The 144,179-nt window shown below is 37.1% G+C and overlaps 1 non-coding gene across 1 annotated transcript; it reads left to right on the top strand.

The window, feature by feature from the left end:
* Positions 1-21,248: 21,248 nt before the first annotated feature.
* Positions 21,249-21,385, top strand: LOC128572203 (small nucleolar RNA SNORA2/SNORA34 family). The gene has a single exon (XR_008376110.1). It is a non-coding gene; the product is annotated as a small nucleolar RNA SNORA2/SNORA34 family (small nucleolar RNA).
* Positions 21,386-144,179: the final 122,794 nt, after the last annotated feature.

Below are 144,179 nucleotides of genomic sequence, written 5' to 3'. Positions count from 1 at the left end.
ATTGGTATGGTAATTTCCTTCACATCCATGTATCTTCTCCACCCTCCAGAATCCTTAAACGTAGATTGGGACCTTAGAAGTCTCCCCTGTCTATACCTACCTTGATGTTAGACCTGGCTCAGAACACTAGAAATTAAATTCATTTGCTGTGAAGGGATTTCTACATGTCAGCATTTTCTATTACTTTGTCATTGACTTCTAATGCATTCCCAAAACGATTTGAGGATATTTTTTTTTCTTGAGGAATAAGAGAAAAATGAAAATAGAAAAAAATCTTGATATTCATTATTATGCAGCTTTCACTTTGCAAAACACAATTTATAGCCAAAAGTCTCCTTTTCTGTATTATGTGCTACTTCAGATGTCCCATGCTAAACAGAAAGTGCTATAAAAATGTCTGTCCTCACTCAGGAAGATTCAAATGCTTGACAGTAATGTGAAAAATGGTTACATGTGTAACCTTGGTGCTACTTTCTTGGGATATTATTTATCAATGATTTTATTCTTAGCACAGTTTTGTTGTCATATTATTTTCAATTGTGAATGCTTGGACTCGGGGAGCCACATTTTCCTATAGGCACTTACATTTTATTAGCCCTTCTTCAGGTCCTATCTCTCCTTTCATTTATCCACATCCTACTTTCTCTTTGGTTCAAGTCATTTCAAGAAGCAGTCAGAGATGAAACTTCTGCCACAGGGTATGCTGAAAATTCTACTGATCAGAAGTAGAGCCCCAAACGACAATCTGCGAAGCCTGGACTACAAAAGAAAGAAAGAGAGAGAGAGAGAGAGGGAGGGAGAGAGAGAGAGAAAGGGAGGGAGGGAGAGAGGAAGGGAGGAAGGAAGGAAGGAAGGAAGGAAGGAAGGAAGGAAGGAAGGAAGGAAGGAAGGAAGGAAGGAAGGAAGGAAACAAACAATGTCACAAAAGAGGCAGAAACCAATCTTCCTTTGCAAGGCATATTGGCGTTCCCTGCAGCCAACTTCATTCCAAATTTCTGAAGTCTCCCCCTGAATGCACCTCTCTTTACTGTTCTCCATTCCATACAGCTACCACAGGGACTGAACAAAAGTTTTAAAATCTGCTCATAAACCATTACCAGCTAATCAGGACCCTTGGAATAAAGTCTAAATTCCTTATTTTAATATTTTATCAAATGATTTAGTCTACTTTAAAATATGGTTGATCAAGCTAGATGTAATTTTCTAGCTTAAGCTCACTACAACACATGAACCCCAGGCTATCTAAATTCATCACCTTAACAGTCCTCAATTAACAATTACACTTTTTGCTCTCCTTTACTCTTACCATTTATTTTCTACCTAACATAATCTTTCCTATCAAGCCTTATGCTATATCCTTGTCTACTAAAATTTTCCTTATTTTTCAAGAACTTACTTAAATATTATTACTTTTTCTTCTTTTTTAAATATTTTTATTTCTTTCATCCAGACCTACTTAAAGATTTCGCTCTTTCACTCTTATTTTTTTATTCATATATCTTCTTTTCTTTCTGGAGGAAAGATATATATGTACATACACAAATATACACACTCCTATATAAACCTCTCTTTGTCTGTCTGTCTCTTTCTCTCTCTCTCTCTCACCCCCCACAGAATATCTGGAGAGTAGCTGGTCACAGCAATGAGGCTTGTTACCTGAGCAGCAATTGAAAAATATGACTTAAATCCCATGACTTTCTCATAGAAACACTGATGCTCCACTTCCTTTGTAGCAAGGTCCTTGTTTCTTGCCTTAAAGTATCAGCTAAGGTGGCTTTCTAAGGTAGGAACAATAGAAAGGTCTCAAGCCTAAGACTGCTTACCAAGAGGACAAAGAGTAGGTCAGTGGGTGGGCTTCATTTTGGTTCTTGATGTCAATCTCAAAACTAGAAATGTCCCCAAACATTCTTGACTCTTTTTTTTATATTATGATATATGCAGTATCCGTTATAACGGTTATATGAGAGAGTTTAAATGCAGGTAGACTATGATCTATTTTTAAAATATGGTTTTGGAGAACATCCTCCTAAATAAAATATCACAAGAATGGAAAAGCAAATATCCAATGTATTCAATATTAATATGAAATCAGTAGATCAACAACTACATACCCACATGAGAGAAGAACAAAATTGAATTCAAAAATAGGGAAGGGGAAGAAGGAAGGGGGAGAGGGGACTGGTAAGTTCTCACCTAACAGACACAATGCAGGGATACATGGAAAACACCTCCTCAGTGAAGGGTTCAACTGCAACTTGTACTTTACCTAATAAACGCAAACAATGTAACCTAATTATATGTACCTTTATATTAATCTGAACTTAAAAAAAAGAAAAAGTATATGATTGATCAATTGAACCTTGATAAAAGACTTTAGAAAAATAATGAGAAAAATGAAATGGTAAAAAAAAAAATTAAATGATTGGAAAAAAGACAACTGTAAAAAGATTTTTTGTGATAATAAGGTAAATTTGAAATGAACTATTAAAGTATGTATATAAGAATATTATTCTGTTAGGTGATTTTGCCATTGTGATTATTTAGGAAATTATCTTTATTTTTTAAGAGGCATGCTGAAGTATTTATTGCCAGAGTATTAGGAAGATATGCAATTCATTATACTACTATATAACACACATATCATATACATGTGTATATATCTATCTATCTATCTATATATATATATATATATATATATATATCTGTTGAAAATATACAGCAAAATGGAAAAAAGTCACATACCTGAATCATTTATTCCCTTATGACGTCTTGATAAATATGGCTGGCACCAATTTAATGAGGATGATACTTCAGGTACTCCGAAAAGACATATTTTTACCAAAAAAAAAAAAAAAAAAGACAGTAGCTCTTCCGAGACATAAAAGAAAGAGGCCTGTTACATCTACATTGCCAAATCTATTTCAAGATAAAACAATATACAGATAATAAGACTCATGGGAACTCAGGGAGTGATGATCCTTTGGGTCTGCTTTAATAAGAGAAGGCTGAGAGAATACTGAAACATTGCCTGAAATTTGAAAAAATGAATAGGATTCAGATGAACAAATTGGCAAAGGTCATTCAAAAATAGCAAAAGAACCCAAACAGGGGTGTAAATAGTCCCTTGGAGAAATAACAATAATATCAGTATAACCAGAACGTGGAAGCTGGTAGCCTCAACTGGGCCTACAGGTATATTTTCTTTGCTCTATGCTTCATGTCCATAATTATTTTGCATCCAAATGTCTTCATTCCAGTCTTCAACACTCCATATTTATCATATTAAAAAATCCACTTTACACATGGTAAAATTCACACATTTTAGTGTACGGTTCATTGAGACTTGGCAAATATGTAAATTCGTTTGATGATCTCCCTAATCAAGAGAGAGAACATTTCCATCATTTCAAAATCTCTCCTGTTCCACTTTGCATTTAATCCTCATTCATTCCTATGACCCAAGCAGGCAGGCTCTTATTTGATCTCTAGATTATAAATCAGTTTTCAGCTATTTGAACAATTCATGTAAGTAAAATCATACACTACAAAGTCTTTTGTATCTAGCTTTCATTTTTCTAACTTCCTTTGTGATTTCTTTTGTATTTTTATATCACTTGGAAGTGCTTTATTTGATTTCCATATGTTTGGAGTTTTCTAAGTATTTTATTGTTATTGAATTCTAATTTAATTATTTTAAGGTTAGAAAACATACTCTGTTTTTTAAAATTATACTAACTTTATAGGCAAACTTAAGACTTGTCTTGGAAAACATTCCCTGTGTATTTGGAAAGAATGCGTATGTTGCATTTGCCAAGTATAATATTTTATAAATGTCAATTAGCTTCATTTATTTGGTAGTGTTAAGATCTTCTGTATCATTCCTCATCCTTTCTCTACTTTTTCCTACCAATTAATGAAAGAAGAGGGTTAAAGCGTTCAATTATTATGTTTCTTCTTAGTTCTCTTAGTTTTTGCATATTGTATATAAAATGCCCATCTTTATCTCTAGTAAGTAGTCCTCCTTGTAGTTTACTTTGTCTGACATTAATTTAGCTATGGCAACTTCACCTGATCATTCATTGTATTGTATATTTTTTATGCTTTCTTTTTTAACATTAGTGTGCCTTACTTTCAACCTCTTTGGGTCTTTACATATAACATGTAGCTGGGTCTTGCAATTTTATCTAATATAACAATCTCTGCCTTTTCACTGGAGTGTTTAATATATTTGTATTTAATATGCCTATTAAAACATGCTTAATTTTTGTCAAATTGTCCCCTCCTCATTTTTTATTTGTTTGTCTGTTATTCACTTAGTGATTTCTTTTTGTGTTGACTATTTTGTCAATGATTTTTTTCTTTTATTGAATTTTTAGCTGTTTGTTCAAGATTACAGATGGGCGAACTTTTTCTTCAAAGGACTAAGTAGTAAACCTTTTAGGTTTGGGGGGCTACATGTGGTTTGTGTTGCATATCCTTTACATTTGTTTCTTGCTTATACATATTTCAACTATTTAAGAAATTAAAAAATATTCTTTGGCTTCTTCCATGACTTAGCAGTTATGAATTGGGCTGCAATAAACATCTGGTGCAAGAGCCCATCAACCCATGAATGGGTTAAAAAATTGTGGTAAATGTAAACCATGGGATATTATGCAGCCTTAAAAATAGATGGAGACTTTACCTCTTTTATGTTTACATGGATGGAGCTAGAACATATTCTTCTTAGCAAAGTATCTCAAGAATGGAATAAAGAGAATCTTTTCCTAACTGAATGTTTTTAATTGGCTTGTCAAAGCCAATTAAAAACTAATACAGCTAACGGTAAGTAGCTGTATTCATCTCTTGGTTCTCTGTTCTGCTCCAGACATCTACTTCTCTGTTTTTGTGCCAGTACCATGCTGTTTTGATCACTATCAATTTATAGTACTGTCTCAGGTCTGGTAGCGTGATTCCTCCTGCTTTGTTTTTATTTCTGAGTAATGTTTTGGCTATTTGAGGTTTTTTTCTGATTCCATATAAAATGAAGTATTATTTTTTCAAGATCTTTAAAATATGACAATGGAGCTTTGATAGAAATTGCATTAAAATTATATATTGCTTTGTGTAGTATAGACATTTTAACCATGTTGATTCTTCCCAGCCATGAGCATGATATGTTTGTCCATTTGTTAACATCTTCAGCTATTTCTAACAAATGGTACTGGGTGAACTGGCTGGCAATCTGTAAAAGACTGAAACTGGACCCACGCCTTTCACCATTAACTAAGATAGACTCTCACTGGATAAAAGATTTAAACTTAAGACATGAAACTAAAAAAAATACTTGAAGAAAGTGCAGGGAAAACTCTTGATGGAATTGGCCTCGGTGAATATTTTATGAGGAGGACTCCCCAGGCAATTGAAGCAGTATCAAAAATACACTACTGGGACCTGATGAAACTAAAAAGCTTCTGCACAGCCAAGAACATAGTAAGTAAAGCAAGCAGAAAGTCCTCAGAATGGGAGAAAATATTTGCAGGTTATACCTCCAATAAAGGTTTAATAACCAGAATCCACACAGAACTCAAACATATTAGCAAGAAAAGAACAAGTGATCCCATCTCAGGGTGGGCAAAGGACTTGAAGAGAAACTTCTCTAAAGAAGACAGACGCATGATTTACAGATACATGAAAAAAAGCTCATCATCCTTAATCATCAGAGAAATGCAAATCAAAACTACTTTGAGATATCACCTAATCCCAGTAAGAGTAGCCCACATAACAAAATCCCAAAACCAGAGATGTTGGCGTGGATGTGGAGAAAAGGTCACACTTCTACACTGCTGGTGGGAATGCACACTAATACATTCCTTTTGGAAGGATGTTTGGAGAATACTTAGAGACCTAAAAATAGACCTGCCATTCAATCCTATAATTCCTTTACTAGGCATTTACCCAGAAGACCAAAAATCACAATATAACAAAGACATCTGTACCAGAATGTTTATTGCAGCCCAATTCATAATAGCTAAGTCGTGGAAGCAGCCCAAGTGCCCATCAACCCACGAATGGACTAGCAAATTGTGGTACATGTATGCCATGGAATATTATGCAGCCTTAAAAAAAGATGGAGACTTTACCTCTTTCATGTTTACATGGATGGAGCTAGAACATATTCTTCTTAGCAAAGTATCTCAAGAATGGAAGAAAAAGTACCCAATGTACTCAGCCCTACTATGAAGCTAATTTATAGCTTTCATATGAAGGCTATCACCCAACTATAGCACAAGAATATGGGGAAAAGGCCAAAGGAAGGTAAGGGGGGGAAGTTAGGGTGGAGGGAGGGTAATGGGTCGGGCCACACCTAAAGTACATCTTAGAATGGGTACAGACAAAACCTACTAAATGCAGAATACAAATGTCTACATACAATAACTAAGAAAATGCCATGAATGCTATGTTGAACAGTTTTATGAGAATATTTCAGATTGTATATGATAGCAACACATTATACCCCTTGATTGCACAAATGTACTCAGCTATGATTTAACAATAAAAAAAAGAATGGAAGAAAGAGTATCCAATGTACTCAGCCCTGCTATGAAACCAATTTATATGCACCCACACTTCCATTTGAAAGTTATAACCCAATTACAGCCCAAGATGAAGGGGAAAGAGGAGGGGGTGGAGAAGGAAGTGGGGAGAATGGGTGGAGGGAAGGTAATTGGTGGGACTACACCTATGGTGCTTTTTATAAGGGTACATGTTAAATCTACTAAGTATAGAATATAAACGTCTTAACACAATAACCAAGAAAATGCAGTGAAGGCTATGTCAACCAATTTAATGAGAGTATTTCGAACTGTATATAAAACCAGCACATGTACCTCATAATTGCATTAATGTAGACAGCTATGATTTAATAAAAAAAATTCTTAGTTCACATACCATATAAAAGCAGATAAAAGGCTACATTTGACCCATGAACAATAATTTGTTGATCTGAACTCTTGTGGTGACAATATGCACCCTTAATTTATAAAATCTATTTATAGTCAATATTACACCACCTCTTTCCTAATACTTTCCACTTTAAACTTTCCTCTTGCTGCTTCTTATTTGACCAAGGTAGTCACTTTCTATCACTGTATTTCCAATTACCTGTCTTTCCTTATAAATAGCCCTTTATGACCTTGATGTCATATCAACATCATTTTATATTTGTTAGGCTCTTAAAGTTATTTTTCCTATATTAATAATACATTATCTTTTTTTTTGGCTGGGGCCCAGTTTGAACCCACTACCTCTGGTATATGGGGCCGGCACCCTACTCCTTTGAGCCACAGGCACTGCCTTTTTTTTTTTCTTTTTTTTTTTTTTGAGACAGAGTCTCACTTTATTGTCCTCAGAAGAGTTCCATGGTGTCACAACTCACAGCAACCTCCAACTCCTGGATTAGGTAGTTCTCTTGCCTCAATCTCCTGCATAGCTGGGACTACAGGCACCTACCACGTGCCCGGCTATTTTTTTGTTGTTGTCGTTATTGAAGTTTGGCTGGGGCTGGTTTCAAACCTGCCACCCTTGGTATATGGGGCTGGCGCCCTACCCACTGAGCCATAGGCACAGCTCAATAATTCATTATCTTTTATAAGAATTTGTATATATACCAGTATTTTCCTAAATGCTCTATGCTATTTTTCCCCACCTACATTCAAGGATATCTCCTGTTTGCTTTAAATTTTAAATTTTTAAAATTTTTATTTATTTTTAAATTTTATTCATGCAACTTCTTTATGCTTCTTTATGTTGTGTAAATTTATTTCTGTAGTCTCATGTTTATTAAGGCAAAAGAATAAAACAGAATTTTCTGAACTATATATTTCTCTAGTGCTCATTCATTTCTTCAGGTCTGGGCTTCTATCCTGTGTTACTCTCTTCAGCCTGATCAACTTCCTTTTATCTTTTCTTTTACTAAAGAGTCAGTGGCAATATACACTCTATTTTCACTTAAGTGAACATTTTTTTGTTTTTCTTTTATTTTTAATGGATCTCCCCCTTAACACAATTTGGAATTGACAAGGTTGTTCCTCTTCCATCGGTGTTTTATCTATGCCATTCTACCGTCCTCTATCTTCTGTTATTTTTTTGATAAGAATTGGCATATGTACCAGTATTCACTTGTATGTAATAAGCCATTTTTCTCTGGCTACATTAAAAGACATCTCCTCATGTTTGTTTTAAATAAGTTTAACTATGATGTCCCTAAGTATGTGTAGGGAAAGACATGTATGTTTTACATTTTATATTTTTGGAGTTTATCTTATCTGTTGGGTCTGTGAGGCTACTTTTCATCAAGTTTCTTTATTTTTAATATTACTGACAACTTTCCTCTCTTCTTGTACTAGGACTCTCAATAACTAATTTAGATTGTGATACTGTCCCACATATAGATGGTTCTGTACATTTTTCATATTAAGATGTTTAATTTGACATAGTTATAGATACACATGAAGTTTTAAGAAATATTACAGAGAAATCCTGTTTACCCTTTACACAGTTTCCCTAATGGTAATACCTCATAAAACTATTGTACAAAATCACACTCGGGACACTGACTTTGATAAGTCAAGATACAGGACATTCTTCTTACCATGAGGATCCTACATGTTGACTCTTTATAGCCACACCCACTTCCCCTCCTCTTCCCCTTTACATCATTGGCACGTTTTTTAATGTGTTTGCCATCTTTATATCCCACTTGGAAAAATTTTTCTTAATACCATTTTCACATTTCTATAATTGGTAATTTTTAAGATACAATCAGTGATTAGTTTCTGTTGCTGTCCACTGGCCTAGTCAGAGATTCAGAAGCAAGCATTACAGATAAAATAAATGATTTATTAAGGGATGGCTGTTGCTCACCCAGGCACAGCAGCAATCAGCCATCTTTACTCACTTTCTTATATAGATAAGAAACTCATTAGATAAAAATATTCCAAGAACAAGGAAGACAAAAGGTAAAGATTTCTTATCAGTGTTAATACAGCAAAGTACATACACATATTTCTAAACCAAGAATATCTTGTTTGGAGATAAACAACAATGGAGATGACCACAAAGGGCTGTGTTGTCTGTTCTGTTTGCCTACTTCCCTATATGACTAACTGAAAGTTTTTGTGTAAATAGAGGTAGGGGATTAAGTGCAATGGTTCATTGCCCCAGGCAAATGATCTGTCTCCAGCTATGACTTGGAGAGGGTCTCTGGCATTTTCTTTCCTTTAAGGCATGACTGCAGCCCAAGTACTGGAAATGTTCCTTCTTAGAGCCTCATTGCCACAAGGAGCATAAATGAGACTGATTCACCTTACAAGGGTGCAGTGGATTGTGCCCCTTCAAGTTTCTTTATAATTATTTATTTATTTTATTTTTTAACCAACAAATAATAATTGCAAGTATGCATGATTACACAGTGATGTTTTGAGATGTATAATGTCAGATCAGGCTAATCGGCATATCCATTCTGAAAAACATTTATTATTTCTTTTTTCTTCTTTTTTTCTTTTCTTTTTTTTTTTTTCAGTTTTTGGCTGGGGCTGGGTTTGAACCCACCACCTCTGGCATGTGGGGCTGGTGCCCTACTCCTCTGAACCACAGGCATTGCCAAAACATTTATCATTTCTTTGTGTTGGGAACATTCAATATCCTCCTTTTAGCAGGGGTTGTTTTATTCATTTATTTATTTATTATGCAAGTGTCTTATAAAGAGTTCATAATGAGCCAAGCATTATTCTAACTTGGAAAATATAACAGTAAATAATCCAATATTTATGTTTCTTTCCCCTAACACATGATATATACTCAATATTTTCAAAAAGAAGCAGAGATAATGATTTTTGCCCCATTTATCATGCTAGTTTTGCAGACAGCAATGAGATATTTGGCAGGGATTGGGAGGGGTGCCACCATCAGTCAGTGAGAACATTCTACATAGGATGTCCATGGATCCAGATTCTGAGGTCTGCCTTATCTCCTCTGACTCTCATGTCAGTCCACCTCATTTCAGGATGGTTCAAGAAAGAAAGAATGTTTAGCATCTAGCAGTCTTGGGCCCTTCTCTGACCCAACTATAATTATATACTAAATATTTGTGTTTAATTTAGTTGTATCATAATCATCTGAGTATAAATGCATGTGTGGTCATGTACCCAATGTGTCTTAGGAGGAATTTTTAGTTTTTAAGTTTCTGTGCTTCATGAGAAAACTGGTGGGTTATATATGCTGCTGAAAATAGTGACATTAAATCAATTAGAGGAAAAATTAGAAGAAATACTCAGGTGCAAAGCATTATAAACTGACCCCTGAGACATGACCAAGTCAGTCAAATGATAATGATTATCATATTTTAGGGACAGTTGATTAGTTGATTAATCCTTATTCACTTAAGAAAATTGTATGCGGGCGGCGTCTGTGGCTCAGTCAATAAGGCGCGGGCCCCATATACCAAGGGTGGCGGGTTCAAACCCAGCCCCAGCCAAACTGCAACCAAAAAATAGCCGGGCTTTGTGGCGGGCGCCTGTACTCCCAGCTACTCGGGAGGCTGAGGCAAGAGAATCGCTTAAACCCAGGAGTTGGAGGTTGCTGTAAGCTGTGTGAGGCCACGGCACTCTACCGAGGGCCGTAAAGTGAGACTCTGCCTCTACAAAAAAAAAAAAAAAAGAAAAGAAAATTGTATTCAAGGGGCGGCGCCTGTGGCTCAGTCCGTAAGGCGCCGGCCCCATATACCGAGGGTGGCGGGTTCAAACCCGGCCCCAGCCAAACTGCAACCAAAAAATAGCCGGGCGTTGTGGTGGGCGCCTGTAGTTCCAGCTACTTGGGAGGCTGAGGAAGAGAATCGCTTAAGCCCAGGAGTTGGAGGTTGCTGTGAGCTGTGTGAGGCCACGGCACTCTACCGAGGGCCATAAAGTGAAACTATGTCTCTACAAAAAAAAAAGAAAATTGTATTCAAAAACTACTATGTCTATAACACTAAAATTCTGTAAATGCAGTAAAAACCATTTACCTTTCAAATTGATCAAATTGTATAATAATTAGTACAAGGTTATTATTTGATTTTTTCTGGATTATTTCTTATGATTTTGCTCTCTTAATTCTGGTGTTCTTTGATTTAACAGAAAAGTTTCATAATATCTTGATTTACTTTCTTTATTGAATTTTTAGTTCTCTTGTCATTACTATTCTCACATTTTTTCTTTTAACACTAAAAGCTTTCCCTTTAGAGTCTATTTCAATTTATTAAATTTACTTTTAATGGATATTCTGAAGTGGTTAGCTTATTTTTCACTCCTTTTTTTTTTTTTTTCCTTCTCTCTCCTTTTCTTGCTCTTCCTTCCTTCTCAAGTGTACTTCCACCTTGGGAGAATTTGGCGGCTCTGGCCATGCTGCCGTTTGCATCTGTCACTAGTACTGCAGCCTCCAGCAACTTTTTATTAAAGCCAGTGATGTAGTGGGCACTTTGGCCAAAGCTGTCCACATGATGGATAGGAGCACATCTCCAGGGGCCTTTCCCTTGCAATGAGATGAGATTGGCTGATGTTGGGAGATGAAGCCTTTCCCCTCTAGGTCAGTGCCTGCAATCCATTCCAAGTCAGAAGGGAGAGGAAGTTATTACCAGCCAGTGGCAGTTTTGTGGTCACTGGGAATTCTATGACTGGGATGGCCTCATCCCTCTTTTCTTTCTATAGGACCACAGCTCCCATCAGCTAATGCTGGCCACCTTGGTAAATGTCTCAGAGGAGATGCCCTGGGAAAAATGAACTGGAGTCAATTAACTAAATCTTGACCTGCAATGAAAGCGAGGCAGATAATTATACTTTTTGGTTTCCCTAGGTATAAAATGTACCAGCAATATCATTTCCTTACAGGAAGACTCACAGTTTTCCAAACTATAGAAGCATAGCTTTGCACCCAGAAGAATGTGCGTGGCCCTACAGCAGTAAGGAATTGAGAAGGGGAACCATCCTCATGTAAATGATTTTGATTTTTTTTTTTAATTTTGGGAGAAAAGCAATCAAATAATAATTACTGTGCATTTGCCACATGCCAAGGAATTTATATCTCTATTCATTACCTCACTTAATGACATATCAATATTGTCTACTATTTATAGCATATACCAAGTTTAGGGAATTTTAAAATGTCTTAAATTTATTATCTCATTGTATTCTCGTGATTCAAGTTTTATTATTTTTTCCACTTAACAGATGAATAAGAAGATTATGAAAAAGGTTAAGAGTGTGTCAAGAAAATAAGGAAAGTGAGCTCTAAAGAATCTGAACAAATTGTTCAAGGCTATCCTCTTACCACTGCTCAATACCCAAACTCAGGCTTTTGTTACTTCACCAAAAGCTCAAGAGTATTTTAGAAGCTGTGGTTTGCAGGCAGGATGAACATATTGAGTTTTTTGTTCAAAAAAGAGGTAATGGTAAGGAGAAAGAACAGAAAAGAAGAAAAATTATAATACTAGAGCTTTGGGGGCAGTAGCACATAATTACTGGGACCATTGTTCTATCAGAGTACAGTAGGATAACTGATATTCACAATGTTGACTCTGAGGTACCTAGAAATTAACAAATTTGTTTCAATGTACTATTTGATCAAGAAAGAAAAATTGCAAACAAAATTTGCATGAGGAAAAACTTTATGCTGTATATTGCACCAGAAATTGAATTCACATGCTGGGGAATTTCTCACAGAGGGGATATTTAGAGATAGCTATAATCCCACAGTAAATTTTACAGAAAATCCATGCATTGCTAAAATGCATGGTTGATCTAGCTGAATTTTCAGGGAAACTTAGACTCTATAAAACACAGATTATATTATTGATGATGCTACAATGTAGAGTTATGTTCACTTGGCATGTTCATCATCATAATAGTTATGGAAGAGGTTAAGATAATTTCTGGTTTTCCTGTAAGAAGTGAGACTACACAAAGGTGTCCAACATTGCCCCAACTGTATTGTGCCCCTAATGTCCTCTAAAATGAAATTTTACATTCACCATGGTGAATAGAATGTGTTATAATTCTTCTTAAAAATAAGAAGTATGTAGAAAAATGCTTATAGAACAAATTGATGAATGGTACATACATAGTTACACTTTGCTTTCCTTGTTACTAAGTGTTCTTTTGGGCAGAAAAGATGACCAAAGGCCAGAGGACAGATGTGATGATTATAAAAGCCCTGAAGTTGGTCTCAGCAAGTTAACCTCACTAGTGGAGTAAGGTTACCAAGGACAATGTAATTGTGATCAAAGCTGCCATGGGTGTCTATGCCCAGAAAAACAGAGAACAAATAGAAAAACAATGTAATCCTGGGTCTCTAGAATCTCATCACCATTGCTAGAAATGTTTCCATAAATTAAATTAAGGCATTTTAGCCAAATGGACATGTAGACTATTAAAATTATCTTGCAGCTGAAAAAACAAAAATTCCCTGCAGTATTGCAATAATTTAGTGTTATGTTTATGAAGAATTACATAGATTTCCAAGATGGCTGAAGTTTCAGTTATTATATTTCCAGCAGGTTAACAAAAAGACAGTCTGAGGGAAAAAGATTGTGGTGTACTCTTGACATTACATTTCCCATACAGACATCTAAGTAGGTTTTCGAAAATGTGCTAAATATGCAATGAAGTGCTTATAGCTCAACCACTTTTTTGCAAAACACAGAATAAGTTTGACTTTGTGCTCTACTCTTTGAATCTATGTTCAGATAACCTTGTTTAAATTTTTATTAAATGCTTTATTAAGGATCATAAATAATTTTAATTATCTGTTGTAAAAATGACCTTGTGGAGCCTCTATAGAAAAGTTATAAACATTTCTAAGGAATCATTCGAATTTCAGGACAATGAAGATTTAGCCAACATACGGTCTACATAGCCCACATCCCCACTGGAAATACAAACTCAGTTTTAAGAACACTATGTTTTTAATTTCCTGATGGGGAGGGGTGTGAATAAAGCTAATTCCTTGAACTTACTATCCTCTAAATGCTGTCATCCTCTGTGATGTTTTGTCTTTTCATATTTTGGTAAAAATGAAACATGGGAGCATTCAGGGATCTGATCTGTGTTACATTACTAGAGACTTACTTTCTAGTTCTAGTTTCCATGAAACTTTGAGAAATTGTAATAAATTTAAGGACCAATGCGGATTGTAGTAATCATCCCCTGAAGCATGGCAGCACATTTGTAAAGAATTGCATAATTTTTGTAGATAAGCCTCCTTTAATATTAAAATTTCTTCTATAATCTTTTATGAGTTTCAGTTTTTTTAGTCACTTAATAATCCACACCCCATAATAAAAAGTCAAAACAATTCCCATAAAAGTCATAAAATTTCCTTTTGTTTTACATCCTCTTATTCATCATACCTATCACTACACAAGGTTGTCCAATTTTTATGAAATGAGAGATGGTTAGAGATATGGCTCTATACTAACTCATTCATACACAATGATCAGGCAGTTGGCCAGGTGCTCAGGAATTTGGAAAGAATAAGATTGGTAGATTACTCATTAAAGTTCAGCAGAGAGATATGTGAGCATATGCATCAAAGTAGGAAGAAAAGATGAAGATATTCATATCCCATATAAATGTCCTCCTGAGTGTATTAACTACAGAAGGATGTCTCAATAATCACAAATATAATAATCCATGCTGTGGATATCAATCAATTTATTTCTACAACCATTTCATCTGTTCAATAAGTCAACGAACAAAGCACTCATTGCCACAGAGATGAAGTCTATGCATGGTTTCAGAAATACACATTTTCGTTTATCAAGGCTGGTCCACATGCCACCACTACTGTTAACTAGCCAACAATGATGACTAATGCTGAGTTCCTGACATGGCACCACTCCCCCAAAGAGCATGCCAACCAGGCCATGGCAGATTGATTACACTGGAACCCAACCCCCCAATCATGGACTGAGTAGCATTTATCATTCTGGGAATAGATTGATATTCTGGATGTGGATTTGCCTTTCTTAACTGCAATGCTTATGTCAGAAAGACTATTTTTGGACTTACAGAATATCTTATTCTTCACAATAGTATCCTATGTAACCTCATGTCAGACCAAAGAATTAATTTTATGGTAAAGAAAATGTGGCAGTTGGCTCCTGCCCATGAAGTTCATTTTTCTTACCACAATGCTCCATTTCCCAGAATTATCTGGCTTGATAGACGGTGCAAGGCACTTCCAAAGGCTCCATTATTACACATCTAGGGAACAACACTCTGTGAGGTTGAAATGTAGCCCAAAGGATGATGCATTACTTCAATAAAAATATAATATACAGTGTGTTTTCCTATGTAACTATATTATTATACATCTCTGAGAATATAGGTTTGGCAGGAAATTGTCTCCCTTCATATTATACCTTTTAATTTACTGAAGGCAGTTTGGTTATCCATCTGAAAATTCTTGTGCCATCCATATTTGGAGATCCTCTTGCCCTAAGAAAGATTATATTTACCAGGAAATGGAAAACATGTTTTGGAAGCTGAGAGTAATGCCATTTTGAATTTTTTTATATTGCTGAACAACAGGTATATAAGGGGCATTTTACTGGCTCTCATGATTGGCCCTCTTTACTATTTTGCTACTACACAATTGGTGTAAGCAGAACTGTTTCAAGGATCCAAGGTAGTTAATAGGATACTTCATAATACTCATATGTTCAATACTAACAGAAAATACTAGCAAACCATAACAACAGGAATGCTGAGGACTTGGGTCATGTGGACACTTTTGGATTAGTCTACCAGGTAAAATACTTCAAGAAGTTGAAATATTGTCTGGGAGTAAAGGATATGGAATGGACTGTGGATGACAAAAGCTTAATTATCAACCTTGGCCTAATGACCATCTAATAGAGGTGGTGATTGCAATAATATTATTTTAGGTCAACAAATGCTCCATTTTATATAACATTTTATGAAGCATGAATTATAATTTAGGTTTCAGATGTGAGAATAACTTTATTGACACAATAGTGACAATAGAGTGGCTCATAGTATTTTGAGATTCTCTGTATGAGGAGGGGATTTTCTTCTTCCAAATGAAAGATAAGGTATCACCAGAATGATTCTTATCTACCCTGTTTTATGCCTGGGACTAATATCTAAGGATGTAATCATCCACTAGCTTCTGGTTGATTATGACAACAGGAACACAGCAAGCGATGAAAGAGAAAGAAAGATCAAGACTTTTATCTTTCCACCTCCTCCTACACTGCCTCTTTGCTGGCCTCATTGTAGCTCTGGTTGCAACTATGTCGTCTCCTCCTGGTTGTTCTATGTTTGATGACATCAAGCATTCTCTGGACTTTCGTAAAACTATTTCTCTTTGATTCTTCAGAGTTTGTGGTGGCTAATAGTTTCCTACACCATCTAGGCTCTGGGTGTCTCATCCAAGGTGATTTCTTTAACTCTGACCAAAATTCTATAAAATACTTATTTCCTCCTCTATTGAACACATTGGATGAGTTATTTATTACCTGCCAGTATCATGTCTAATAAATAAGGACTATGGTACCAGGAATTAAGAAGATGTTAAAAAAACTCTCCATCTGACCCTCAAACAAGATATTAAACTCTCAGTACCAGGGTTTCTGTAACTGAAAACAGGGTTGTTAATTATCTCATAAGCTTGGCCTGCAGATAAAAATCAGATAACAAACCTGAAGAATTTAGAAATAGTACCTTGCTTTCTGATAAATTATTATTATTGTAATTATTACCACAATTACTACCATCATCCAATTTATTTTTACTGGAAATTAGTGTTGTTGATAAGAATTCTTACTCACCCTCCACATTTATAATTTATATCAGCATTCCTGAAAAAAATAATCCTCTGGAATAACATTGTCACCAGTCATTATCAAAAAAGTTCTTCTGGGGAGTGTGTGTGTGTGTGTGTGTGTATGATTCACTTTGAGAGAATCTTTGAAAAGTAGAAGGACATCAGATTCTTTTTTTTTTTTTTTTTTTTTTGCAGTTTTTTGGCTGGGGCCGGGTTTGAACCCACCACCTCTGGTATATGGGGCCTGCACTCTACTCCTTTGAGGCACAGGCACCACCCCAGATGCTATTCTTTCTAAGAAAATGAGCACAGAGGCCATGACCCACTAGATTAACTAAGATAAAAAATCAGAAAAAAATAACAAATCTCAAATGTTCCTACATAGATTGCCTTTATTGACCTCATAACTTTCTTTTCTAACTCACTAAGTATATTGAAAAATATGTCTGAGCTAGCAGGGGACTACATTCTGTCTGTCTCTCTCTCTATATATATATATGGAGAGAGACAGAATATATATGTATTTATATATAAATATGTATATGTATATATATATAGTTTTTATTACTCCTACCATCTCTGAGGACAGGCAGAGAGGTGGAACCTACAGGGGGTTCCTTACATTTTTAAAACATATGGTTGAATTATAATTGATATGGGAAGTTGCATATATAAAAGTATGGAACTTAATAAGATTTGCATCATGAATACACTTGTGAAGCCATTGCCATGATCAAGACAAATGACCATAAACATTACCCTCATATCTTCCTTCATACCCATTTGTAACATCATCCCACTTCTCCCTGCCCCCAACCTCCAGACCCAGGCAAATCCTTTTAATTGCCATAGAAAAATTTGAATATTATGTAATTTATATAAAATGAATGACATAGTATATTCTCATTTTTTATTCAGCTTCTTTTACTCTGCATAATCATTTTGAAATCATCAGTGTTGTTTTACATATCAGAATTTCACTCCTTTTCTATTTTCAGCAGCGTTTTGTTTTTATATTCAAGAGTTGGTATTTGTTTCCAGTTTGGGGACTGCAGTTATTTTGAACACACTTGTCTCTGTGTGGTCATGCACATTCATTTCACTTTGCTAAATGTCTAGGACGAGTATGATTGGATGATATTGTAGCTGTATTGTATGTTTTTAAGAAATTGCCACACTGCTTTCCAAAGTGGCTGTATCTATTTACAATCCCATAAGCAGTGTATGTGAATTCTAGTTCCTTTGTATTCTTGCAACAATTTGAATAGTAAATCTTTTTAATTTTAGCCATTCCAAAAGTCATATGGGCGTCTTCTTGCATTTTTAATTTTCAATGATAATGAATATCATTATATGACCTGATTTGCCCTTATATGTTTTGAATAAAGAAATACCTGTTCAAAATATTTGAAAACTTGTAAATATCTTATTGAGATTTTAGTCTTTATATATTTCATACACCTGTCATTTATTATATAAATTAATATTTTCTTCCAGTCTGGGGCTTTTTATTTTCTTCTCAGTATTTTTAAAATTTATTTTTTATTCTATCTATTCATTGGATACAAGCACTATTTTGCTACATTAATATATTGGATTGTGGTGAGTCATAGCCTTCAAAGCACCTGTCACTGGAGCAATGTACATTGTACACACCACTTCCCACAATTTCTGAGGGCATTTTTTCAAATGACTTATGATTTAGTTAGCATATTAAAGAAATCTTTGCCTGGGCGGCGCCTGTGGCTCAGTGAGTAGGGCGCCGGCCCCATATACCGAGGGTGGCGGGTTCAAACGCGGCCCTGGCCAAACTGCAACCAAAAAATAATAGCCGGGCCTTGCGGCGGGCGGCTGTAGTCCCAGCTGCTTCGGGAGGCTGAGGCCAGAAAATCGCGTAAGCCCAAGAGTTAGAGGTTGCTGTGAGCCGTGTGACGCCATGGCACTCTGCCCGAGGGAGGTACAGTGAGACTCCGTCTCTACAAAAAAAAAAAAAAAAAAAAAAGAAATCTTTGCCTAATCCAAGGTCATAAAGATTTTGAAATTTGCTTCTAGAAATTTTGTAGTTTTAGGTTCTATGTTGAATCAATGATCTATTTTTAGTTAAAAATGTTTGTATCTGGTTGGTGGTATCAATCAAAATTCATTTCACTTTGCATATGGATATTTAGTTGTTCTAGATTAACTTATGAAAAGACTTTTCTTTCTCTATGAATTTCCTTTGCTTCTTTACTGAAATCAATTTTATACATATATTAATATATATACAGACATATGTATATATAAGTGATATCAATATCTATTTCTGTTCCATTGATCTATTTTTCTACCATTACAACAATGCCACACTCCCTTGATTACTGGAATTTTGAATACATTTTGAAATTAGGTAGTGCTAATTCTCAAGTGCCCTTCCTTTTCAAATACCTTTATATTTGCTGAGGTTTGGTCCTTGGCATTTCTTTGAGATTTAGAATTAGCTTACCAATTTCTACAGAATAAAAAGCCCAGTGAATGTTTTATTGGAATTACATTGAATCGATACATCAATTTGGAGAGAATTAATATCATATTATTGGTATATATCTCCATTTACTTAGGTCATCTTTAATTTCTTTCAGCAGTTTCTTTTTCAAGTCTGTCTTAATTTCTTTCAATATGTATACATATTTGATTATCAATGTATAGATTTTGCACATCTTTTCTAAGATTTATGCATAAGTATTTCATATGTTTTGATGCTTTTGTAAATGTTATTTTTTAATTTCAAATTCAGAATGTTTATTACTACTATATAGAATTGTAACTTATCTATGAATACCATCTTTGTATTCTGCCACTTCAATAAACTCACATATTAGTTCTATTATCTTTATTCTATATTCAATGTGATTTTTTTATGTAGATGATAATATCTTCTAGAAATATATATTTACTTCTTACTTTCCAATTAGGATATGTTTTATTTTTTAATCTTGCCCTATCTATTGGAAGATGCTACAGATAAAAAGTGAATGTAAAAAAGATACTTTTGCACTATTTCCCATCTTAGGAGAATCAGAGTTAGTCTATCACCTTTAACTATGATGTTAGATGTCAGTTTTTCATAGACATCCCTTGTCAAGTACAGACATTTGTCTTATATTTTCTAGTTTCCTCAGAGTATTTATCAAGAGTGAGTGTTTTGTCAATTATTTTTTCCTGTATAAACTAAAATTTTTATGTTTTTCCTCTTTATGTTTGTTAATAAATGGTGAATTAAAATATAACAATTGTTTTTCAAATGTTAAACCAACCTTGCATGACAGGGAGAGATTATTCTTACTCATGATGTATTATTCTTTCTTATAGCTTAATTTTGTTTGTTAATATCTCGTCCATGATATGTGTGTATATATGTGTATATTACAATAATGTGTGTATATATATATTAGAATGATATAGGTGTATATATATATATTACATAAATATGTATGTATGTATATGAAGATTATCAGTCTTTAATTTTCTGGGAATATATTTTTCTTATAGTGATATTAGGATAATGCTGGTCTCAAAAAATGAGCTGGAGAATACTCTCTTTTATTTTTAGGAAAAATAAATTGCATAAAATTGTTATTATTCCTTTCTCACATGTTTGCTAGAATTCACCAAGAACGCCATGTGGAACTGGAGTTCCTTCTTTTAGTAAATGTATAACTACAAATTCTATTTCTAAAACAGAAATTCTATTTGTAAAATAGAATTTCAGGACTATTCATGTTACCTGTTTCTTCTTCAGTGAGTTGTAGTATTTTCCCTCTTTCAAGAAATTAGTCTTTTTCATCTAAGTTTCCAAATCTATGGATATAGATTTGTTATAGTATTCCTTTATTATCTCATTAATGTCTTGATCAATAGCTCTAGATAGCAGTGATGCTTGTGTTGGTAATTTGTGTCTTCTTTTTTTTTCTTTATTTCTTTGTCAGCCTGGCCAAATTAAACAATTTCAAAGAAACTACTTTTGGCTTTATTGATTATCTCTATTGTTTTTCTCTTTAAATCCTATAATTTATGCTCCAATTGTATTATTTTATTCCTTCTGATTGCTGTGTTTTCAACTTCCTCCACTCTCATTAATCTCTTTTTTTTTTTTTTTTTTTGGTGGTTTTTTGGCCGGGGCTGGGTTTGAACCCGCCACCTCTGGCATGTGGGACTGGCACCCTACTCCTTGAGCCACAGGCACCACCCCACTCTCATTAATCTCTTAAGATAGAAGTTTAGGTTACTGATTTTAGCTTTCTTCTTTTTTTCCTGATATATGCAAGCCATGCTATACTTTTTCCCTAAGTGCTACTTTAACTGAATACTACAAATTTTGATATGTTGTGTTTAAAATTTCACTTAGTTCATTGGTTCTGAATCAAGGCCAGCAGTTTGCTGAAGCTGTTGGTTTCAAGCAGGAGCCTAAAGAATTATCTTTCTATGGTCTGTTGGCCATTTCAGAACTTTGGAAATGTAATGGTCAATTCATTAGAAAGAAACAGTATGAGTCATTGGTGATAGATGTAGGCTAGTGTGTATTAATACAGAGGTTCCAAAATATCCATAAAATATTATTATATTTATCTCAAGAGGATATTTAAGTTAATTGTTAGAATTATAATGCTGTTAAATCTTAATTACAGCTCCCCCAAATTACTGTGTATTTTTAACCAAAATAAAAAAATAATTCTACAGTAAAAAAAAAAATAAAAAAATTTCACCTAGTTGAAAGTATTTTTTTTTTTTTAATTTGATTGAGACATTCACTTTACCCATAGGTTATTTAGAAGTTTCGGTTTTGGTTTCCTAAAACCTAAGAATTTTTCATTAATTCTGGCATAGATTTTGAGATTAATTTTATTATGGTTTAAAAAATCATGCCTTGCATTATTTCTTTCCAATAACTTAAGATATATTTTATAGTCAAGAATATTATCTATCTGGCAAATATTCCAAGCACACTTGATAAAATAGTGTATTCTACTGCTTTTGGATGATGAAGTATTTTACGAATATTCATTATATCGTGTTGGTAGATAGTGTTACATTACCTGTAACCTCACTGATTTTCTGCCCATTTGCTCTGTCAATTATAGAGGGATGAGTATTGAAGTTTTCAACTCTAGTGGTGAATTTTGTCCCTACAGATCTAGCAAATTTAGTTTTATGCATTTTGAAGCTAAATGTGTACACACATTTAAAAATTCATATTTTCTTGGAGAAATGATTCATCATCAATATCTAATGTCTCTATTTTCCCCAGTGTTTGCACTACATATTTTTTCCCATCTGTTATACTTCAAATGTCTTTATTCTAAGTGGTTTTCTTGTAGAAACCTATAATTAGGTCTTGCTTTTTGTTTGCTTGCTCCAACCTGATGAAATCTGTCTTTTAACTGATATTGGGACCATTTATATTCCAAGTAATTATCAATTATCATTAGATTAAAAATTATCTTCCTTGGTATATTGTTATAATTATATTTTAATCTCATCTACAGACTTATTCTTTGACTCTTTTTTTTTTTTTTTCTTGCAGTTTTTGGCCGGGGCTGGGTTTGAACCCACCACCTCCGGCATGTGGGGCCGGCACCCTAATCCTTTGAACCATAGGCGCCACCCTCTTTGACTCTTTATTAGAAAGTGTTTTTAGTAGTTGCCCAAGAGTTAACAGTATAGATTTTAAATCTGAGTTTATCTTCAAATAATGTCTTTACTTGTAGTACAAGGACCTTAAAACTATTTCTAATTATTTCTTTATCTTCCTGTTACTGCTCTCACATATTTTGCTGTTACAAAACTATATACATTCAATACATTGTTGATATTTTTTAAATTGTCCTTTATCTTTTACAGTAATTAAAATAAGAATAAACTGAATTTATTTTGCATTCATCTAATCCATTTCTGATGCTTTTCATCTCTTTATAAAGATCCAATTCTGAAATATTTTATTTCTTTCTGCCTGCAGAACTTCCTTTAACATTTCTTTTTTTTTTATTAAATCATAACTGTATACATTGATATGATCATGGGGCATCATACACTCGCTTCATAGACCATTTGACACATTTTTATCACAATGGTTAACATAGCCTTTCCGGCGTTATCTCAGTTACTGTGCCAAAACATTTACATTCTACATTTACCAAGTTTCGCAAATACCCCTGTAAGATGCACCACAGGTGTTCTCTGCTGATAATTAATTCCCTACATTTTTATTTATTTGAAACTTCCTCATTTTTTTCTTTTCTTTTACAAAGAAAAAATTTGGTGCTTTTTTCTCACCATTTTAGTTTAAGGCTTCCTCTCTCCCCGTAGCCAAGAAAGATCTAATTGTATTTTCAGTGGCTGTTGCCTTTTCTACCTCTACCTATGCTCTTAGGCACAGATTTTATGATCCTTGTCCTAAAGATTAAAACATTTGGCTAACCATGGGACTTAGGCTAGGTGGTGTTTGGTAATGATTGGTTTCTCCAAAAATAAACCACCAAAGGGGTAGCATTCTCTGGATTCCCCTCATCCTTCCATAAATGGTGGTTGGGATTCCTGGAGGAGAATACAAGGCCTCTTATGTGTTCATTCCCCAGTAATTTTATACTCTTAGCTCATTCATGCTCGATCTTCAGCAATTCATTAACATTTTATAGTTGAATCTTTTTTGAACTAAAATAAAATTCTAATTCACCCACTGACTAAACAGCCCCATCTTGCCTAGAGAACCCCAGAGAAACCTTAAAACTGAGTTCCCAGCCACGATGGTCTGGGAGGTCAGACATTCTTCATTACACCCCCTCCCTTGCTAATGGGTATTAAGCTTTTCCTTTTAAGGGCTAAAAAGAAACAATCCCATAATCTTCTGCTCCTTATTTGTTGTTTTGGCACTACACCTAACCAGTATTATTCCCCAATAAGAGACCACCAACCATGATGATTTTAACCAGTATACAGAATATGAGCAGAGAGAGTTTTCATGTCCTTGCTTCACCTTTTGACATCAGAGGGCCACCATTTTGTGAATGTGAACTCCCTGTAAGGGCATAAAAGTCAATTTTCCATGTGCACATTTCCTTTCATAAATATTCATGATTCCTTCTCTAGCTTGTTAAATATGTATATTTGACTATTCCACTCAGCATAATTCCTGTTCCTCCCTTGCATCCTGTATTTCTGACTTCTGGCCATGGCTTTGTTTCCCAATCTGTTATAATGGTCATTCAATTCACAGGCTACAACTCTTTATGAAAGAAAACTCTCCAAATTTATGAAATTAGTCATTTTCTTCAGTTAACATTTTTTACCTGTCTATATCACTTTGGTGACTTTCATTCCAAGCAAGCAAACACTTAGGTCCTGTGTCTTCCTGAAAAAGTTCCTGTCTCTCCCTATGGTTTGAGTTACCTGTGTGACCTGTGAAGTCGGTTTTGATGAGTTAAGAAAAAGCCGTTTATTTGGAGTTTGTCAAACTCTTTTCTTTTTCTGTGTATGGGAATGATCCTCTTTTCCATTTTCTACATCTCTGAACTAAAACTGAAGTCCCAAAGCTTCACTGTATCTTATTTAATACATAAAAAAAATCTATGCAGTTTTTATATAGGTATAAAATACAAAGTGTTATGAACCCACCACCAAATCTAAAGACTAGAAATTACCAATATCTTCACATTTAGGGAGAAGACAAAATAGATGTAAAACACACAAGTAAATTAAATAAGATTATTTTTGTAGTACTAATAGGAAGAATTTATATCATTTATAATAGGCCTTTTGAAAGTTCCAAATGCTAATATGTTGTTTGAGATCACATATAAACTGATTATACTCATATTGTAGCTGTGCTTGTATTTAAACACCTAAGATTTAAAAACTATATCCTATTTTAACTTAATCTCTCCCCCCAGTAAATAACCAGTGACCTAGGAAATGCAACAAATTTTGAGTGATATTGAATATCCTTGTAATATTTTAGTGATTTACTTATTTGTGAAGTGAACTGGTGCCTTTGGTAATAATGTTACTTCCCATCCTATGTCATAATGTGAAATTATATCCTGCACATACTGTGCAATTGGAAAAATATGCAAGTTGCTGTTTTATTCCCCCATCACCGTCTTCTTCAGCTTAATTTTTGAGTGATATAATTTTGTTTGGTCTGTTGAAGAAATTATTCTCAAATTTACAGTCTTATCGATTAATAAATCATTTCACCCTAATTAGGAAAGCAGTACCTACATTCGGAAAAAAACAAAAATGAGCCTTTTATTGCCTTTCAAAATCTTTCGAAAAGTAACGTGGCTCCTCTCTTAACTCCCTTCCCATTGTATTAGTCCATTTTATTTCCTCGAAAAGGCTTCAGAAACCAGTAATACGATAGGAAGTCATTAATACAATATAATCACAGCAGAAGATCAAGCTCATCTTTTTCTCTTTGCATTGTCAAGTGTTTCAATATTTTATTTTATAATGTGATGACCAGAACTGATCATAGTAATCTAAGTGTGGATCTGACTAATGCATTGTATCATCAAAGATTTCCTTTTAGATAATGATTCATTTGCATTCCCTAGCTCATTCCGTATCATAGTCAGGCCCACTGGAATAGCCGAGCTGGTATATTATTTGGAAAGGAAATTAGGGGGAATGGGGCAACTATAAGAGACTGGCAAGAACAAGGAATAAGAAAATGTGAGCCTCAGATCCATTGTACAGCATGGATCTGTGTACATGTTACACTCATTTGTGCCTCAGTTTCATTGAAGGTAAAAGCTCCAAGGGGGTGCCACAAACCCAAATGCTACAGGATTGGGACACCTGATAGAAACGACCAAGAAGCAGAGTGTAGGAGTTGGAAGAGGGTTTGGAAACTGGTTTGCCAGTCTGTCTTGAAAGGCATGGTCCCTCACCACCATCTCTTGGCTGCCCAGCCTTCCCAGAAAAATCTGATTTTGCAATAGAACCTAGAAGTACAGATTTTCATAGGAAACCTCTCATTTTTTAACATAGAACCTATTTCAAAACCTTGTAAAACTAGAGACTACAGAACAAACGAAACAGTCTGCAGGTGAAATGCCTCTCCTGGACCGTTTACTTGTGCTTACCTTATTAGGTCTCCAAGGATCCTTCTGGCTCCATCATTTTGTGTTTAAAGATTGTAGGCTAGTATGGTTTTTAAGAGAATCAACTGAATTAATTGTTTAGGCTGAGACCATTTACAGAAGCAGTAGCAGCCTTATCCAAAGGTACTAATTAAGTGTCAAATCCTAGAGAACTATGTTAAGGATACTTGAGAAATTAAAAAGGCATAGTCTTTCCTTACAGGAGCATACACATTATTCACTGGCTCAACAAATATTTATTGAGTAATGAAAGGTCAATAAGAATGAAATAATTCAATTTACCTTCCATTTATCTCCAAACTTACTTATTTTTTCATATCCTTGGTGCTCTCAGACCTCTGCAGGGTGAGTCCAGTATTTTGTACATTCTTAAATTTACATATTCTGCCTTATCTGAGACCTTTCTCCATTAATTACTCTCTCAGTTAAGTCCTTTAATTTTCACTTGCTTTTTATTCTCAGTTAAAACTATGTTCATGATTTACCACACACAAAATAATACCATACCTGCCACTGCACCTGCTTCCCCTCACTGCCTCATTTCCCTAGTAAGCTTCCCAGGAGGGTATTGAAAGTATGGCTACACTCACCACCCCAGGCCAAATTGTGGCAAGCAATCTTTGCTCCTCACCATTTGTTCTCCCACTTCCTTATGAGGACAGGGATGAGAGCAGGGGTGTTTGCTCGTAGTGGTTAATAGTGAGCTTGGATATTGCCCCTTCACACACAATTCTGCAAGAAAGGAGGTGAAGGGAAGGACATTCTGTGTAAGAGAAGGGGATTCACACAGCCAGTGATGGAAACTTGCCCTTTTCATCCTGGTGAAAGTCATCCTGGCTGGTGACTTTTTGCAAGGTATTTCACCTCTGTGTCTCAATTCTTCATCTGTGAAATCATACCTCACAGGACTGTTATGAAGATGGAATGTGTTAAAATGTGCAAAACTTTTAGACTATATATTACCTATATGATAAGCTTGATATAAATGCTCAGAGAAAAATTGATAGAAATCTTTATTCTCAAAAATAGGAAAGGGAATAGCACTCTGGGAGGCAAAAGTGGGAGATTGCTTGAGCTCAGGGGTTCAAGACCAGCCTGAACAAGAGTGAGACTCAGTTTCTACTAAAAAGAGAGAGAGAGTGAAGTATAAAGGGGTTAAGAAACTTGCCAGGGCCCCTGCAGTTAATGAGTAAGAGATCTGAGAGTTGAACTCAGGCTATCCAGATGCAAAGTACAGGTCTGGAACCACCATGTTTTTCTGCTTCTCCATCATGCTATGTTGCCCAAAACAAAGTAAAAGCAACATTGCAATAAACAGAGGTCACACTAATGGCATTTTACACCTCTGAAATTAGTAATGACTGGCACTGTGTTATTAATATCCATTTCCCTTCCTTTGCTTAATAGAAACTTTTGATGATCTCCCTCCCTAGCAGTTTCAATAAGATGTTTGAAAATTTGTTTTGCTTTGGTGCAGATAATATGCTTACTAAAAAGGCATTGTTTTCATTATTGGGCTAGTTCTCTCTGTAAATGTTCAATGCCTCTCTGATTTTATGACTCAGCCTGGTTGATTGTTGACTGTTCACTCTCCCTCCCACTCTCTGGGTCCTGACTCCTGTCTTATGGATTTCACTGTATTTATTCTCAGGAAGGCTAACTTGGGTTTTGAAATAGAAAATACTTTAAATAACCTGTACTTAACTTACTTAATACTCCTCTCCCACCCTCCTAAAAAGCCCATTTTATTTAATCATATGATTTTTACACAGTAATGTAATTTCCTTCCAGCAGTCCTCTATAGACAGGATGTAAGCAGATGGTTGAACAACCCAAGATTTGGAATTTGAAGAATAAAGAGAAAACCTTGAGGCTCTGGAGATAAAGTGGTTAAGGTTACTTGTTATTAATTCTGGGCTCAGCAGGCAAGGGAATGAAAACAGAAACCAAGAAGTAAAGGGGATAATGAGGGAGAGGAGAGACTGTTGGTTTTATGCAGGTGAACTGGGAAAGCAGGGTAATTGGTAAAAGGGAAAGTTTGGAGTGTGATCAGAACCTGGAACACTAGGCTGTAAAATGATGGGGACAGAGCTTGCCAAGTAGCTTGCATCCAGGTAGAGAGCCAGGATTGAGTTTCTGAAGTGGTGCATGTAGATCTTCACCCTCACACCCTCAGGGCATTCCCACCCCAGAGCTGCAGGAGATAGGTCTAATCACCTATTAGCTCCAGGAGTCATTCAGATTTTACCTTGCACTCTCTGTTGGCCTAAAAGTTTATATTTGTTTGACTATCTCTTTCAGGATGAAGGAATACTCTGTTAGTTTATTAAGCTGTTGTCTTTGAAACCGTAATGAGAGAAGAGTTGAACTGTAAGTCAGTGATGTGTACAAGGACTGGATTGAATTTTCCCTGGACTTGTTTGATCTCTTGGGTCCAATTTCTTCCCAAGATTCTGATTCTCACTTGTATCCTACTACCCATTCACAGGCTGTGACCCACACTTACCTTGTTTTTTCAAGAAGAGATTAGGCAGGCATGTATCTGTGGTGACCAGCCTGGAGTTTATGACAGCAAAGAACCATCAAGGCAGGTCTGGATCTACCAAGTGGGTGATTTAGCCATTTCCTACAGGCGATTGCACTAATGTACACAGCTATGATTTAACAATAAAAAAAAAGAAAAGAAAAAAAAGATAATAGAAGATAGGTTAACAAAGAAGACAGGAATCAGCTTTTAAATTGTTTGCTGAATGCTGAAGCTTTTCAGGGAAAACTGAAGAAGTTTGTACAGGCAGATGGTGGAAACCTCAAAGGAGGAATTTTTTTTTTTCCACAAAAGTGAAAGAATACAGCCTGAACAGGGCAATGGGGCACTTACAGAGGGCTTGTAATCTGGACAAAATAACAGCCTCTGGTTGGAGTTGACTGATCCATGGCAGCATTTCCCAAGTCTCCTGGATTGCCTTGAGACTCTTGTTAAATACATGATGCTCTTTATATATACAAATTACAAGGTTCTGCTCCAGAAGGAAGAATCAGAATCTCCTGGAATGTTTGAGAAATACAGCTGTTCAGACAATCCCATGGAAACTAATCACATGAAGAGGTGGTGTTTTACAATACTGTTGGGAATGTAAGAACATTCGCTCTCACAGTGGAAAGGAAGAACCAGACTGAAAGATTCCTAGAGAACTCTGGCAGGGGCATTGAACTATAGGTTGGTGATGTGCAGAGGGACTAGATTTACTTTTCTCTGGATAGCAAGCTGGTGCTGATGGAGATTCCTAAAAGTATCAGAGTTTTTATGAGGTTACAAGATTGAACTATTGTTCAACATTTAGATAAAATTCTGCAAATATTTTTCCTGCTGTCTATGAAGAGAGCTGTCTTTTCCAAAGAAAGGTAAACCTGCTTTCTGGTTAATTAACTTGGTATAAAAGGCAGGCAGCTGGCCCAGTTTGAGAAGTTCAGAAGTTCTCATGATAAAATAGGAGAGCCTTGCAACCATCATGGAATTCTACTTTTGAATCATGTACTTTACATAAAGTTTGGCAGGTTGGACTTTGTATTCCTACCAACTAAGAGAGACCCTGTCATACCTATGAAGCCTCAATTTTTATGTGGGGGAATTGGAGAATTTGAGGCGGCTTACTATAATGAGCCCTCAGTACTAAGTACATTACTCCTAGGGGTTGAGAGGCAGTCAGTAGTGTTCATGGAAAAGAAGCCATACTCAGGAAAATAATTTAAGGAAGTTTACTGCAAGCCAAATTTGAGGACCATGACCTGGAGCCACACCCAAGAAACATCGAGCAAGTGGACTCGAAGTGATGGGATTATAGTTTGGTTTTTTTATATTTTAGGGAGATGGGAATTACAGGTGAGGTCATAAATCAATATATGGAAAACATACCTTCCATACTGGAAGTTGGGGGCCTCAGAAGTGATAGGTGAATGTAAAGATTCTTTAGGGGACAATTGGCTGAAAGGCTTTGTCAGGAGTCAGTGAAAAGAAACAGGTTAAGCTAAAGGTCTGTTAATTAGAGACAAAGTACCAGACAATTTCCAGTGACTTGTTATGTATATGAAGGACCTGCAGGGAGGTCTTGCATAGCCCTGGGCCAGTTAATGAGTCACAAAGGATGTCTCCAAAATGGAGGGGGCGGGGCATGACCTGTCTGATCTCCTTTCTCATGGCTAGCAACTCAGTTTGAGGGATCATCTTGGCCAAGAGTGGTCCAGTCATCTAGCCCCTTAGGGATATCCTTAAGATTTTATTTTAGTTGGCAGCACCATTCCACGGTGTTTTTATTCTCCACCACCTGTGCTGGCTAGACAGCATCAAAGCATCAGATCACAAGTACACAGGTAATATCGGTTGTCTCTTTCCACTACCCCTCACTTTGAGCACTAAAATGCCATGAACTTTGCTGATATAAAATTTAAGATATCCTTCTTTGTATATAAATAAGCATTTAAGCATATTCTTTGGCTCATCACAGAAAGACCTTTCTAACTCACTCATATTTTGATATTTCCCTACATCTGTCTTCTCTTTACTCCTGCAGCCATCTCAGGCTCTAATTTGCCTAGATGTAGCTTCAAAGCTCCTTGTTTGGGGTGCTATTAATTCCTCACTATCCCCTTTCTCTTAAAAAACTCTGTTCATCCTTTGAGGATGCATTAACATGCCACAGTGTTTTTCAACTTTCTTCTATTCTATGAGTTGGAAGTAATTACTATTTGAGTTCCCATAGCACTTTATATGTCTAACTAGAAAACTTCCTGCAGTCAGTCAGTCCTGCTTTTTTATCTCATTCTCTGGTTAGATTATAAACTCCATGAAGGACAGATTGTACATTAGTACTGTTGTCATTCAGAGAACCCACCTTAGTATTTTGAATAGAGTATGCACTTGTTCAAATACAGGCTCATTGAATATACATTTCCAATAGCTAAAATAGGCCTTTTCAATCTTTATAAGCAGACAAATATTGTGCACAAATCAAGTAACTATTTTTTAGTAGTCCCCCCAGTGGCTTGAATGAGTAAATGACATTTTCCAAACCACAGAAATTTTCTCACTTCAACTGTTTAAGGAGAATTTTGAGTTCTGAGCAGGTTGTATTCTTTATAAAACACATAGTCTTTGAGTGACTTGCAAACCAAGTTCCTCTTGCTTTTCAGACACATATAAGGAGACATTGTTCCCACTTTGGTAATTTTTTGTAGGATGGAAGAAATCATTTGAAATCTGGCACTACCAAGCACAGATGATGACACGTACATTTTGGCCTAATAGAGTAGGAACAGCCAGGAGTTAGGGTGCCTTAAAGAACCGGTTGTCTCTGGACAAGCATCTTCAATCCTCTGGAATGCTCTTCTTTGGAAAATATAGATCAAAATGCTTCTCAGAGTTTAAATGAATATAGTAGACATCTTTATTCACCACTTCCGAACCTCTCAGCCTGAGCTGTCTCTTTTCCCAGCCACTGCTGTAGTGACCAGTTCTGCTGCCTCCAAGAAGCTTCCTGCTAGTTTCTCCTGAACAACTGATTTCAGATCCTTGCCTCCACCACACAGTGTCTCTTCTGGTATGGTGTGGAAGCCATGGGGATCCACTCAGCTTACAATCAAGGCATGCATATTCCCAAATTCAAGGCAGTTAACAATTCATGAGGTGAACCATAACCAATTAAAGGCAGGGAGAAAGAGAAAATTCTTTGACCCCTGAGAGACGGTTCTGAAAATACAACTTCAAAAATTGAGTGACTAGTTGCCTGTACAAGGGTCCAGCTGATAATGCATCCATATATCTGTTTTCTTTTCCTTCCTTTCCCTTCATTTCCCTTCTCTTCCCTTCCCTTTCCATCAATATTCTCCCTCTATTGCTTCCAAGCTAGAGTGCCCTGGTGTCAGGCTAGCTCACAGCAACCTCAAACTCCTGGGCTCAAGCAATAGTCCTGCCTCAGCTTCCTGAGTAGCTGGGACTAGAGATGTCTGCTATAACACCCAGCTGATTATTCTATTTTTAGTAGAGACAGGGTCCCCATCTTGCTCAGGCTGGTCTCAAAATCCTGAGCTCAAGCAATCCTTCTTCCTTGGCCTCCCAGAACGAGTATGTTATGTTTGACTTTTTTTGCCATGTCACACTTTTATTCACTACAATCCCTAACTTATTTCCTAGTTTCATACTTGGCAAATAGCAAAATAGCATACAAGCTTTTGTCCAGAATCTCCTTTCTAGGAAACCTAGGCTAAGACATAGCACTATTGCTACAAATGGGCAGATAAGCACACAAATAAGTAAATAAATAAAAATCCTGAAAAAATGTTAAATGTGTTCATATCACCTTAAAAAGATTTTAAAATTACAGTACACTTTGTTTAATGTGGAACCTTCTAAGCAAACTTGCAAATGGTTCAAAGGACCTCTTTCTAATTCTGTAGTCCTATGTTCCCTAGGATGCTGGCCTGGTCCTAGTGGGTAAAACTGCACAGAAATCACAAGGGGGATTAAAATCATAACAGCCAAATTAACCCAAGCTGACCACGTTGCTTTGTGCTCTAGGAAAGGTGCTAGGAGCTGGAAAATGCTAATGGAAAATAACCAGGATGCTACAGAGAGAGATGTTATTTTTGAACCTTTAAAGAGAACATTGTAAATAGCAGAGAAAATGGAAAAGCAGAAATTAAAAACAATAAAAACAAAAGCAAGTTGACAGCGGCCCTTTTAATATGACAATTTTGGTATTTCTGAGGCCCAGTTTATGGACGTAATAGCTGAGTCCCAGTGAAATAGCCAAGGACCATGAGGTTTGAGCACTTAGTCACAATGGCATTTTAGGTTAAACAATCATTGACTCAGCAGTGAAAAATGAGATAAATTAAAATTATTTTCTTCACAACGGCCAAGGGGCTTGGCAAGTAATATATTGAAGAAATTTCCTGGACATAATAGGTTACATTAATTTTCAACTGCAAAACAATTCCTTCAGCATTATTTTTCAAGGAGAGAGAAAAGCAGGAGGGGGGAGAGAAAACCATCCTGTTACTTGTGCTATTTACTTCTGACCTAAATGAGAAAACATGTTTCAAAGGCAAGATTAAGAAAGGCGGTTCAAGACACAGAGCAAGTCGTGACTGTAAAGAATTCAAACTAATTGGTTACCCATTTGCCTGTTCAAACGTGGTCAGTATTAATCCAAGAACAATAGAAGCATACGTTATGAAAATTGTTACATTGAAAATCAGGATGATAAGCCCTCTGGTAGCTAAAACCATCTTTGTTTGGCATACAGAATTGAAATCAGAGCAAATCTTCCCATCCACATGTGCCACCTATTATTGTAGAACAGCTCAGTGCCTGTGATAGGGTATCTTTGTGCCTAATGCTGAATAAATGAGGTGAACACCTCAGGTTCCATGCCTTACAAACTTATACGCTGCTTGGGGAACCAAGCAAATGGAGTGTGTAGGATGAGAATAAGATGGTGCCACTAACTAGCACCAAACAGAAACAAGCTCATATGCATTTCTCTGTAGTAGGTCGGCTGGACAGTCAATATTTTTAGGCCTTGTAGCCACACAGGCTCTATCACAACTATTCAACTTGCAATTGTAACATAAAGCTCCCTTGGAAAATATGTAAGTGAACAAACATGGCAATGTGCCAATAAAACTTTATTTTATGGACACCAAACTTTGAGTTTCATATACTTTTTATGTGTCATGAAATAATCTTTTTGTCTTCTTTTTCTAACCTTATTTCCAGCCATTTAAAAATGTAAAAACATGCTTAGTTTTCAAGATACACAAAAACAATTAGAAGACTGGGTACAGCCTAGGGGCCATTGTGTGTTACCCTTGTTTTATTCACAGTAACTATTCCATAATACAATAGTGATAATATTAAGATCTGTGTTGGAACTTCACTTGTTTGTCAGTGAGATGTGGAGTGATATCTTCACTCAACTGTTCAGATACTAGAAGAGTGTTTCCTCAATTTCTTTGTGCTGTTCACAATATGATGGCTACAGACAAGATATACTTTTAAACTCAATTTGTATTATTAACACTTTCTCCATAACATCCTTCTGTCTTGACAATCAGCAAAATAGTGCAAACTATGATTTGTAGCATTTGCTGATTTTTGTGGTGTAAAAAGTCTCATTATAACCAATTTCCAGCTATTAGCATGACACTGGTTTATGTTATGTGGATGACTCTTTTACAAACACATTGCAAGAGCAAGAATTTTCATTTTTGTTATCCTGGCTTCTGTTTGGTGTAGCATATGAAAACAAGTACACAATAAATGCTCAATAAATATACATCAATGAATAAATCTATCCACTGGATAACTTGTACTATCTCTCAAATCAAATCAGTTTAAGTAATGGACACAGGTTTATGGCACTCAGATAGCCATCACGTTTAACTCATGACTAGCTTGGTTACTCACCTTCAGCTCTATGACTAGCCTGTAACTAGGAGAGGATATAAGATGATCTCTATCACATCTAACTTTCCTCCTTCTGCTGTGCTTCCTTTATCTCTGTTAGTTTCTCTTTTTTCTTTCTTTTATTCATATCCTTAGTATCCATCTTTGGCCCAAGGTCCAAGCCTTCCCATGATAGCTAAATGCCTATTATGGTGTTTATTTGGAAAGAGGGATAAGCTTGATTTACAAATAGAGACCAAAATTTGAACTATAATTATAGGCCTCTTGTGGCTAAAATTTGGGAGTTTAACACATAGATTTGTCTTAGTCAACTCAAGGTGCTATAACAAAATACCATAGATAGGGCAGTTTATAAACAACAGAAATTCATTTTTTACGGTTCTGGAGTCTGGAAAGTTCCAGATAAAGGTAATAGTATATTCAGAGTCTGAGGAGGACTACTCACTTTCTGGTTCACAGATAGTGCTTTCTCTCTATATTTTTACATGGTGGAAGAGACTACCTAGCTCTCTGCAGTCTCCTGTAAGGGTACTAATCCCATTCTTGAGGGATCTGCCATTGTGACCTATTTGCCTCCCAAAAGGCCTTGCTTCCTAACACCGACACCTTGGGAATTAGTATTTAAATAAGGAATTTGGGGGGTTATACAAGCATTCAGGTCATAGTAGAAACCTATAGATAGCTATATCTGTGTATGTGTGTATTTACATGAAGAATACTGAAAAAAAGTTACTAACCAAATTTATTCACACTCCTGCTACTTCAAAATTATACAAAATAAATTTTAAAAGTTCCTATGATTGAAATTCTTCTTTCTCTCTCTCTCATGTGTGTGTATATATATGCACGTGTTTGTATATTTGTATATATAAAATAGTACATACACTATTATTATATATATAACATGTATAGAGATGTGAGTATGTATGTTTATGTGTAATGTGTGTATATACAGCAGAACCTCTGTAAGTTGGCTACCCAAGGAAAGGACTGTAACAAACTGGTCAACATACAGAGGTGGTCAACATAAGGACCTAGGCCTGCTGTACTGATTTGTACAGGTGGTTCATGTCCAGTCTATGAAAATCAGGTCAACTTAAGGAGGTCCATGTAGGGAGGTGGTCAACTATGGAGCTTCAACTGTATGTGTATAAAATGAAGTGCTCCCTGGCCCTCTTCTCTGGAATTCTCATCCAGCCCTTAGACTTTAATTTGGTCATGCTCATCCTTGGTCTTAGATCAAATTCCATTCCAAACTGCTGCCTCATGTATCTCCTACAGGGAGACTCAGGGCCCATATTTTCACTTTGACATAGAGCTGACATTTGCTTTAGTGGGTACTGTCATTCCTTTGGACTTTATTTTATCAGCACCTGCCCCCTGCACTCTTAGGCTTTTTGTATGATGACTATGTAACTGTCACCCATAGCCACAAAACCATTTAGATTTCCTGGAACAAAATTGTTTTCCAGAACTCCAATGGTATGAAGCTAATGTAGATATTGATTTCTTGTTTGTTAGTGGCTAGTAATCAGGAGCCCCAGAATGGGCAGAGGTTGGTGGAAAGAGCATCTGTTCACATCTGTGAGATGCCAGGAGCCACCCTAACTGGCTCTGGCAGCTGGGTCTCCTGTTGTGCCCTCTCTAGAGACTGCCAGGCTTAGGTAGATTGTAGGCACAGTACTAGGCTCTTTTACTTGTAACCAGAGCTCTCCTGCACCTGTTGCTGCCCTATAAACCCATTTTGTCCTTTGTCTGCTGAGGACATAATAGCAGTAGGGCCCAGAATCTTACAGCCAGCTCAAAAAATGTCACAATCTCTGCTGATGCAAAATTGCACATAGTGTCTGTCTGTGAGGAAAAGCCTCACCAAGAGAAGTGTGTCTGATTCCTAGCCAGCCAGACACCCAATTATTTGTCTTTGCTTTTTTTTTTTCTTTTAATTTTTAAGTTCTGACAGAAGCGTCTGGTACAAAGCAGACAGTGGTATGGCTGATATATATATATATTTTTTGTCACCTTTGGCTAATTTAACTTTTGGCCCTGCAGGGCAAGACTCGGAAATCCAGTGCCTGGCCCCTGCTCGTTGAGTTTCAAATAAACATACCTGACACATTGACAGCCTTTGTAGAAAACCCTTGCATTTCCCCCTAGGCAAATATTTGGTGGCAATATTGCTGTTGTTTTAAATGTGTATAGGCATGCCTTGTTTTATTGTGCTTAAAATATATTGTGCGTCTTACAAATAGAAGGTTCGTGGCAATTCTGCTTTGAGCAAGTCTATCAGCACCATTTTCCTAACAGTGTGTATATACTTCCCATCCTGTGTCACATTTTACTAATTTGCACAATATTTGAAATGTATTCATTATTATTATATCTGTTATGATGATCTGTGTTCAGTGATTTTTTTATGTTGTTGTTATAAGATGGCAAACTTAATCAATAAATGCTGTGTGCTCGCTATACCCAAAGCCAGGCTTTCCCCTATCTCTTTCCCTCTTCCCAGGACTCCTTGTTCCTTAAGATACAAAAAGATTGAAAGTAACCCAATTGAAAACCCTACCATGTCCTCTAAGTGTTCAAGTGAGAGTTACACATTTCTCACTTTAAATCAAAAGCCAGAAATGATTAAGCTGTTGAGGAAGGCATGCCAAAAGCTGAGATAAGCTGAAAACTAGGCCTCGTGCACCTGTTAACTAAATTGTAAATGCAAAGGCAAAGTTCTTGAAGGAAATGAAGTGGGTTACTCTAGTGAATACAAACATGATAAGAAAGCCAACAGCCTCATTGTTAATATGGAGAAAGTTTTAGTGGTCTAGGTAAAAGATCAAACTACCCGCAGAATTCTCTTGAGCCAAAGCCTAATCCACAGAAATGTTCTAAATTTCTTCAATTTTTGTGGAGGCTGAGAGGGGTGAGGAAGCTTCACAAGAAAAGTTGGAAGGTAGCAAAGATTAATGAATGACGTTTAAGGGGAAAAGTCATCTCCACAACAAAAAAAAGAAAGATGGAACCATAGTGCTAATATAAAAACTGCAGCAAGTTATCCAGAAGGTCTCACTAGGGAATTGGTAAAGGTGTTATACTAAACAACAGATTTTCAATGTAGATAAAACAGCTTCTATTGGAAGAGGATGCCATCTAAGACTTCTTATAGCTAATGAAGAGAATTCAAGGCCTGAATGCAAAGCTTGAAAGGACAGGCTGATTCTCTTCTCAGTGACTAATAAATGTGTGGTAACTTTAAGCTGAAGCCAATGCTTATTTACCATACTAAAAAATCCTAAATGTATTAAGAATGAAGCTAAATCCCCTTTGTCTGTGCTTTATAAATAGAGTAAGAAAGACGAATGGCCATATATCTATTTACACCATGGTTTACTGTGTTATTTTATGCCCACTGTTGAGACCTACTTCTCAGTTAAAAAGATTTCTTTCAAAATATTGCTGCTCATTGACAAAGCATCTGGTAACTCAAGATCTCTGATAGAGATACACAGGAGATTAATGTTACTTTCATACCTGCTAACACAACATGGATCAAGGAGAAATTTCAGTTTTCCTGTCTTATGTAAAAAATGCATCTTGTAATACTATAGCTTACAAAGATAATAATTCATTTGGTGGATCTGGGCAAAGTACATTGAAAACTTTTCAGAAGGGATTCACTATTCTAGAAAGCATTAAAAATATTTGTGCTCCATGGAAAGGGATCAAAAAATCAGTACTAACAGGAGTTTAGAAGAAGTTGATTCTAACACTCTTGGATGACTTTAGTAAAGGAAGTAACTGCAGATTTGTGGACATAGCAAGAGAACTAGAATTAGGGTGGCACCTGAAGATGTGAGTAAACTGCCTCAATCTCATGATAAAACTTGAAGGAATGTGGAGTTGATTCTGATAGATGTGCAAAGTAAGTGGTTTCTTGAGATGGAAACTACTCCTGATGAAGATGCTGCGATCACTGTTGAAATAACAACAAAAACATTAGAATTTATAATATGCCCTAAACTTAGTTGATAAAGCAGTGGCAGAGTTGCAAAGGATGACTCCAACTTTGAAGGAAGTTCTACTGTGAATAAATGATATCAAACAGTATTGCAGGTACTGAGAAATCTCTTATAAAAAAAGAAGAGCCAACTGAGGTAGCAAACTTTATTGTTATCTTATTTCAAGAAAACATCACAGCCCCCTTCAGCAGCCACCACTGTGATGTGTCAGCAGCCATCAACAGCATTGCAAGACCTTCCACCAGCAAAAATATTATGACTTACTGAAGGCTCAGATAATCATTAGTATTTTTTTAGCAATAAAGTATTTTTACTTTAATGCATACACATTGCTTTTTAGACATAATGCCATTGCACATTTAATAAACTACAGTATAGTGTATAAATATAGCTTTTATATACACTGGAAAACTGTAACAATGATTTGAATTGCTTTATTGTAATATCCACTTTATTGCAGTATTTGCTTCATTGTGGTGGTCTGGAACAGAACCACATGGCTCCAAAATATACCTTTATATAGTCACATAGTCTTAGGGTGAGAAGCCCAGTTTCTGTGGGTCTTATTTGTGCCTTTGCCATGACCAAAAGCTGACAAATTTTGGCCCTGTCCTTTCTGCTCCAGTAGAGTCCTGTGATTCCTTCCAGCTAATCCAGGACCCCTTTGGCCCTTTTGGAGCTTAGACTTTCTGAAGTTCTGCAATGACTTCCTTCTTAGGGCCCAGATACTCAGTGGGATGTCAATTCCTCTCCTCATCTTGTCTTCCTGAAGAACCCCTTCCCCATTCCAGCCCCACAGAAAGTCCCATGATCAACTCTTTAGGTTATTAAGTTAGAGTCTATACCATGTGGAAACCAGGGTAGGATAAGGGTGCAAATCAGCATCTCACTTGCTGGGCACACAATTACATTACAGATGCCTCATATTGGCTTTGGATAAACTTTTCCAGTGGTCCCTCCCAGAGTTCCTGAAAGAATTTAGTTAAGACTTCCTCTGGCCTAAGGATTTCCCCTCAACCTATGGCAGACATTAGCCTGCCATTTCTTATCTCAAAGTCCCTACACAGGAAGGTTGAATTTATAACCAACTAACAACTTTTCTTAATTGCTCCTTCTTTCCTAGTTCAAGAGTTCTTTGGGCTCTTTTTCTTCTTTCAGGTTGTATTCTCCTAGCTGAATTGTCATTGACCATCTCCTGTTCTCTGAAATTGAAATGTGATTTGGGTACAGGTAAAACAAACTGCTAAAGAGTGAGCACACATACATTGGTATCACAGAAATGGCATGTATAACAGTTATGCTCATGCAGAATTTAGGCATAATATTTGTCTTCTTGGGCTATCAAAACAAACATTATGCAAAGGATTATAGTCACCATCCTTGCTGATCTCATATGAGGAAGCAAAGGTCTAGAGTGAACAGTGGCTTGCCTAAGAATACATAGCTACTATTGGCTGAGTTTGGATAGAACTAAGAAATCACACTTTAATTCTTTTATTTATTCTTCTGTATCACTTTGCTCAATGTAGAGTTGTTTTCTATGTGTTGCAATATGCAAATATTCAGAAAAGTACTATATTTGATGATTCTGATGATGCAGCAAAATAGATCAGAATACAATTAGATGCATAGGGAAAGTTCTCTTCATTGTTTTTCAAAGGGTAAAGAAATAAATCATTGGTTTGTAGTCTGGTACCATATGGTAATGAAAGAAAAAATATTAATAATACATAAAAGAAGATTTCTCCAAAAATTTTACATTTTTGTTTTGTTTTGTTTTGCTTTGCTTTGGACTTTGTTGATTCATCTAAATCAGTGTCCATTAATAAGAAGGCATGAATAAAGGCTCATTTATCAATTATTCATTGAAAAATTCCAGCAGTATGTTTTCTGAAGGTCTAGGATCCTTTTGATTACATTACTGCAGATTCAGTAGTATCCATTAGACACAGGTATTTATCTCCTCTCTTGGAAAGAACTGAAACATAAAGATCTTCAAGCCCTTCATGCACACTGTATTCTTTTTCCAATGACCTTGAATAATATAAAAGGCAAGATTAGTGAAAACATTTTTAAAACCTGACTTATCAATAGATCATGATATTGTCCTTCCCTTTTAGCCTTATTTAAGGGTCTAGGTTGCTGTAGCCAGAAAGTGCCTTAGAGTTCACCTAGGCCAACACCCTCATTTTCCAGATGAAGAACTTGCACCTGGGAGAAATTAAGTGAATTACTCAAGGTCACAGAGAAAGTCACTTTCTGAGTCAAGCTAGCATTCACATAAGTTCAATTTCCAATATGCCATGATGTCTCAAGTTAACCAAACAGGGTAGTATTGTACTAATATTCAACCAGAAGAGTTTAATTACTTCTTTAATTTCTATTCACCTCCTACCTCTAAGACTTAACTTCGAGGTTAATGGAACTAGAAAAATGTGGGTGTGGTTTTCAAGAGGTCAAAGAATCTCATAAATCAACTTTATTTCAAGGTTTGACTCTCTTACCTTCTATTGTTACTCTTGAAAACACACCTTTATGAAAGACTAAAATATTATCTAAATTCATTTTTTTCTTTAACATGACAAGAAGTAGGTCTGAAGTTCCAGGTCACGAGACTCTCAGGGTGGCCGTGTCAGAGGGAGTAAGGAGATGTCCCAGGACACACAGGCTTCCTGTGCAGATCATCTACTAGCATACAGTTTCGGAAGTACTCTATGACCTGGTGCTTATGCAGGGGGTGACTTGAAATTAATTAGAACAATAGAACAATAGCAGATCCAGAAGAGTACTTAGGCAGTATCCAGACATTCTAAAAGTCCCTGAAGAATGACCCTGGAATTAGCTGAGGCCAGAGGGGATCACCATCAGTGGCTAAGTGGTGATACTATTGAGATATTCTGGGCTGGCTAACATTGTTAGAAACTGAGTCCCATGCTCTGCCAGATTTGAGGTCCTAAATGGTGGGACAGAGAAGTTCATTGAGGAGGGGGAGCCTGGTGGACGCTCTAGAGCAGCAGCTCAAGCTGTAAGAATAGATTATGCTTACTCATTCTTGAATTTCTCCTCATCCATGGGTCCCTTCTCATCATTGATTTCCATCTCATTGATTCATTCTCTGCCTCCACCATGGTTTCCTCATCTCACCTCAACAACATTCATCCATTGCCTATCCTCACATTACTTAACATTGCCTCATACTCCTTGCAGAATTTCAATCTCCAGCAAATGCCATTGACCACCCTGCTCACTTTCTGCCTCCTAACTCACCTTCTGTAACTAAAAATAGCTTAGGAGGAGACAAGATGGCTGACTGAAGCCAGCTTCCCACAGAGGCTTCCGTTCAGAAGGAGAGTTAAAGGACAAAAATTCAGTAAGTAACCTGGTGGATTTGAGCTGCACTAAGAGAGAAGGTTGTAGAACGCACGACAACCCTGCTGAGGCGAGCTGCGACCACAAGGATACAAACAAAAGGTGCAAAATCCATCACCAAGCAGATGGGAATCCCCTCCCCCATGAGAACAGCTCAGAGTGCCCCACAAACAAACGGGCAGAGTTCAAAGGTTCTCCCACTACACTCCACAGGAGAGACCTTCTAAAAACTAGACCTACCTCCCCTACTAGGGTGCCATGGCATCCTCCTGCCAGGCATAAAACTGTATAAACTGTATATAGTCTCTACCTGGAATTCTGAGCTCCCAGCACTCCCCTTCACTCACACTGGGGTCTAGAGGCCAGTCCCGGTGGGTTGGCGGAGAGTGGACTGCAACTTCATGGCAGTTCCCTGAGGCACAGTGCAACAGCTGTCTTTTAGTGACAATACGGCCAGGAATAAAACTGTGTAAAACTGTGTGTGTTTTCTGCCTGCAACCCCAGGCTTCCAGCGCTCCCCACGCTCCCCTCTGCTCTCACTCCAAGGTCTAGAGGCCTGTCCCCCAGGGGTCCAGACTCTTAGACGATTGCTCGAGGGGTGTAGACAGTGCTGGGCTGCAGCTGGTCGGTGCAGACTCTGGGGTATGGGAGCGGAGAGAGGACGGTTGGCCGGAGGGGAGCTACACTGGAGCAATGGTTGCCTGAGTCATAAGGCAGCAGCCCTCTTTTGCTAGCAATACAGCTCACTACCGAATATTCTGAAGCCACACCCCCTGTCTCCCTGGGCAACCAGAGAATCTGAGTTTCCCTGAGGCAACTCCAACTTGCAAACCAGGGAAACTCCCAGGGCGGGGCTGACCCAGAGGTCCACTTTACTAAACCTAAGATGCACCTGGCCCTCAGGGGATCGTCAGCCTATAGACAATACAAGAGCAAAGACAAGCTGATTTGGAACTCAATTCAGCTTCTCTTCTGCAGGGGAAACGCAGAGTTGTTCTGTTCTGTTCTGTCAGTAACATTAATCAGGGGCGACACTGGACCTGAGTGAAAACCCCTCAAACTTCATCAAGCGCCTGAGGTTGCTGGAGAGAGGCAGAGCGCTCGGCCTGGCAGACTTCCTTGTGATTCAGGAAGGTACAAACTCCTGGAGTACTGATTCACTACAGGCAGCTGGGTCACGCAAGTGCAGGGCTATCAGTGACTGGGTGTGAAGTAGTGCAAGGTGGGGAAGGAGGCAGCAACCTTCCCATACTGATTTATTGGCTGGGTGGCTTCTCCTGACTCCACGCAGCACTGGAGAGTCACCAGACCCCTGTGATCCAGTTCCCAGAGACCTCTTAAACTCTCTCACCCGAGACAGGTACAGACTGAGACAATTCATTTGGACATTTTTGAACTGAATCAATCGCCTGAGGACAAATCAAATGGTGCCCTGGGTGCACCGGGTAGGAAGGTTTGATTTTTCTTTTCCAATTGTTTGCTGGTGGGGGGCGGGGTGACTTAATTGCTGATATTTCTCCACAGCTGAGACTTCAATCCAAAGTATCTGTTTCACTAGGGTGGAAACAGAAACCAGCTGAAAACAAGACAGAACCACTTAGCCCCACCACACCAGACAGGGCCCCAGTTTCTCAGGCCACAACACCACTGTACAGGCTCTTGACAAAGCCCCAGGGGAAAAAATCAGAGAGAGTAAAATAACCATGGGGTGGAATCAGTGGAAAAGCTCTGATAACATGAATAACCAGACTAGATCAACCCTCCCAAAAAAAGATATGGCAGATGCAATTGAAGATCCCATTCATAAACAACTGGCTGAGATGTCAGAAATCGAGTTCAGAATTTGGATTGCAGACAAGATTAACAAAGTGGAATTAGGAATTCCAGGAGAAATTCAAAAGTTGTCTCAAGAATTTAACGAATTTAAAGACAAAACCACCAAAGACTTAGACACACTGAGGCAAGAATTTGCAGCCCTCAAAGATATGAAAAATATAGTAGAATCCCTCAGCAACAGAATGGAGCAAGCAGAAGAAAGGATTTCTGACATCGAAGATAAAGCCTTTGAACGCTCCCAAACTCTCAAAGAGGAAGAGAAATAGAGAGCAAAAACGGATCACTCACTCAGAGAGCTCTGGGATAATTCGAAGAAGGCGAATATCCGAATCATAGGAGTTCCAGAAACAGATGAAGAGGCCTCGCTGGGCACAGAGGCCCTTCTGCATGAAATTATGAAAGAGAATTTTCCAGACATGCCCAGAGATTCTGAAATTCAGATAGCGGACAGCTTCAGAACCCCAGCACGACTCAACCCCAATAAGGCATCTCCCAGGCATATCATAATTAACTTCACTAAAGTTAATATGAATGAGAAAATCCTCAAAGCTGCAGGAGAAAGAAAACCATTACCTTCAAAGGGAAGATTATTAGAATGACTGCAGATCTCTCTGCTGAAACTTTTCAAGCCAGAAGAGGGTGGTCACTGACTTTTAATCTCCTAGAGCAAAGTAACTTTCATCCCCGGATCTTGTATCCAGCGAAACGAAGTTTCATTTATGATGGAGAAATTAAATACTTTAATGACATTCATATGTTAAAGAAATTTGCCATAACCAAACCAGCTCTTCAGGATATACTCAGACCTATCCTCCATAATGACCAACCCAATCCTATACCACAAAAGTAAACACACTCAGAAACTTCGGATCAAACTCCAATTTCCACACTGGTGAAAGGATTAAAAATGGCCACTGGACTTTTAAAAAACTCGATACCCAAAACTTCACCAGACTTATCAATATTCTCCATTAATGTGAACGGCTTAACCTGTCCTCTAAAGAGGCATAGGTTAGCTGACTGGATACAAAAGCTCAGGCCAGATATCTGTTGCGTACAGGAGTAACATCTTAACCTAAAAGACAAATACAGACTCAGGGTGAAAGGATATTCGTCCATATTTCAGGCAAATGGTAATCAGAAAAAAGCAGGTGTTGCAATTTTATTTGCAGATACAATAGGCTTTAAACCAACAAAAGTAAGGAAGGACAACAATGGTCACTTCATATTTCTTAAGGGTAATACTCAATATGATGAAATCTCAATTATTAATATCTATGCACCCAACCAGAATGCACCTCAATAAATAAGAGAAACTCTAACAGATATGAGCAACTTGATTTCCTGCAGCTCCATAATAGTCAGAGATTTCAACACTTTTATGGCAGTGTTGGATCGATCCTCCAACAAGAAGCTGAGCAAATAAATCTTAGATTTAAACCTAACCATCTAACATTTGGATTTAACAGACATCTACAGAACATTCCATCCCGACAAAACTGAATACACATACTTGTCATCAGCCCATGGAACTGACTCCAAAATCGATCACATCTTAGGTCACAAGTCTAACCTCAGTAAATTTAAAGGAATAGAAATTATTCCATGCATCTTCTCAGACCACCATGGAATAAAACTTGAGCTGAGTAACAACAGGAATCTGCATACTCATACAAAAACATGGAAGTTAAATAACCTTATGCTGAATAATAGCTCGGTCAGAGATGAGATAAAGAAGGAAATCGCCAATTTTTTGGAACAAAACAACAATGAAGACATGAACTATCAGAACCTCTGGGACACCGCAAAGGCAGTTTTAAGAAGGAAATTTATAGCACTGCAAGCCTTCCTCAAGAGAACAGAAAGAGAGGAAGTTAACAACTGAATAGGACATCTCAAGCAACTGGAAAAGGAAGAATATTCCAACCCCAAACCCAGTAGAAGAAAAGAAATAACCAAAATTAGAGCAGAATTAAATGAAATTGAAAACAAAAGAATAATAAAACAGATCAATAAATCAAAAAGCTGGTTTTTAGAAAAGGTCAATAAAATAGATAAAACTTTGGCCAACCTAATCAGGAAAAAAAGAGTAAAATCTCTAATCTCATCAATCAGAAACAACAAAGACAAAATAACAACAGACTCCTCACAAATCCAAAAAATCCTTAATGAATATTACAAGAAACTTTATTCTCAGAAATATGAAAATCTGAAGGAAATTGACCGATACTTGGAAGCACGTCACCTTCCAAGACTTAGCCAGAATCAAGTGGAAATGTTGAACAGGCCCATATCAAGTTGGGAAATAGCATCAACCATACAAAACCTCCCTAAAAAGAAAAGCCCGGGTCCAGATGGTTTCACGTCTGAATTCTACCAAACCTTTAAAGAGGAATTAGTACCTATATTACTCAACCTGTTCCAAAAGGTAGAAGAAGAAGGAAGACTACCCAACACGTTCTATGAAGCAAACATCACCCTGATCCCCAAACCAGGAAAAGACCCAACAAGAAAAGAAAATTATAGACCGATATCACTAATGAATATAGATGCAAAAATATTCAACAAGATCCTAACAGAATCTAGCAACACATCAAACAAATTATACATCAAGACCAAGTCGGTTTTATCCCAGGGTCTCAAGGCTGGTTCAATATACATAAATCTATAAGTAAATTTCAGCACATAAACAAATTAAAAACCAAAGACCATATGATTCTCTCAATTGATGCAGAAAAAGCTTTTGATAATATCCAACATCCCTTCATGATCAGAACACTTAAGAAAATTGGCATAGAAGGGACATTTCTTACACTGATAGAGACCATCTACAGCAAACCCACAGCCAATATCATATTGAATGGAGTTAAATTGGAATCATTTCCACTCAGATCAGGAACCAGACAAGGCTGCCCATTGTCTCCATTTCTTTTTAACAATGTAATGGAGTTTTAGTACTGCAATTAGGGAAGAAAAAGCGATCAAGGGTATCCATATAGGGTCAGAAGAGATCAAACTTTCACTCTTCACGGATGATATGATAGTATGTCTGGAAAACACTAGGGACTCTACTACAAATCTCTTAGAAGTGATCAAAGAATACAGCAGCCTCTCAGGTTACAAAATCAACATTCATAAATCGGTAGCCTTTATATATACCAACAACAGTCAAGTTGAAAAAACAGTTAAGGACTCTATCCCATTTACAGTAGTGCCAAAGAAGATGAAATATTTGGGAATTTATCTAACAAAGGACGTTAAAGATCTCTATAAAGAGAACTATGAAACTCTAAGAAAAGAAATAGCTGAAAATATTAACAAATGGAAAAACATACCATGCTCATGGCTGGGAAGAATCAACATAGTTAAAATGTCTATACTACCCAAAGCAATATATAATTTCAATACAATCCCTATTAAAGCTCCACTGTCATACTTTAAAGATCTGGAAAAAACAATACTTCATTTTATATGGAATCAGAAAAAAACCTCGAATAGCCAAGACATTACTCAGAAATAAAAACAAAGCAGGAGGAATTACGCTTCCAGACCTCAGACTATACTACAAATTAATAGTGATCAAAACAGCATGGTATTGGCACAAAAACAGAGAAGTAGATGTCTGGAACAGAATAGAGAACCAAGAGATGAATCCAGCTACTTACCGTTATTTGATCTTTGACAAGCCAATTAAAACATTCAGTGGGGAAAAGATTCCCTATTTAACAAATGGTGCTGGGTGAACTGGCTGGCAACCTGTAAAAGACTGAAAGTGGACCCACACCTTTCACCATTAACTAAGATAGACTGTCACTGGATCAAAGACTTAAACTTAAGACATGAAACTATAAAAATACTATAGGAGAGTGCAGGGAAAACCCTTGAAGAAATCGGGCTGGGTGAGTAGTTTATGAGATGGACCCCCCGGGCAATTGAAGCAGCTTCAAAAATATACTACTGGGACTTGATCAAACTAAAAAGCTTCTGCACAGCCAAGAACACAGTAATTAAAGCAAGCAAACAGCCCTCAGAATGGGAGAAGATATTTGCAGGTTATGTCTCTGACAAAGGTTTAATAACCAGAATCCACAGAGAACTCAAACGCATTAGCAAGAATAGAACAAGGGATCCCATCGAATGCTGGGCAAGGGATTTGAAGAGAAACTTCTCTGAAGAAGACAGGCATGCGGCCTTCAGACATATGAAAAAATGCTCATCATCTTTAATCATCAGAGAAATGCAAATCAAAACTACTTTGAGATACCTTCTAACTCCAGTGAGACTAGCCTATATTGCAAAATCCCAAGACCAGAGATGTGGAGAAAAGGGAACACTTTTGCACTGCTGGTGGGAATGCAAATTAATACATTCCTTTTGGAAAGAGATGTGGATAACACTTAGAGATCTAAAAATAGATCTGCCATTCGATCCTGTAATCCCTCTACTGGGCATACCCAGAAGACCAAAAAGCACACCATAACAAAGATATTTGTACCAGAATGTTTATAGCAGCTCAATTCATAATTGCTAAGTCATGGAAGAAGCCCAAGTGCCCATCGATCCACGAATGGATTAATAAATTGTCGTACATGTACACCATGGAATATTATGCAGCCGTAAAGAAAGATGGAGACTTTATCTCTTTTCTGTTTACATGGATGGAGCTGGAACATATTCTTCTTAGTAAAGTATCTCAAGAATGGAAGAAAAAGTACCCAATGTACTCAGCCCTACTATGAAACTAATTTAGGGTTTTCACATGAAAGCTATAACCCAGTTACAACCTAAGAATAGGGGGAAAGGGAGGGGAGGGAGGGAGGAGGTGGGTAGAGGGAAGGAGATTGGTGGGATTACACCAGTCGTGCATCTTACAAGGGTATATGTGAAACTTGGTAAATGGTCTGTGAAGCTAGTAAATGATGCCCCATGATCATATCAATGTACTCAGCTATGATTTAATAAAAAATAAATAAATAAATAAATAAATAAAAATAGCTCAAAGCCAGTCTTGATACCTTCTTCCCTTTGCATCTACCACATTTTCTCTATCAGGTCCTTCTTAAATTCAATTTCTGTTCTATCTAGTGTGGATTCCAGCACACATTCTGATAGCCACTCCTTGAATATTCATAGTTCCTCTAACCCTTCTTCCTCTCTCATAACCTCCTCACCCAAGCCCAATCCTGGATTAGACCCAAACTGGCCCCTGCCTCCCTGGGAGGAGTATAGCTATAGGAACATGCAGGGGCACTTCCCAGCTGGCTGGGATAAGTCCATGATGACTAACATCAGGAAGGCCTTGGTATTACAGTTCCCCTGTCAGTGATTTCCTCTACTTCTAGGTGAGTATTTCACACCTTTGTCTATTCATATTCTATATCCCTGCCCTGAACTCCCTGCTGATTATCTTTGTTTCACATTGTTGATAAAATAGAAGCAATAATTAAATAACTATAGTTGAACCTTGAACAACACAGGTTCAAACTGCACCAGTCCACTTATACGTGGCTATTTTTCAACCAATGGTAGGTCAAAATTGCAATATTCATGGGATGTGGAATCTGCATACCTGGAAGGCTGAATTTTCCTATTTACACATACTACAGGGCTGAGAGGGCATGGATTTAATATATGCATAATCCCCCAGAATACGGAGGGATGACTGTATTTTATACTCCCACCTACAATTCTAACTCCTGACTTTGCCTGTCTTCATATGCCCATCCATCTCTTCCCATACAACAAGTGACCTTGTTCCTCTGCTACCCTATGTTAATCTTCTCATACCCTCTTGACTGCTCAAGGACTATGCTTCTATGAACATATTCTACCTTGTCTCTGTCTTTGCTCTCTCATTATAGCAAAATACCCATTAGTGAACACTCATGTGGAGACATCTTCCATTTTCCTGAGCTGCATCAATGCCCTTCTTAATTTCTTTATTCCTCTTTATTGATAAAATCCTTCAGTTTCTATGAAAATTGAAACGTTACCTAGACTCATGGCCTTCACAGCTTAGAAAGTAAAGGTACAGTTAAACAAAGACACAAATTAACACATAATTAAAAATTACATTCCAAATAGATTGATAAATAGGTAGATAGATGGTTAAACTGACAGGTGCTTCAAAGAGAGAAGTCTAAACTTAGTAAATAGAATAGAAAATATTTGGAAGCATATGACACATTAACACTTTTTTTGACAAACTTCTATCAGTCTTCCCTCATTCCCACCCTCCAAAATGAACAAAGTTCAGACACAAGAGATAACTCAACCTATAATACTTAACTATTGAAGAGATTATATGTGAGAAAGTCAGCACTGAAGCAATCCAACCATGAATTTCACCAAAAATCTAGATGACTATAGTGAAATTAAAATTTGATAACCATGAAGAAAAGATACTAATGTAAAAACAAACAAAGAAACAAACATCATTTTTCTATGAAAGTTGGTGGCAGAAATTACAGCATGTACTACTTGTGAGATAGGATGGTGAAAGGAGAGCCATGTGGAAAAGAGTGAGGATGACAACCAACATATCTTGCCTACATAAAAGCAACACAGACTGTTTTATTTCTGATTGTGCTAAATAAATAAATTTAAATCCAATTTGGAAAATAAGAAAAGAAGAAACGCAGAGGAATTGCACCAAAAAACTCATAGTCTTCCATAGTATTCTATCATGTATTTGCAATAGAGAAAAACTTTTTAATATTTTTTTATTATTATTTTGTTTTTTATTTTTTATGTATTTATTTATTTTTGTAGACACAGAGTCTCACTTTATGGCCCTCGGTAGAGTGTCGTGGCCTCACACAGCTCACAGCAACCTCCAACTCCTGGGCTTAAGCGATTCTCTTGCCTCAGCCTCCCGAGTAGCTGGGACTACAGGCACCCGCCACAACGCCTGGCTATTTTTTGGTTGCAGTTTGGCCGGGGCCGGGTTTGAACCCGCCACCCTTGGTATATGGGGCCGGCTCCCTACCGACTGAGCCACAGGTGCCGCCCACTTTTTAATATTTTTAATAAAATGTTACTTTATTTTAATGAAAACATCAATAAAATAGAAATATTAATTGTATTACATGCTGTTTGGAAAAAAACTTTGAAAAAATATATAGATAATTTTCTATTGATCTGTTTAGTGTTTTGGTTTAATTATTTGTACTTCTCATTTCATTACTTCAGAAGTAAACATTTAATTTCCATACAAGCATCCTTGTTTGAAAGGGCATTGCACACCATGGATTCATACTCCATGAAAGTGAAAGTGAAAATAGAATTTGGACTTATTTTAAAGATTCTCAAACTTTAGCAGGGCCTCTTAAAACACAGAGTGCTGGGCCTCATCCAGAACTTTTTGGTAAGATTCCAGGTGATGCCAATGTCGCCAGTCTGGGGACCACTCTGAAAACTACTGTTCTAGAAAATAGAGTCTCAAGTTTTTCTTCCCAGCTACTGTAGGTAGGTCTGGATTTGTGTTTCTGCAGTTAACTCCCTCATTCTTTTAGCTGAAGAAAAATTGTTGGAAGTGTGGTATTGGGAAAGAAAGTTTATTTTTTTTCTTTTATTAGCTCGGCTGCTATTCCTTATGTGTGGAAAAGCAGAAATAGGCAGAAATATATGTAGACTTTATTTTCTTCCATATCAAAGAGATAGAATTTTTTCTGCCCCTGTGGAAAGGAAATTGAGAAGCTATACATTTAAGATTTATGCACTTGCTGTGTTTAAATTATACTTCCAGATTTATAAAGCAAATATTACTTAATCTAAGCAAAGTGATAAAAAAAAAAAAAACCAACCACAATAGCCAGGCACTTCAACAGTCCGTGATAGAACTAGACAGATCTTTTAAGTAGAAAGTAAACAAAGAAACATTAGACTTTAAGCATGACTCTAGAACAACTGGACCTAACAGACATTTACAGAACTTTCCACCCCAACACTACTGAACATGTGCTCTTCTCATCAGCTCATGGATCATCCTCTAAATTCAATCATATCCTAGGCCACAAATTATGTCTCAACAAATTTTTAAAAATAGATATTATTCCCTGTATCTTCTTACACCACAATAAAATAAAATTAGAAATCAATTCTAACAAACTTTCATCCCTACACAAAGTCATGGAAACTAAACAACCTATTGCTGAATGATAATTCAGGAAGAGATAAAAACAGAAATCCAAAGATTCTTTAAACAAAATGGTAATAGGGCTGCAAGTTATCATAATCTGTGGGACACTACAAAAGCAGTCCTGGGAGGGAAAATCATTGCCTGAAATGCCCACATCCAAAAACCAGAAAGATCACAAATCAACTATCTAATGAATCAGCTCAAAGAAACAGAAAGGAAGAGTCAACCATCTCAAACCTAGCAGAAGAAGAGAAATAACTATCATATCAGAACCAAATGAAATCAAGAACAAAAGAACTATATAGATGATTAAGGAAACAGAAAGTTGGATCTTAGAAAAGACAAACAAAATTGACAAGTCTTTGGCAAGATTAACCAGCACCAAAAAAGTAGGGACTCTAATAAGCTCTATTAAATAGAGCTCTAAAAAAAGGTGAAATAACAGCAGATATCACAGAAATACAAAACATCATCACTGAATAAATATATGCAAAATATCTGTGTGCTCCTGAATTTGAAAATGTAGAGGAAATGGCAAAATTCTTTGGATCTCACGACTTGTCTAGACTCAATTGGAAAAAAAATAGAACTCCTTAACAGATCAATATCAAGCTTTAATATTGAAGCAACAGTAAAAAATCTTCCAACAAAAAAAGTCTTGAATCAGATAGTTTCATACCAGAATTGTACAAAACCTACAAAGAACCTGTAACAGAAACTATTCCATAACATTGAGAAGGATAGTACCATATCTCAGTTAAAACAAAAAAACATCAGGAAAGTCAAAGCTTCAGAATGAGAGCTTTATCAACAGGGCCCTGGAAGGTGCAGGTTCCTCAGGAAACACCAGTTCAGGAATGTGTAATTACTTCATGCCTGCTTGAATGAGCCTCAGGGGAGAAACAGCTCCCCTTGGGTGCATATATGTTATCTTGCACACAAGCATGGCTTGGTTCATCCTACAGTCCATGGAGCTGTCTCTGAGCACTTTGTGGGTCCTCACTTCCCATCCTCATACTTTTCTTCTCAGATCTATACATCTTCTGAACCATGGAATATGCATTCATGTATCTGTAATTATCTGTCTACCTGACCTTACTGAGAACTCAGCAGGCACAGGCTATTTGGTTTACACTACATCCCCAGAAAAGATCTTTATACATCATACCACTTGATAGACATTTGCTAAATTAATGAGAGATGAAGGAGTGAATGAATGACACCATACATGCACTAGTTAGAAGAAATAAACAGGGAGAGATTTCAGAGTAAAGCCAATTTTAGTTAGGAAAATTTTCTTTGATTCTGGCTGTCCCTAAGGAGCTGTGTAAGGTTCACAGGGAAAAGAGAGAACACAAAGTTTTAATCAACTAAATGATGCCTAGTCTTTGGTGTGTAGAATATGTCCTGAAAGACAGTGGCAGTAAGGGTAAAGGGTCCACAGCGTTCAGTTCATCTCCCTTTCCTATGTCCTTTACAGGTAGAAATGTGGCTTATAGTCATCCGCACTGGGATACATCAAAACCTCAAGCAGCCAGAGAGTCATGCTTCACAGCACTGAAACCAGTCCCTGTGGCTCCATTTCAGCCGAAGTGAAATTGCACCTGAGCGCAAATCAAGTGAAGTATCCTCCAATCGCCATATTTGAAGATGCCCCTTGTTGGCTTATGACCAAATACCACGTAGAACTATCATTCAAACACTACACTCTGCTTTTTTTTCCTATTCACCCCTGCCCCCACTGTGCTAGCCGTGATCTGTAACTCTCGGCCTTCCGTAAAGGTGTGTCTCAAAAATACCCAACTCACTTTTCCTGTCCTTAGTGAACAAGCAAAGATACTTGGCTTTAATACAGGCCCCTTGGAAACGAATCTCTTAGCCTGAGCTGGATTGACTGGTTCCCCTGCTAAACCACAATCTCAAAGGGGCCCTGAAGCTCTGAGGAAAATGAGGAGTCTACCATAAAGCAACAATGTGGAGATACCAAAATATTAAGAAATATGTATGTCATGTATTAAAATCTCACCACTCTTACTTTATATCCTATTCACAATTTCCCCATCATTGAGAGAGAAGGTTACCAGAAACTGAGGCATGAATTTATTTTTTTATAATATTAAAGTATAACTTGCATACTGTGGAATGCAAAAATATTAATCAGAGCCATGACTCAAATGAAGTTATAAAATATTGCCAACACCCCAGTAATTTCCTTTATGACCTTTCTGCAATCAATACCTGCTCCAAGTCACCACTGTTCTACCTTAGTACATAATTTTGTCTGTTCTTGAATAATAAATGAATTAATCATACAATGTGTTATCTTTTGTGTCTGAATTCTTCTGCTCAACAAAATAGTTTTGAGATTCATCTCTGCAGCTGTGTACGTGAGGAGTTTGATCATTCTTGTTGTTGTATAGTATTCCATTTTGCAGATGTACTACAGTTTGTTTATCCAACTCCCTATCATGGACATTTGGGTTGTTTGCATTCAGGGATATTATGGATAACAATGTTTGAATATTCTTGTACAAGTGATTTGTGGTCACATGCATTCAGTTCTTTAGGAACCTAGAATACCCAGGAGAAAGCGCTGGGACACAGAATAAGCACATGCTTAAATCTATTAAATGCTGAAAAAACTGTTTCCCAAGCTTGTTGCAGTCATTTGGCATTCCCTCCAGTAGAGCAAGTGAATTCCATTCGCTTTACATCCTCACAACTGACACAAACATCAATTATAACATTTGTATATCAAATCCCTGATGTCTGGTTTCATTTCAACAAAGTCAGTCATACTTGTTGGGGGCAATATTAAGGTGAACCTGTACTTTTCATTAAAAAAAAATCATGGGACACAATGTATCTACCCACTGTGTTACTCTTTATAAGTTAATTCACAGGGGGAAATCTAGAAACTAGAGTGTTAATTAATTATTTATTTTTTTAATCCCCTCAGACTGACCCATTGATAGTGGATTCTAAAATGTACCAAGAGTCAAAAATGCATGAAAGCTGAAGGAGAACCTGTGGGAAAGTAGCTTCTGTGGCTGGACCAGCCCTCTTGAGCTTCTGGAGGAGCAGAGCTTTCCTTCTCTGCCCTTCTCCCACTTCCCCTGTGGCCTGGATTCCTGAAGGTCTACCTGCTCCAGACAGTAGCCCTTCCCTGCATTCACCTACCTGTGGACCTTGCATTCCAAAACTCTTTGTTTGCAAATTTCATCCCAGGCCCTGCTCTTGTAGCTTTGTCACACTAGTTGTATGCAGTAATCCCTAGGAGATTACTCACAACCTCCTCAGCAGTCCCACTTCAGTTGCAGAAATCCCATCTCAGTTTCAGAGGTCTTAGCAGATAGCACTGAGTAGCCTAGAGCTTGGGGACCTAGAATCACCTAAATGAGGTTTAATTTTTCTTTTCAGCTCATACAAATCAATGATAGACTATTTATATAAGAAATATGTGTACAACTACATAAATTCTCACTATTTGTCCTCTAAACATAAATTTAAACATAAAAATTAGAGCATGCATAATATATGAATAGATAAGTATATGATCTGGTTAAGAAGAAATATGTAATAGAAATGAGAGATGATCAAACACCCAATAAAATAATAAAATTTGATTCTAGTAGCAGTTTTGCCAAAGACCAAAATGAGTATAAGTCTGTCATTTCTCACCATGTTGTCAGGCCCCTCTGAAACCTTTCTCTGACAATATTCTGTCAGCATTGATGCCATTTAGACCTTTATACCTAATTAAGGCTTTTTTATTTTCTTCACAGCCTATTTTTCTTTGACATTCTACACTGGCTTTCCTTAGATGCCCTGACCCCCTCCCCACATTATACAGAACGCTATAGAACACCCTCTTTGTCTGCATACTTAATACAAAGAAATATGAGACTTGATTTATGGTCAGTGTAGGTGGTTCAAGTAATTAAAACACCTATTTACAACCTAGTACTATTTGGTGCAACCTGGTCTCTGTTAATGTGTATAATAACACCTTATTCATTCAGGTTATCCGTAATATCATGGCCCTCTGCTTGGTGGATAACTGATGACTACTGTTTAAAAATAAAACAGCATTCATAAAAATTTTGGAAAAGACACCAAAGGGGTTTTTTTGGAACAACAAAGGTTTCTTTTTTTTTTTTTTCTCCTTTCAATTAAAAAGAAAAACAAAAGTGAAAGTCATAGCTTCCAAGTATCTTACTGACATTGTATGAAATTCTTCCAGGCTTGATCCCCTAACAACATATCTACTGTGGCCTAAGGCACTTAGGCATATACCTGTGGTGCTGTGTGTTTTGAGTTTTTATATACATACAATTTTTTGTAAAAAATGTGTTTTTTCTAATTATGTTTTGCATCAACTACATAAAATTCCCATAAGATCACTAGATTGTAATACCCTGAAAAGACTAAATTATCAATATTTTCTCCCTCATGATGCTAAAGACATAAGTTTCATATAGTAAGCACTTAATACATATTTGGTGAACTCAATTTCAAAATGCTTTAAGAGAATTGAAATGGCTATAATACAATAACTTCTGTTTTGGTATCTACCCTTGCCTTGTTAGATCTAAAAAGGTTCACTATATAGAAAGACACAACTTTCATAAAGAATAAGTATTATAAAAACATGATGTATTTATTATCTTATAAACAACCTAATTTTGATGCATAAAAATAATGCATCAAAAGAACATGGAAACATCTTATTTTCTAAACAATTAAAGGCAAACTGATAAAGAATTCAGCTCTTAACCACTGCTTAGCAGATGGGAAGTATTCAATAATCATTTGTTAAATGAATGATTCATGAATATCAATGCATTAGCACAATTTTTATTTAAGAAAATCCAAACAACCTATAAAAACTAAATTATTAGTAACACTGATTTGTCCCAGTAGTAAATACTTTAAAAGTCATAGTTACCTGCAAGCAATCTAAAAAGAGTATGAGTTGGCTGGGCACCTGTAGCTCAATGGTTAGGGCACCGGCCCTGTGCACCAATGGTGGGGAGTTTGAACCCGGAGCCTGCTAAACAACAACAACAACAACAAAAAGACTGTGAGTTTATTAGATTTTAAAGCTATTATTTAGTCTTTCTTTGAACTGTTTGACTCATTTTTAAAGGAATGACCCCAAAACTCCGTGGAACACAAGTTCCCACTTTTATATTACACATTGTAATAGGTTTTCTTACTGTCTTGCCAGATCTCCTTCCCTTGTTAATTGCTAACTGTTACCTACCTGCTTCTCTGAGAAATTGTCCTTGGCCAAACCTTGCTCTGGGTGTCATACTCCCTGGACAACCAGTAGTGAATGACTAACTGAATAGGAAACCAAAGGCTGCCCCTTGCCTCAACACAGGACCAAATCTTAGTACAATTCACATATAAGAGCTCCCTATAAAATTAAACTGAAGCTAAACTCCAGTAAAGATCACACCCTTGCTTACTTCACTTTTTCTGCCCTATATAGCTTCCATTTCCTCCTTCACTAAGAGTATACCCTTGATAAGTCACTTTCATAAGAATTTCTTAAGTTTTAGGTTTTGGGTTCTAGGGAAGTTGAGTTAAGACAGTTAATACAAATGTGGTCTTAGAAAGAAGACTAAATAGAGAATCCTGGAGACTAACAATTCACCAGCTGATGTCAACAAGAGTCCTACTTGGAGTGGTAGATGAACAATTGGTAGTCCTGGACAATCTAATAGTCAAGACTTCCATCTATGACAAACTGGAAGGAGGTACAGGAGGAAAGACAGGCACTAGATGGTGCAAAGTCTCTGACAATTGATAGACATGGGAAAAAGGACTCTAGAAAGGACTGACTATTTCTAAGGGCTATTGATTTATTGATGAGAGGAACATGACAGGGTCAGATTGAATAATTAGCAATTTAAAAGCATTTACAGAAACATTCATGCCTGGCAGCTGAATGACAGGCAGAATTAAAGATCATTCTATCATGAATGGATAACTTCAGAGAAAGGTAAAATTTTAGGCTAAGAAGACCTACTATGCTAAAATCATGGCTCAGATAGGAAAGAAATGGAATCCTGAATCTTGTTACACGAATAGGCAGATAGATACACTTCAGACCCTTAAAAGTCCTGATTCCCCTGAATACTCCAGACCTGAAACAAACCCTCCTTATTGAAAAATACAGTCCTCTGTTCTTTGCTTGAGAACTATGCATGAGCCTCAAATGAGAGAAGCCTTCCGTAGCAAAGCTTTCCGTCCTCATGATCTGTTTTTACCTTCTCTCTTTGCCATCAGATTTATAAGTGGTGTTAAATGCTAGCATAATACAGTGGGAAAATACATTGTCTTTCAAGGAATAAGAGGGGCGATATACAAAAGATGTTTTAGGATATGTCTCACATGTACTGGTAGCATGGTACCAGTAGGTACCAGTAGAGTGTTCATCTAAGTAGACTGTGACACATCTGAGAGATATAAATTGCATAAAGGAGGAAGAAGGGCAGACTTCCATACTAACTCCTTGCATGAGCCCTGAGAAAAGTTTGAAATGGCGCTTATCAATTACCAAGGAGATGCATAAACTTCTGTGGAAAACTGTAGAGCAGTGGTTTTCAACTTTCCTGATGCTGTGACCCTTTAATACAGTTCCTCATGTTATGGTGACCCCCAACCATAAAATTCATGAAGTAGCAATGAAAATAATTTTATGGTTGGGGGTCACCACAACATGAGGAACTTTATTAAAGGGTTGTGGCATCAGGAAGGTTGAGAACCACTGCTATGGAGGAAAGAATCTAATTCCCAGAGGACTCAGCATGTGAGTATGGGTTCAATATAGTTTAATATGTAAGACTGGAAGGCATAGCACTTGACCTACACTCTTAGGAAAGCCAGAGTACCTCTTGTTTAACAAAGTAATTGAAAAATGCACTGATGAGAGGGTACTAGCCTTGTTGAGAAATTAAGTCATTACTGTTCTCTGCTCTCCTCTTAGTCTATGAGGCTACTACAAGGGAGTATCACAGACCAGGGCACTTATAGACACCAGATATTTACTTCTCATGGTTCTAAAGGCTGGGAAGTCCAAGGTGAAGATACCAACAGATTTAGTGTCTGGTGTTCAGTGTGTGATGAGTGCCTACTTTCTGGTTCATAGATGCCTGAATTCTATCTGTATCCTCTCATGATGAAAGGGGCTCAGAGGCAAGATGCCCCCACCAGGGGGTGCAGTAAATATACTAGAAAAGGTGAAGTTACCTCAAGTTCACTTTGGTCTCCCCCTGCCAACAGACCAGCAAACACAAAAAAGTAAAAATATCATGGCCATTATTATGAAGAGGGAGCACTGTTACTGGGAGTGAACAAAATATACCTGATATACAGGTGACCCATGGGAATATATGTTAATGCTCTTGAGCTCTACCTATAAGAGAGTGAATACATATCCTTACCAGGAGAAAGGCATAGTATCAGGGGGTCCTACCTGTCACAGATGAGGGTCTACATTACTCCATTGGGCAACTTACCTAGCCAAGAAGAAGTGCTGGTTGAGGATGTGGGGTGTCTGGATGGGTGAGAGAGACAAGGAACAGCATTAGATCTTCAGAACCAACCACACCAGCAGTGCTTTCCTCTCTTTTAAGTTTTCCCAGGAATTGTGAACAATTGTCCATTCCTGGACAATGTGAGTTCCTGGACACTTAACATGAGAAGCAAGTGAATTTGAGCAGTATAAGGGGGTAGACTTTAGTGTTTTCTGCTTTTGCTCCACTAATATTTGCTTTCCCTAACAGGGCACTCATCTCTGAGTGCGTGGCCCCCCAGTGACGATGGTTGCTGCTAGTAGTTGCTCAGAGTTGCCCCCCTTTTTTAATAATTGCCTTCTGCTGAATGGGAGTAACACTACCTCTCATTCAGGACCTTTATCTGGAATGGAATCTTTCTATCTGCACCCTTGCCAGGCTGCAGCAAAGGCAGTGACCAACTGACTCACAGGTTCAAAAAAATGCAACTCTGTTGGCCAAACTCTGCTCCTGTGGGTCAAAGTGTAGCCAGTCTCTGGTAAAGAGAACATCTCTGTCTGCCATTCTTCCCCTCTCCCATTCTCTATATCATAAACCTCTTTTCCTTAGAGCCCACCTCAACAAATTTCTGTCACTAGAATCCCTTCATGGTGTTGCTTTTCTTGACACTAACTTAAGGGATGCATTTACTAAAGAAAATCCAAAGCAAGCAATTGAATGCTGACTCTACTTTTCTCTGTAGGTGACCTGAAGTTCTACCACGCATCAAACGGGCAAAAAGCAATCTACCATTTTGTTAAATATAAGATAAAGAGAAATTAAATACCCATTCCTATGTCAAGGACTTTGAGATTAATATATCCAGAGATGCTTCTTTGCCCTTGAGAAATATGGTGTCTAGTTGGGCAGCTAAACCTTGGGTCAAGAAACTACTAAAATATATGAACATAATTTAAATAAACCTTTACAATCTAGAGTAAAGGTTTGTCATTAGCCAAAGGTTCTAGAAATAAGTTTTCTAGATTACAAAGAGTTTATAAGTGAAATAGTAACATTAAAATAATAACCAGATTGGATGGGAGTCTATAAATTTTTATTACAATTTGCATGCTTTCATAGACCGAGGATATTGGATATTACTTCAACTGTTCTTGATGCCTCAAAGTTATTAACAATTATTACTGCTAGAATGTACTATAATAGTGATGCCTCTGACTCTGCTTATATGTATTTGGATCTGATGAATAACAAAACGAAATGAATAACAATGGCTTTGTTTTGATTTCTTAGGTCTAATTTTGATTATGTCACTATCATCTCATTAGATTCTTTAAAATTTTTATTTTGAGTTCACCCACTCATTGCAATTCTTTGCTCCCTTTTCAGTTGTTAGTGTGTTAGTGGCATGGAAATTAAAAAATAAAAATTATTGAATGCTTACTGTATATCAGGCATTTTCTAAGTGCATTAGATATATTAACTCATGTAATCTTCACAATACCCACACTAATTACAAAGTTTTGTAAATTAAGAGTAAATTGGTCTTGCAAAATATCATACATGGCTCTCTTTTGCACAGTACATAGCTTTAATAGTACATGAACTCACATTTGTTTATCTTATTTGCTCTGAGGCTTAATTATTCTATCCTCCTAGTTTTTTTAATATACCTGGAGTAAACAAAAGAGGTAAGATACTCTAAGATAGTTTAGTTCTAACTATACCTGTAAATATGGGAAATTATGTGACCACAACAAGAATACAAGGAAGTTGAAGCATAAATTATATTCCAGTGAGTTGTTTGAGATTTGCTTGTGCAACCAGAGAATGAAGGGTAGTCGAGGAACAGGAATCATTTTTATGATGCTACAGGCTAAATAGCAAGTTTACAAATTAAACCATTTAAAAGTCACAGACAAAAATTCCCAAGTCATTCTCATTAATTCCAAATTCTGAAAGGATGTCCTCTCCCATGGCAATGGTAATTCTAAAATGGGTCCCTTCTAGCTTTTCACTAATTCCTACAGCTTTACCAGGAATATCTTGAATACAGAAAAACCATATTTCTATGAATAGTACATAAAAGAGTAGATATCTTTAGATGTGTCCTTTAATATACACTCAGAATTTTCTTGGATTGCAGTTGGAACCTGTTGTGATAACTTGACCCTCTCATTCTCAAACATCTTAGGAAACAGGGTGAGACCAACCCAGAGTAGGTGACCTTTTTTTCTCCCCTTTATTAGAGTTCCAGTAAAAGTAACATAGCACCTTCTGTTTGAGCCAATAAAATGTATCCAAGTTTCCTCTCTGGTTGTATTATTAGCTCTTCCTCTGGGGGCTGCTGGATTAGTATCTTCTTGGCCTCCCATTAATTTAAGATATTCTTTTCAAACATGTGTATAGCACTCCCTGAAGTGTTATTGGTTTATAAATTACACTTGTTGTTCCACAGCAATAAATGGAATGATGAATGCATGCTTTATTCAATCACCTTTTTATTCATGAAAGGCAAAACAAATATTCTAAAAAACATTTATCTGCATCAAGAATAAGCTATAAACCTTTCAAAAATGCTCCAAGTAATCCAGAAAGGAACTACTAATTACTGTCATAACAAAGAGGATTCAATGACTGTAAATGCTCATAGCATGTTAGAGATGGAATACCTAGTTCACCAACTCCCTTTATAAATGGGAAACTAAAGAGTCTTAGAGCAGAAGTGATTTATAAAGTCACTGAAGGTACAAATCCTAGTCTCCACATCTCTGGATTCTGCATTCATTGCAGCTTTCTGGGGTCACAGGTGTTAGGGTGAGTTTATTCTCTGTGTAAGTATCTGCTTGTTAGGTTCGTTCAAAGCTGGAAAGACAGAGTCTTAAGGAGACAAGTCTACTCAAAGGTAAAGCACCTTTAATATTTCCCATTTTGTAAAAGTGTTCTGCAGATTACCCCATCTAATGAAAAATGCAGGTGTATCCAGGGCTGTGACTGAGACTTTTCTGGCTCCTCTCAGGAATGGGTTTGAAAGTTGAGGGTAAGGAGAGGAGAAATGGTTTTTTATGAAACACTAAGAGAAAAAAAAAAAGGCTACCTTCCTCCCTAAGGTTAAAATTACTGATTTTAAAGTTCTTTTAATTTTATCTGTCTACACAAATACTGGCACTTCACTTTCTCATTTTATCTTTCAAAAAAGTTAAGAAGCAATCTGTTACCATTTTCATGGACATTCTTACAGATTCTATTTAAACAATATGATGTATACGTGACATAAATCATTATGCAAAGAAAGGGGCAGCTAGTAGCACAGTGATCTCAATATTTGCTTCTCCTGCAAATAACTGCCACAACATGCTACCAGTAACCCATTTCCTGCCATGGAGCAAAAAAATTTTCTTTTTTTCTCTTAAGTCTTTATTTTGAAATAATTTTGAATTTACAAAGAGCATACAGAGAAATTACAAGAATAACACTTTTTACCTAGACTTCCACATTGGCAACATTTTTTCAAAAATTTCAGATTAATGTGAGGATACAAACAACTAGGTCATAATGTATACATTTGTTAGGTAGAGTCTGTCGTACAGCTGTGTTCCACACCCACGAGGTGTGCCTCATACCTTACATTGTGCCTGCTAAGTGGGAGCACACCATTCTTTATATAGTACATATATGTACACATTATTGTAATTTTTTAATTAAGTCAGTGATGGTGGAGATATGATGCTCTATTACTCCTAAACATTTTGATGTATATTTCCTATAAAATAAAAACACCTTCCTACATTCATCTGCGAATTCATTGCAGCTTCCGAGGGTCATAGGTGTTGGGGTGGGGCTACAGAGAAAGGATGAGTTTATTCTCACCCTTGTGCACTAATATCTAATGCACAGTCCAGTTCAAGGGCTCAATATTGCCATTTTACAGATTTTTTGTTTCTAACTCAGGATTCAATACAGAATCATATATTGCATTTAATCATTATATATTTTTAGTTTTTTTCAGTATTAAAGGTTTTCTGTTTGTTTGTTTTTCTTTTTGTGATCTTTATATTTTTGGTCCAAGTGAAGTATTTTATAGACTGTCTCTCAACTTAGACTTAACTGAAGTTTCTTCATGATCCTATTTAGACATTGAATTTATTGAAAAATACCACAAAAAGGATGCTACATTCTTCCTAGGATATCACACCAGCAAACACATGATACACATTTATCCTATTTCTGGTGATGTTGACTTTGATCACTTAATGGAGGTGATGTCTGCCAGGTTTCTCCACTGTGATGTGACCATATTTTTCTCTTACAATCAAAAGATATTTTGTGAAGAAATACTTGGAAAGCATGTAAATATCCTATTCCTCAATAAAATGTTGCTCTGATAATTCTCTACCTGAATCTGTGGCTGTTAGGATGGTTGTTAGAGTGACTTTCTATTTCCATTACCTCATACACATGCCTACCCACATATACATATATTCTTAGTTGACAGCAACTTAAAAGAAAGAACTTTTTTTCAATGATTTACTTCTTCATTCTTTAATTAGTCTACATAAGTATGTACACATGGTTTCCACTTTTTGAATAAATTATATAACTCATTAAAATCATCATTTATTCTGATACTCAAATTCCACCTAAATTGACTAAAGGAAATCTGGCTGAGCTGATTCCTATCTTCTTCTAACAGGTGTCTATTTTATTAAAACACTTGAGACTTCTGGAGCAAAAAGATACTTGAGGCCTTGCTTACCCAGCCAGTGACTGCCAGCCCTGGGGGATGGAATGGAAGAGACAAAGGAAGAGTAAAAATTCAGTCATGATGGGAACTCTGACAAGCATTCCCTCTTTCTATAAGTGCCTTCCTTTATTACATGAACAGCAGTTTATAATTCCTCTTTTGTAACACATAGCAGATAAAAAGATCAAGCTTATCAACCTATAAGAATGCACCAATACTATGTAATCTTTTGGAGGTTAGAATCTTTAAGCATCTTACTACCAATAATATCTATTATATGTTAGTGGTTCAAGAAATATTTTAATAAATAAACAGAACTTATTGAAAATGTTTGCATTTAAGGCTAGGAGGAAGAATTGATTGATACATGATGAAATGAAGATTGAAAATACAAGAACAAATTAATAAGATGAAATTTATCAAGCAAAACTGACAGCGTGAACAGTAAGCATGGGTTTGAGGAAACTTAACAATTCCCATGAAATAGATTTTGGGGGAATTACTCGACTGCTGCTTATTCTAACCACAAGGAAGCAAGAGTATATTCAGGTAATATATGATGAAGAATTAATTGGTTTGGGCTCCACGCCCATAGCACTGGGGTTACTGCACCAGCCCCATATACCGAAGCTGATGGGTTCAAATCCGGCCCGGGCCTGCTAAAACAACAATGACAACTGCAACAAAAAAATAGCCGGGCATTGTAGTGGGTGCCTGTAGTCCCAAGTACTGGGAGGCTGAAGTATGAGAATCGCTTAAGCCCGGGAGTTTGAGGTTACTATAACGTCACGACACTCGACCAGGGGAGACATAGTGAGCCTCTCTCTCTCTCTCTCTCAAAAAAACAAAGAATTAATTGGTTTGTTGAGTCCATCTACTACTTATTCTGTTGGGCAGGCTATAACAGGAGCATGGTATTCAACAAGCAGCTCCACTGTATACAGTTTAGATATCAGATGGGAGTATATACCAGAGGATGGAAGAGTGACATGATGGTATCATATGAGAAAGAATGGAGGATTCTAGGATACAGAGCACGGGGTCCTGGAGCTTCAGTAGGTCAGTAAGGCTGCTCTCCAATATCTGAGGGATGATTTTTAATTGATTATTTTACTTACTTTTGCTTCAAAAGGCAGAATTCACACCCAGGATTAATATATGTGTAGGTAACTGAGGAGTAGCACAGTGTAAGGCAGAACTATCAGCAGAGGTGCTAAAAAAACATCTGGATAGGAGGGACTTCATTGGCTGATGGGAGACTGGCCATCAGAGCAGATCGGCACCGAGAGATAAGGGGAAGGAAAAGGCCCAGATTATTTTCTGTGACATCTGGGATTTGCAATTTTACAGTTGTGAGTTGCTTTGACTTCAGTGCAGATGTTTTTAATTAATGTGCTCTTCAGTCATTGCCTTTGTTTCTTAGGTCTACTGTAACAAACTAACACAAACTCTGCAGCTTAAAACACTGAACATTTATTTTCCAAATCATAAGTCTGAAATCACCATTGCCAGGTTAAAATCAGGGTGTCAGCAAGACTATTTTTTTTTTTTTTTTTGCTCTGAGACAGGGTCTTACTCTGTTGCTCAAGCTGGAGTGCAGTGGCATCATCATAGCTCACAGCAACCTCAAACTCCTAGACTCAAGTTATCCCCCTGCCTCAGGCCCCTGAATGGCTGATATTACAGGCACACACAACCATGTCCAACTAATTTTCTTATTTTTCATACAGATGCCACTAGGTATGTTGCCCAGTCTGGTCTGGAACTCCTAGACTCAAGTGATCCTCCAGCCTTGGCCTCACATAGTGATAGGATTATAAGCATGAGTCACCACATCCTGCCCCATCCTTTGCTCTGCTGATTTCTAGTAGCTTCCCATATTCCCTGGCTGTGGCTGTATCATTCCAGTTTCTGCCTCCTGTAGTCATTTGGTCTTCACTGCTTAGTTCTGTAATCTCTCCATAACTCCTTATACAGACACTTGGGATTACACTTAGGGACAACTCAGATTATCAAGGATGATCTTCCATTTCAAGATTCTTAATCACATTTGTAAAGACTTTGTTACATAAGGTGACATTCATAGGTGTCAGGGACTTAAACACAGATATTTTTGCAGAAAGGTCATGATTTCATCTACCACAGTCACCTTAGCAATAGAGGGAAGCTCTGATGGGGGGAACAGCAATATTTTATCCCATCTGTGTTGCTTCCTTGCCACAGGAAGTAGTGTGTCACCAAGTCTTTGCAGTGTTGTCCAAGTGGTGTGTTCCAGTTCATGTGCTCCATTTCCAGCATCATCCCCCTATCTGAGACCTCATATAGAGTAGGGAGAAAGAACAAGAGCCCCATGAGTGCCATTGTTTTCTCTGGTCTCTCCCTTCCTTCTCTCGTAAATATACATGCCTGTGGTTACAAAGGGTGGGTATAGCCTAAACAATCAAATTTGTGCATTTCCAATTAAGATTGTCTTCTTTTGGTTTGTAAATAATTGGTTGGATAGGGCTGCAGTAAGTCAGTAAGGAGAACTATGTTTATTAGGTAGCTTCATGTGTCAACTAATTTAAGATGTTTTTCATATGTCTTTCTATTTCATCGTCAAATAATTGTTGATCTTGTCCTCATTTTAAAGATGAGAATCAGAATTTAAAATGGCACACCCTTTTTTCTTTAACCTCAACGTGATCTGTCAGGGAGGCAGTATTTTTCTCATTTTTATAGAAGTGGTAATAAAGTTCAAAATTAGTTTATTGTCAAAAACATCCAAATATTACATGGTGAAGCCAATGTTTGAAAGTATTTCCTGTCTCAGAAGATATGTCCCTAAAATCAAAGAGTAAGAGAAACAGTTGTCCAGGTAAAATGAACTGAAATATGCCATAAACATCTGTCAGTTATTTTACTATAGTGCCCAAATGTGCACTATTAGCACTTAATTTTTAGGGGGTTAAGATACAATGTTTCCTAATCATATATTAATGTCTCCAAAAGGCACAATATATTGATGCTTTTCATTTGAGATTAAAGTTTAATCAAAGGAGAGAAATTAGAGTGTATACCTAAAGTTAAAGTCTGTCAAGGATGGGTGGGGATTCTGGACAGCCAGTGGGAGTATTTCAGCTTGAGAATTTGGAGTAGACTAGTGGCTACAAAATGAGGGAGGATGAGAGTACCAAAGGCAAATTTCTCATCCTTTATAGTTTTCTAAAGATGAGCTTTAGAAGAGCTCTCTGCCGAACTGAGACTCCATAAAGTTTTTTTGATGCTGATATTGAAAAACATCATTTAACTTTTCCAAGTATCTTTAAAGGTGAAATCACATTAATAAATTGAAAGTTTCATGAATAAAACTGTCTTTGAAATTACCTACCTTATTTGTGTGAATACACTCAGTGAATTTACGATGATTAATGGTAATACGATGAACACTGCAGTGCATAATAATGATTTGCTACTTATTATAAAACATTGCCAATATTTTGTACACCCAAGCAGCACAACATGCAAGAAATTCAATGAAACCTTTTTAAACAAGCCATAGGGAAAGGGAAGAGCAGATCAAGCCACACATGCTATCTCTCGGGACAGAGGCCGCTCTTCCATCATAAATTGATTGTTCTGGCACCCATGAAAGGCAACAGGGGCAGTTAGAGGACTGCTAAAGAGATAGGACTGTCACAAAGGAAGTGGAGACAGAAGACTGCCTCAAAAGAATGTAGTGTTTCTGAACCTAAGAGAACACAAAGACAAAACTTCCTTCAAAATTAATAACTTTTGAATTCTAGATAGTTGAAAACAATATAGAAAAACAACTAAAAATAAACTACATCTTCAGCATAATTTCAAGATATGAAATACTTTCACTTCAAAATAAGTGAAAAATACATTTTCAAATGCACCATATTTTAGTAAGCAATCTTTCACATTTTCTCTCTATTGTAAAGGCAGGCCAGGAAAAACTGCGGGAAGCAAGAATAGGAGATTTAGTCATGGGAATAGTGTTGACATAAAAATGCTGCATAAAAGCTTATATCCATACTTAGTGTAAAAATATTAAACATTTTTAAGGTTTTTTTTTTTTTTTTTTTTTAGATCAGAGCACAGTCTAACATTCAATAGGAAAGAGACTTAAAAATGGGCATGACTCTAAGTGACAGACTTCAAAATACAAAATTTATGGGATTTTTTTTTTAAAACCAAGAAAAAAGAAAGAGAAGCCCTTTGGAAATTGAGTGGTGAAGGGTACAAATATACAAAAGATGAGAATTTAGGATTTCACAAGACCAAGATAATCAGAAATATCAGAGAACACACAAATCCTTTCTCACCACACCACACATACACATGGACATGTGCACAAACACCATTTAAAAATACAAATTTGCTACAGTAAAAAAAATAGGACACCATCAAAGAAGAAATTCCCCAAACTATTTTAATACCCCCAAATTAACAGAAAAATAAAACTAACAAAGCCATGCAATTGTTACTTTGAAAGATAAGAAAATGGGACTTAATAAACCCCGAATAAGAAAAGTTCCCCTAAACAATCAACCATTTATCAGAAAAAACTATAAGGAAAATTCAAATTAAAGAATAAAACTTGGTTAGGAAGAGAGGAAGAGAGAAAGAGAGAAATAAATTATTAAAAAATTATTATTTGAACTATAACCAAGTAAGAAAAATAAACCAAAAAAGAGTAATTTTCAATGTACCCAATTACTACTAAAGGGAAATAAATATTTAATAAGAACCACTGAATAAATCCAGGAAAACCTCAACAGAATGAAATTGTGATAAAAAAAAAAAAGAAAAAGAAAGAAAAGAAAAGAAAAAGACGATCCACAGAACAAACAAAGGACAATCATGCTGGAAATCCTGGCTTCCCTGCCTTTCCCTTCCCAGCCAGGTCAGGGCTACAGCTATGTGAAGCTCAAACTCCACCCCGGGGTGGGGAATGTCAAACTCACAAAATAATGCTTTGGACATTTAACTGGAAAGGCTGGAGTCCCAGCCAGACAGGCAGCATCAATGTCAGTGAGAAACTAAGAAAAATCATCTCAGGCTCAGCTGCAGCCTACAAAAGGTTGGTGGAGATCTACCTGGAGTACATGGAAACACCTGGGCTCTTTTACCCCTTCTCAGTGCTGTGCAGTGGCTGCAGGCTCGGATGCCTGTGGGATTCCCTGTGAGTTCCTTTTCTGGAAAAATGTCCAGCAGTCCTCTCACTCAGCTTCCTGTCTTTCCTGTCTACCTTCCTGGAAATGAGTTTCTGGCACACATTTCAGCCACAGCCCATAGTCAGTCTGACAGCCCTTCATGTGACCAAGTTTGGTCAGGGTGGGAGCTAGGAATCTGAGCACTCTGTCCCCGAAGGACAGAGACCATTGTCACAGTCAAAGTATGGAAATGTTAGTGAACTTTATATTGTGTAGCTGCCTACCTCTGTTAATTTCACCAAGAGGAAAGTTCCTCTTGTTCTTCTGTTGCAAGCTCAAGCTGCATCTGCCCTTCTCCTGCCTGAGCATTCTCCTGGAACAGGAGACCACTTCACCCTTCATATATCTAGTGCCTGTACTCAGTGAGGCTGGAGGACAAGTTTGCTAAACAGATCTCAGTCTGGTTCCTCTAGACTGGAATCTAGGAATTAATTCACTTAGTCCACAATTGCTGGCATTTGGACACTCTCTTAGGGGCCTAATGTCCCAACTGATTCAAAGTACCAGTAACACCATAATTGATTCCTACCTGCATGAGCTGAAAGGCGGTTTACTTCTTCCTTTCTACAATGAGCGATGGAGTTCCCAGCAAAGAACAGGTGATCTATGAAACTATCTGATTTGAGTTGCAGAAGGAGGTTCCAAATGGGAAGGAAGCAGCATAAAAACTCTGTTAATATGAAGAAAACAACCTCTCTTAAAACCCCAAAGGATCATACTAACTCTCCAGCAATGGACTCCAACCAAAAAGAAATTTTTTAAATGCCAAATATTCTGGGATTCAGGAATGGATTGGTATGCTGTGGTATATGTACACCATGGAATATTATTCAGCCATCAAAAAATGGATATTTTGCAGCATTTGTCCTCACCTGGATGAAGGTGGAACACACTATTCTTAGTGAAGCATCACAGGAATGGAGAAGTATGAATCCTATGTATTCAACTTTGATATGAGGACAATTAATGAAAATTAATGACATTGTGGGGCATGGGGTAAGGGGAAACCAGACAGAGAAGGAGGGAGGGGGTAAGAGCAAGGAAAAGAAGAAAAAATAAAAAAGAAAAGAAAAGAAAATAGTGACTAATTCTCACATAAATTGGATTTAATTTTTACCAAAGTACATTACTTAAACATTAATTTTTAATTCAACTTGTTAATATGTTGTTTAGGATATTGCATCCTCATTTATAAGTGAAATATGTTTGTAATTTCCCCTTTATAATAATACATTTTCTCCAATTTTAACATAAGGTTTATCCAGATTAAGTAGAATGATTTTGAAGTATTTCTTCTTTTTCTATTGTCTATAAGATTTGGTATGATCTGTTTTTTTAAATTATCTTTAACTTTTATTTATAAATATTAGTTGTCTATTTTTGAGACTTTGGGAAAAAATATAAGAAGGAGTTAACTGATGATTCCATACTGAACCTCAGACTCAAATCATTCTATAATAGACAGACATATTCTTATCTGACAATGTGAATGTTACTTTCTTTGCATTATTATTATTGTTATTGCTTAATATTTTGATGCAGCAATCATCTGATTTCTTTTCTGAATGTATTTATCTTCATTTGTTCTTTATGAGGTTTTTGTTTCTAGTCCTTATCTTAAACATTGTTATTAAATTTTAAGCCTTTTTAATTCTGTGAAGGCAAAAAGTGGAAACCTAATAAACACATGTATATGTAAAAAAAAAAAAAAAAACAGAACAAAATCAAAGTTTTAAGAAGCAAAGAAATAGGGTCTGAGCTCATCAGAGTTTATGTGTCCAAATGAAAATGACTTCGTTTTTTATATTTCTCTGCATAGCACATATGGTGGCAGAATTTTCTGTGAAATAGCACTTTTGTAAACTTAGGAAAGTACATACTATATTAGAAGCTTAAAGCTAAATCTTCCCTTAGTCTGGATTCAGTTTTTAATCCAAAAGTTTTTCTTTGATACTAGAAATACATTTTTTTAAAACCATTGTGTGTGTTTGTGTGTGTTTTTAACAATGGTCAAAGATCACACAATGTAACCCCTTCCTAAGGATGTTGTTGAGCTGTGAATTGAATGTTACTATATTGCTTTAGCTCAGGGAACAAGCAGTGAAGAATATTTTTCCCCATCTGTTGGTAATTTCACAATGAAAAGTGAGAATAAAAAGACTAGTTAATAACAAAAAAAGTAAAAAAAAAATAAAAAAGAATCAAAGGAAATGAACAGAACTTCTGAGAAATGTGGGATTATGTACAACACCCAAACATAAGAATAACAGTTATCCTTAAGGGACAAGGAGAAAAAGCAAAAAATATAGAAAACCCATTTTAGAGAACAATGGAGGAAAACTTCCGGGTCTTTCTAGAGATTTAGACATTGACCAAGAAGGTCAATGAAGCTCTGAAAGATTGCTCTACATAGGACATTATGAAGGCACACAGTCATCAGTTTGGACAAAGTCCAAGCAAAAAATAAAATCTTATAAGCTGCAAGACAAAAGCATCAAGTAACTTACAAAGGAAAGTCCATCAGATTAACAGAATTCTCAACAGAAATCTTATGAGCCAGAACAAATTAGGGGTTTGTTATGCCAAAGTTCCTGGTTGATAATTATTCTGTTTAAGAAGACTAATGACAAACCCCTAATTTGTTCTGCCTCATAAGATTCAAAACTAAGTTTCATAATTCTTTCCCCAATAAGCAAACACTAAAGGAATTCATCACCAATAGAACTGCCCTTCATGAAATGATCAAAATTACTCCAAACACCAAAAAGAATAGTCAATAGTCACCAGCATAAAATCACTTAATGTAAAAAATTCATAGCCCTTATAAAACACTAACAAAAGGGAGAATACAAAGCAACTGGGTAAGAATAAACATGATGACTGGAATGGTATCTGACTTACCAATATTAATATTAAATGTAAATGATCTAAATGCCCTACTTGGAAGATATAGATTGACAGAATGGATGGAAGAACATAATTCAAATGCTTATTATAGCTCAGAAACTTACTTACATGTAAAGAATTGCACAGACTCAAGGTAAACAGGTGGAAAAATATTCCCTACAAATTGAAAACAAAATCACACAGAAGATACTAGTCTCATATAAGATAAAGCAGACTATAAATCAAGACAGTAAAAAGAAGACAAAGATGGTAATTATATAATGACAGATCAATTCAATAAGAAGATATTGGGCTCCTTAATTTATAAAACAAATCCAATTAGATCCAAGAAATGACATAAATAGCAACACAATAGTAGTGAGGACTTCAACATTCCAGTGATAGAATTGGATAGATCATTAAGGCATGAAAAATCAACAAAGAAACATTGGATTTAAATGGAAGTCTAGAACAAATGAACCTAACAGACATTTACAGAGCATTCTATGCAAAAACTGAAGACTATGAATTCTTCTCATTAGCATATGGACCATTTTCCAGGATAGACCATATGTTAGGCTGTAAAACAAGTCTCAGCAAATTTTTTTAAATGAAATAATACCATATACTTTCTAGACCACAGTATAATAACTAGAAATCAATTTCTAGAGGAATTCACAAAACTACACAAATTCATAGAAACTAAAACGACCTGTTACTAAACGATCTTTAGGTCAATGATGAAATTAAGATGGAAAACTAAAAAAATTGAATTGAAAGACAATGACAACATAAACTACCAAAACCTATGGGATATAGAAAAATCAATGTTAATAAGGAAATTAATAGCACTAAATGCCTACATCAATAAGACAGAAAGATCAAAAATTAACAACCTAATGTCATAACTTAGGGTGGTAGAAAATAAAAAACAATCTAAAGCTAGCAAAACACAAAAAATAACAAAAATCAGTACAGCATTAACAAAATCAAAGCAAAAAATTCCCCATATAGCAATGAAACAAACAGTTGGTTCTTTGAATAAATAAACAAAATCAACCAACCATTGACTATATTTACCAAGAAATTATTAAATAAACTCAGTCAGAAATGAAATAGGAGACTTGATACTACAAAGGTACAAAAGGTCATCCAAAACTACTATGAACATCTATATGCACACAAACCAGAATATCTAGAGGGAATAGATACATTTTTAGAAACTCTCAAAATCCCGCATTTGAATCAGGAAGAAGTTTAGTAGAAATCCTGAACAGATCAATAACAAGCAGTGACATTAAATCAGTAAAAAAACATGATTGCAAGAGGGACTTTACCTAACAATTGCAATCAGTGTAACCTGGCTTATTGTACCCTCAATGAATCCCCAACAATAAAAAAAAAAAAAAGAATCTCCTAAAAAATGTCTCAATGGATTGCAGCTAAATTCTACCACATGTATAAAGAAGAACTGTACCTAACATAAAGAAAATATTCCATACCTCAGGAAGGAGGGAATCCTCTTTATCTCATCCTATGAAGCAAGTATCACCCGATACCGTAGCTAGGAATGGACACAACAAAAAAAGAAAACTATACACCAATACCCATTGTGAACATAGATGCAAAAATCCTCAACAAAATACTAGCAAACCAAATCCAATAACACACAAAAAGAAAAATAAATTATCACAATCAAGTGAATTTCATCCCTGGAATGCAAAGATGGTTCAACATATGCAAAATAAATAAAGGGATTCATCACATGAACAGTATTAAAAACAAAAAGCATATAATCATCTCAATAGCTACAGAAAACAGCATTTGATAAGATCCAATACCCCTTCCTGATAAAAACTCTTAACAAACTAGGCACAGAAGAAACAGCCCTCAAATTAATAAAAGTGTATGACAGATCCATAGCCAACATCACACTAAATAGGGTAAAGTTGAAAGCATTCCCCCTAAGAACTGGAACAACAAGCAAGGATACCTGCTTTCACCAATTCTACTCAATAGAGTACTAGGATTTCCAGCCACAGCAATCAGGCAAGACAAAAACAGTAAGGGCATCCAAACTGAAAAAAAGAAAGTCAAATAATCCCTGTTTTTTGATGATATGATCTTATACCTAAAAAACCCTAAAGACTTCTACAAAAGACTCTTAGAATTGATAAATGAATTCAGTGGTCTCAGATTAGAAAATCAGCATGCATAAATTGGTGGCATTCCTATACACTAATAACAACCAAACTGAGATTCAAACAATGAACTCAATTTCATTTATGATAGATGCAAAAAAAAAAAAAAAAAAGTTCCTTGGACTACACTTAACCAAGGAGGTTAAAGACAAAACAAGGAGAACTACAAAACAATTATGAACGAAATTGTAGATGATATAAGCAAATTAAAAAGCATTCTGTGCTTACGAATTGGAAAAAATCAATATTGTAAAAATGTCCATACTGTGTAAAATAATCTAATCTACAAATTCAATGTAATTCCTACAAAATACCACATCATTTTTTGTAGAATTGGAGGGGGGGAAGCAAAATTCTTATGGAACCTAAAAGACCACAGATAGAGACAGATTAAAGATGGCGGCCGAGTAACAGCTTCCCTGCAACTGGGAACAGTGAGTCTGGGGAGACAAGACTCCAGGTATCTCTGGCCAGTGGGATCTGCCTATAATCATCCCTTTGAGGATACAGGGAGCCAGCAAGGGACTTCTGGACCCCAAGAGGAGGACAAAAACAGTGGAAAACTGACAAGTGGTTGCATGTGTTCGATCAACCTAATCACGCCAGCAACCATAAGTACAAGCAGCAGTGAGACTGCAAACCGAAAAGGCCTTACCTGTGAACTATTTTGGTGTCCTTGGACTTGGCACTCAGTTGAACTGCCTTGGGGAGAGCTTGAGCAGGAGTGTGGAGAACTTTGGGCATGGCCTGGGGCCCCAGACTGAGCCACTGAGCTGGGCACAGGAAGCCATTGTGAAAGAACTGCCCCAGCAAGCTCCGCCCTCAGGGTCTCAGAGCAAGCATTGGGTGGGTCAAAGTAGCCTACTGACTAAGCAGCCTAAAGGTGGGGACTGAGCTGCCTTACACCCTTAATCCTTAGGGCCAGAGTGAGATGGTTTTGGCACACTGGAGCCTTGGGCTGTTGCCCTGGGTAGAGTGCCATGACGTCCCAGCTCATAGCAATCTCAAACTCCTGGGTTTGGCGCCACCCAGACCTTCATAAGAGCGGTGCAGTGACCCCTGACCAGTGACCTGCACCCACTGGGCCTCCACATTCCCTGACCAGGAACTGCGGGAGCCACGCAACCCTGCATCCTCCCTCCTGTGTCCTCCCAGCTTCCACACTAGCCCGTTCATCTGGACAGGGACTCTGGTAGCTGTGTGCCGTTTGGAGCCCTCCCTGCCTCTGCGCAGACTCTTCTCCTGGCCAGAGACTGCTGGAGCCTTGGGCTCTCTGTGACAAAGTCACTGGGCGCCTGGCACTCCCAGAACCATGCACACCACCCCCAGCCCTGTTGCTGGATCCAGGTGTGTCACAAACCAGAGCTGCTTCCACAACCAGAACTCCCTAGCTAGAGCAGCCTCAAAGGAACTACACAGGGTCACTCCCTACAAAGATCCAGCAACAATAGAGTGATCCCGCTGGGGTCTAATCTTAGAGAGACACCTCCACAACTCTGAGGACAGCCAGAGACAATGGTGAAAAACAATCATGAGGCAAAAAAAAACAGAAAAACTCTGGCAATATGAATAATCAGAGTAGATCAACTCCCCCAAGGATCAATGGGGCAGAAAAAGCACAAGACCCCATGCACAAACAAATAGCTGAGATGTCAGAAATTGAATTCAGGATCTGGATAGCAAAAAAGATCGAATTAGAATTCCAAACATTATCTCAAGAATTCAACGGATTCAAAGACCAAATGACCAAAGATTTCGACACATTGAGACAAGAAGTTGCATCCCTCAAAGATCTGAAAAACACAGTAGAATCCCTTGGTAACAGAATGGAGCAAGCAGAAGAAAGGATTTCTGACATTGAAGACAAAGCTTTCGAACACTCCCAAACCCTCAAAGAAGAAGAGAAATGGAGAGCAAAAACAGACCACTCTCTCAGAGAGCTCTCGGATAATTTGAAGAAAACTAATATTCGTCTTATAGGGATACCCGAAAGTGACGAAGTGGATTCACAAGGCACAGAGTCTCTTCTCCATGAGATTATGAAGGAGAACTTTCCAGACATGCCAAGTGATTCCAAAATTCAGATAGCAGACAGTTTCAGAACTCCAGCACGACTCAACCCAAATAAGACATCCCCCAGACACATCATAATCAATTTCACTAAAGTTAATATGAAGGAGAAAATTCTGAAAGCTGCCAGACAAAAGAAAACTATTACCTACAAGGGGAAGAATATCAGAATAACTGCAGATCTCTCTGCCGAAACCTTTCAAGCTAGAAGAGGATGTTCATCGACTTTTAATCTCCTAAAACAAAATAAGTTTCAACCCAGGATCCTATACTCAGCTAAAATGAGCTTCATTTATGATGGAGAAATTAAATACTTCAACAACATTCACATGTTGAAGAAATTTGCCACAACTAAACCAGCTCTCCAGGACATTCTTAGACCTATCCTCCATAAAGACCAGTGTAATTCTCCACCACAAAAGTAAACCCACCCAGAAAATTTTTGATCAAATTCCAACTTCCACAGTCGCAAAAGGATTAAAAATGTCCACAGGTCTCTCGAAAGGCTTATTATCAATACTCTCAATTAATATGAGTGGTTTAAATTGTGCTCTAAAGAGGAATAGGTTGGCAGACTGGATACAAAAACTCAAGCCACATATCTGCTACATCCAAGAATTGCATCTTAACATTAAAAGACAGATATAGACTCAAGGTGAAGGGATGGTCATCTACAGTCCAGGCAAATGGAAAACAGAAAAAAGCAGGCATTGCAATCCTATTCACAGAATCAATAGGCTTTAAACCAATCAAAACAATTAAGGATAAGGATGGACACTTCATAATTGTTAAAGGTAATACTCAGTATGATGAGATCTCAATTATTAATATTTATGCACCCAACCAGAATGCACCTCAATTTATAATAGAAACTCTAACAGACATGAGCAACTCGATTTCCTCCACTTCCATAGTAGTTGGAGATTTTAACACCCCTTTAGCAGTCCTGGATATATCCTCCTAAAAGAAGCTAAGCAAAGAAATTTTAGGTTTAAACTCAGCCATTCAACATCTGGACTTATCAGACATCTACAGAATATTTCATCCCCAAAAAACTGAATACACATTCTTCTCATCAGCCCACAGAACATACTCCAAAATCAACCACATCCTAGGCCACAAATCTAACCTCAGCAAATTTTAAAAAATAGAAATTATTCCTTGCATCTTCTCAGACCATCATGGAATAAAAGTTGAACTAAATAACAACAGGAACCTGCGTACCCATTCAAAAACATGGAAGCTAAACAACCTTATGCTGAAGGATACATGGGATACAGACGAGATTAAGAAGGAAATCACCATATTTTTGGAAACAAAACAACAATCAAGACAAGAATTACCAGAACCTCTGGGATACTGCAAAGGCAGTCCTAAGAGGGAAATTTATAACACTGCAAGACTTCCTCAAGAAAACAAAAAGGGAGAAAGTCAATAACTTAATTAAACATCTCAAGCAACTGTAGAAAGAAGAACACTTCAACCCCAAAAGCAGCAAAAGAAAAGAAATAACCAAAATCAGAGCAGAATTAAATGAAATTGAAAACAAAAGAATTATACAACAGATCAATAAATCCAAAAGCTGTTTTTTGAAAAGATTAATAAAATAGATAAACCTTTGGCCAACCTAACCAGGAAAAAAAGAGTAAAATCTCTAATTTCATCAATCAGAAATGGTAATGATGAAATAACAACAGACCCCTCAGAAATTCAAAAAATCCTTAATGAATACTACAAGAGGCTCTACTCTCACAAATATGAAAATCTGAAAGAAATTGACCAATAACTGGAAGCACACCACCTACCAAGACTTAGCCAGAAAGAAGTGGAAATGTTGAACAGGCCTATATCAAGTTCTGAAATAGCATCAACTATACAAAATCTCCCTAAAAAGAAAAGCCCAGGACCAGATGGCTTTACATCAGATTTCTAACGAACATTTAAAGAAGAACTAGTACCTATACTACTAAACCTCTAACAAAATATAGGAAAAAGAAGGAATATTACCCAGCACATTCTACGAAGCAAACATCACCTTGATCCCCAAACCAGGGAAAGACCCAACAAGAAAAGAAAATTATAGACCAATATCACTAATGAATATTGATGCTAAAATAATAAGATCCTAACAAACAGAATCCAACAACACATCAAAAAAATTATACACCATGACCAAGTGGGATTTACCCCAGGGTCTCAAGGCTGGTTCAATATACATAAGTCTACAAATACAGCACAGAAACAAACTAAAAAATAAGGACCATATGATTGTTTCAATTGATAAAGAAAAAGGTTTTGATAATATCCAGCATACCTTCATGATCAGAACACTCAAGAAAATTGGTATAGAAGGGACATTTCTTAAACTAATAGAGGCCATCTACAGCAAACCCGCAGCCAATATCGTATTGAATGGAGTTAAATTGAAATCATTTCCACTTAGATCAGAAACCAGGCAAGGTTGCCCATTGTCTCCTTTGCTCTTTAACATTGTAATGGAAGTTTTAGCCATTGCAACTAGGGAAGAAAAGGTGATCAAAGGTATCCATATAGGGTCAGAAGAGATCAAACTTTCACTCTTCGCAGATGATATGATCGTATATCTGGAAAACACTAGGGATTTTACTACAAAACTTTTACAGGTGATAAAGGAATACAGCAGTGTCTCAGGCTACAAAATCAACACCCAAAAATCTGTAGCCTTTATATATACCAACAATAACCAAGCTGAAAAAACTGTCAAGGACTCTATTCCTTTCACAGTACTGCAAAAGAAGATGAAATATTTGGGAATACACCTTACAAAGGATGTGAAAGATCTCTACAAAGAGAACTATGAAACTTTCAGAAAAGAAATAACTAAAGATGTTAACAAATGGAATAACATACCATGCTCATGGCTGGGAATAATCAAATTGTTAAAATCTCCATACTACCCAAAGCAATATATAATTTTAATGAAATTTCTGTTAAAACTCCATTGTCATACTTTAAAGATCTTGAAAAAATAATACTTCGTTTTATACGGAATCAGAAAAAAACCTTGAATAGCCAAAACGTTACTCAGCAATAAAAACAAAGCAGGAAGAATCACGCTACGAGACCTGACACTGTACTATAAATTGATAGTGATCAAAACAGCATGGTACTGGCACAAAAGCAGAGAAGGAGATGTCTGGAACAGAATAGGGAACCAAGAGATGAATCAACCTACTTACTGTTATTTGATCTTTGACAAGCCAATTAAAAACATTCAGTTGTGAAAAGATTCCCTATTTCACAAATGGTGCTGGGTAAACTGGCTGGCAACCTATAGAAGACTGAAACTGGACCCACACCTTTCACCATTAACTAAGATAGACTCTCACTGGATAAAAGATTTAAACTTAAGACACAAAACTATAAAAATACTTGAAGAAAGTGCAGGGAAAACTCTTAAAGGAATCGGCCTGGGTGAATGTTTTATGAGGAGGACTCCACAGGCAATTGAAGCAGTATCAAAAATACACTACTGGTGGAGGCGGAGCAAGACGGTGGCCGAGTAACAGCTTTCTTGCATCTGGGCACCGTGAGTCTGGCTGGTGGGATCTGCCTATCATCACCCCTGTGAGGATACAGGGAGTCAGCGAGAGACTTCTGAACCCCATGAGGAGGACTAAAACAGTGGAAAACCGGCAAGTGGTCGCATGTGTTCAATCCATCTAAACCCGCCCGCAACTGTAAGTTCAGTAGCAGCGAGACTGCAAACGAGAAAGGCCTTACATGTGAACTGATTTGGTGTCTTTGGACTTGGCACTCAGTTGAACTGCCTTGGGGAGAGCCTGAGCGGGAGTGCGGAGAATTTTGGCCGTTGTCTAGGGCCCCAGTCAGAGGCGCTGAGCCAGACAGAGCTAATAGTGTTTGGCTGTGGGTCACAGGGAGCCATTGTGAGTGATCTGCCCCAGCAAGCTCCCTGCTAAGGGTCATAGAGATGGAATTGGGTGGGAGCTGGTAACCCAGCGACCAAGTAGCCTAAGGGCGGGGTCTGAGCTGCCTTGCAGCCCTAACTCTCAGGGGCAGATTGAGACCAGTTTTGGCACACTGAGTAAGTGGATAGCCACTTCAGCAGTGATTCCAGTGACAAGCACTTTCCTGGGAAAGCTTCTGCTCAGCAAGTGAACAAGTTTAAAGTGCCTCTTAAGTGGCCTGAAGACATTTAGGGTATCTACCTGCTGGGATTTTAGAAATCAGCAGCCTCCAGTCGTATCAGAACTGGGATTAACATCTCATACCCCAGAAGACCATGTGTTGCCAAGACAATATTCAATAACATATACACACTGCTTTGTTTTTTTTTTTTTTCTTTTGGTTTCGTTGTTTTTTTTTTGTTTATTTTGATATTGTTGATGTTGTTTTGTTTTTTAAGTTCAACCTTTTCCATACAGATCCTTTTTCTTTCTCAATTTTTCTAGTTTAATGATAATTTCCCATTGCTGCCTTTTTCATTAATTAGAACTTCATTTTTAGCAGTGTTTCTACTGCTATTATTTGGTTTTCCACCCAATTTTATTCCGTAAAGTTTTCTGTTTGCTTGTTTTGGTTTGATTTATATCTTTTTTGTCTTTCTTCTCTACTTGGTGGAGGTGGGGTACTGTGTCTGATCATGTTAGCAAAGAGCTGCTGACCTCAAGGGAACCACCCAACTGGGCACACCCATAAGGCGGGGTTTTATTAAGGTTGTGTCAAAGTACCCTACTGTACACCTATATTGCTCTGTCTCCCTCTTTCTGTGCCTCTCTTCTTTTTGTCAATATTCCTTTTACCCACCCCCTCTCCTTTCTCTATTTTTCTTTGTTTTTCTTATCACTCGGTACTCCTTTCTTTCATCCCTTTTCTGCTCTTCAACCTTCTCACACTTCTGGTCCTGTAACCGTTAGTCCATAGGCATGAGAACTTAAAGAGGAAGAGGAAGTGAAAGGAAAATTAGGGCAAGGAAACAGATAAAAGAAATCACACATGAGGAAGCATCAGCAGAAAACTCCAGGCAACATGAAGAACCAGTCCAGAACAACCCCGCCAAGGGACCATGAGGTAGCTACTGCAGATGATTCCACCTATAAAGAAAATTTAGGAATCACAGAAAGGGAATTTAGAATACATGTGTTGAAAACAATGAAAGAAATGATGGAAACAATGAAGGAAACTGCTAATAAAGTGGAAAATAACCAAAAGGAAATCCAAAAACAGAATCAAATCAGAGTTGAACGATATGAAGAATATAAAAAGGATATAGCAGAGCTGAAGGAACTGAAACAGTCAATTAGGGAACTTAAAGATGCAATGGAAAGTATCAGCAACAGGTTAGACCATGCAGAACAAAGAATTTCAGAGGTAGAAGACAAAGTTCTTGAGATAACTCAGATAGTAAAAGAGACAGAAAAGAAGAGAGAGAAAGCAGAACGTTCACTGTCAGAATTATGGGACTTTATGAAGCATTCCAACATATGAGTTATAGGAATTCCAGAAGGGGAAGAAGAATGCCCCAGAGGAATGGAAGTCATACTAGAGAATATTATAAAAGAAAATTTCCCAAATATCACCAAAGTTTCTGACACACTGCTTTCAGAGGGATATCGGACCCCAGGTCACCTCAACTCTAACCGACCTTCTCCAAGACACATTATGATGAACCTGTCCAAAGTCAAGACAAAAGAAAAGATTCTGCAAGCTGCCAGGAGTAAGCGACAGTTGACCTACAGTGGCAAATCCATCAGAGTGACCGCAGACTTCTCTAATGAAACTTTCCAAGCAAGAAGACAATGGTCATCTACCTTTAATCTACTTAAACAGAACAATTTCCAGCACAGAATTCTGTACCCTGCTAAGCTAACTTTAAAAATTGACGGAGAAATCAAATCATTTATGGACATACAAACATTGAGGAAATTCGCCACAACAAGACCAGCTCTACAGGAAATACTTCAACATGTTCTGCACACTGACCACCATAATGGATCAGCAGCAAAGTAAGAACTCAGAAATTAAAGGACAGAACCTAACCTCCACACTGATGCAAAAGATAAAACTAAGCAATAGACTATTACCAAATAAGACGAACAGAATACAACCACACTTATCAATTATCTCCATAAATGTTATTGGCTTGAATTCCCAACTGAAGAGACATAGATTGGTTGACTTAATTAAAAAACGCAAGCCATCCATTTGCTGTCTGCAAGAAACACACCTGGCTTTAAAAGACATATTAAGGCTCCAAGTCAAGGGTTGGAAGACAATTTTTCAGGCATATGGAATTCAGAAGAAAAGGGGAGTTGCAAACTTATTTTCAGATACATGTGGATTTAAAGCAACTAAAGTCAAAAAAGGCAAAGATGGTCACTTCATATTGGTCAAGGGAAAAATATAACAGGAAGACATTTCAATTCTAAATATTTATGCACCCAATTTAAATGCTCCGAGATTCTTGAAACAGACATTACTCAGTCTGAGGAATATGATATCTGCTAATACCATAATAACACGGGACTTTAACACTCCTCTTACAGAGCTGGACAGATCCTCTAAACAGAAATTAAACAAACATATAAGAGATTTAAATGAGACCCTAGAACAACTGTGCTTGATAGAAGCATATAGAACACTCCATCAAAAAGATAAAGTATATACATTCTTCTCATCACCCCATGGAACATTCTCCAAAATTGATCATATCCTGGGACACAAAACAAATATCAACAGAATCAAAAGAATTGAAATATTACCTTGTATCTTCTCAGACCATAAGGCACTAAACGTGGACCTCAACTATAACAAAAATGATCAATCGCACCCAAAGATGTGGAAATTAAACAATCTTCTGTTGAATAACAGATGGGTGCAGGAAGAAATAAAATAGGAAATCATTAACTTCCTTGAGCATAGCAACAATGAAGACACAAGCTACCAAAACCTGTGGGACACTGCAAAAGCAGTTTTGAGAGGAAAATTCATCGCTTTAGATGCCTACATTCGAAAAACAGAAAGAGAGCGCATCAACAATCTCACAAGAAATCTTATGGAATTGGAAAAAGAAAAACAATCTAAACCTAAACTAAGTAGAAGAAAAGAAATATCCAAAATCAAATAAGAGATCAATGATATCGCAAACAAAAGAATCATTCAGAAAATTAATGAAACAAGGAGTTGTTTTTGAAAAAATAAATAAAATAGAGAAACCTTTGGCCAGACTAACGAGGAATAGAAAAGTAAAATCTCTAGTAACCTCAATCAGAAATGATAAAGGGGAAATAACAACTGATCCCACAGAGACACAAGTGATCATCTCTGAATACTACCAGAAACTCTATGCCCAGAAATTTGACAATGTGAAGGAAATGGATAAATATTTGGAATCACACCCTCTCCTGTGACTCAGCCAGGAAGAAATACAGCTCCTGAACAGACCAATTTCAAGCACTTAGATCAAAGAAATAATAAAAAATCTTCCAACCAAAAGATGCCCTGGTCCAGATGGCTTCACTCCAGAATTCTATCAAACCTTCAAGGAAGAGCTTATTCCTGTACGGCAGAAATTATTCCAAAAAATTGAGGAAGAAGGAATCTTCCCCAACAAATTCTATGAAGCAAACATCACCCTGATACCAAAACCAGGAAAAGACCCAAACAAAAAGGAGAATTTCAGACCAATCTCACTCATGAATATAGATGCAAAAATTCTCAACAAAGTCCTAGCCAATAGATTACAGCTTATCATCAAAAAAGTCATTCATCATGATGAAGTAGGCTTCATCCCAGGGATGCAAGGCTGGTTTAACATACGCAAGTCCATAAACGTTATCCACCACATTAACAGAGGCAAAAATAAAGATCACATGATCCTCTCAATAAATGCAGAAAAAGCATTTGATAAAATCCAGCATCCTTTTATAATTAGAACACTGAAGAGTATAGGCATGGGTGGCACATTTCTAAAACTGATTGAAGCTATCTATGAGAAACCCACAGCCAATATTTTACTGAATGGAGTAAAACTCAAAGCTTTTCCTCTCAGAACTGGAACCAGACAAGGTTGTCCTCTGTCACCTTTACTATTGAACATAGTGCTGGAAGTTCAAGCCAATACAATTAGGCAAGACAAGGAAATAAAGGGAATCCAAATGGGAGCCGAGGAGGTCAAACTCTCCCTCTTTGCTGACGACATGATCTTATACTTAGAGAACCCCAAAGACTCAACCACAAGACTCCTAGAAGTCATCAAAAAATACAGTAATGTTTCAGGATATAAAATCAATGTCCACAAGTCAGTAGCCTTTGTATACACCAATAACAGTCAAGATGAGAAGCTAATTAAGGACACAACTCCCTTCACCATAGTCTCAAAGAAAATGAAATACCTAGGAATATACCTAACGAAGGAGGTGAAGGACCTCTATAAAGAAAACTATGAAATCCTCAGAAAGGAAATAGCAGAGGATATTAACAAATGGAAGAACATACCATGCTCATGGACGGGAAGAATCAACATTGTTAAAATGTCTATACTTCCCAAAGGAATCTACCTATTCAATGCCATTCCTATCAAAATACCAACATCGTACTTTCAAGATTTTGAAAAAATGATTCTGAGTTTTGTATGGAACAGGAAAAAACCCCGTATAGCTAAGGCACTTCTTTGTAACAAAAATAAAGCTGGGAGCATCAGCATACCAGATTTTAGTCTGTACTACAAAGCCATAGTGCTCAAGACAGCATGGTACCAGCACAAAAACAGAGACATAGACACTTGGAATCGAATTGAAAACCAAGAAATGAAACTAACATTTTACAACCACCTAATCTTTGATAAACCAAACAAGAACATACCTTGGGGGAAAGACTCCCTATTCAATAAATGGTGTTGGGAGAACTGGATGTCTACATGTAAAAGACTGAAACTGGACCCACACCTTTCCCCACTCACAAAAATTGATTCAAGATGGATAAAGGACTTAAATTTAAGGCATGAAACAATAAAAATCCTCAGAGAAAGCATAGGAAAAACACTGGAAGATATTGGCCTGGGGAAAGACTTCATGAAGAAGACTGCCATGGCAATTGCTACAACAACAACAAAAATAAACAAATGGGACTTCATTAAACTGAAAACCTTCTGTACAGCTAAGGAGACAATAACCAAAGCAAAGAGACAACCTACACAATGAGAAAGGATATTTGCATATTTTCTATCAGACAAAAGCTTGATAACTAGAATCTATAAAGAACTCAAATTAATCCACATGAAAAAAGCCAACAATCCCATATATCAATGGGCAAGAGACATGAATAGAACTTTCTCTAAAGATGACAGACGAATGGCTAACAAACACATGAATAAATGTTCATCATCTCTATATATTAGAGAAATGCAAATCAAAACAACCCTGAGATATCATCTAACCCCAGTGAGAATGGCCCACATCACAAAATCTCAAAACTGCAGATGCTGGCGTGGATGTGGAGAGAAGGGAACACTTTTACACTGCTGGTGGGACTGCTGCAAACTAGTACAACCTTTCTGGAAGGAAGTATGGAGAAACCTCAAAGCACTCAAGCTAGACCTCCCATTTGATCCTGCAATCCCATTACCGGGCATCTACCCAGAAGGAAAAAAATCCTTTTATCATAAGGACACTTGTACTAGACTGTTTATTGCAGCTCAATTTACAATCGCCAAAATGTGGAAACAGCCTAAATGCCCACCAACTGAGGAATGGATTAACAAGCTGTGGTATATGTATACCATGGAATACTATTCAGCCATTAAAAAAAATGGAGACTTTACATCCTTCTTATTAACCTCGATGGAAGTGGAAGACATTATTCTTATAAAGCATCACAAGAATGGAGAAGCATGAATCCTATGTACTCAATTTTGATATGAGGACAATTAATCACAATTAAGGTTATGTGGGGGGGAAAGCAGAAAGAGGGACGGAGGAAGGGGGTGGGGCCTTGGTGTGTGTCACACTTTATGGGGGCAAGACATGATTGCAAGAGGGACTTTACATAACAATTGCAATCAGTGTAACCTGGCTTATTGTACCCTCAATGAATCCCCAACAATAAAAAAAAGAAAAGAAGTTATATTGGTTATAAATCTAAGATTTAAAGAAATAAGCACAAAGGTTCCTAAACTTCTCTGAATATTGGAGCTCACCTGGGAAGTTTCAAAACCAACTAGAGCCTGTTTCCATCCCTAATCAAAAAATGTGTTTTAATTGATCTGTGGTATTATCTGGGAATTGGAATTTTTCAAAGATCCTTCAGGTGCTTCTTATGTGCAGACAAGATCAAGATCTACTTAGTTTGTAAGTTCTCCAAAATTTTAAGCACTGGAAAAGAACAGAAGTGGGATTAATTTCATGACCTTTAGTATCTAGTTTGCTACTTTTAAAATGAATGAAAAACATGAAAAAAATGTAGGCAGCTAAAAAACAATTTGACTGATAGGAAATTTAATAAAATAATCATTTTCTCTTATACTGCTACATTTATTTCCTTGGAGTTTAAATTGAAGTGGATACTGGTATGTGGATGAGCTAATTGCTTCTAGTATAATGAGGAGCACGAGGAAGCTGATAGCTGCACACAGGCAAGGTCAGGATGAGTGAGGAACAAATGGGAGAAAGAAGAGTTCCCGTGGCCCTCCCTGTGAAAAGTGAAAGCGAGAGCAATGCAGTGGAACATGTCATGTGGACCTAAGGGAAAGAGTCACATCGCCCCGCCAGTGTCTGATGGCAACTGTGATAGATAGCACATCTGCCTCCCACAGAAAGAGATGAAAACCGTTTCTCATGGAGTAGGAGTGAGGAGGTTATTAGATCCAGCTGTATGAGGTAAAAATCAAAGTCAGCCAACATTTTCCAATTGTCGTAGGGCTGTGTGCTGAAGCAATTCTGGGGACAATTGCCAGGGGCATCATCCCACAAGAATCCTACAATGGTGCCCCCACTCCACACACACAGACACACATGCACACAAAGTTTCTGTGCTAATTCAGAACTACAGTGCCTATTACCTTGTATTTTGATATCAGTGTTTTTGTACTTAACCCCATTACAGTCAGAAAATTTTTAGTTAGTATAGTCTAGTTTCTACTAAAAATAACATTTTAAAATGAAGGTTGAAAAAAATGCCACTGCAAGTCAATGCGTGGTCTTTTCACAATACATATGGACAGAGTCTGCCTATTTCTGAAACAAAAGATTCCATGGCTTACTTCTATTTACATGGAGAAATGGATTTATCGTATCTTAGTTTTTAAACCTTTAATATGCTTGCTAAGAAGTTATCTGGTTCAACAAATAAATAAAACAGCAGAGAATATACATAGCAATCAGAAAGCGATGTGATGTTGTGTCTACTGTATAATTTCTATTTTGCCATAGAACAAAATAATTGTTATGCATATTTTCAAAATGGAAATTTAAAATTGTCCCAGGGTTTCTAATCTGTAAACTGAATGGTCACTGTCGTGGTTTCTCACTGACTCACTCAGATGTGCTTCAACTGTCATTTGTTGTTGTCCTTGCTGTACTTTTAGTAATTAAATTTAACCTCTGCTTTCAGCCTCTTAGTCCACCTGATCACAGATGTGACTGCATTCATTTCCTGGTCCATATAAAATCTTTTCTGCCTTAAAATCAGGGATTTCCTCTCTGTCACTGAGTCTCCAGGGTGGGGAATTTCCTGACTTTCAGGAAGATGTGCCTGGGCTAAAATTCTCAGCAATTTATCTAGGTTGATATTGGCAGAGATGTGCTATGATTGCCTCAGGGTTTAGGGTCCCAGATCCCATTAGCATTACATGAGGCCTTCATTTCCTACCTGGATTCTTCTCAGTGTTCATGGCACTTTCCACAGTGGGCTTTTTCCATCACAACTATAAGTAACTTTTTATCCCTCTTGCCCTGTATCATGTTTCCAGAAACATGGGGAACCCTCTGTATCCTAGTTTGTGCCCAGAAGAAACTGATCATCTTAGGTCCTATCTGTCTGGAGAAGAATGTCTTGCAGCTCAATGTCATGGTGGCATGGGGTCTTCCTGCAGGGGTGTTCAACCTGCACCTGCAGGCCACATACACCTTATGTGAGGACATTTTTTGCTTATCTGTGGCGTCAGATATCCTGAAAATTATGCTCATTGGCTTTTGTTAGTGTTAGGTTATTTAATGTGTGGCATAAGGCAACTCTTCTTCTCCCAATGTTAAGCAGAGAAGCCAAAATGTTGGATATTCCTGTAGAGGAGTTTTTTTTTTTTTTTTTGGTCAGGAAACAGGTCTTAGGTGCTCCTTACCCTCAGGTCATGAAACACAGTCACATGTATTTGCCCTGATCCTCAAGGACAGCCACCTTTTCTGATTTTCCTGTGCTCCTTCTGATTTGCATTGTCCCTGTCAAGGCAAAGGGTTGTCATCAGTTCCTTAAAAAGCAAACTAGTTCTTTAATAAGCAAACTTGTTCTCAAGCCATGGTGTATTCTCACAGAGTGTGTCAATTATGGACAAAGCTTTGGGTTAGTTCCTCAAAAGTAAGCCTCTTTATCTCAAAATATCCTTTCTTCATAATGAACGTCTATGCCAGAAAAATGAAAACTCTGTTATCCCTCAGATCTACAGAGGCACCCCATTCTCTACAATATGAAATGGTAGAAAATGTCCTGAGGTAGCTGGGAATTACTGAGACAAGATAATATCCAACTCCTAATCCACTGTATAATATTCAGTGCAACAAGCACAACATTTTACACCCTAAACCAGTCCTTACTCTAAGATTGTAATCACCATTAATCAGGACTGAGTGGGGAGGGGTAGGAAATGCCCAGAGAGATACCTAAAGTTGGGTGGGGAGATGCAAAATGCCAACCTATAAGCCTGCAAAGATTCAGACAGGCAAATTGGACAGCAAGCCAGGTGGCAGGTGAGACACAAACACAATTTGTTAGTATGTAAATGGAGACCAAGATCGGGGATTGGAGGTAGGAATCCCACAGTGAGTTCTAGGCTGAAGGACAAGTAGAAGGCCAGGCACTGGGAATTTCCCAGAGCCTCGATGGTGAGTTATTGAACTACAAACTGAGTTTTCTTAGAGACTCTATGCCCTAAATAGATCCCAAAGTCTTACTCTGGTTAAACTTACAAGATACAATTTTATGTTAGACGGGGCCTATAGATAACCAAAATATCCTTCTAACCTAAATTCTTCTTGTCAGACAATAATTTTTTTCCCCAATTAAGAGATTGGGTTTAAAATGGAAATCCCTGTAGAATGCAGAACCCAGAGATTTACTGCCCACTATGTTATCCATGTCCCATGCCAGAGATGTTTTTCCTTTTGTTTAAGATCTTTTTTATTATTAAGCTGTGTTTTTTTGGCGGGGGAGAGGATAATTGCTTTATTGAGATATAATTAACATATATAATTCCCCCTATTTATAATGTGCAAATCAATGGTTTTTAGTATATTCAGAGAATTGTGCAACCACCATCACAATTAACTTCAGTACATTTTCATCATTCCCAAAAGAAGCCATCATGTCCCAATCCTCTCATGTCCTCAGTCTCAGGCAACCACAATTCTATTTTGGGTCTCTATATATTGCTTATTCTGAACATCTTATATAAATGATATCATACACAATGGCTCCTACCATTCCCCTCTCAACCTGCATCATTTTCATATAAATTCTTGTATAAATAGTTCAATAGATTCTTAAATATAGGTATGATATATAGAGATGAGTCCCTTTTTAAAAACAACCACAAAATCATCATTGCACCTGAAAATTTTAGTCCTGAGCATCATTAAATAATAGAAAGTGCTTAGTTTTTTTCTATTTGTATTCTTTATATTTACTTAAATTATGATCATGGTAAAAAAAAATAGGGCTCTTGAGTTCCTTGAATCTTTCTTTTTCATCTAAGTTTCTTCTTCATTTTTTCTTTTCTTCTTTGTAAACTATTTGTTGAAGAAAACAGGATATTTTTCTCAAGTAGTCCTCCCAATTCTAGTCCTCCCTATTGAAGACCTCATTCCTGTGGTGATATTTATTATATTAAGTTCCTCTTTTGTCCATGTTTCCACAAAGTGGTAGTTGAGCCAGGAGCTTTACCAAAATTGTGTAGGTTACTTTGTCAAGAATTTTTCAGAAGACCAATGTATTTCAGGTGCTGTCCTCCCTGCCCAACTCTTAAACATTTTCCCCATTAGTAGGAAATGTGTTCACATAATGTTTTGGCAGCTATTTCTGATTATTGCTTAGACAATCATTCCTAATATTTCAATAGGAATCATAGTATGGTAAATATCTAATTCTAACATTTATTTCCTCATATGATAGCTTGAATATGAAACATTTTATTTCTCTGATTTTCCATTTCAACCAAAAAATCAGTTACAACCTCATCCACAAAATATCAGGGACAGACATTCAACATAATTGTGTGTTTCCCATGCATCTGTGAGTTGACTAGGGTAGTTCTGCTGATTTCCTCCAGGCTGTGGACAGCTCTACCCTGACACTGGATTTGGGCATGCTTATGTGTATTTCATCTTCTTTGGCCCCACAGAATAACTGGACCATGTTTTTCTTATGATCATAGCAAAACAGAAAATGGGCAAGATGCACAGGTGAATGCTCTGAAGACCTCAGTTCAAAACTGGCACATTATTGTCCCTTCCTTCCCACCTCCATTAATCACTTGCTGAAGGTGAAGTCAGACAGTGAAGTGTAGCTGTTTTCCCTGGGTGAAGGGAGCATTTTCAGAGCTACACGGCAGATGGAGGAAAGGTGAAGAATTGAAGCCAATAATTCAATCCACCACAGCAGTATAAGTGTTCTTTTTCCATTTTCTAGTTTCCAGATAATGAATTGATTCCTTAGGATCATCCCAAAGAGATCAATATTTTTCAGGTTCATTGAAAACTCATGGATTTAATCACATTTTATAGAATCAGTTTATCTTAGTTATTTGTATTTGTTTTGTTCAAATTGTTCTTCCTGGGGCGGCTCCTGTGGCTCAAGGAGTAGGGCGCCGGTCCCATATGCCGGAGGTGGCGGGTTCAAACCCAGCCCCGGCCAAAAACCACCAAAAAAAAAAAAAAAAAAGCAAATTGTTCCTCCTTAGCTTGGCCCCTGAGTCCTTTCGACAATCCCAAAAGTCTTCAATGGTGCCCTGGCTTTCTAGTATAAAAATATTGCCCAGGCTTATCATGAATATGTTCTGCCACAGACCTAACATCTAGAAGTCCTGTTTTTATTAAATAAAAATTGTTATTTTGACAATATAGTGTGAGTTTTAGAAATACTTGTTGTTACTGGATTTATTATTTCTAGGCCTTTAACATAGATGTAAATAGAAAATGTATCAAAATAATCATATATTTGTACTATCAATAGTATTTCTAATTCAAACCTAAAATTTCAGGTTTTCACTTAATCTTTTTGATATTACAGATGTGTAGTCATGCATGAAAATTCCTCCCCTGTTATTTATAGATTTTGCATTTTGATGGGGGAAGGTATAAAATAAGTTGTAGACTGGGAAATCCAGCAGTAAGATAAGTGGGTGACCAAAAGACAGGACTATATGTGTGGAGCCAGGAAGAGAAATAGATATTACTGAAGACAAATAATGCTACTTAGCATTGTAGCTAATTGTTAAGAGTCTTGATTCAAGGATCCTGGAGACTTAGGAAAGACATGGTGTGGGGACCAGAAAATTTAAAAAGCTCCTATATAATTCCAGTATTTATCTTAAAGTTGAGAACCACTGATTTAGACCCCATCTCAAGTACAATTTAATTAAAAAGTGATAGCCTAGCCCAATGCACAGATTATCCAATGACTCTTCCTGTAGGTTTGACCCTTTAAAGTCTGATCACCGGACTTTTGTATTTGACCTAGTCACATCTACTCTTTCGTCCTGCAGCATGTAGTCAATGAGTGGAGTAGCATGTAAAGTGCAAATGGCTTTGGAGTCAGAAACCTGGGTTCTTCTGCAATTTTTTTTAATTTATTTATTACTAAATCAAGGCTGTGTACATTAATGCAATCATGGGGCACCATACATTGGTTTTATATATCATTTGACATATTTTCATCACACTGGTTAACATAGCCTTCCTGGCATTTTCTTAGTTATTGTGTTAAGACATTTATATTCTACATTTATTAAGTTTCACATGTACCCTTGTAAGATGCACCATAGGTGTGGTCCCACCAATTTCCCTCCCTCTGCCCATCCTCACCGCTGCCCTTTCCTGCCTTTCTCCTTTCCCCATATTCTTAGGTTATAATTGGGTTATAGCTTTCTTATAAAAGCTATAAATTAGTTTCACAGTAGGGCTGAATACTTTGGATAGTTTTTCTTCCATTCTTGAGATACTTCACTAAAAATAATATGTTCCAGCTCCATCCATGTAAACATAAAAGAGATGAAGTCTCCACCTTTCTTTAAGGCTGGATAATATTCCTTGGTGTATATATACCACAATTTATTAAGGCATTCGTGGATCGATGGGCACTTGGGCTTCTTCCATGACTTAGCAATTATGAATTGGGCTACAATAAACATTCTGGTACAAATATATTTGTTATAATGTGATTTTTGGTCTTCTGGGCAAGTAGACCTAGTAGAGGAATTGTAGGATCGAGTGGCAGGTCTATTTTTAGAAGTCTAAGTGTTCTCCAAACATCTATCCAAAAGGAACGTATTACTTTGCATTCCCACCAGCAGTGTAGAAGTGTTCCCTTTTCTCCACATCCACGCCAAAATCTCTGGTCTTAGGATTTTGTGATAGAGGCTAATCTTACTGGAGTTAGATGATATCTCAAAGTAGTTTTGATTTGCATTTCTCTGATGATTAAGGATGATGAGTATTTTTTCATATGTCTGTACGCCATGCCCCTGTCTTCTTCAGAGAAGTTTCTCTTCAAATCCTTTTCCCAGCCTGAGATGGGATTACTTGTTCTTTTCTTGCTAATAGGTTTGAGTTCTCTGTGGGTTCTGGTTATTAAACCTCTGTTGGAGATATAACCTGCAAATATCTTCTCCCATTCCAAGGGCTGTCTGCTTGATTTACTTACTGTGTTCTTGGCTGTGCAGAAGATTTTTAGTTTGATCAGGTCCCAGTAGTGTATTTTTGATGCTGCTTCAATTGCTCAGGGGGTCCTCCTCATAAAATATTTGCCCGGGCCAATTCTTCAAGAGTTTTCCCTGCACTTTCTTCTAGTATTTTTTATAGTTTCATGTTTTAAGTTTAAATTTTTAATCCAGTGGGAGTCTATCTTAGTTAATGGTGAAAGGTGTGGGTCCAGTTTCAGTCTTCTACAGGTCACCAGCCGGTTCACCCAGCACCATTTGTTAAATACGGAGTCTTTTCCCCACTGAATGTTTTCAATTGGCTTGTCAAAGATCAAATAACAGTAAACAGCTGGGTTCATCTCTTGGTTCTCTATTCTGTTCCATACATCTACCTCTATGTTTTTGTGCCAGTACTACGCTGTTTTGATCACTATCAATTTATAGTATAGTCTGAGATCTGGTAGCGTGATTCCTTCTGCTTTGTTTTTATCTCTGAGTAGTATCTTGGCTATTTTAGTTTTTTCTGATTCCATGTAAAATGAGGTATTATTTTTTCGAGATCTTTAAAGTATGACAGTGGAGCTTTAGTAGGGATTGCATTAAAATTATATATTGCTTTGGGTAGTATGGACATTTTAACAATGTTGATTCTTCCCAGCCATGAGCATGGTATGTTTTTCCATTTGTTAACATCTTCAGCTATTTCTTTTCTTGCAGTTTCATAGTTCTCTTTATAGAGATCTTTCACGTCTTTTGTTAAATAAACTCCCAAATATTTCATCTTCTTAGGCACTTCTGTGAACAGAATAGAGTCCTTGACTGTTTTTTTCAGCTTGACTATTGTTGTTATATATAAAGGCTACAGATTCATGAGTGTTGATTTTGTAACCTGAGATGCTGTTGTGTTCATCACTTCTAAGATTTTTGAGTAGAATCTCTGGTGTTTCCAGATATACAATCATATCATCTGTGAAGAGTGAAAATTTGACCTCTTCTAAGTCTATATGGATACACTTGATCATCTTTTCTTCCTTAATTGCAGTGGCTAAAACTTCCATTACAATGTTAAAGAGCAGTGGAGACAATGGGCAGCCTTGTCTGTTTCCTGATCTGAGTGGAAATGATTTGAATTTAACTCCACTCAGTATGATATTGGCTGTGGGTTTGCTATAGATGGCCTCTATCAGTTTAAGAAATGTGCCTTCTATACCAGTTTTCTTAAGTGTTCTGATCATGAAGGGATGCTGGATATTATCAAAAGCTTTTTCTGCATGAATTGAGAGAATCATATGGTCTTTGTTTTTCAATTTGTTTATGTGCTGAATTATATTTTTAGATTTATGTATAGTGAACCAGCCTTGAGACTCTGAGATAAAACTGAATTGGTCATGATTTATAATTTGTTTGATGTGTTGCTGAATTCTGTTTGTTAGGATCTTGTTGAATATTTTTGCATTAATATTCATTAGTGATATTGGTGTATATATATTTTTTTCTTGTTGGGTCTTTTCCTGGTTTGAGGATCAGATGATGTTTGCTTCATAGATAGTGTTGGGTAGTATTCCTTCTTTTTCTATATTTTGGAACAGGTTGAGTAATATAGGTACTAGTTCCTCTTTAAAGGTTTGGTGGAATTCTGACATGAAGCCATCTTGTCCCAGGCTTTTCTTTTTAGGGAGATTTTGTATGGTTGATGATATTTCAGAACTTCATTTAGGCCTGTTTAACATTTCCACTTGATTCTGGCTAAGTCTTGGAAGGTGTCATACTTCCAAGTTTGGGTCAATTTCGTTCAGATTTTCATATTTCTGAAAATAAAGTTTCTTATAATTTTCATTAAAATTTTTTTGAAGTTCTGAGGAGTCTGTTGTTTTTTAATCTTTGTCATTTCTGATTGATGAAATTAGAGATTTTATTCTTTTTTTCCTGGTTAGGTTAGCCAAAGCTTTATCTATTTTATTGACCTTTTCAAAGAAACAACTTTTTGATTTATTGATCTGTTGTATAATCTTTTTATTTTCAGTTTCATTTAATTCTACTCTAATTTTGGTTATTTGTTTTCTTCTACTGGGTTTGGGGTTGGAATGTTCTTCCTTTTCCAATTGCTTGAGATGTCCCATTACGTTGTTAACTTCCTCTCTTACCGTTCTCTTGAGGAAGGCTTGCAGTAGTATAAATTTCCCACTTAGGACTGCCTTTGCGGTATCCCAGAGGTTCTGATAATTCATGTCTTCATTATCATTTTGTTCCAAAAATTTGGTAATTTCATTCTTAATCTCATACATGACCCAGCTATCATTCAGCATAAGGTTATTTAACTTCCAGGTTTTTGTATGAGTATGCACATTCCTGTTGTTACTGAGTTCAACTTTTATTCCATGGTGGTCTGAGAAGATGAAAGTAATAATTCTATTCCTTTAAATTTACTGAGGTTAGACTTGTGACATAGATGTGATCAATTTTGAAGTATGATATGTGGGCTGATGAGAAGCATGTGTATTCAGTTTTCTTGGGATGAAATGCTCTGTAGATGTCTGTTAAGTCCAAATGTTGAATGGTTAAGATTAAATTTAAAATTTCTTTGCTGAGTTTTTTATTATAGGACCTGTCCAACACTGCCATAGAAGTATTAAAATTTCTGACTATTATGGAGCTGGAGGAAATCAAGTTGCTCATGTCTGTTAGAGTTTCTCATATGTAGGCGCATTCTGGTTGGGTGCATAAATGTTAATAATTGAAATCCTATCATATTGAGTATTAGCCTTAACATATATTAAGTGACCATCCTTATTCTTTCTTACTTTTGTTGGCTTAAAGCCTATTGTATCTGCAAATAGAATTGCAACACCTGCTTTTTTCTGATTTCCATTTGCCTAAAATATAGTTGACTATCCCTTCACCCTGAGTTTATATTTATCTTTCAAGGTAAGATGAGATTCTTTTTTGCAACAGATATCTGGCCTGAGTTTTTGTACCCAGTCAGCCAATCTGTGCTTCTTTAGAGGACAATTTAAGCCATTCACATTATGGAGAATATTGATAAGCCTGGTAGAATTTTTGGTATCAAGTTTTTTGAAACTCCAGTGGACATTTTTAATTTTTTTGCCACTGTGGAAGTTGGAGTTTGATCAAAAGTTTCTGAGTGAGTTTACTTTTGTGGTAGAGGATTGTGCTGGTCATTATGAAGGATAGATCTGAGAATATTCTGAAGAGCTGGCTTAGTTATGGTAAATTTCTTCAACATGTGAATGTCATTAAAGTATTTAGTTTCTGTATCATAAACGAAACTCAGTTTAGCTGAATACAGGATCCTGTGTTGAAAGTTATTTTGTTTTAGGAGATTAAAAGTTGATGACCACCCTCTTCTGACTTGAAAGGTTTCAGCAGAGAGATCTGCAGTCATTCTAATATTCTTCTCTTTGGAGGTTATGGTTTTCTTTTGTCTGGCTGCTTTCAGAATTTCCTCCTTCATATTAACTTTAGTAAATTTAAGTACGATGTGCCTGAGGGATGTCATATTCAGGTTGAGTTTTCTTGGGTTCTGAAACTGTCTGCCGTCTGAATTTCAGAATCTCTTGGCATGTCTGGAAAATTCTCTTTCATTATTTCATGGAGAAGCCTCTGTGCCTTGTGAAGCCACTTCATCACTTTCAGGTATTCCTATGAGGCGAATATTAGCTTTCTTCAAATTATCCCAGTGCTGTCTGAGAGAATGATCCATTTTTGCTCTCCATTTCTCTTCCTCTTTGAGAGTTTGGGAGCATTCAAAAGCTTTGTCTTCAATGTCAAAAATCCTTTTTTCTGCTTGCTCCACTCTGTTACTGACGGATTCTACTGCATTTTTCAGATCTTTGAGGGCTGCAAATTCTTGTCTCAATGTGTTAAAATTTTTGGTGATTTTGTCTTTAAATTCATTGAATTCTTGAGACAACTTTTGAATTGCTCCTTGCATTTCTAATTCCAACATTTCCTCCATTCTATTAATCTTATTTGCAATGCAAATTCTGAATTCGTTTTCTGACAACTCAGCCATCTGGTTATGAATGGGATCTTCAGTTGCATCTGCCATATCTTTCTTTGTGGGGGGGTTGATCTACTCTGGTTATTCATGTTACCAGAGTTTTTCTGCTGATTCCGCCCTATGATTATTTTACACTTTTTGACTAGATGAGGAGATAAAGAGAAGTTGGGTTAGGGCCTCTAGGAGTAGTGATTACCCAGCCCCTTGCACAAAATCTGGGACTGGTGTCTGTGCCTTTTCCCCAGGAGCTTTGCCAAGGACCCGTACCATGCTACAGCCTGAGAAACTGAGGACCTGTTTGGCATGGTGGGGCTAAGTGGCTCTGTCTTGTTTTCAGCTGGTCTCTGTCCTACCCTAGTGAATCAATTACTCTGGATTGAAGTCTCAGCTGTGCTGAAATACCAGCAATTAATTCACCCTGCCCCCACAGGCAATAATTGGAAAAGGAAAATCAAACCTTCCCACAACCACACACCTAATCCTCAGTACCTAGTGTTCCAGTACTACTTAGACAGTCCTCAGGCGATTGGCCCAGTTCAAGAGGTCCAAATCAATTGTCTCAGTCTGCACCTGTCTCAGGTGGGAGAGTTCAAAAGGTCTCTGGCAATTAGTTCTCAGGGGTCTGCTGACAACTCAAATATGACTCGCTATGGTGCTCTGTGAGGTCAGGGGGACCCACCTAGCAAATAAATTAGTCTGGGAAGGTTAATGCCTCCTTCCCCACCTTGTACCTTTGTCATACCTAGTCACTGATAACTTCGCAAGGCTGTGACCCAGTTGCCTCCCATGAGCAGATATTGCAGGGGTTCGCACCTGCTTAAATCACAGGGCGATCTGTGTCTCATCAGCCAAGCCACTGCTCTCTGCCACTATCCGGCAGGTGTAGGTGAGTTCTGGCAACTTCAGATGCTTAATTGAGGCTTGGGCTATTCACTCAGTTCTAGCCCCGCCCCTGACTGATGTCGCTGACAAAAATAGGACAACTTTGCAGAATTTGTTTCTGTCCCAGCTATATTCCCCTGGAGATCAGCAGGTATTTGAGTTCACAGAAATTGTGACTCAGGCCTGGTCTGTGCCGCTGCCCGGGCTCGGCTGCAGTTTGTATTTGAGCAGCATGTTTAGCTGTCAGTTCCAGCATTTGCCTGCCCTGCTTTGTCTTGGTTAATGATCCCCTGAGGGTGGGTGCGTCTTAGGCTCAGTAAAGCTGTCCTCTGGGTCAGCTCTGTCCTGGGAATCTGTTGGCTCTGAGCATGCCTATTCTAGTCCCTGTGCTCTGCCTAGGCTGGAAACCACCTCAGGTAAACCCTTTACTCATGGGGCCTGCATTTCTGTCCTAGATATGTTCCACCACTGTGGCTGCTGCTCTGTGCCTCGGGGCACCACCACTCCTCTCAGCTGACCATCCTCTCCTTACTCCTGTGCTGCAGAATCAGCACTGACTAGCAGCAGTCCATACATTGTCCACTCTTTTTGAGAAAATACTCAAGAATCTGGACCCCTGGGGGACAGGCTTCCAGACCTCAGAGTGAGAATGGAGGGGAGTGCTGGGAGTTCAAAATTGCAGGTAGAGAATATATAGAGTTTTATACAGTTTTATGCCTGGCAGGAGAGCACCATGGCACCTGAATAGGGGAAGTAGGTCCAGTTTTTAGAGGGTCTCTCCTGTGGGATATTATGGGAGGACTTTTCAACTCTGCTCACTTGTTTGTATGGAGTAGTGCGAGCTGTTTTCATGGGGGAGGGGACTCCCACCCACTTGGCGATGGATTTTGTACCTTTTGCTTGTATCCTTAGGGTCACTGTTCACCTCAGCAGGGTTGATGTGCATTCTCAACCTTCTCTCTTGGCTCAACTCTAACCCACCAGGTTACTTGCTAAACTTCTGTCCTTTAACTCTCCTCTGGACGGGAGCCTGTATGGAAAGTTGGCTTCGGTCAACCATCTTGCCTCCACCCCTTTCTTCTGCAATTTTGTTTCCCATGGCTGCTGTAGCAAATTACTACAAATGTAGGGTCTCAAAAATATCACACTATGTTACAGTTCTTCAGATCAGAATTCAAAAAAGGCTCAGTGGGTTTAAATCAAAGAATGAATAGGCTGTGTTGCTTTCTGGAGACTCTAAAGGAGGATCTGTTCTCTGTTCTCCAGAGGCTGGAGGCTTTCCACACTTCTTGACTGAGAGCCCATGCCCATTTTCAAAGCCACCAACATCCAATTGTCCTCCTTATAGAGTATCGCTCTGATGTTGACATTTCTGCCTCCCTCTTTTCCATCTAAAGACTTTTGTAATCTCATCAGGCTCATTTTGGTAATCTAGGATAATCTCCCTACATTAAAGTAAGGTTGTTAGTTAGACTAGCAACATTAATTTCATCTGCTCCACTAATTCCCCTTTGCCACATAACATAATGTGTTAAATATTTTAAGAACTAGGATGTGGACATTTTGGGTCTTTGGGGTGAGATTATTCTGCCCACCATAATACCTATGGGACTTTTAGGAAATATTTGATCCATTCTTAAAATGAGCTGCTTCTCCCCTTCTATAAAATGAGCTTTTGAGATGATTTGGAAACTTCCTTAATTACTCATCCCCTTAATTTTTCCAAGGGGAGGACAGAAGTGATGAAAACATCTGGAAAAATTTCTTATTTTCCAGGTGTTTCCAAGTGATTACAGTCTGCCACTTTCCCACTATATTTTGAAAACCTATTCTAAGGATTAAGAGAAATAATGCATGAAAATACCTGGACATGATGAGAACCGAGAAATTATTAGATTTGTTCCATTTCTCTTTCTTTTCTGTTTGCTCCCTTCCATTCATTCCAAGGGTTTTAATACTCAAAAATGAATGGTTACATCGCCTGGGAACCATTAATTAAATTAGAAAGTTTTGTCTTCATCTTTAGTTACAGCTATATGGTTTATCTATCTACTAAAATCACTCATGCATCTGGATTACTCTTTCCAGTACTCATTCAAAGTCTGCAGAAATGACCCTGGGCTGTGGAATTCCACCTGCCACAAAACAATTTTTCAGATGCCACCTGTCCCCTTCATCCTTGGCTGTGATCCTGAGGTACTTTTCTCACCTGAAAATGGTAACGGCAACTAGCACTTGAGCCATGCCTGGAAACAGTGCTAATGCACAGGACTGTGCATTTCCTTGTGACATGGGCATTCTCACCTGCCCATGTTCTTCACATCATGCCCTCCACACAAGGCATATCTACTGTCAAGGTCCTTCCCTGTCTGAGGCCAGCAGTAAACCATCATATCTCTTTAAAGGTTTCCAGAGTGATAGTTACAAAAATTTTGAGAATGATACCTCTGAAGTAGACTAGCAGTATTTTATGTAGATCATGGCTTTTAAAAATTTTGCTTCAAAATTTGTTTTCTATGTATTTTCTTTTTTTTTTAATTTTAATTGACTTTTTTTTAATTAAATCATAGCTGTGTACTTTGATATAATCATGGGGCATCATTCACAAGCTTCACAGACTGTTTACCAAGTTTCACATATACCCTTGTAAGATGTACCGCTGGTGTAATCCCACCAATCCCCTTCCCGCTACCCACCTCCCCCCTCCCTCCCCTCCCTTTCCCACTTCCCCCTATTCTTAGGTTGTAACTGGGTTATAGCTTTCATGTGAAAACCCTAAATTAGTTTCATAGTAGCTATGAGTACATTGGGTACTTTTTGTTCAATTCTTGAGACACTTTAACAAGAAGAATATGTTCCAGCTCCACCCATGCAAACATGAAAGAGGTAAAGTCCCATCTTTCTTTAATGCTGCATCATATTCCATGGTGTACATATACCACAATTTATTAATCCATTCGTGGATCGATGGGCACTTGGGCTTCTTCCATGACTTAGCAATTATGAATTGGGCTGCAATAAACATTCTGGTACAGATGTCTTTGTTATATTGTGACTTCAGTCTTCTGGATATAAACCTAGTAAAGGAATTATAGGATCGAATGGCAGGTCTATTTTTAGGTCTCTAAGTATTCTCCAAACATCCTTCCAGAAGGAACGTATTAATGGGCATTCCCACCAGCAGTGTAGAAGTGTGCCCTTTCCTCCACATCCACGCCAACATTTCTGGTTTTGGGATTTTGTTATGTGGGCTACTCTTACTGGGGTTAGGTGATAATCTCAGAGTAGTTTTGATTTGCATTTCTCTGATGATTAAGGATGATGAGCATTTTTTCAGATGTCTGAAGGCTGTGCACCTGTCTTCTTCAGAGAAGTTTCTCTTCAAATCCCTTGCCCAGCCTGTGATGGGGTCCTTTGTTCTATTCTTGCTAATGCCTTTGAGTTCTCTGTGGATTCTGGTTATTAAACCTTTGTTGGAGACATAACCTGCAAATATCTTCTCCCATTCTGAGGGCTATTTGCTTACTTTACTTACTCTGTTCTTGGCTGTGCAGAAGCTTTTTAGTTTGTCAAGTCCCAGTAGTGTATTTTTGAAGCGGCTTCAATTGCCTGGGGGTTCCTCCTCATAAAATACTAGCCCAGACCGATTTCTTCAAGGGTTTTCCCTGTACTCTCCTCTAGTATTTTTATAGTTTCATGTCTTAAGTTTAAATCTTTGATCCAGTGACAGTCTATCTTAGTTAATGGTGAAATGTGTGGGTGCAGTTTCAGTATTCTACATGTTGCCAGCCAGTTCACCCAGCACCGTTTGTTAAATAGGGAATCTTTTCCCCACTGAATGTTTTTAATTGGCTTGTCAAAGATCAAATAATGGTAAGTAGCTGGACTCATCTCTTGGTTCTCTATTCTGTTCTAGACATCTACTTCTCTGTTTTTCTTCCAATACCATGCGGTTTTGGTCACTCTTGATTTGTAGTATACTCTGACGTCTGGTAGCATAATTCCTCCTGCTTTAGCACTCCCCATGTTCCCCTAAGCTCTCACTCCAAGGTCTGGAGGCCTATCCCCCAAGAGTCCAGACTCTTGGGCGATTCCTTGAGGGGTGTAGACAGTGCTGGGCTGAAGCCAGTCGCTGCAGACTCTGGGGTAATGGAGTGGAGAGAGGACGGTTGGCCGGAAGGGAGCTACACTGGAGCAGCAGTTGCCTGAGCCATAAAACAGCAGCCCACTTTGCTAGCAATACGGCTCACTATCAAATATTCTGAAGCCACACCCCCTGTCTCCCTGGTTAACCAGAGACTCTGAGTACAGGATTTGCCTGAGGCAACTCCAACTTGCAAACCGGGGAAACTCCCAGGGTGGGGATGATCCAGAGGTCCACTTTACTAAACCTAAGACACACCTGGCCCTCAGAGGATCATCAGCCTAGAGACAATACAAGAGCAAAGACAAGCTAATTTGGAACTCAATCCAGCTTCTCTTCTGCAGGGAAACTGCAGAGTTGTTCTGTTCTGTTCTGTCAATAACATTAATCAGGGGCATTAAAACCCCTCAACCTTCATCAAGCACCTGAGGTTGTCAGGCCTCACCTCCTCCTGCTAGAGAGAAGCAGAGTGCAGCGGCCTGGCAAACTTCCTTGTGATTCAGGCAGGTGTAAAACTCCTGGAGTACCGATTCACTACAGGCAACTGGGTCAGCCAAATGCAGGGCTATCAGTGACTGGGTGTGACAGTGGTGCAAGGTGGGGAAGGTGGCAGCAACCTTTCCAGACTGATCTATTGGCTGGGTGGCTCCTCCTGACTCCACACAGCACTGGAGCAAGCCACACCAGAGTAGTCACCAGACCCCTGTGATCCAGTTCCAGGAGACCTCTTAAACTCTCTCACCCGAGACAGGTGCAGACTGAGACAATTTATTTGGACATTTTTGAACTGAACCAATCACCTGAGAACAAATCAGGTGGTGCCCAAGGTGCACGGTGGTAGGAAGGTTTGATTTTTCTTTTCCAATTGTTTGCTGGTGGGAGGTGGGGTGACTTAATTGCTGATATTTCTCCACAGCTGAGACTTCAATCCAGAGTATCTGTTTCACTAGGGTGGAACAGAAACCAGCTGAAAACAAGACAGAACCACTTAGCCCCACCACACCAGACAGGGCCCCAGTTTCTCAGGCCACAACACTGTACAGGCCCTTGACAAAGCTCCAGGGGAAAAAAATTAGAGGGAGTAAAACAACCATGGGGCAGAATCAGTGGAAAAACTCTGGTAACATGAATAACCAGAATAGATCAAGGAAAGATCTTTCCCCCCAAGGAAAGATATGGCAGATGTAATTGAAGATCCTATTCATAAACAACTGGCTGAGATTTCAGAAATAGAATTCAGAATTTGGATTGCAGACAAGATTAACAAAGTGGAATTAGGAATTCCAGGAGAAATTCAAAAGTTGTCTCAAGAATTTAACGAATTTAAAGACAAAACAACCAAAGACTTAGACACACTGAAGCAAGAATTTGCAGCCCTCAAAGATATGAAAAATACAGTAGAGTCCCTCAGCAACAGAATGGAGCAAGCAGAAGAAAGGATTTCTGACATTGAAGATAAAGCCTTTGAACACTCCCAAACTCTCAAAGAGGAAGAGAAATGGAGAGCAAAAACGGATGGTTCTCTCAGAGAGCTCTGGGATAATTCAAAGAAGGAAAATATCTGAATCATTGAAGTTCCAGAAACAGATGAAGTGGCCACACTGGGCACAGAGGCCCTTCTGCACAAAATTATGAAAGAGAATTTTCCAGACATGCCTAGAGATTCTGAAATTCAGATAGCGGACAGCTTCAGAACCCCAGCACGACTCAACCCCAATAAGACATCCCCAAGGCATATCATAATTAACTTCACTAAAGTTAATATGAAGGAGAAAATCCTCAAAGCTGCCAGGAGAAAGAAAACCATTACCTTCAAAGGGAAGAATATTGGAATGACTGCAGATCTCTCTGCTGAAACTTTTCAAGTCAGAAGAGGGTGGTCACTGACTTTTAATCTCCTAAAGCAAAATAACTTTCAACCCCGGATCTTGTATCCAGCTAAACTGAGTTTCATTTATGATGGAGAAATTCAATACTTTAATGACATTCAGATGTTGAAGATATTTGCCATAACCAAACCAGCTCTTCAGGATATTCTCAGACCTATCATCCTTAATGACCAACCCAATCCTATACCACAAAAGTAAACTCACTCAGAAACTTCGGATCAAACTCCAATTCTTTTTTTCACTTTCAGGTTAATAGGAGGGTAGAAACCATTAAGTTACATTGTTTGCATTTCTAAGGTAAAGTTCAAGTTGTAGTTGAGCCCTTCACCCAAGGAGTGAGCACACTTTACATTGTGCTCATTGAGAGCTCACCAATCCCCCTCCCTCTACTGTCCTACTCCCTACTTGAATTTAATTGTTTTTCTCTCATGTGGGCATGTGGTTGTTTAACTATTGGTTTCATGTTAGTATTGAGTACATTGGATACTTGCTTTTCCATTCTTGTGATACTTACTAAAAAGAATGTGCTTTAACTCCTTCAAGGTAAATACAAAAGATGTAAAGTCTCCATTTTTCTTATGGCTGAATAGGATTCCATGGTTTACATATACCACAGTTTATTAATCTATTTATGGGTTGATGGGCACTTGTTTTTTTCCACATCTTGGCAATTGTGAATTGATTTACAATAAATATTCTAGTGCAAATGCCCTAATGATACAATTTTTTTTTCTTCTGGGAAGATACCTAGTAATGGATTTTTTTGTTTTTGTGTGTGCTTATTATGAATTAGGTATCTTCGTATATTTGTCATAAATACCAATTATCAATATCATACACATTCCATGCATTCATTGATCTTTGCATTTCAGTTTTACTCTACCATGGCTAAAAGGGTGTCAGGAAAAGTAAGATTAAGGTTGCCTTTGACCTGAGGTCAAGGAAAGAAGCCAGAGGTAAGCAGAACTTGAATGTACTCATTTATTCTCAGTTGTATGAACTCATTCAAAGACTATTTATTGAGAGCATATTGTGCAGTTTATAACACACTAGTCATATATATTTATGAGAAATAAAATCTGACAGACTTCTTCTGATAGAGATTATGCATTCTTGATGAAACAATTATCCAATGATTGCAAATACATGTAAACATTTCAAGAGTACCAATTACTATTAAAGATGTTCCATTTCATCATGAATGTGTAATAGCAGGAACTGACCCTATCTAAGAGTTCATGGAAGTTGTAAGAAAAAGAAGTATAGACAAAGATATAACTTAGTTTGTGGTAGTGATAACTGCTATGAAGAAAAGTTAAGCAGAAAAAGGAAGCGAGAGTGAGGAAGTGAAAGTAATTTTAGTTGATGTGGTCAGGGCAGTCTTCTTCGAGGTGATATTTGGACAAAGACATGGATATCAAGGAGCATGAACAGTGTGATGATATGAGGGAAAAGTGTTCCAGTCAAGAGTACAGCTAGTAAGAAGACTCTGAGGTGGGAGACAGCTAGGAATGTTTAAGAAAGAACAGGAAGATCTATGGAAATGGTACAAAATCCATGAGGCCCACAGCACACATAGTCATTTATATCATAGCAAAAATTTTGGTTGTTAATACTAAAAGAAAACCATGAGGGCTGTGTGCATGTGGTGAAAAAGAAAAGTAAAAACTGATCTTATTTGGGTTTAGAAAAGAAGTACAATGGATCTTTTAGGAGAAGAGGGGTAAGAGGTTGGGAGATTTGAGTTTTTTGCAATAGTCAAAGTAGGAGATAATTTTTATTTGAGAAAGGGTGTGAGCTTGAGGAAAAGTTAAAGGAATGGAGGGAAAGATCTGTAGGAGGTAAAATACATATTTCTTGATTTAGTGACTATTCTGTGAGGGAACGTTAGAAGGGTGACTGTCAAGTTTTTATTTTCTACAAATCAATCACCATTAGTATCATCTCCCAAAATAAGAAACAGTGGGGGAGACATAAGCATTGTATTAGGGTATGCAGAACATTTAGGTAATGAGTTTTGTCTTTTGATAAATTTTAAACGTCTTTGAATTTTAAATATCCAATGAAGATGTCAAATAGACATTTGCATGAATATGTCTGGAACTTAAGGAAAGTAGAAATTATTGGTCTCCAGTTAATTATCAAAGCTATAGGTATAAATTAGATTGCTGGGGAACAGAAGAAAGAAGAGGTAAAGCTTCTGCTTAGAAACTGTGAAGCTGTTACATGGTTAGATCAGGTAAAGGATGATGAGCTGTAGCAGAGGGAAAAGATGAGTGACCATAACAAAAAGAGAAATAATAGACTGCACTGTTCGAAGATGTTTTCAAAAACGGAAGTGGGGGCAAAAATGTCAAATGCTGCAAACTTCAAGAAAGATGAGGATAAGTACTAAATATTATCACTGGACTTAGAACCAGTGAGGGTTTTTCATTTATTTGTTTTTCCCTAAGTGGTAAGACTGTGGAAAGGTGACTTAATATAGCAGGACTTCCTTTTAAGAGAAGCAAAGCACTGGGAGGAAGGCTTTGGATCAAAAATTCCCTCCTAGAGCATCAACTTAAATCTGGCAAAAGGAAGGCTATCAGCTAGACTAGGATAGACAGCTATGAAGAAGTGGTATTTTTTGCTTTATCTTTAACAAATGAGGTAGATGCTGCATAAACCATAAAGCCATCTTATCTCATTGGACATAGGATTAGGTACAAATACACATTCTGTCAAATTCCAACATGTAGTGCTTTCAAATTTTGGTACTCAGGGCTTGTTTAATATGAATTCTAATAGGCTGGGAACAGTGGCTCACACCTGCAATCCTGGCACTCTGGGAGGTCAAGGTAGGTTGATTGCCTGAGCTTACGAGTTCAAGACCAGCCTGAGCAAGAGTGAGACCCCCTAACTCTAAAAATAAATAGCCAGGCATTGTGGCAGGTGCCTGTAGTCCCAGTTACTTGGGAGGCTGAGGCAAGGAGATCACTTGAACCCAAGAGTTTGAGGCTGCTGTGAGCTATGACAATATGGCACTCTACGAAGGAACTCAAAGTGACACTCTGTCTCGAAAAAACCCCAAAATGCATTATAACAACCAATCACAGAATTTTAGATTCATCAGATCTGCATTGGAGTTTTAAAATCTCTTTATAATATGAAGATCCAGTGATTTTTAAATATGGGGGGGTCTGTATTAGGATTCTTCAGAGAAAAAAACCTATAGAATATTTTATATATATATATACACACACATATATACACACATGTATTTTCATGCATACATATTTGCATGTGTATATGTATCTATTATATATATGCATATAAATACATGCATATATATATATAGAGAGAGAGAGAGAGAAAATTAAGAGAGATTTGTTATAAGAAATGCAAGGAATTGACTCATGACTGTAGAGCCTGATAATTCTTATCACCTTCAGTTGGCAAACCAGAGACCCAAGACAGTTGATAATGTAGTTCCAGACCAAGTGCAAAGGCCTGAAAACCAGAAGAGCTGTTGTCGCAGTCTGAAAAAGAAGAGGAAGTTGGCCCAGGAAGAAACAAAATACCAGTTGAAGTTAGAAGGCAGAAAATACACACACACACAAAACAAAAAAAAACAACAAAAAAAAAACTGATATCCCAGCTGGAACGTCATCAGGCAGAAGTTCCCTCTTACTTGCAGGACTGTCAGCTTTTTTGTTAGGCTAATATCTTCAACTGATTGAATGAAGGTCCATCCATATTAGGAAGGGCAATTCGCTTGATCTACTGATTCAAGTGTCAATCTCATCCAGAAACACCTTCACAGACCTATTGTTTGACACAATGTCTGGGCACCTGACAGCCCAGTGAGCTTGACACATAAAATTAACCAGCACAGTGTCTGAAGAACACTTTGAGAAACACCACTATGTTGTATGAATAGAAGTAACTCAAGTGGCCCTTGAAGAAGCCAAGGACACACGCCTGCCTGCCTTTTTTCCCCTTCTTCCTTCCCTCCCTTCGTATCTTCCTTTCTTCCTTCCTTTCCTTCCTACCGTCTTTTCTTTCTTCCTTCCTTTTTTCTTTTTCTTTGCTATAATTAAAATTATGAAATATTTGATACATATAAAAGATTAATGATTTATATGTAAAAACAAAAGAATAAACCTTATGTAGCTAGTATATAGTTTTATTTTATTTTTTATTGTTTGAGATTCATTGAGGGTACAAAGAATTAGGTTACACTGATTGCATTTGTTAGATAAAGTCCCTCTTATAGTTGTGTCCTGCCCCCAAGAGGTGTGCCGTACACCATGGCCCCATACCCCCTCTTTTTTCCCTCTCCCCGCTCCCTCATCCCCCTACCTCCCTTATATTAGCTCATCCTACTGCATTCATATTAGAATTGAAAGCGTTATCAATGTCTAGAACGATACTAAATTTCTTTTATTGCCATCCATTTGACTCCCCCCAACCCCAGTTTAGCCACTGTCCTATCTTTTTTGATATTTCCTTCTATTTTTCCTTTTAAGTTTTTACAAGTTGTTATTTTGATGAAATTTAAAACTTAGTGAAAGTTATAAGACTAAAAAGAATATTTTTATCATTTTCAAGCTCTCTGCTCCAATCTCTCTGTGTGTGTATATGCAGATATATTTTTTTCTTTCTATGTCATTTGAAATAAAGTTGAAATTTTGTTGCTATGAAGCAATAAAAATGATTTTATGGTTGGGGGTCACCACAACATGAGGAACTGTATTAAAAAGTCGTGGCATTAGGAAGGTTGAGAACCACTGCATGATCTGAAATGGGACCACATGGCATTTGGATGTCTTGCTTCCTTAGTCTTCTAGCAACTCATAGCAATGGAAATAATTTTATGGTTGGAGATCACCACAACATGAGGAACTATATTAAAGGGTCGCAGCATTAGGAAAGTTGAGACCCACCGCCTGATCTGAAATGGGATCACATGGCATTTGGTTGTCTTGCTTCCTTAGTCTTCTTTAATATGAACCCATTCCTCACCCTGTCTTTGTCTTTAATATGCTCAACATGGTTGGGGTTCCCTTCCAGTTACACTGTGGGACACCCTCAGCTAAGGTTTGTCTGAAGATTGCTCAGGATTTTCTGCAGGTGATTTGCTGCTGGCTGGGACATAATAGAAGTGGCAGCCCAGGCTTCTCAATACTCCATATCAGGTGCACTTCTCAGGAAGCACAGATGTGAATTTTTCCCACTGTTGGTGATACTCTTTCCAAGAAGAAAGATTGAAAATGTGAGAAGGATAACATGTGAGAAATTCTTTTGTGCTGGCTCAGAAAGTAGAACCCTCACGACAAGGAATGTGGGTGGTTTCTAGGAGTTTAGAGCAATCCTCACCAGTGGCTGGTGAAAAGACAGACAGTTGTAAAGAAGTGGATTCTGCCAATAAGCTGAATGATCTTAGAAATGGATTCTGTGTAGATTCTCTAAATGCAGACTAGACAACACCTGAATTTGAAACCCTGAGCTTGACCCCAATTGAGCTTGGATTTCTGTCCTGCAAAAATAGTAAGCAGATGCTATTTTAAGTTTTTAAATCTGTGATAATTTGTTACACAGGAATAGAAATTTTTCTATATTTGCCAGTTGGAATAACTTTCAGCAAATTATTGTGACCTTCAGACATACCCCATTATTCTTAATGGATTCCCTTATTTTCTGGTATGTACCCAAACAATGTCTCAGATTCATTCTGAAGTTTATCAACTACGGTCTCCAAGAATCACCAAGTTCTTTTAAGAAGAAAGATATTTAGATTTTTAGATCTATCTTTATAGTTTTAACTAACCCACAGACAAAAAGACACACATACACACAAACACAGAACACTAAACAATGCTTAACTTAGTGTTTGACCTTTTTATAAATGGTATTGTATTACATATAATTTTATGTGATCCGTTCTGTATTCTCAACAGGACATTTTGCACTTCATCAAGTAACTTAGTTTTTCGCTATTGTCTATCATCCATTTCAAAAGTATGCTGCAATTTGTTTCCTTTCTATTAGTGAATACATGAGACATTTTATATTTTATTCAGTTACAATTATGGAGATACATATATTCTGACCCTCCTGAAAGATGTGTGTAATTTCAACTTTACCAGATGATGCCCCTCTGTTACACTAGTGTTTTTGCTATTGCCCACATTGCTGCCAATATTTGATACTGTCAAGCTTTTAATCTTTATAAATTATACAGGTGTACTATATCTTCTGGTTTAATTTACATTTCTCTGGGTTCTAATAGAATTGAGAATATTTTATTTTTGCTTTATTTTATTTTACTTTTTTGAGACAGAGTCTCACTATGTCACTGTCGGTAGAGTAGCATAGTGTCACAGCTCACAGCAACCTCAAACTCTTGGGCTTAAGCCTCAGCCTTCCAAGTAGCTGGGCGCCTGCCACAATGCTGGCTGTTTTTGTTGTTGTTGTTGTTGTCGTTGTTGTTGTCATTGTTGTTTAGCAAGCCCAGGCCAGATTCCAAACTGCCAGCCCGGGTGTGTGTGGCCAGCTCCCTAACCACTGAGCTACGGGCACTGAGCCAGAATTGAGAATATTTTAATAAGCTAATTGTCCATTTGCTTTTCTTTTATGAATGCCTTTTAAAGTCACTTGCCTGATTTCTATCATTTAATTTGTCTCTTCTTAATGATTTATGAATTATTTATACAAGGTCTGAGTTTGATTTTTTTGTCAATGATGTGCATTGCAAATCTATTTTCTCTTCCACTATGTATTTTCTGTTTATTTTTTAAAGTTAGTATTTCTATGTGTATTTTATGGACTAAGTTGTCCCTCATCAAATTCATATTTTGCAGCCCTAACCACCCCACACCATGTGACTATATTTGGAAATAGGGCCATTAGGGATATAGTGAAATTTTAATGAGGTCCTGAAAATAAGGTCCTAATCCAATAGGATTTACATCCTTATAAGAAGAGAAAGAAACATCAACACTCACTTTTTCTCCAAATGCAGGCACAGAGGAAGACATGTGAAGACACAGAAAGAAGCAGCCATCCAAAAACTAAAGAGGGAGGCCTCACCAGAAACCCTAATCTTGAAGGTCCAGCCGTTAGAACTATGAGAAAATAAAATTTGTTATTTATGTCACCCACTCTACGCTATCATCTTATGGTAGCCAAAACTTAGTAGTATGGTGTCTCTTGATGAATGGAGATTTTTCAATTCGATTTACTCAAATTCATCAATAATTTCATTTATATTAGTGCTCTTTTTACTAATTTCCTATGCTTAATCTCAAAGAGATATTATTCTGTATTTTCTTCTGAATAATTTAAATTTTTCCTTTTATGTTTAGTATTTATTCCACTTAGAGCTGATATTTTATAGTGTGTGATAAAGAGATACAGTAGATAATATAACAATATAATTATTTATAATAATATATATATTCACCCTCTATATAGCATATTATATTGCATATGCATTTATTATGAAAGACAAATTTTTCTACTGTATTTATTAAATAATTTATTCTTTAATCTAATACTACTCTGTCTTAGTTTAATTGTATATTGTATCTGGAAGGTCTAATTTTCTCAACACATTCTTTAAGAAAGTGTCACTTGCTTTGCTTTATAATTTTGGAATCAACTTATTAATTCTGCTAAAATTCTATTGGAGTTTTATTTGCAATTGCACTGACTCATATATCAATACAAAAAGACTGATATCAATGTATAGAGGCTATCAATAGACATTATGTATCTCTCCTTTTATTTTGAAGCTTTTTTTACTATTTCTCCAGAAGTCTTGCCCATTATTATTATTTTTTTTTTTATGGGCAGACACCTTGTATATTTGGATGCTATTATAAAAGGAAGTATTTTCTGTAATTATATTTTCTGAATTATGCAGCTATATAGAAATGAAATTGATTGTGTATATTGATCTTACAGCTTCCAGACACATTGATGAACTCTCTTATTATTACTAATCTGTCTGAAAATGCTTCCTGGTTTTCTATGTAAACAAACATATCATCTAAAATAATTTTTTGTTTATACCTTTCTAATTCTTATGTATTTTAATTTATTTTTTCTTACTTCATTTTGATGGGCTCAGATAGCTAATATAATGTTGACAGCCAATGATGATAATGGGCATCATTGACTTATTCTTAATTTTAGGGAAAATGCCTTAAAATATTTATCTATGTGTTAGAGAATTTTTTCTAATTTTTTCTGCCCTTATTGCTTCTTTTTATGAAGTTAAAGACGTATCATTATGTTTCTTACTTAATGAAACACTTAAAAATCATATACAAGACCTGACAATTAAGTAAACTCATCCTAGAAAAAGGGGTCCATATCTCATTGCTGGATATCACTACAGTCACCTTTGAAGTACTCCCCTTTGGAATCAGTGCACTGAGGCCAATGGCTTGTCCAAGCTCAGAGCAATTTTGGGTATCTCTTTTTCTGTAATGACCATCGAAGCTATTGTATGGAACTCAAAGACATACAACAACAATAATGAATGCTACACAGCAAAACACCGCCACACATTGACATGAACACAGATGTGAGACACCGATACACCAAGGTTATGAAAAGTTGCCAGGTTGTTTGTACAGTGCTGCAAACATAGGGCACAGTGACAAGTTCATGAACTTAATTGTCAGACCTCATATGATGACAAATCTGATGGTCTTTCTAGAAAAAGAGTATAGATATTACATTTTATCTGTAGAAATGTTCAACTGATTATTTTCTTTTCAGTCTATTTATGTAATAAACTATCTTAATAGACTGTCTACTATTAAATCAAGAATGCATTTCTGTGGTAAACCCAACTTAATAATAAACTATTAGACATGATTTACAACCATTTAATTTGGGATTTTTTCCTGCTAGATTAAGAATTTACTTGCCAGAAATTTCCCTTCTTTTTTGGGATATTGCATATGTTGGGGTGATTGGAATTATCTGCTCCTTATACATTTGTCAGTTATAATAGGTGGTAGCCATACTCTTATCTCAGCACTCACAGAGCTAGACACATAAATAGTTCCTTTTTATTGCAAACACTTGTCACAGTGTTTTCTCAAGGCTTTCTCTGGTTGTTGGAATCCTGTAGAGCCATTTCCTAGGAGACAAAAATTAACTGGGCATTGTGGCAGGAACCTGTATACAGGCCCATGAGCCCAGGAATTTAAGGTTGCTGTGAGGTAGGCTGACACCATGGCACTCTAGTCCAGGCAACAATGTGAGACTCTGGAGAGAGAGAGATGGGCCAGGGGTAGAGAGAGGAGAGAGATAGATAAGAAAAGGAACAGGAGGGGAAGGAGTGTAAATGTCCCTGGGAACAACCTTCAACAAAAAACAGATGAGTATAAAGGTAAAAATACCACAGGTTCCTTTCTCTCAGAAAGAGGCGGCAAAATTTGGAGGCCTTCACTGTATCTTCATTTGGAGGTTCCTCCTGGGATCCAGCTCAGTAGTTCACAAGCAAATTGCTCATTAACATACCTTTTATTGGATTCCTATTCTTTCCTGACTCCCTTTACTACCTTTGGTTTCGCTTCTTCCCAAAGAAATCTGTTTCACTCAAATCCTGGGTTAAAGGTCAGCTTCTGTTGAATTCTGACTGAGACAAAAACACTTCCTGTAAAATTATCTGGATCTGATGTTTTCCCTTTGGAAAAATTCTTAACATTGCAATTGTTTAATGTTTTTAATAATATTTATTCTATTTATAATAGGAAAATGTGTTAATTCATATTATACACTTTTTAAATTACATGTGAATTTTCAAATAAACTGGAATAGAATTGCTCGTAATATTCTCCTCTTAATTTTTCAATCCCTTATACAATGCTTTTTATGGCTCTTTGAAACTAACACTTATTTGTGTTCTCACCTTACCTTCTTGATCACTAGCAGCAGAGTTTTGTCGATTTTATTAGTCATTTTAATGAATTCGTTGTTGGCTTTATGAATTACCTTAGATATGTCTTCATTTTTATGTGTTATTAATTCATTTCTTCCCTCATAAAAATATTCCTTTCTTTGGGTTTATTCTGTAGTTATTTGTCTAGTTTGGGGGTTATTGATGTTAGCCTCTTTTACTTTTGTTTTAAGGCTGTTTTTTGTTTCAATAATTTCTTGTTTATTTGTTCCATAAGTTTCAACATACACCTTTCTTTCATTATTGTCTTTTCTAAGTATTTTAAGTATTCACTATGTTTTCTTCTTTTTCTTATGCATTATTTATAAATATATTTCCATATTTCTATATATTATTTTATTGTTTTCTTATTTAATCTTAGTTTTATTTCATAACTTTTTAAACCAATTATATTGTCATCAGAAAGCATGCCAGATTTTTTAGTATAAATCAAGATACATGTTAAGACCAATTTTTGGATTAGTTTTAACAAAGTTTTGATGTGTACCTGAAAGTAGCCTGTGTTCTCCACTTGTTCAACGTTATTGGTATATCTATTCAGTCAAGCTTTGAATGGTTTTGATCACATTCTCCTTCTTCTTACTGTTCATTTTTTCTTCTTGATCAATGATTCTTAATGTTAACACTTGAATTTTAATTGTTGATTTATTAATTTCTTTTCATAGTTCTGTAAATTCTTATTTGATATATTTTCAATCTATAAAATTAGATGTATACAAATTCAGAATTGTTATATTACTCTGCAAATCAAAATCCTAATGTAGTGGCAAACTTTGTAAAACATGGTATTTTGCATGATATAGCCAAATCAGTGGCCTTGAGGGAGACATTTTATTGATACATATATATATATATATATACAAAAATATAAATAGATGTATATTTATATATAAATATAAATATATGTGAATATATATACATTCACATATATTTATATTTATATATTTCAATTTATTTTTCTTTTAAGGTGTTTATATCTTAATTAGGTCTCTTGTAAAGTGTGTATAGTAATGTAGTTACAATTTTGATACAAACAGGTAATCTTTACTTTTAACCTGAATCTCCAGTTCATATATATACATAAACCTGCAATATATTGAAATTTGTTTTAACTTATAATAATGTCAACTTTCTATGTTTCTTGTTTTCTCTTTTCTTGACATTTTATTGACTTATTTTTTTCCTAGAGTAGTTTTTACATTTTATTTCTGTTTATCCTCAGGAAAATGTAATTAATTCATATTTAAAATATCAAAAAAATAGAATATCTTAAAAGTTCCAATCACTGTGAATTCACAAAACAGTTGCTTGTAGCCTCGATGATAGATTATGTCTATGAGGTTATGTCCTATTTTATTTTAGTTTTTTGAGTATTTTTACTATAAAATATAACACTCAGAAATACTCCCACAATTCAGTAATAAAAAACCACATAACTCAATTGAAAATGACTAAATCAAACACTTTACAAAAGAAGATATCTAAATATCTTTTAGGCAAATAAAAGATTATTCAGTGTTACTGGTCATTATAATTTCACTATAATGAGATACATTCACACAATGATACAAATGACTAATTTTTTAAAATGACAAAAACACAAACTTAGAATTCACAAACATTGTTGAAAACATTGTGGCAGTTGATCATGAAACAAACATACATAATTCCATCCTAAATCCCTGTAATTTATCTCTAGCTGTTTTTTATTCAGGATAAAAGACAAAATGCCATCACTAAACTTCTCAAATAAAATTTTCATAGCAATTTTATTCAAATAGAAATCTTGAAAATATCCCCAATGTTCATTAACAGAAGACAGATATTCTTTTTTTTTTTTAGAGACAGAGTCTCACTTTATGGCCCTCGGTAGAGTGCCGTGGCATCACACAGCTCACAGCAACCTCCAACTCCTGGGCTTAAGCGATTCTCTTGCCTCAGCCTCCCGAGTAGCTGGGACTATAGGCGCCCGCCACAACACCCGGCTAAGAAGACAGATATTCTTCTTAGCAAAGTATCTCAAGAATAGAAGAAAAAGTGTCCAATGCTGGTTTCAGCCCTACATGAAAGCAATTTATAGCTTTCATATGAAAGCTATAACCCAATTATAGCCCAAGAATATGGGGAAAGGGGAAAGGAAGGAGAAGGGAGGGAGCAGGATGGGTGGAGGGAGGGTAATTGGTGAGACCACATCTAAGGTGCATCTTACAAGGGTACATTTGAAACTTACTAAATGTAGAATATAAATGTCTTAATACAGTAACCAAGAAAATGCCATGTCTTAACACAATAACTAAGAAAATGCATATTAACCAGTTTAATGAAAATATTTCAGATTGTATATAAAACCAGCACATTGTACCCCATGATTACATTAATGTACACAGCTATAATTTAATAATAATAATAAAACAGGAGACAGATAAACAAAACTTGCTGTATTTATTTTAATAAAATATTACTTAACAATAAAGAAGAACATGCTGCTAACATTGCAGACAAATGTTGAATTCTGGTTGATGACGTGTGAGCTGGATTATCTGGGCCACTTGGGCTGATGCCACAGATCGGAATTAAAAATAAATGGAATAAGCAGATAACAGACAAATGAATGGATCATGATAAAGTCCATTGAAATATTTGCTTTGAGTATTAGAAATGGGGATGTATAATTTCTCTTTCTTTGTTTTATGTTTTGGGACTACCATAATGAAATGTTTGGGGGAGAAAAGAACAGGTGGAGAAAAATTGAATTTAGTTTCCTAACTGGTCTTTTCACTTTTCACTTCTTCCCTTGCTTCCCTATAACATAATCTGAACATAGTAGATTGAAAAACAAACAACAATGCACGTCAAGTACTTCCTCTGCTCAAAAGCCTCCAATAGTTTCCCATCTCTTTCAAAGTCAAAGATAAATTTGTAAAACCCTGCAATTCTGACCCCTTCTATCTCACATTTTTGGCCTCAGCTCCTACTGCCCTGTGGTTTGCTCAGTCCACCCCATCCCCACCCCTCTTCTTCTTGCTATTTCTCAAGCACTCCTCACAGGTTGCCACCTCGAGGTATTAATCACGTTGTTCTCTCTGCTTGAACCACAATTCCTCTACACATCACAACATTGGATTGCTCGCCCTTTCCAGGACTTTCTCAGTCTGTACCATCTCAGAAGGTCTTCCTTGCCCACTGTACATCAAACACCTGCCACATGCCTCCACACACAAAATCTCTCTCTCTCTGTCCTGCTTTCTGTTTCTCCCCCAGTAAGAGCATGCTGTATTTTTATTTATCTTCTTTATTTCTTGACTCATCCTGTAACAGGGAGATGCCACCATGGCACGGATGTCTGCATGTTTTGCTGGTTGCCCCTTCCCCAGCACCTCAGCAGAACCTGATACACAATGAAAATTCAGCCAGTATTTTGGAGGGTGAGAAAATGATCTGTCAGGCTCATGCCAGTGGTCACTAAGGAGCTACGCCATTTCTTGTACCTATAAGAAGAATACATATGACCATCAGATCAGACCAAGTGTGGTGTGGTGTCAAGCTGGCAGTATGACTGTTTTGTATTGATGTTGTGTTAATATGTCACCTGATCCCTTGGTCATCATTGTCTTCCTCTACAAAGTGAGGGTGTTGCATTAAATTGGAATCTTCAAAATATAGTACATACATACATAATGCCCTTGGATACCTGGAGGCATAGGAAAATTGAGAGGGCAAAATTTCTTTTTCTACACCTGCATTCTTTATTTCTTGCCTTTACTTATTAGCTATTCCTAACATATTCCATTTTTTTAAAGTCATGATGGGAATATACGTTTAGATTATTAATAATATTTTATTATTTTATCTAAATCTGGAAGTATTTGTATATTTATTACAGCACCTCTGAGGTCAGAAAGATATAGGGATCAAATTTTGAGCCTATCCCTGTCATAATTATACAATTAGACCTCTTTGTGGTTCAGTTTCTTCACATTAAAAAGAATGATTAAATAGGATCTATGCAATGAAGTAATTTTAATTTGGCATGTCTGTTGTTTTTAGACAGAATCACTTGTGATCATTCATGTAAACCACTTACAACCATGTCTGTCACATAATAAATGTTCAATAATTGCTTTTACTCCTATTAACTTATTGCAGTGCTCCAATAAAAATTTACCTATGAAATATAAATATTTCTCTTTAAATACCTCACATAATTATATATTTATAAACAGAAAAGAATGAGTATTCTTGAGATTTTCCAAAATATATGCACAGATGAGTTTTAGCAAAAGATAAAACCATTTGCAAACTCCTTCCTCTCCTGGTTCCTATATCTTTCTGCTACCCCTCCAGCCACTCCCAAGTATATCTCATCACCAGGCCCATACATGTGACAGTGATAAAAAGGTCTGTGCTGGGAACAACATAGTGGGTAATAAATCAAGACTGGGAAGTGGGTAGTACCAAGCAGGATGGGAGGAGGGGTGATGGCACTGTGAATAATCAATGCAACAGACTCTGTAAGAACACGGCAAGACATCTTATTTAACATGCTTAATAAAGCCAGAGAGGAGAAAGCAGTGATAATACGGAAACAGGCTGTCTGACTGCTGGAGAACTCTTTGCCCACACAGCCAGGGCAAGCCGGGGGAAGGAAAGAGAGTTGTTGCCTCTGTGCTGGCCTCAACTCTGACCATTCACCCCACACACTGTACTCACTGTATGGGATCTTGTATATTTTTCCTCCTAACTCTCCACCGCAGCAGTTTAGGGAAGGAAGAATAAAAGTATTTGAAACATTTCTAACTGTGGTTAATTCCAAGAACATGTAGCAAAACTGGTACAGAACAAGGAGAACAACTCCCTCTTGCAGAGACACAATGACAAGGATATCCAAGAGGTGTTCCATGCTTAAATTGAGATACATCTGGTGCTTGTTCCAGACTGATAGTGGAAGAAAGGATTCCTGGGACACTCCATTGCAGCCCTCTTGTTTTTACAAAGGAGGGAGTGGAAGCTCGGGGAAAACCAGGTCAGAAGGTCATGTAGATGGTCAGTGTCAGGTAGAGACTAGGCATCCAGTTTATGATGTTAAATCATGTAAAATGTTTTGCATACAAGAGATATTCCATAAAGGGTGGGCCACTTTCTTTTCCCTTAAGTCCTGACCTCTTTGGCTTCTCTTCTCTGAATGTGGAGCTTAAGGAGAGAAAGAAAAATGAGTACTGTAATAAAATCTAAAGACGCTGATTAGAAAGCTGGCTTTTTAACAGACTGGTATAATTTGGGGAAAGTCACTGAATTTGGGCCCCACTTTCTTCATTTCTAAGTTGAGAAGTTAAGTTTTGTATGACTAGAAGGTCTTTCATCAGTCTAATATTCTTAATTTAAAGCATTCTCATTTTCAAACTGAATATGACCTGTCCATATAATGAAAGAAGAGGGGAGAAGACAAAGGGGAAAAAAGTGTTACAATATTATAACCTCATCTTGTCCCTCAACAGCTTTGGAATAGTGTGTCATTATTAAATTCAGTGGTACCGTCTTAGCTAAGCAAACAGAAATGTAATGTTTGCTAATTGAACTATAAAAATAATAATTACCTTTGATGTAGAGGAATGCAAAGTCACTCAGCAGTGATCTCTGACTGTATAAATGGAAGCAGTTATCATCAGAGATTAAAAGGGACCCGTTCCAATTACATCTGGATGGTGCTGACTGTGTACCAGGCATGGAGTGCCTTCTACACACACAGAATTGTTCCCCTCACATGCTGCATGAGAACAAGGGGAGCACGAGGACTGACTGCTCTAAGTGTCCTGTGTCTGGGGAGAAGGCTGGAATCTTTTTAACCAGCACCCTTACCTGTGGGTGAGATGTTGTCTAGGAGATGCTTTTACCCTCTTCACAAGGTCACCTGCACGCCTGGATTTAGTGAACCCTAAGATCTTTTTTCTGACCCTAAAATTTGCATCAGCTACTGTAGCTGGAGATGTGAAACCTGCCTTCAGAAATTCAGGGTGCTAAGAACAGGTAGTTCTTACAGCCTGGCTCAGCAGGCTCAGGGTAGAGAGACTAGATGCCAGTGAAACACGTCTGGATACTCACAGCCATCCAAGGCCTGCCAAGTCACTTGGGTAGAATGGGCGGTGCCTCCACACCTAAGCAGGTCGGACATCAAGGGTCAGACCTCCTCCCCAGCTGCTGTGGCCTGAATGTTCAAATTCATCTGTTGAAATCTAACTCCTAGTGCCCCCCTCAAATTCATCTGTTGAAATCTAACTCCTAGTGCTATGATGTTAGGGGGTGAGTACTTTGGGAAGTGCCCTCATGACTGGAATCAGTTTCCTCATAAAAAGACCCCAGAGAACTGTTTTGACTCTTCCACCACATTTGGGCCCCAGAGAAGGTACTGTCTGTGAACTAGAAAGCAGGCCTTCACAGGATACCAAATCTGCCAGCATCTTCACCTTGGCCTTCCCAGCCCCTAGAACAGTAAAAAATAAATTTTTGTTGTTTATAGGCTACCCAGTCTATGATATTCTTTACATTAGCCCAAATGAACTAAGACATCCACCTTGAGAAAAGTTGCAAAATTCATAGTAAAAGAGGGAGGCAGGAGTGGATTTAAGCCATGGAGCAACAGGTCAGCTGTGGCCCAGAGGAATAAATTTGATGCCTATCTTTATTGCCCGCTCTGACTCACTCCTTCTGCACATTTATCATCCCTATTTCTACCTAAATAGCCAGCTGTTCAAGGACATGAGCTAAGTTCCTCCTGGGACATTGTCTAGGTTATGTTTTTTTAATTGCATGTGTGTTTTTGTTTTGTTTTGTTTTTCTCAACTCTTTTTCAAGTTTAACAGTGATCAGGACAAATTGGTGCTCAGAAGATGATCGTTGATTGAGGAATTAGATTGAAGTATTTGATTGCTTAACTGACTTGAAATAATTAGTTCAAATCCAGTTTGCCACAAATCATCACAGAAACTTAGGAAGGAAACCATTTTATCATCTAGTCTAAGATACATGAAAATTTTGTTAGTGCTCTTTGTTGGAATATTTTCAATGAGTATTTTATTATACAACAAACTTTCTTTGGAGACCCCTTCCTTCTGCTTACAGCTCTCAGTTGGCTTCTATTTTTAGCCCAAGCTGTGCCTCCACTGGCATCTGTAAGATTTTACTCTTCATCTCTCTCTAACCCCCTCCCCAACAAAATCATACCCATATTTTTTTTAAAGAATGTAAAATATAGAAACAAGCATCTGTTTGGACAAAATCAGTTTTCACACAGGCAACAAGAAAAAATGTCAGAGAAAGGAACCAACTGTTGGAGGAATAATAAAACCTCCATTCTTCAGTTGGACGAGCCGAAGAAGAAGTTGGTGAAAGATTAAATAGGCAGGGCATGTTTTGACTTCATTTGGTCATTGAGTTCCAATATCCTTAGCGTGGTTGAAACCTAAGATCCCTTGAGAATTGATTTTTCACTAAATAAAGAAGACTAAAGGACTCCTAGCTATACTTTGTGCTATGAGCACACATACAGAATCAAACGTGTGGAAAGAAATGTCTGTTCTTTTGTTTTCACATGTAGCATTCCCAAGGACATTTTCTTCATAATAAAAAATGTTGTTCAGACCCTCACATCCAAATAGTAATGTTTTGAATAGTTTTCAATTTGGTTCAACAGAATTCTGTCTGTAATTTATAGAAAAGATGTTACATAAATACTTAGCTGTTTAGCTTCTGGGTCTTCTCATCTTGAGTTTAACTGCATGAATTTTTTTGCAATTAATTTTTTTTGAAGACCTAGAATTCATCTTTAGCATGAAGTTTGAATTCTCTTATCTGTTATTAGAAGGGATTTAAGGTCAGATGATTGGCAAGTGGCAACATAGCTTACAACTTTTATTGGTTAGCAATGCTTACATACTAGGCACCACCAGGCAAGATGAAAAAGATGTTGACCTCATTTAGTAACTGTAACCCAAAGAGAGGCAGGACATTTTACATCCTACATAAGTACTTAAAAAGAATGCTGCATAAGGGGCAATTGAAATAAAAAGAGAGCCTTTGAATGTTTCGAAGGCCTTCTAAAGTCTTGTATACATCTTGACCTTTCTGATGGCATCTAGCCCAGAACCATTGTACAGTAGAAACTCAATAACAGGTTAAACAAATAATAAAATTATTAAGTCTAAGAACATTCTACAAAAAATCATACCCTACAAACTTTGAATTCATAAAACTAGTGTCTGTCTTAAATGAATGGCTTCGAAATGTCTCAAAATAATTTCAGCTTTGTTTTAAAAAGTAATTTTAGAGATAAAATGTGTTGTCTTCCATCATGTGTTCCATTTCCTCCATCAGGGCTAAGGCAGAACTTGAGTGACAGAAACTATACTATGCAGTGATTTTTAGTTTGTATACGTTAGAATTACTAGAATTATATTTCAAAAAGCTTACAAGGATTATGACAATTCCTATTTCTTACTAATTGCCTTTTTTTGATCCATGTGAACCCAAGTCTCCCAAACACGAGTTATGTACTTTGAAAGAATAGACATAGAAACTATATTCTTTGACCTTAAAGAGTTCACATTTTAGCAGTGTGTATAATATACAGAGTTACGTGATTTACATAGGCATAACAGAACATTATAAAAACTTATACCTAATCAAACATGTAAGTGGAAGATTATGAGATTGATGCATAATTGCTGCATAAATTGAGGAAGCTTCCCTGGAAGATGTGGAGTTTAGATTGAGCTCTGAGACTTAGGTAGCAACTAATATGGCAAAGTGTTAAAAAGAAAGTGTGAACAACACCAGAATCCAAAGACAGGAAAGCAAATAGCATGGTACCATCAGGTCAGAGGCATGGTGGAATTTAATATACCTTGAGAGTGCCTCTCAATTGTACCACATAAAGACTAAACTTCCATACCAGGAGCTCAAATGCCTTCAGAATCTGAGGCTATTTTATCTTTCTTGTTTTATTTATGCACATTGTTTGATAACTAATCAGTGTCTCTCAAACTAGTGCAGGACTATCCAATCTCTATGCATTTTTCTCACTTTTCTCCTTCTCTTGGAATGCTAGACTAATCTCTTTTTTCCACTTAATTCTACAACTCCCCCACAAATTCATCTGTGAAGTATTTGAATGAAGGATTTCTGTCCTCTGAGCTTAGTTATCATTTATTGGCAGTATATTAATTTTTCTTTTCACATGAGTTACACTGAAATTTTAATTATTTTTTCAAACACCACTGCAAATTGAAATTATAAATATATTTGAGAGCAGTAAACTTCTTTTAATATCCCTAATTTTTAGACATATATTTATGTACATTCTAAGTACTCAATAATCATGATGACCAGTTGATTAGAAAGCAAATGGAATATATTGAGGGTGTACATTTTCCCCCAGATTCTCTGAAATATTATCATATAATTTTATTATATGATTATATTTCAAGTCCACACTGGTTTCTGGTCCTGGCTTTACCATTATCTCTCTGTGGTGCCTCCCACAATCATTTAAATTCTTGGGACTTCAGAGTCTTTAATTGTAAATAATGTAGTTAATAAAGGGTTACTTTGCTGTTTATGTGAACAAAGAAATCTTGAGCAAAAGAGTAAATGCTCACCTATTGCTTCATATTTTTTCTTTCAATTTTCCAAAGCCAGCAGTGAGAGCAAAGAATACAGAATATTTTGATATAAATATAAACAGACAAGGGAGCTGAGGAAATGGACCAGAGCAAGGGAGTGAGCAATGACAAGAAGACGACAATCTTATCACATAAAACATTAACTGGCTGCAATATCGTTCCTTTTGGCATCTGGATCTTGATGCAATTGAGTATTGCTGAAGGCTACTTACCTTAATTCGACTTCTAGAGCAGATGTGATCTTCCAGAGCAGACATCATTTTTCAGTTTCTTTTGAACTGAATTTGGACATGACCCATCTCCTAGGATCCTAGTCCCTTCTCGTTATTGGAAATCCAGAATGAGAATTCCCACATATGTGGATGAGCAGCTGGCCCAGGAGATAAGTGAGTTCAACTGAGGAAATGAAGTTTGCAGCCCACAACTTGAAGTCAAAACTTTTTTTCCATGCCTGTGGCTGACTGTGGACACTAGTGTCCCATGCCAAGACAGCATTTAAATACCAAGGGATGAGATACATCACTGCACAGGCGTGATGCCTGGCACCCACACTATCTCCAGATGGCTTGATGTGCAGAAATAGCCTTTGGGATCAAACTCAATGTGGCAAAGTCCAAACTCGTGATCTGTCCCTCAGGGCTTCTCTGTAGCTTAACTCCCCTCTGCTGCTCGTAGTTGGTGCGGTTGAACACCAGAAATTGTCCTCCTCACTAACAACACAAACATTCATTGAGTTCCTACTGTCTATAGGGCACTGTACTAAGCATTTACAATACAGAGGAGAACAACATGATCCCTGCCCTCAGATGCCTTCAGTTTAATTGTGGATAAAGGATATGCACAAGAAAACATAAGCAACTATATGGGTTTCCACATTAATGCCACAAAATTTAGGTACTGAGAATGTGATGCAGAATTTCAAAGCAGGGAGCTACGTCTCAGATTCTACATTGTAACACCTGACAACATACATCGATAGCTACTAACACCAGAAGTTACTTTCTAAAGCTTGGCTGTCCAAGAAGAATTTCTGTGATGAAAATATTCTGTTCTGTATTGCCCAATATGATATTAATCACATGTGGCTATGCATACTTCAAACATCGGTAAGATTGATAAACTTAATTTTTTAATTTCATTTGATGTCAATTAATTAAATTGAATTTCAATAGCCATGCGAGCAGTTTTGATATTGTACAGTGCATTTATTATCTAACACTCATTTAGTAGATAACAACATAGGCACTGAGATGTGAACTTGACTAAGTTCCAGGAGTAAATTACTGGAAGGCTGTTCTAAGAAGATATTGACCTCACACTGACTCTCGGGAGAAAAGCAGCATTCTTGTTTCATTAGATAGGTGCAGTCGCTCTCAATGAACTTTGCATTGTCTTCATAAAAAGTTGGAGTCAAATTTAAGGGTTCCTAGACTACAGGCTTCATGAGGGCAGGGATTTTATCTGTTTTATTTACTGTTACATGCTCAGCACTTCATAGTAAAGTGTCAATTAAAAATGAATTAATAAATAGATGAATGGGCAAAACACTCTGTGTATTGTTATAAATGTTTTCTACTGGGTAAAAAAATGAGCTCTACTCAACTGAGCTGAGTTGACATTTGTGATGAACATTCTATTGCCGAGATGAGAAGCTCCGCTCTCCCAAAGGATAGACATGAGTCAGGCCAATTTTAGCATGGGGCCTGGAACATTCCAAGTGCTAATCTATATTTATTGAATAAAGTTGCTCCATTTATTTTTGTACTTGTTTCCCCAAGTTAACTATTTATAATAAGGATTTTATCCTCTTATTTTCTTATGCCACAGAATGGCTATTACCACCACATCCAAGTTCTGCAAATTTTTCTCACTAAATTACATAAGAAAACATAAAAGTATTTTTGAATAGTTCCCTACTCCTTCAGTGGAGACTAGTCAGAAGGAACTAGAAATTGTTTACTTTCTTTTTAATGTCTTACTTCTGTTTGGGGGTTCAGCAGAAATAGCTTCATAATATAAAAAATAATATATATATATACCTCACCCAGGGAGGATTTAGGGGGTAAGCAGTGTGGACTTCCTACTTCTATTTTTGTAAATTGATAATGCTATTTCTGCCTCACCTATCTTTCTGTCTTTCTATACCTTCTCTGTTAATTTAATAACCACTCACATACATTTTTTATACAGATAAGTCAAAATATATTTCTGTGAAAACTGAGAAGATATGAAAAGCTTTCTGCATTCCAGTGCTTGTGGGATGAACACACATTGATAGACTTCATCTTTCCCGGTGGAATGGGCATGGAATTAACCTACACCCTGGCACACAGACTTCTTGTTTCTGCCAAACATGTCAGCTGAGGTGGGGTTGCTAATTTATTTATGGGGACGTACGTCAATGTCACTCTAAGAAAATGGTCCAGGATACAAAAACAAACAAACAAAAAAACTCCCAAAAACCCTGACTGCTGTCAGGGCTGACCCCTGCATAGGTGGAATAGCCACCTGCTTGCTCACTTTTGGAGCAACTTGGGGATCCAGGAATCCCTGACTCCTCTTAGTCCGTGCTCCAGCAGCCTTCCATGAGTGAACTTCCCATGGATTCTGTCTGTTAAAGTCAGAGGCTCTAATAAAGACATGTACCCCCATCTTCCCTGCCCACCGTTACCCACAGAGTGTAATGAGGGAGCAGGTTTTAACAGGGGTTGGAGGTAAATGCTAGAGTCAGGGGACAGTGCTTAACCCCAGATTGTAGCACACGAGAGGGGTATAAAATAGTAAGGCTGGAGGCTGTAAAAATCACTGTCTCTAGAAAATTCTGTTGACACAATAGTGAAGTGTTTGCCATGTGAAAGGGGCATCTGTTCATAACTTAAGCCCAGGTCTCAGATGCATCAGTCAATATAAAAATAGTCCTTTTGTGGCATTGGCCACAGTGAAACAATTTCTCCATCTCTGTTTTATAATCCATAAGTAACACAATTTTCCTGCAGGTATCTGAGATCCTTCTAATTTTGTTTAACACGGAGTCTCCAGAGCTGCTCACACACAGCAGGCAACAAAAGCAGTGCCTACCTAGGATTTCCGCTTGCCTTCATGTCTCCTGTTCAATAGAACCATTGTCCCTGCCTCTGTGATCGTGGAGTTTCTGGACTCTGACTGTTTGGGCTTTTGATATCTACCTGCCTAGCTGACTTCCCCAGAAAGTGAGCTCTGACCCACCGACTTCCTGTATCTTCCAGCCCACACTCGTGTGACCAAGCCCCCAGTCTTATCTCCTCCTGTTCTGCTGAGACTGTTGCTGCACACTCCTCAGCATGGCCCCCAGGGTCCTGCCTTGAACAACAAAGGGACATTAAAGCCTTCTATGAGGCTGAGGCAACCGCTAGGATTGCTATTTTTGTTGACAGTCTGGTGGCAGTGGTCCTTGCAGGAAGGAGGTAGAAAGTAAGCTGATATTAGAAACTGTGGCTGAGTGCCGACCTTGGATGAGAGGCTTAAACTCCCTGAGCTTCATTTTCCCTATCTATAATTGGGAGATACTAATATCAACCTTGATGGCTCTTGGGAGAATTAAATGTTTGAAAATGCTCAGGACAAGCCTTGGCACATAGTAGGTAATCGATATGCAGGAGATTCTTTTCTTCTTTCCTTAAAATAACTGAGAACAAGCCCAAGGTGAAGGTTGGCATTAGTGGTGTCTATTTACCCCCTTGAACCAGGATCCCCACTCTCTATGCCTCAATTCTGTAGGCATTGCCCTTCTCTGTCAAAGTGCCAGTCAGGTCTGTGCTATTAATTTGTTGTGAGATTTAATTTTCCTGATATTAATTTTTCTCATCTGAAAAACAGAAAGAATTCCCTTCATTATTCAAACGGATTTCTATTGGCTTCCACAGACAATTATTTAATGTCTCTTACACACAAGGTATCCAGATGTGTTTCACATCATCTGGATGTAATCACAATCTTATAGCAAGGGACCCTCATATTATACATGGGGACTCTGAGACTTAAGTCTGTTATGTCAACTCACTAGTAAATAAGAGGCATGGGGTTCAAATCAAGTCCAGATTTCTTTTGTAAGAATAATTGAGAAATCTTATAATGAAACAAAGGGCTATAAAAGAATGCTATGCTAACAATGTAGTTATCTCATCTATACATGGAAAGCTTTCTATTTCAAATATTTTAAAGTCTAAGTTTTCTTCAAGATGAACATAAGTACACATATATGCACACACAAAGTCTGCTTCACTGAAGAATATTGTTTCGTGCCTTTAGATTATTTTTACTCATTTCCCTTACCTCCAACACCTTCTGTTTCCACCAAACTCATACAGTATTAGTTTTATGAGAAGCTTGGACCAAATAAAAACCAGATAACTAGATAGTTACAAGAGCATCATATTTAATGACATCTAAAGGGCAAGGAATACATGCATGAAACAAATAATTCAGCATGCAGAAATGAACCTACACAGAACTTCTATCACTTGGCACTATGTCTTATGATTTTACACTTGTCAGTTCACACAATGTGTGCAGTATCTTGAGGAAGAGAAAACTAAAGTTTGACAAGTTGATCTAATTTGTCTAAATCCATATAGGTTTTTTAATCCACTACTAATTCCATTCTTGCCCTCTTATTTCTTTGAAGCTGGTAGAAATCAGGGACAGTCAAGTTCAAACTTCCAGTAATACTACATGTTACTGTGTTCACTTTTCCAGGGGATTTTTAAAAATAGAATACACAGAAATTTCAATATGGCAGGTAGAGAAAGAGGGTTTTTAATCTACTGACTTCTTTACTCGCAAAGAACACTGGCCATGGTGTGTCTGATTATCTGAGCACCTTCCCAAAGAGAAGCTTCTGAATAAAAATTAAAAGCAAAATGAAACAATAACAACAAAAACATCTGCAGAGAGACAGACTTAGTTGTGACAGTTGTGAAGGAAGCATGAGAAGTGCTGGGGTGGTCTATTCAGTTGCTCCTAGATGACAGGTTAGTAATCTTCTACCCTATCTGCATAGAGCCTCTTTTTCATTTTATGTGGTTGCCCTGGTCCCAAAGAAAGCTGCACATTCCACCCAAAGCTGCTCTTTGAGTGAGATCACACACTCAATAACCCAGAAGATAAATGGATGCTCATGCGAAGAGCCAACATCCTGCTTGGTTTATTAAGCAGTCCTAATGCACAGCACTGATCTAGGTCTTTTGAAGGGTTTAGAGAACATGTTGTACTTGACCTCAGATAGTTTATGTCTACAAAGGGAAACTAGATAAACTTTATGTTAATAAAGTAATACAGGTTAGACTTGAGTGTTAGCTTGGAAGCTGAAGGAGGTGCCCTGAAAAGTCACAGCAAAGGTGAAAGGACCATGAACAGAAAGATGGAAGTGGGCTATTGAAGAAAGTGAGAATTAACCCAATTTTTTATATTCTTGCTTCTATTGGTCATCTTATTGTACAAGTTTGTAAGGAGTGACCTTGCAGTTAAACTACCAATGTCTATAACTACCCCAATCATAACCAAAGATTTCTATCATCTCTGGGTTTTCTGCATTCTTGCCATTCTCCTTCCTTCCTACTTTACTCCTCCCTTTCTTTCTCCTTCACTCCCTCTTGGTTTTTCTTCCCCTACACATTTTCTTGTCCAGGCCTTTTAACATCCATCCTCACACATCTTGTCATGATCCCTTTTACTCTCTCTTCTCATACCTTTCCTCTTCCCTGATATTTCATTGTCAATTGCAAAATAAACAATGCTCACCAATAGAGATTCCTGAATTCAGGAGGGAAAATACCATAAAACCAATGTTTGGGATGTCAAAAATCAGAGAACTTTGAAGACCCTCTACTGAAATGAATGCGCAGGATATCTGGATTAAGTACCTCTAAACAGTGCCATATCTATTTAGGGGGAGTAATTTTACTGGAACTAGGGGGTTCCAGTGTCTGAAAAAAAGAGTTAGCCCCATTGCTTGATTAATAAGTACAGTAACTTCCTCAGCTCACTTCCATCATCTCCCACCAACAGATACATCAGTCCTAGAGAACACGGAAGTGTCATCTTCAGTCCCACATCTATCTTAACTTGCTTGCCAAATTTCCTATATCTTTGGTCGTATGCCACTTATTTAAACCCTGAGTACATATTCATATCCTATTTCCATATTTTCATAGACTCCAAAATTCATGCATTCCATCATGTTTTACAACTCTGAACACAAAATAATGTCAATTGCTATTAGTCAGGTGGATATCATAACATAGTTGCCATTGAGTGAACACACCAATCATGACTTAGAGAAAGAGTTACAGCAGTTTAGAAGAAAACAGTGCAGGCAATAATATAGTACCCTTTTGAGGAATGCTGACTCATCAGTTCTCTTCCTGGCACAGAAAATAATACTGCTTGCAAATACTTGAGTCTCAATAGCCTAATTATTATTAGAAAAATAATCAAGAAAAGTCAAAATCAGAATGCAAAGATCTCTAAGAACCTTCCAAACCAGTGCATGTTACCTGCGTTTTCCTTTCTATTTACAGTCTTTTGTGAAAATGTACGTCTAAGTTCATCTAAAAGAACATTTTCCATTCATCAAAGTAAAAATAACAAAGGACTGTATTAGAGTATGACAGGTAAGTTTTTTGTTTTTTCATTTTTAATCATTCTTCTTACATTGTACAGTGGGTATTTTCCAGTATTATTAGGTAGAAAGTGTCATCTACGGCAATTTGTTCAAATTTCTTCTTCCAGCTGCTACTCTGAGCACACTGTGAACTCTTGATTCTTCCTTCAGTGTGATAGCTATGCTCCCTGTAGCCTTGGGGCAAGAAAGCCACTTTCTACCACTTCTTTTCCTCACACATAGATCTCATTGTTCAGATTAGCTCTCTGTCCCAGATTAGGGCAATTTGAATAGATTATGTGCAAAACTAACTTTATAATTATCTCACCAAATGAATTAAATTTGTATATCTTGTTGCTACAAGGAGGAAACAAATGTAGACCATATTACTTTGAAGCCAGATCCTTAAGTAATATATAGAACAATACATTTTAATATTCATTGTAAAAAATTAAAAAACTACTATTCTCCATTATTACTCCACCTTCTTATTTGTGTCTGAAGATACTTTATTGCTAAAAGTTTTAACACCAAAGTAAACTTTAAAATCAGTTGAATCAAAGTAAAACTTGGTGAAGAACAGCTGGCCAAGGTGCCTTTGCTAAACTGAAACGTTATGAGGAAAATTATAATGAGATTGTATGGAGAATGCAGCCCTCACTCCAGCCTCCTTGAGCCTCCATGTCTGAGTGACCACAATATTGTATACAGATGGGAACCAACTCCATTTGAACCTGCAAGGACTTAGGAAAAAGGAAACTCTAAACCTTGGTCCTGGACTGCCAAGATTTTGAAATATTATTAGGCTTTGGACCATAAATCTGAAGCCAAAAATGAATCAATCAATTCAATCTGTATGTGCAAATCACTCTGCTAAAACCAACAAAAATTATCTTAATCTTTATACACTAAGACAAATGATTGAGAGCTAATATGATTGGAAGGAGGCATAATAAAAACAATATCTTTATGTTTATGTAGCTCTTTATAATTTACAGAAGAATTTCATACACATTCTTATTTCTTCCTCACAACAATTTGTGGAAAGGGTAATATTCCCATGATAAATGAAAGAGGTTAGTCATTTTCTCAAATTCAGACAATGGCTTGGTTAGTTGGCAGAAGATAAGAACCTTGAATAACTCACCAGTGCATCCCCAACACTAGCTAACACTGTGGCATTGTATTTCATGTGGAAAAGGAATGTTTCAGAGATCATGTGGCATTATAGTGCCAATGAGTAAAGGAACTCACCAGGCTAATTGGTGGGGAGGGCTTCATGGAAGCCATGAGGTTTACTTGTGTCCAGAGATAGTAGAAAGAATTGAAACATCTCAGTGAAGTGGCATATACATATTCTAGGTAGAGTAGATGGAGAAACAAAGCAGAGGGAGCAGGAAGCTAGGTGGAATATTCTAGAGGATTCATGGTCTGGCTCCGTAGCTTTACTTCAAGTGAACAAATTCATGCACAGTCCTTGACTGTTACAGTTTTCAGAAGAACCACCAGACTTGACCAGAAAGCAATTGGTTCAACCACTTTAGTTCCAAGGGACTAGGATGAATTGGCAACATTGCTGCAGGGGCGTAATGCTGGGTGGCTGTGGTATAGTTGTTGTGTCTTGTGGGTAGTAGAAAATTAATAAGCCAAATGTAGAAACTAGTTAGTCTGTGGGAAAAAGAAATAATGTAACTAGGGACCTTGAACATGCCTAACTAGGGCAGGGCTGCAGGGCTTGGCACCTGCCTGCCCCTGCTGCACAAATGTAGCCATCAGCTTCCACAGCTAATAAGCAAGCAGAGGGAATGACAGGCTTTACCTAATGAAAATGGCAGCTATCAGTCTGTGACTCGAAAGGTCTGGCTCTAGTTCCACTTACAGTTGACAATTTGATCCTTGTCGAATTAGTAGGGTCGTAACAAGGAGCCTGGATGTGAAAGCTGCCAAGTGTGTCTTTTAAATCCTCTCCAACTTTCTATTTTCATTATTTTCCATAGAAAACTGTGGATTTTCGGAAGAGTGTGTTTTCTGTATTTTCCCTCCCGGGAGAAGAGTGTTGTTAACTTACTAAACAACTATATCATCAAGAAAAGCATTAACTTCCAATGAGAAAAATATCCAAAACTATCTAATTGGGTCAATATTTAATTCAGAAATGCAGTGATTTTGGTATTTACTTTCAAAATTTGTTCATCCTTAAAAGCAAAATCACAATGTGTACCCATCATTTATGGTTTCATGGGGCTTCTAGTTTTGACCTGATCATATTTAAACAAATTTGATCTCACATGGTTGCTTTTCATGATAGAGTCCCTTTTGTAACGTGACATGGAGAGCAAAAATAAAAGGAGTCATTTAGCTAATCTGATTTACGTGGGACAGCACAAAGAGTTTATCTTTAAGTCCTTAATTCTGAAATGTAGCAATTACATTCACTATACCTCCAGTCCTGTCTCCGTTGCTGCGCAAGAACTCTGCCCACATTCATATCCCTACCCCCCATTTCCTTACCTCTACTTCTCAATTGGACACATTGTAGATTTCAAGACACATTTTTGATACCTTTATATAAGTTTCCTGAAGATGTTCAGTAGAGGCAGATAGTAGAAGAATTTTCATCATATGGGATGCTTCAAGGCAAAGGAGTTTGAAAAGACATTTGGAAACCCCCCATGAACCAGATGCCTCTGCAGGGTTCTGAGTCAGATCTTCTCTTCATCATTAACATCCTCTCCATGATTCTCTAATCATGTGACTTCAAATATAAACATAGATGCTATTAAGGAAAGGATCATTAAAAATCACAGACAAAAACAACTGAAATCAGAGCAATTATACAAGTTTCCCAAAGCCACACAGGCAGTAAACAAGAAAATAAGAACCGTAGCTCAAGACATTTAGATCTTAGAACAGTAGACTGGCTTTTCTACTGACTGTAACAACTTCTATTCATCAGAAACGGGTTAAAAAAATAGGTTAGCATTAAATTATACTCCATGCAGACTTTTCTGACAGTTACCCAGCCTTGCTTCCTAATCAGACAACAAACAGCAGAATGGTCAGCTTATCCATTCTGGATTCCTGAACAACAGCTTCTGCTTCAAACCATTGGCAAAAATAGAGAGCTTACAAAGAAATCAAACCAAATCAAATCAAAGCAGCATTTGACTCCTTAAGAAAATGTTCCCCGACACAGCAGCCAGTGTGGCCGTCATGTAGGGATGTGTGGTGTGCAGGCAGCCATCCATTCAGGCCACTGGCTACCAACAGCTGACTCTAGGAGTAGCATTTGAATCTACCCTGAGGGGGGCCAGAGCCCACAGACAGCTGGGCCATCTGTTCCGATAATACCACATTACTCTCTACACTCGGTAATGAAGGCTCCTGAGTAATCATTCATCAGAATGACTTCACGGCATTAAAAATGTATTTCAATACATAGCTTGTTTAAATATTTAACCCTCTTCAGCTTTGAGAGATTGATTCAGAGCTGCAGTGTTTATATGGGCAGGAAACATTGATTTTCATATGCATGCATGCATTAATTCAGGAAGACTTGGGCACACACCAAAGGTTTTGATAAATGGATCTTTAAATCTCGGACTTTAACGGAGAATATTGGTTTGCCGCCCAGATCTCATCCCTCTGCCAGTATTTAAACATTTTCAATTCTCGTTTCCCGATGGTGAGGAGAAAAACTCCGTAAATGAACAGAGTTTAGAGAATTATTTTGAGTAAAGTTTGTTTACAGGACACACACATGCGTGCATACACACACTACACACACACTAAAATGCATTTTGCTGGCCTGCAGTGGGAGCTGTTTTGCATGGAGCTATCCAACTTTTATTAGATCTATTTACAACTCACCTTTTTCTGATATCTTGTCAATAAATACTGAAGACTGCAGTGTATGGTCAGCACATGCAGAGGCTAGGCGAAGAAAATTTATGTGCATGGTAACATCATTTAAACTCCTTCCAGTACCCAGGCTAGCTTACCTTGTTGCCCATCCTCTCAGTTTATTGAGGCTGCCATGCTGAAAGTTCTAGTTTACTTCAACTATGGTCTTTGCAAACATAAACACTTTGGTGTGTTTAGAATACCAGCCTTGCTCTGCAAGGACCATAAGACTCGTTGTAAGGTATCCTTAGCACTCAGCTGGATAGTCATTAATATTGCATATACAGTTTCTTCACCTATATAGATTGTTACCTGATATTACCACCTTCACCTTCCCTCCAGATATTAAGAACAGTTCCATGAAATGCTTAGCTAACATATTATTACCACTGAGTATGTGATAAAACAGGCCTCAGAGAATTTGAGCAAATTTTCCAAGAGCATACTGCTGGTAAGTAGTTAAGCTGGAACTATGAACTCTCAGCTTTTAAAATTTTTTGCCATGTTGGTGGAGACTGTTCATTCTTCTAAGATACATACCCACAAATTAATTATCACAGTGAAATTAAGATGTATTGATTGTATATACTGTCAGATAACAGGTTGGCACTGGAAATACAGTGATAAAAGGGGATGGAGTCTTGGTTTCGAAGAAAGTAGAAAAAGAAAAGGGTGTAGGAGCAGAGAATTAGAAAGCATGCCTCATCCGATAAAGGTACCAGGCATATAAACTGAGTGAGATACTCTGCAGAGATCATCAAAACGCTGAGTTAAGTGTTAACATGAGTGTGGACTTTCTCCACCTGTTCAGCAAGAGAAGCAAGTTTCTATAACCTAAGGCATCCATCCAATATAATAAATTAACCATATACCTAAAATGGTACTAGTTACGTACCATTCTTGGGAGAATTGAAAAAAAGTGGTTGCTCGTCAATTTTCTGTGTTTAGGTATTGAATCTAAGGAATAATAAGTGAACTGGAAGGAAGATGGAATGCCAGAGAGCATACTGTGTGGGCTGTAATATTTATATAAATAATACATACACATAATTTGAAAAAAAATAGTACTTACCACAGTCACAAACTCCAACACACTTTTTCTGCAACTACTCTTTTGCTGTCTCTTCTAGAAATTACTTCCAAGTTTCCAAATATCATGCAGATAGCACTGTATGTTGTATTGATTTTAGACATTATACTCTTTTAAAAAAATCAAAACTTTTTATTTTATTTGATCACTTTTTTAAAATTTTTGGCATTGACTGGCATTCAAACACTGGACAATGCTTAGAAGGCAGCTGTGCTCACCTAGACATTATTGTCATAAACCATCTACATCTCCTCTGCCACATGTATCCAGAAGAGTAAGCCACTCCATCAGTTAAAATAGTAATCATTATTACCCTTATAATAACTATGTAAATATTGTTCACTATACAGCCAAATACTGTAATATATTGTTATTGCATATGCATTTCCTTTTTTTTTTTTGGAGTACAGTCTCAGTCAGTGCTCTGGCTACAATGTGGTGGTGTCATTACACCTCACTGCAACTTCAGATTCCTGGGCTCAAGTGACTGTCTTACCCTAGCTTCTAGAGTGGTTGGGACTACAGGCAGCACATGCCACCAAGACTAGATAATTTTCCCTTTTTTTTTTTCTTTTTTTTTTGAGACAGATTCTCACTGTGTCACCCTGTATTGAGTGCATGATATAATCTTAGCTCACAGCAACCTCAGATTCCTGGGTTCAAGTAATCCTCCTGCCTCACCCTCCTGAGTAGCTGGAACTACACCTGCCATGACACCTGGCTAACTTTATTTTATTTTTCTGTTTTTAGTAGAGACGGGGTCTTGGTTGGGACTGCCTCACTTATGAATAAAAGAGGTGGAAAGAAATTGTGTCAAATCTAAGTTTGTAGCTTAAAATAAGTCACTGGCCTGCTAGATATTCCAATTTCTCATAGCCAGGAAATGAACAAATCTACTAGCTATGTCTGTGTGGGAATAATCTTATTGGTCAAGAACAATAAAGCAGAAATAAAGTAGGGGAGGGGAGAAGGGAAGAAAGGGAGGAAGGAAGGAAGGAGTTCTGTGTTGAAGGACAGCATTCTAGATGATTGCTCATACAACATCTCTAAAGTCAGTATTAAACTGAAAAATATCAAAGTAGAAACAAGCTTTCTTCCCACAAAAAAAAAAAGGAGCCATACCCTGCACCCTGAGACCAAGAACAAGATTGCTGTTTGTACCATTGAGAAGTAGTAACAAAAGTGATAGTGATTGGACCTAGGACTTGGAATTTGAATGAGCATAGTCTAGGTTCTATATATGGATTGGCTATTGAAGCAAAGAAGCTTAATCATTAGAAATAGAGAAAGGCCATGGCAGGGCCTTTGCTAAATGGTTGAAGGAGCTAGATCAATTGCAGTCATTCTTAAAAGGATATACTCTAATCACAATCTAAACAAACAATGGACATTATCAGTCAGAAGTAAAGAAATTTCCCATCTGTTAGTGCAGCTCAGAAATGGTATAAGATTTAAAATACCAAGAAGCGCAGTCAAGGACTACTCATTGAATCAGAGATTTAATCTCCTAAGTTTTGGTTCATAGATATACTCCAGTAGACAATATTTGATCACACCTTTCCATTTCAGAGTTGCAGAAATGGTAATAGATACTGAAGCAAAATTACCAATTATTGAGTATTGAGAATATCTCATTAAAAACACATAGCATGGATCTAGTCAATACACTAAGGATTAAGCTTATTTAGAGCAGTCAAATGGCATTTGCAGATCCTGGCATCTATCTTCCTTCATGATCTGCTCTTTATGTATTTTGTTTTATGCTTTACAGTTGTAAATTATTCACCTTAATAGATAAAAAGGGACTAAAATAAGAGACAAATGAATCACTCTGCTTGTGCTATCATTTTTAACAGGGCCATATCTACCATAAGCCATGTTCTTCTTCTAGTTCTACACAGAATGAAAAATTTCCATTTTCCTGAATTCAACTTTTTTTCTTGCTCTTCACTGCATTTTGTTTTTTAACTTTCCCGGTAAAGTTGTTAAAAGCACAAGTGGCTCTAAAAAATAACAATAAATAAAATAAATAAAAAAACACAAGAGGCTCTTTTACTTAATCTCTTTGTTTATATGTTACTATCTTTGGTTTGTGTCCTTTAAAATATAAATTCAACAGAGAATCCCATTGTAATCATGTTAGTAGAAGAAAGTTGAAACTGCAGAGAGGAAGAAAGAATGTTGCAGTCAGCTAGAGTTTTATCTCGTCCAGGAGATGAACACATATATCCAGCATCAGGAAAATCTAAGCACAAATTAGATATATGATAGCTGCTATGGAGAATATAGAATCAATATGGAACCATGGAACGTAAAAGTAAATTTTGTTATCCTTTACGCCTCTAGGAAGGTTTCTCAAAATAGCACAGTTAACAAATGTGAAGCATGGACTCTGAATACTGAGTCTGAATACTGAGCCCGGCAAAGTCTACATGGTAAACGATGGTGTCCATATTATGTACCCACTGGTGCCCTCATATACAGATCAAGAGAATGAGGTCATCTGTTAAAGGGTCCAGATTTCTTCATGAAAACTATCAGTTTCAAGATGACATGATCATGTTTCCCTAAGACTATTATCCCTATGACTCTATTGAGCTAGGTTTTCTGTTTATTATAGTGAATTGTAAGGTGAATTTATCAATAAGGGAAGTCAGGAAGATTTCATACACTCTCTGATTTGCAGATTTAGATATTTCAAAGACTCATTCACATATTTATTTGTTCATTATTCAAAAAGTGCTGTGTACAATGTCTGACAAGTTCACAGTCTCATCCTAGAAAAAAAATGCTACATACCTCATTGCTGAATATCATTATGGTCACCTTTGAAGTACTGCAGTTGGAAAGCTGTGTATGGATGTCAGCACCTAGTTCATCCTTCAAAGCAATTTTGGAATTCTTTTTCTGGAATGACAATCAGAGCCTTCCTCTTACATGTCACCAAAATGTCTTCCTTTCAATATTTCCTTTATCTTTAGTAAAGAAAAAAGTCATTAAACCCAGATCAGGCAACCAAGAAGAGTGTTCAAATACAATTATTTGTTTATTGGCTAAAAACTCTCTCACAGACAGTACTGTGTTAGATAGTGCATTGCTGTGATGCAAGAGCCGAACCTTTTTTATGGTAAGGTTTTTGATTAAGATTTTTATGTTTCTATATCAATGTTTACTTGTCTGTTATGCTTCTTACAGTCAGTTGACAATTTTGATGCACAATTCAAGAAATTTTTGCAGTGTTTTCATCAGTTCTGCTTGCTACTAGCTGCCCTAACATCTCTTCAGCAGTGATGCTTTCTCTCCCCATTGAAAAACGTTTAATTTATTTGCACACTACCATTTTCTTCATGGGATTATCCCCATAAACTTAGACTAATATGCTCTTGATTTCACTTCCACTCTTACCAAATTTAACAAGAAGTTGAATTTTTGTCCATTGCTCTAATTCTAGCTCTGACATTCTCACAATAACTCACAAAAACACACAGCAATAATAATGAATGCTACTCAGTAAGATACTGCCACACATTGACACAAACACAACTGTGAGACCCTTATACACCAACGTTATGCAAGCTCACTGAGCTGTTTTTAAAGTGCTACCAATGTAAGCAAACAGTAGCAAGTTCACAAACTCAATGGTCGGACCTCCATATGTACCTTAAATGCTTTCAATGTGCTAGACCTATCCTTGCCCTCATGAAAATTAGAGTCTAAGAAGGAGAACAAAATTTAGACAAATACTTATGAAATTAATTGTAATTGTTATAAGACCCTTGAGGGAAAGATAATACTTCAAGTGTATTTATTTATGTATTTATTTGAGACAGAGTCTCCCTATGTCACCGCCCTTGGTATAGTGCCATGGCGTCACAGCTTACTGCAACCTTAAACTTTTGGACTCTGCCTCAGGCTCAGCCTCAGCCTCTTGCCTCATCCGCCCAACCATCTGGGACTATAGGCGCTCACCACAATGCCTGGCTACTTTTTTGTTGAAGTTGTCATTGTTGTTTGGCAGGCCCGGCCAGGTTCGAACACGTCAGTCCTGGTGTATGTGGCCGGCACCTTAACCACTGAGCTACAGGCGGTGCCAAGCCACTTCAATTGTATTTAATGGGAGAATCTAGGCTTCTCTGGGTGACTGTTTAGCTAATCCAGCTGATGGATGAATAGAGTTAGCTGGAGAAGGAGAGCATTATAGTAGAAATAAGAGTAGTTATGAGAAGATCCAGAAGCAGGAGAGAGCATACTTCAAATGTACCAGGATTGATGGAAGGCTCAGGGCATTGTAGACTAAGACGGAGCTGTAGATTAAGGCAAAGGATATTAAAAAACTAGGAAGATGTCTTATCATGCAAGACTTTCTTGCCTAAGTGAAGTCACTTGGAATTTAATAGTGATCAGAATTTATTTATTGATTTGAAGCAGCAGATTGTCTTGAATGGATTTATGTCCAAAAAAGGTTGCATGGGGTTACTCTGCAAAGAAAGAAGAGAGAACACCTGAGAAGCAATTATATAGGAAGTCAGAAAGGAATAAGATGTGTCTAGGATGGTAGCCATAGAGATTATTTACCCTGTGTTAGGCTGTACAGTTTTAGTGCTGATGGAAAGAATACCCTTTATTGACAGGTAAGTAAGAAAGGGAACAGAGAAATCCTAGATCTGTCTAATTTGATGTCCCCTGGGTAGACTAAAGAGCTGCTGGTAGAAGAAAGAAGGGAAACCAATAGATGTGCTTGGACATACAATAGTTACCATAGGTAGAAGGAAAGGGGAAGGTTGAGCAAATTTAAAGAGAGGAATGAAACAAAGATTTTTGAGGTTAACTACCTTATGTGACAAACACACACACACACACACACACATATACACAAACTCTCTCACTTCCTCTCACCCTCTTTTCCCCTTCCTTATTCATCACTTTCTCTGTCTCTCTCTCTCTCCCAACACAAGATGGGAAAAATTAATAATTAATTTTTTTATGTTTCAATTTTTTGTGCGTGGTTTTAAGAATTTTTTCTGAAAATTTAAGTTGAGTTTTCTTTTTTTAATTTTTTAATACAATGCTGTTCTGAAACCCAGCCATTTAGACATTTAGACAGCTCAGTTTTATTTAGGTTACAGATAGTACCGAGTATTTTATTTAATTTGATTTTCAAGGGAGCAAAAATTGTGAAATATGTCAGGTCTCTTACATAGATAATTGCAATGACCTTAGTATCTTATGCTAAGAAAAATATTAGAATATTTGAAAATCCTCTGCCTCCTACTCCCCACACTTTTCCTTCCTTGTATACCAATTTTGTGATCTGTATTAGAAAAAAGTATAACCAGGTATTTTTTTCTAGTAATTTTCTGTATAATATAATCTTACAATGATATTACTTTGTTTTTCTTTTGTACTTAATCATGAAAGGTACAAGCTTGGATAAGTTGGAAAATTTCTGTTCAGACTTACAATAGTTTCTTTGATTGCACTACCATTTCTTCACGTCTTTTATTTAAAAGATTTTTTTAAAGGCATAACCTTCATTTGTCACATTGTAATCATCTCCCTGGCCTCACTAAATTTTGATAACACACTTTATCATTGCATTTACATTCTTTTGTCAAATTTCAAATTTATTCTTTGGATGATAATTACATTGTATCAGTGCATCGAGGATCACTTTTTCTTGTTTTGTGCATTTATTTCTAGTTTTTTTTCTTTCTTTCAACAAAATCTACTGAGTGCTATGTACTAGACATTGTATAATCACTGAGATTATAAATATGAACATGCTTGTTTTTATAAATCAACATTCTAATCAGAAGGGAAGATGTAGGAAAAATATAAACATAAAAAAAAAGCAAGAAAAGATAAGTGCTATTCAGATAATTAAAATAAGGCTCTATCATCCTGAGTAGGAAGCTACTTTAGACTGCATGGGTGGTGACACTTCAAGCTCAATGGAGTAACAGGCCATAGAAAACCCTATAAATGTCTTAGGGGAGAATATCCTAAGAAGAGGGAATGGATATTTAAGAAAGGACTAGGGCAGGAAAAAAGCATGAGATGTGCAAGCACAACAAAGGCCCAATGTGACCAAATACTCATGGGAAGAGGAGTATTAATAGTTATAGTCATTGTCAGAGATGAGGGTCAGCACTTCAGCATGCAAAGAGTTATGAATCAGGATCAAAGGTTTTAGTGTTTCTATAAATGACATTAAGAAGCCAATCTTATGATTGTTTGGGGCAAACAAGTAACATGATATGGATTACTCTTTAAGAAATCCACCTGCTGGCCTGTTGGAGGATGACTTCAACATGGACATGTGGAGCAGCAGGAAGCCAGTAGACATTTATTTTGAGAGTCCAGATAGTAGATTCTTACTGCTTGAATTAGAGTGGTAGTGGAGATTTAGAGTAGTGAGATGATTTGAAAAATGTCTTAGAGAAATAATTGATGAGTCTTGGTAAAAGAGTGGGTGTCGTAGGTTGAGTAAAAAAAAGGAAATATTTTAAGAATGAGTCCTAGTTCTTGACTTGTACTATGGAGTAGATAGTGGTATATTTTACAGAGATAGGGAAGAATTTCTTTTTTATGAAGCATTGAGAGTTGCCTTTCTTTCTGTTTCATCCAGATTGATTGTTAGACATTCATGGTATCAGTTTAATTTTCTAGTCTGGAATTTAAAAAAATATCAACATACAAAGAATGTTTTTTGCAGGCTGTTGTACAGATGCAAAGAAAAGCACTGAGAATAAATAAGGCCACCCAGCGAAAGTGAATGGGTGTGAGGAGGGGGAACAAGGAAAGGCAGTGGAGCATACCAACCTTTACAGAGCTGAAAGAGACATAGAATCTGGAGGAGACAAAACTTAAGATTAGAGAAAACTCCAAGTTGGAGGAGAATGTGCTAATGCTGTGCAACCTGAGTGGAGAAAATGTATTTCATAGAGGAGATAACATTAAATAGTCGATTGCTGTTGATAGATTAACCTGCTCTATATGGGAACTGCTGATAGATCAAATGATATAAGAACAGAAATGCAGCATCAGTGCATGCCCCACAGGACATAAAAGATGTTGCAAAGAAATTATCTTGTATTTTTATTGGGTAATTGCTCAGAATTTCCTCATCTACACCATATACCTCTTTCCTTGACTCAAACTCTCTTCCACCGGTAGTTTAATTTATTATGTTTTTCTGTATATATCAAAATCAACTACAAATATTTTTCAGGATAGTAATTCCCCTCAGAGTGGTAATTCTACTACCCAAGGAGTGATTTCTCTTTGTTGCATCTTCAGGGAACTTGTGCATTTTTTGTTCAGAATCACATTGACTTCAGAGACCACTGGAGAAGGAAATGAAAACACCACCTAAATTCTGTTTCCTCTTTAGAACAGGAAATTTCTAATGATCTCTACCAATGTCTCCCATTTTTTTCTTTCTTTTTTTTATTATTAAATCATAGCTGTGTACATTAATGCGATCATGGGGCACCATACATTGGTTTTATACACAGTTTGACACATTTTCATCACACTGGTTGACAAAGCCTTCCTGGCATTTTCTTAGTTATTGTGTTAAGACAACTATGTTCTACATTTACTAAGTTTCACATGTATCCTTGTAAGATGCACCGCAGATATAATCCCACCAATCACCCTCCCTCTGCCCATCCACCCCCCTCCCTCCCCTCCCTCTCCCCCTTCCCCATATTCTTAGGTCAAGAATGGAAGAAAAAGTATCCAGTGTACTCAGCCCTGCTATGAAACTGATTTATGGCTTTCATATAAAAGCTATAATCCCATTTTTTTTTTAATTGGGATTGTCAGGTAAGCAGCTGTTAGGATCTACAAGCCAGAAAGGATTCGAATTATCTGTTATGCTTCAGGAAGAACAGTACAATTCAGAATTATCCGATTTAGACCTAGAAACTATCAGGATTGAGTCCCATTTCTGATGCCTGTTGTGAACTCTGAGGTCAAACCATACTCTTTTCTAAGATAAGATCCTCAAATGTTAAACAGAGTCAGCAAAATCTTTCTCCTAGTACATACGTGAAGGTAAAATGAGATAAATACTAAGTACTTAGCATGGTGCCTGGCACATAGTGCTTCATAATATCAACTACTATCAATATAATGATGACTACAATTTCAAAAGTGGCTCTGGAAAGATGGCAAGACTATGACTCAAATTGTAAAGTCAAGGGGATGCTATGGAAGGTGGGTTAACACGGGAAAATATTAGAGGACCAGAGAAGGGGAATCCATGTTGACTGGAACAGAGGTTTCTCAAAGAGCTGACTTTATAAATCCCATTTAGTTATATCTTTGTTTCTCAGTGAAACCATAGAAGAAGGATAGGCTTATCTCTATACCTTCAGAACTAAGCTC

The sequence above is a fragment of the Nycticebus coucang genome, chromosome 19 (genome assembly GCF_027406575.1).
Source record: "Nycticebus coucang isolate mNycCou1 chromosome 19, mNycCou1.pri, whole genome shotgun sequence".
Taxonomy (NCBI): domain Eukaryota; kingdom Metazoa; phylum Chordata; class Mammalia; order Primates; family Lorisidae; genus Nycticebus; species Nycticebus coucang.
The sequence above is the reverse complement of the archived record's forward strand: the minus strand, read 5'-3'. Positions and strand labels throughout refer to the sequence as shown.